This window comes from Loxodonta africana, chromosome 16 (genome assembly GCF_030014295.1).
Source record: "Loxodonta africana isolate mLoxAfr1 chromosome 16, mLoxAfr1.hap2, whole genome shotgun sequence".
Classification (NCBI taxonomy): domain Eukaryota; kingdom Metazoa; phylum Chordata; class Mammalia; order Proboscidea; family Elephantidae; genus Loxodonta; species Loxodonta africana.
In genome coordinates this window covers 67785810-67928665 of record NC_087357.1, presented here as the reverse complement: position 1 = coordinate 67928665, position 142856 = coordinate 67785810, and the positions used below count along the sequence as shown (strand labels likewise).

Here is a 142856-nt window from a genome sequence, read left to right as displayed (position 1 = left end):
CCGCCCATTCAATGTGTACAATTGATTTGTTTTTATTATATTTACAGAGTGGTGCTACAATCATCACAATCCATTGTATAATGTTTCATTATCCAGAAAAGAAACCCTATACCAATTAGCAGTCACTTCCTATTTCCTCATTGAAAAGCCCTGGGCAACACCAATCTACTTTCTGTCTCTATGAATTTGCCAGTTCTCTGCATTTCATCAAATGAAATAAAACACAATGTGGTTATTTGTGACTGGATACTTTCACTCAGCATAATGTTTTCAATGTTCATCCATGTTGTAGCATGTATCAGCACTTCATTTCTTTTTATTGCCAAATAATATTCCATTGTATAGATATGTCACATTCTATTTATCCATTCATCAGTTGATGAACATTTGTGTTTGCAGTGTAAAGAATCACTTTTTTATGGTTTTTCTAGCCATGGTCTTGTAACTCCCACCAAATGACTGGCTGGGACTATGCAAATGAGGTGCTTGTGGCCCACCAAGGGGATTGAATAGCTTGCTAATAATGCAAATAAGGTGCATGGCACCCATGTGGGGGGTGGGAATATGCAAATAAGGTATATGGAACCCCAGTGAGGGGATTGTTCAGTTTTGCCATCCTGCTAGTCTTAAAATGAGCCATCCCAGAGGTGGACAGGGGAACTTACTACTACCAAGAAAGAAGAGTCAGCAGTAGAGTGTACCCTTTGGCCCTGGGGTCCCTGCCCTGAGAACCTCCTAGACCCAGGAGACAGCTGTAACACAAGATGGCGAGAAGCAAGCTGCAGAGAAACAGTGGAAGCAGAACAAGGAGACCAGTGCAAGACAGCTCAGTGAGCCTCCTGGCCCATGGAGAGATGTGGCTATAGTGGGTATGCTGACCCATGGAGTGAGAGAGCTCAGTGCCTTCAGGCAGGAGGCTTACTGGCAGAGTCGGTTGCCTCCGGGCACTTGGAGGAGCTAGGCTCACTGACCCAAGGAGCAAGAGAGAGCTGAGTGTAAAGTGTGATGCCTCTTGGGCACTTATCGGTAGGGCTGAAGAGCTCTGTATCACTTGCCTGAACAGGGCGGAGGTGAGGCAAGGGCCAGAGAGAGGCCTGTCTGTGGGCTTGACTGAGAAGTAGCTGTCCTGATCGAAGAATTGGATCCTGAGTTGTTCCTGATTTTGAATTGTAACCTGTTATTTCCCTAATAAGCCCCATAATTGTGAGCCTTGTCTGTGAGTTCTGTGTGGCCGTTGCAATGAATTCTCAAACTCAGCAGAGAAGCAAAGAGTGCCATGGGAGGGACTGCTAGTGACTGAACTGGTAAAAAGACGGGAGGGTGGAAGTATGTTTGACCTTCATATCATAGGGATCAGTCTTGGGCTGATGTTGATGGTGATTCTCAATCCTCCCCCTCGTGAAGTTAGAGGAGGTCAGATGACGCTGCAACCAGCAGTGTCACAAGGGGGGTGTGATGGTTAAGATTGTGTGTCCACTTGGCTGGGCCATGATTCTCAGTGATTGGGCAGTTGTATGATGATATGATCACATCCATGATGGGATCTGCTATGAGTAGCCATTCAGTTGAAAGGCAGTTTCCCTGGACATGTGGGCTGCATCTGAATGTAAGTGGACATTCTGGCAAGGCTCGTGGACTTTTGCCTGCTCTGGATCCTGCAGCTGGCTCCTGTTCATCTGAACTCCAGTTCTTGGAACTTGAGGTAGCAGCTTTCCTGTGGTTTTGCCTGCTGATCTTGGGATTTGTTGATCTTCACAGCCTGTGAGCAAGAGCCCTGCTCGCTGACCTGCTGATCTTGGGGTCACCAGGTCCTGCGGTTATGTGAACCAGAAGCCTCTATCCTGACCTGTGAACTTGGGACGTTCCAGCCTCTACAATTGCATGAGCCATTTCCTTGATGTAAATTTCCCTCAATATACTCATATGCTTTACTGGTTTTGCTTCTCTAGAGAAGCCAGCCTAAGACAGGGGGTGAGGGGGACACTGCTGACCACACTGGTTGACACTCTCAGAGGGATTGACACCAAAATGACTGTCTATAAAATTTTTGTGCAGTATTTCAGCAGAAATTTATTATTTTTTATTAAAAAAAAAAATCCCTGTAGCTAATTATGGTAACAAAAGCACTTTTCCTAAGCCTAGCTTACATATATCAATATACCTCAACGGCACCATTTTTTTTTTTACAAGGCTAAACTATACTAATTTACTTTTTGAACCATCTAATGTGCTCCGTTCAGAACTATCATTATTACCCAGTTACACGGATGCTTAGAATCATGTGGTTTTGTCTTCACGTGCTACAAGCATGCAGTGTTGTTTTTGTTGCAGCCAGTCTTTTTGTAGTTGCTGATTTTGTCAAATTTTCTGGTGTTTTAGCTACAGTATTGTGGTAATTAGTGTTTGTGAACCTATATCAATAACTTTCTGTGAATGAAGCAGTAATTAAAGGAAAAGGAGAAAAGTAAAAAAAGGCTTCTGCTCAGCTACTAATAATGTTTTAACTAATAACGTATTTGTGAACCTATATCAATAACTTTCTGTGAATGAAGCAGTAATTAAAGGAAAAGGAGAAAAGTAAAAAAAAGGCTTCTGCTCAGCTACTAATAATGTTTTAACTAATAACGTAATTCAACATAGGAAGATTTTACAAAACAATTTTGTTGTTAGTATTCATATAATCTAACAAATATTACATTTAGTCAATTTACAACTATAGTTACCACATATTATTCTATAATTAAAGTTGATAATAAACATTACAAGGATTCTGTGTGGTCTGTTATGAGAGGAAGTACATGGTGGGCAGTGTGACACTATGAGTTACCGCACTAACACCAACCCTAGTGACCCCACTTAGTAGGGCTCTGGCAATGAGCCCTGATGACACAACGGTTAAGCACTCAGCTGCTAATTGAAAGGTTGGCGGTTCTAACATACCCAGTGGCTGCTCAGAGAAAGACCTGTGGATCTGCTCCAGTAAAAATTACAGCCAAGAAAACCCTATGGGACAGTTCTACTCTGTAATACATGGGATCATTGTGAGCTGAAATCAACTTGATGGCACCTAACAACAACAAGGGCCCTGGCATCAGCATTTTTTAAAAAGATCCATCAAGGAGACTCTAAGAGGGAGCCAGGGTTGAGAGCCATGAGAGCCAGAGGCTGTTGGGACTAAAACCCAAACAGTTGCCATCAAGTCAACATTGGCTCATGGCGCCCCTGACTCATGGTGCCTCCATGTGTGTCAGAGTAGAACTGTGCTCCATAGGGTTTTTAATGGCTGGTTTTTCAGAGTAGATCGCCAGGCCTTTCTTTGGTTAGCAGCCGAGCACGTTAACTGTTTGCGCTACCCAGGAACTCCCTGTTAGGGCTGGGAGGGGCCTTAGTGATTTTCCGGAGGCCGAGTTCATAGGGGTACACTCACGGAGCTGGAGCCCCCGAACTTGGGTGTCTGTGCCTTGCTTAGCGAAGGGGGCTGGCCACGACATGGTCAGAAGCTGTAGAGGCATGCAGCTAATCTCCAGGCCTAACTCACTGCGCACCTCCCCCCTCCCCCGCCCCCGCCACCTCCAGCATCCTGCCTCCTCCCTAAGGCCTGAGGCATCTCCTGAGAAGGAAGGAGAGAGGCCGTCTTCTCTCCAGCTGTCCCAAGGAGCATTTCTACAACTCTGAGCTGGATTTCCAAACCTGGGTTATTTTTTGGCAAGTTATTAATCTCTCTTAAGTAAGCCATTATTCTCAACTTGATTGCTGAAGTCGGTAGTACAAAAAAAAAAAAAAAAGAAAAAAATCAGAAGAAAGCCCTTCAACATGAAAACTGCTCATGGGGCCCAGACAGGCTGTGTGGTCTTTGTGAACTCAGCAGGAGTCAGGGGCTCTGAGTTCTGTTCTGACCCTCTGTCAGGACCTGCCTGAGCACAGGGTTTCACACTGCTAAACCAGGGATCCAAAAATGGGTGTTCCAGTTACAGGGCATTTACCACATAGATGAGCAATTTTCAAAGAGGTGGAAAAATATCAAATAGATTCGAACTTAAAACCATACTGACCAGTCTATAATTTCTCTTTGTTACAAATTGCATTTTGTAATTGTGCCTTTGTCATTAATATTGCTTTATGGATTGGAATCAAACAGAACTGCAAGTGGTTATCATAGGTATTCAATATTATTTATTATTAAATGAATTCATTATTAGATGAATATGTTTCTAAGATCCTGAGCTGGGGGATCAGTGGTTTCTTTGTTACTTTATATTAATGCATGTTCATCGGAGTAACTTTGAAAAATATAGGAAAACACAAGGAAGTCAGCTTAAATCACTGTTATTAACAGTTTTGTACATGTATTTCTAGTTCTCTTTTTTCGATTAACATATACATAGCTTTAAAAAAAATAAAACCTCATTAGTTATTATGCGGCAGGCGGGAGGGAGAAGAGGGCACATTGCCTAGGGGGCACTGAGCTTCTGTTAAGGATGATGGAAAAATCTGGAAATGGATAGTGGCGATGGCTGCACAACATGGCAGACGTGATTAATGTCACTGAATTGTACATGTTAACAATGTTGAAATGGCAAATGTTTTGTTATATATATACTTGCCACACACACACACACACACACAAAGTACAACCATTAAAAAAAAAACCTCTGATATGAAGATAAGTGGCAGATGGGACAGTTGGCCTGGCTGAGTTTCAGGCCGCTGACTCTGTGGAGTCCCTGAGTGGTGCAAACTTGGCCACTAACTGAAAGGTTGGAGATTCAAGTCTACACAGAGGTGCCCTGGAAGAAAGACGTGGGGAGCTACTCTGAAAAATCAGCTATGAAAGCCCCCGTGGGGCACGATTCTACTCTGACATACATGGGGTCACCATGAGTGAGAGTTGACTCGACAGCAACTGGTCAGTGGACTCTGTGATGGCCCATTACATCCCCCGTACCATGGGATACTTACTACCAGCTCCACCCCCATCCCTGGCTGCTGTGAGTGTTGGATGCTGATGGCTCACAGTTGTATCCTCTAGAGAGTTGCCCTTGACCAAATGGGAGCTACCAACCCTGAAAATGCCTGGGAGCTTATCCTGGGAGACTGCACCCTTCTCCCAGGGCAGCCCACAGCCAATAACTGACTGACACTGGGTATAAAAATCTGGTTCCCTTGCCTCAGGGTGGAACAACTTTGTGGGTACATTCATGTTTCAGGGCCCCTGTGGGATCAAGCTGAGGTTAGACTTCAGCTGAAACCACCTTTTCACTTAGCTTCTTCCCCTTCCTCATCCTCCTGAGAGCACCTCTACAAGAACTCCTGGAAGAGGCGCCATTTTTGGAGAACATGACTTCTGACCACTCCTTTCAGCTCTAACCTTCTAAGACCAAGGTGTGAGCCTGAAGCCTTGCCACTCAAAGTGTGGTCCCTGGACCAGCAGTCTCCACTGGGAACATGTTAGCAATGCACACTCTCAGGCTCCACCCTAGACACACTGAATCTGCACCTGCATTTTAACAAGCTGCCTAGGAGATTTGTATACACATTCAAGTCTGAGAAGGCTGTCCTCCATCATGAGTGTCTCAGGAGAGAGAAAGAGGTAGGTAGAGCACAGTGGGGGAAGCTGATTCTTCTTTGGCTTTACGTCTGCTGGAGCCTGTGAGGTTGAATAAAGAAGGAAGGCTGTGTTAGGGGTTTTAAGGCTCTGAGCTGCATCTCTGCAGACAGGGTGAAGAATGCCCTTTTAAGGAGACCAGGGACGGAGGAAACATGTGATGAGCTGACAAAACTTGAGGATTCAGGATGGGCAAGGAGGATGAGTCGCTCTGGATGGCGAGGGCCTGGTTGTGTCGCTCCCAGTTTCTAATCCTGCCCCTTCTGCCAATTCATGAGATGGCCGGTGAGTATCTCTGGGCTTCTGTTCTTCCATAATGAAATAATGAACTTGAACCACAAGTTGATTTTCATGTTGCTCCACTGATTGTACCCTCTACGGGTGTAAGAAGAAAACAAAAATGGCCTCTATAACTACAGTCCAAGTCCTTGTGTGGTGCCAACAGTTATGTGCTCAACAACTAGGCGAAACGTTGGTGGTTTGAACCCCTCCAGGGGTGCTTCAGAAGACAGGCCTGGCTATTTGCTTCTGGAACATTGCAGCCTTGAAACTCCTATGGAGCAGTTCTACTCTGTACTCATGAGGTCACCATGAGTCAGAATTGACTTGAAGGTAACTAACAACATAGCTATAATTACAAGTCTCAGGCAAAGATGACAGATACATCAATCAAAACAGTCCATTGCTAAGGATAAAGGGATCCGCAGGGCATAGTTAAGGTCCAAAGTCTACGACTAAATTGCATTTCATTGCATCAAAACTTTTTTACAAAAAGCAAAAGAGTTTGAAAACCCAACCTCCCAAATTGCTCACTGGAAGGTACAAGGGGCGGAGGGGGCAAGGGAAACAATGCGGTAGGCAGCAATTCTCCCAGCTCATGGGACCAGGTGGTGTGGATAGGATAAGTCTGATATCCAAGGGTATTCAGTGCCAAGTTGTGACTGCTGCACAGTGGTGTGCCTCCCAGAGCTTGTGCGAAGATTGGAGGTCAGTCACTGTGGTGCAGTGAGGTCCTTTTTGTGGCCTTTTGCCTTGGTTCTTTAGAAAAAACTAAGAGATTTTCCCCCTAAACCCCGAGGAGTTACTTTTGCCCTAGTTTTCTACCCCAGAGGTTTTGTTACTTTTGTCCGGGTTGATTGACATTTTCTGGATAAGCTGTAAACAACTTGATTTGATACTTTTTGTCTGGTCCTGTGCTGTAGCCTGCCCTGTGATAGGTATGCATCTTGAAGGGATTGGTCAATAGACTATGCAGGTGAGGTGAGTTGTAGCCCACTGTGCAAACGAAGTACCTGTGGCCTACTGAGAGGGGATTGGTCAGCTTGTGCTTCCCCCCTACCCACCGCTGGGAGGGTCCATGCCTTGAAATTGACAAGGGGTTGTCAATTTAAGTAGCCCACCCCACAGAGACTCAGGAGACAGGAAGAAGCAAGAAGAGAAGCACCAGGAGGGAGCAGAAGGAGGAAAGAAAAGAGAAGAAGCAAAGAGAGAGAGAGGAAGCAAGGAGTCTCCTAAAAGAGCTGTAATACAGGTCAAGGGCTGTAACACTGAACATGGTGACAGGTCCAGAAGGAGCCCTAAAGCAGACCTCACGGTGACAGATGGCAGGGCTAAGAGGAGCCTGTTTGAAGGGACAGAGAGGAGCCTATCCTTAGGGGGTCATAAGGAGCTCTGCACTGAAGAAGGGAGACTTTGCCTTACCTGCTTCCAGATTCTGATCCCGATCCCAAGTTATAGCCTATTCATCCTGATCCCAGGTTGTGCCCTGCTAAGTTCCTCAGTAAGCCACTTAACTGTACGTCATGGATTGAATGCACGCCTCCCCCCAAAATGTGTGTCAGTTTAGCTAGACCATGATTCCCAGTATTGTGCGATTGTCCACCATTTTGTCATCTGATGTGATTTTCCTTTGTATTGTAAATCTACCTCTAAGATGTTCATGAGGCAGGATTAGAGGCATTTATGCTAATAAGACAAGACTCAATTCACAAGATTAGGTTGTATCTTGAGTCAATCTCTTTCGAGATATAAAAGAGAGAAGGGAGGCGAGAGACAGGGGGACCTCATACCACCAAGAAAGCAGCACTGGGAGCAGAGAGCATCCTTTGGACCCGGGGTTCCTGAGAAGCTCCTAGAACTGGGGAAGATTGATGACAAGAGTCTCCCCCAGAACCAACAGAGAGAGAGAAAGCCTTCCCCTACAGCTGGCACCCTGAATTTGGACTTCTAGCCTCGTAAACAGTGAGAGGATAAAATTCTCTTTGTTAAAGCTGTCCAGTCGTGGCATTTCTGTTATAGTAGCACTAGATAACTAAGACACTGTAAGTACGGCCTGTGAGTTCTGTGTGGCCATAGCAACAGATTATCGAACCTAGTAGAGAAGTAGAGAGTGCTTTGGGAGGGACAGCTGGTGTCCGAATTGGTGAAATGCTGCGAGGGTAAAGGCATGTCTGACCTCCACTTCACAGGGGTCAGTCCAAGGCTAACCTCCGCTTGCATTAGCCCCCCTGAAGTAGGACAGGTTCTACTGCTGACCAGTACTACTTCTGCTAGTAGTCCCATTTTACAGTCACACACCCCTGGGCCATGTCTACGTGACTAAATTCCACATGCTAAATGAACAGAGCGGCTTCTAGGTCTGTCACTTAGGTCCCTGTACTGTAGTGCAGGAGCCCTGGTAGTGCAGTGGTTAAAAGCTGGGCTGCTAACCCAAAGGTTGGCAGTTCTCACCCACCAGCTGCACCTTGGAAACCCAACAGGGCAGTCCTGTTCTGTCCCATATGGTTGCTGACTGGGAATTGACTTGATGGCAACAGGTTTTTTTTTTTTTAGTAGTAGTGGTAGTAGCAGTTGTTATTATTGTTAGTCGCTGTTTAGTTGGCTGTGACTCGTGCTGACCCCATGTACAGCAGAACGAAACATTGCCTCGTCCTGTGTCATCTTCATGATGGTTGGTATGCTTGAGTCCATTGTGGCCACTGTGTCTTTTGAGTGCCTCCAACCTAGGGGACTCATCTTCCAGCACTACATCAGACAACATTCTGTTGGGATCCATAGGGTTTTTGTCAGCTGATACCTGGAGGAGATTCCCAGGCCTTTCTTCCTAGTCTGTCTTAGTCTGGGAGCTCCACTGAACACTGTCCACCATGGGTGACCCTGCTAGTATTTGAAATATTGGTAGTGTAGCTTCCAGTATCATAGCAACATGAAAACCACCACAGTACAACAAACTGATAGAAGGGTTGCGCATAGTACCATAAAGAATGATATTTATAATAACGATGTTTTATATTTGCTTATCCACTTGATGGAAACCCTCGTGGTGTAGTGGTTAAATGCTACGGCTGCTAACCAAGAGGTCGGCAGTTCAAATCTGCCAGGCTGTCTTTGGAAACTCTGTGGGTCAGCTCTCCTGTATCCTGTAGGGTTACTATGAGTCAGAATTGACTCGACAGCACTGGGTTTGGTTTTATCCACTTGAGACTTTCATTATGAGCTATTTTAAACATACAGAAAAGTGTAAATACAACACCCACTACCCAGATATAACAAATGCTAACATTTACCTATTTGTTTTAACAAAAACAAAAAACAAACCTGTCACTGTTAAGTTGATCCTGTCTCATAGCGACCCTGGTAGCACAGTGGTTAAAAGCTATGGCTGCTAACCAAAAGGTCAGCGGTTTGAGTCCACCAGGCACTCCTTGGAAACCATATGGGGCAGTTCTACTCTGACCTATAGGGTCGCTATGAGATGATATTTGTCTTAGGTTTAGAAAATTACAGGTACAGCTGAGTCCTTTTTTACCTCTCCCCGGTTCCATTCTTCTTCCTCTTCTCCAGAGATAACAGTTATTCTAACTTGGCATGTGTTCTTCTTGTCCATGTTTTTCATTTTTTCTAGAATGTGAGTATCCATAAACAATTCTCAGTACTTTTTGTGTGGTTAAGACTTGCATACATCATTTCATGCATTCTGTTGTTTTTTCCACTCATTGTTATGTACTCCAGATTGACACTTGTAGATCTAGTTCATCCATTTTGTCTGCTGCATAATATTCCATTGCATACATAAATCACAGTTTATTCATTCTTCCGTTGATGGGCACTTCGATTATTCCCAACTTTTTACTGGTCCAAACAATGCAGTGAGCATCCTTGTGCATATCTCTTCATGTGCATGCTCACGAGTCCTAGGTATGTTCATCTTCAATGTTCACATATGATTTCACACACATGGCCTCACATTTAATCCTCACAAGCCCAAGCCCAAGCCCACTGCCCTCGAGTCGATTCCTACTCATAGCGACCCTGTAGGACAGAGTAGAACTGCCCCATAGAGTTTCCAGTGAGCGCCTGGTGGAGTTGAACTGCTGACCTCTTGGTTAGCAGCCGTAGCACTTAACCACTACGCCACCAGGGTTTTCAATCCTCACAAAGTCTTAATGAATTACACTAAGCATTATTATCCTTATAATAGCCACGAAGAGGCTCAGCTCATCCAAGTAATATGCTTACTGAGCTGCTAACAGGCATACCCTTAGTTTAGCGTCAACAGATATGGGTTCAAGTGCTGGCTCTGGAATTTTCTGGCTGTGTGACTTGGGGCAAGTTATTAAAATTGCTGAACCTCAGTTTACTGTTGTACTAGAATTATCTTCAATTGCATCATATGCATGTGAAAGCTGGACAATGAATAAGGAAGACGAAGAAGAATGGACACCTTTGAATTGTGGTGTTGGCGAAGAATGTTGAGTATACCATGGACTGCCAAAAGAACGAACGAATCCGTCTTACAAGAAGTACAACCAGAATGCTCCTTAGAGGCAAGAATGGCGAGACTGCGTCTTACATACTTTGGACATGTTGTCAGGAGGGATCAGTCCCTGGAGAAGGACATCATGCTTGGCAGAGTACAGGGTCAGCAGAAAAGAGGAAGACCCTCAACGAGGTGGATTGATACAGTGGCTGCAACAATGAGCTCAAGCATAACTACAATTGTAAGGGTGGCGCAGGGCTGGGCAGTGTTTTGTTCTGTTGTGCATAGGGTCGCTATGAGTGGGAACCTACTTGATGGCACCTAACAACAACAACAGGATTATTCCATTTGTTTCTTAATATTGTTGGGAAAATTAATTAGATAATGTATACAAAAAGCTCCCAGCCCACAGTGTGGCATGTAGTAAGAGTCCAATCAATAATACTCAAAATGGGAATGACGAATGCTCAAAAATATTTTCTATGAAAATACTGGATCATATGGTTATTTAGTTCTTCAAATGCAACATTATTTCTCCCATCTTCTCCCAAATTTTTTGAAACAAGCATGGTTATATTTAAAATGAAGTTTCTCAGGACTGTAATAGTTTACCAGTTTCTCTGACTGATGAATACCAACTAGGTATGGAGCCCATGAGTTACGGTACTGGGTGATACCAATCCTAATGATGCCACTGGCTGCCACTATGCCATTTTTATAGGATTGTTTCCACGTTTTGGCTATTATGAATAATGCTGCTATCAACATTTCTGTGTACCTTTTTGTCTGAACATATGTTTTCTATTCTTTTGGGTAGAATTAGAGTTGCTGAGTCTTATGGCAACTATTTTTAACCTTTAAGGGACAGACTGGTTTTCAAAGTGGCCACACTATTTACATTCCCACGAGCAGTGTATAAGGATTCCAATTTTCTCTATATCCTCACCAACATTTGTAATTTTTTAATTATAGCCATCTTAGTTGTGGTGTGATGGATCACTTTTGTGTGGCCTTTCTAGCCATGGTCTTGTAACTCCCACCCAAGTGATTAGGCAGGTCTATGCAGATACGGTAATTGTGGCCCCCCAAAGGAATTGGTCAGTTTTGCCATCCCACTAGGCTTGAGGTGAGCCATCCCAGAGGTCGGAGAGAGAGGATCGCACCACCACCAAGGAAGAAGATCCAGGAGCCAGCACCTCCTTTGGACTTAGGATTCCTGAGCTGAGAAGCTCCTGGAAGGAGACAGAGAGAGCTGTGACACTGAGGGCAGCGAGAAGTGGCAGCAGAGACCTGGCAGCAGAGACCCAGCCAGAGATCTGGTAGCAGAGATCCAGCAGCAGGAGACAGCGTGTTGGGCTTCCCGGCCCACGGAAAGAGAAAGCCGAGTGCCTTTGGGCAGAGGCCTAGGGCCGTGGAGAAGTGTGCCAGCAATCGGCTGGGAAGAGGCTGTTGTAATGAAAAAATTGTATCTGGAATGTTCCTGAACCTGAATGGTAACTGTTACTTCCCTAATAAACCCCATAATTGTGAGTATTGTCTGTAAAGTTCTGTGTGGTCATTGCAATGAATTATCGAACCCAGCTGGGAGGTAGAAAGTGCCGTGGGAGGCATGGTTGGTGTCAAAATTGGTAAAGATGGCAGAGAGAGGAGGTATGTCTGACCTCTGCCTCATAGGAATCAGCCTTGGGCTGTTGATCTTGATTCTCCTTCCCCCTTGTGAAGTTAGAGGAGGTCAGATGTTTCCCCCCACCGGTTTTTACAGTAGTGGATGTGACGTGGTATATCATTGTAGTCTTGATTTAGATTTGCTAATGACTAATAATGTTGAGCATCTTTTTGTGTGCTTTTGTCAATTTGTATATCATCTTTGGAGAAACGTTTATTCAAGTCCTTTCCTGTCTTTTTGTTGTTGAGTCGCAAGAGTTCTTTATATATTTTTGATACAAGACCCTTATCAGATATATGATTTGCAAATATTTTCTAACATTCTGTATGTTGTCTTCTCATGTTGTTGATGTGTTCTTTGATGCACAAAAGGTTTTAATTCAATGAAACCCCAATGTAGCTATTTTTTCCTTTTGTTGCTCATACTTTTGGTGTCATAGTTAAGAATTCATTGCCAAATCCAAGGTCATGAAGATTTATTTTTTTTTCAGAGAGTTTTATAGTTTTAGCTCTTACACTTAGGTATTTTGTCCATATTGAGTTAATTTTTGCATATGGTATAAGGTAGGGGTCCAATTTCATCCTTTTGCATGTGAAGTTTTAATTTTATTAAATATTTTTCTAGAATTTGTAATTGTTTCTTTTTCAGAATTGCTTGATCTGTTTCATACTGTCTTGTTCATTCATTGTAGTTTTTATACTTGTGGTGTGTTGGATTGCTTTTGTGTGGCCTTTCTTGCAGTCGTCTTGTTACTCCCACCCAAGTGATTGAGTGGAACTGTACAAATAAGGTAATTGGGGCCCACCGAGGGAATTGGTCTGTTTTGCTATCCTTCTAGGCTTAAAATGAGCCGTCCCAGAGGTGAAGAGGAGGATCTCACCACCACCAGGGAAGAAGAGCCAAAAGCGGAGCACAAGGACCCAAGATCCCTGTGCTGAGAAGCTCCTTGAACCAGGAGACTGAGAGAGAGAGAGCTGTAACGCTGAAGACGGTGAGAAGTGGTGGTAGACAAACAGTGGCAGAAGAGACTGGCAGGAGACAGAGTGGTGGGCTTCCTAGCCCACACAATGAGAAAGCTGAGTGCCTTTGGGCAGGAGTCTTGCTGGTGGAGTAGGGTGCCTCTGGGCACAGGCGGAGCTAGGTTCACTGACCCATGGAGCCAGAGCTGAGCACCTTCGGGCTGAGACTTGCTGGTGGAGTGGGGTGCCTCTGGGCAGTTACCAGCAGAGTTAAAAGAGCTTTGTAACACTTGCCCAAGCAGCACAGAGGCTAAGGGGCCAGAGATAGGCATGCCTCTGGGCACATCTGAGAAGAGGCTGTCTTGATGAAAAAACTGAACCTGAATCGTAACCTGTTACTTCCCTAATAAACCCAATAACTATGAGTATTGCCTGTGAGTTCTGTGTGGCCATTGCAATGACTTACTGAACCCAGCAGAGAAGTAGAAAGTGCCGTGGGGGGCATGGTTGGTGTCAGAATTGTGAAAGATGGCGGAGAGGAGGCATGTCTGACCTCCACCTCATAAGAATCAGCCTTGGGCTGTTGATCTTGATTCTCCTTCCCCCTGGTGAAATTAGAAGAGGTCAGATGCCACCCCCACACCATTTTTACAGTGTACTTAAAAATATCTCTGACCATTTTAAGCATATGTTCTTTATTATCTCTCCATAGTATTCTGTTATTGTTGGTTCTTAGAATTTTAATTCTCCTTTTGGAATTTTGTGCCTCAGTGTTCTGTAATTTTTGGTTGTCAACCAATCTTTGCTAAGTGTCATTTTCTGTTGAAGTTCTGCTATGTGTTGTGGGAGTTTTGTAAGAGAGTAGTTTTGCATTTGCTTCTGCTAGTGATCTAAGAGTTCCTTCCTCCCAAACTAATTTCAATGTTAATTTCAGGCTTCTGAGAGGAGGGAAGAATGGAGAATGACTTCTAATGAGTACAGCGTTTTCTTCTGGGGGTGATAAAAATATTTTGGAGTTAGATAGTTGTGATTCAACTTTGTGAATATATTGAGAACCGCTGAGCAAAAATTCACTTTATAAACGTGAATTTTATGGCATGTGAATTGTATTTCAATTAAAAAAAAAATCAGGGCTGCAGCATGCAAGTACACCCACTCCTGAGTTATTGACTTGGTTAGTTTCCGAAGAACAGAGCATTACGTGAAAACCAGCGTTATGCAAAAATGGTGGATGACCACATCAGATCACAAAATGGAGGATGACTACATCATTACACAGCTGCCAAATTACATCGTTACGTAACAACCAAACTGCTGAGAATCATGGCCCAGCCAAATTGACACATAACCACCGCAACCAGCATTACTCTTGCCTCACACCTTGGCTTTTGTTACTGCCAGACATATGTTGTTAATGTGCAAAATAGTTGGGTAGTAGATTTTTTACTGTTGTCATAAATGCTAAATGTCAAATAATGAGTTAGTCGAAAAGTGTGGAGTGGGTATAATGTAAATTTAGATTGCACATCCCCATGAAGCCTCAGTTGAATGGTAAATTTCTTTCCTGTATCCCTGGGTCTTTAGGTAGTGTTTTTTAGTCCCCATTTTAAAGACAAAGCAGCTCTTTAAGGCATCTAGCTTCACATGGAGTTTTTATTTCAACTTCTAGTTTCACATACGTCTGAGATCTTGGTTTCTGCCTCCGGAAGGTGTTAAAATCCTAACCTTAAACTCTAATACCCCCCTAAGCCACCATGAGTTTTCTTCTTTCTTACACTTTAATTTGCATTCCCTTTTCATTTTTGGCTCTGGGGATTTTTTTTTTCCTTGCTTTTAGGCTGTCTTTTTCTGTCAACTGATCATTATTATTTAAAAATTTTTTAATTTATTTTGTTTTTGTTCAGAATATATACAGCAAAACATACACCAATTCAATAGTTTCTACATGTACAACTCAGTGGAGTTGATTACATTCCTCGAGTTGTGTAACCATTCTCACCCTCTTTTTCTGAGTTGTTCCTCCCCCGTTAACATAAACTCACTGCCCTCTAAGGTTCCTATCTAATATTTTTAGTTGCTATTGTCTGTTTGATCAACTAATTATTTTTAAGGTTGGATGATATACCATACTGTGGCTATGAAGTGTATACTGGCACTTTCCCTAATTTGCCACTGCAAATTATACTGCAGTAAATACTGTTGTATATATGTTTTTGTAGGCTGATTTTTTTTTTTTTTTTTTCAGTTTTTGAAAGGTAGACTTCCATAGTGGGATGGTTGTGTCAAATCTACGTGCATCTTGAATGTTAATACCAATTCCACATAACTTTCAAAAAATGTTGTAGAATTTGATACTCTCACTGGCAATGTATGAGCGTGCCCATTTCACTGGGTTGTTGTTAGTGCTGTAGAAGCTATAGTATCCCTCTCTCAGCTTGGTATGTGGAAGGCAGACCAAGCCCTTTGACCTGAGTAATCTCCCATGGAACTTACAGGCAATAGAGGTGAGGAGGTAGAAACAGGATACCTCAAGAGGGATATATTGAACTACTTCTGATTGGACAAGTGGTTATTTGGTAATTAATTTTGAAATGGGAGAGGGAGAGAGAAAGTTTGTGAAGTTTGTGAAGGAGGTCTTATCAGTTGTAGAAGGTATAATTCATACAAAGAGTAGAACTGTCTGTCTTAGGTCACACGATTTAAAGTTATGCACAATGACCAATTGGTCCATAAAAATAATTTTCAGGCTTCCAGCATCTGTTCACTTGTTCTGGAGTTGTTGGAGCTTTAATTTAGTTTTATTCAGGCCTTACTTTTTGTATTTACCTCTTGATTTTTATCCCCAGTGGGATTGGCTTTGGGAACTGTTCCCTGCCTCAGGCACAAGGCATTCTTTCTCAATCAGTGGCCGTGGAGTTGATCCTGACTCATGGTGACTCCATGTGTGTCACAGTAAAATTGTGCGCCATAGGGTTTGTAATGGCTGATTTTTCAGAAGTAGATTGCCAGGCCTTCTTCTGAGGTGTCTGCATGGACTCAAACCTCCAACTTCTCAATTAGCAGCCAAGCGCTTTAACCGTTGGCACCATCCAGGACCCCCTCTCCCTCTAAGACACTGGCTTTATTCCTCTTTTTTAGGTCTTAACTGTCTTGAGCAGTGATGCTTGTGTAACACTCCCTCAGCCACGGCTGTGTTCTCTCCCTGGCCTACTGGTGATGGGTTGGAGTTTGAAGAGAAGAACCATCAGCTCTCACAACCTGTGAATGCTTCTTTTGCTATTGTCTTAGTTATTTAGCACTGCTATAACAGAAATACCACAAATGGATGGCTTTAATAAAGAGAAATTTATTCTCTCACAGTCTAGGAGGCTAGAAGTCCAAATTCAGGGTACCAGCTCCAGGGGAGGGCTTTCTTTCTCTGTCAGCTCTGGAGGAAGGTCCTTCTCATGAATCTTCCCCAGTTGAGGAGCTTCTCAGAGGAGGGACCCTGGGCCCAAAGGACTCACTGTCTTAGTTATCTACTGCTGCTGTAACAGAAATACCACAAGTGGATGGTTTTAACAAACAGAAACTTATTTTCTCACAGTCTAGTAGGCTAGATGACCAAATTCAAGGGTTCAGCTCTAGGGGCAGGCTTTCTCTCTCTGTCAGCTCTGGAGGAAGGTCCTTCTCATCAGTCTTCCCTTGGACTAGGAGATTCTCCACACAGGAACCCCAGGTCCAAAGGACGTGCTCTGCTTCCAGCACTGCTTTCTTGGTGGTATAGGGTCCCCTGTCTCTCTGCTCGCTTCTCTCTTTTATATCTCAAAAGAGATTGACTTAAGATACAACCTAATCTTGTAGATTGAGTCCTGCCTCATTAACATAACTGCTGCTAATCCCATGTAGGATTTACAACTCAGGAAAATCACATCGGATGACAAAATGGTGGACAATCACACAATACTGGGAAACATGGCCTAGCCAAGTTAACACACATTTTGTGGGGACACAATTCAATTCATAATAGCTGCCATGGACTATGGCATTGGAGATTAAGGATAAAACATTATAAAGTTGAATGTTAACTTGAGAATATTCAAATGTAAAACTAACATTGATGTTTGTGAATGAGTAGTAAGGAAATTGAAAAACTGGTTAGTTAATGGTAAGATAATGAAGCTGTGAGTTTTAAGCAGAGGAAGTTTATTAGGAAAAAAAAGTAATATCAGGCAAAATTTTGTAGCCTATTTTGATATTTTTTAATTTAGAGGAGATGCAGTAGATGTTACGTGCACAAATGTTGACACATTTTAAACAGTATTTGAAAATTTTACTAGTAAAATTTAAAATGGCTTGGCATTGGAAATGTAGTCACATGGTTTACAATCTGGTTGAAAGACTGCAAGTTGCAAATGGTATTGTTCAGTAGTTGGCTGGGAAGTTTAACAAAGTTTATAGAGTCTAAATATTATTGCTAGAATCTAATTCTTCAGAAATTTGTCTAGGACTTTTAGGGGTTTCAGATTAATATGTTTGTGGGGAAAGGAGTAAGTTCAATTCTGTCCTCTTGGAAATCCTGAAATGTTGGGAGAACTGACTTCTCAACAAGGTGGTAGGGATGAACAGTGTTCTGTGGAAATGGGCACTGTGATGTTTAAGATTGTGTGTCAACTTGGCTGGGCCACGATTCTCAGTGTTTTGGCAGTTGTATAGTGTTGTGATCTCTTCCCTGTTGACATTTGATATGTGATCACCCCCATGATGTGATCTACTGTGAGTAACCAGTCAGTTGAAAGGGAGTTTCCTTGGACGTGTAGCCTGCAACTGAATATAGGCGGACGTTCTGGCTTTTGCCTGTTCTGAATCCTGTACCTGGCTCCTGTTTGCCTGACCTCCAGTTCTTGGGACTTCAGCTAGCAGCTTACCTTAGGTCTTGCCTGCCGTTTTTGGGATTCGTTGATCTTCACAGCCTATGAGCAAGAGCCTTGTTCTCCGACCTGCCAGTCTTGAGTTCGACAGGCCCTGCAGCTACGTGAATCAGGAGAAACCTCTATCCTGATCCACGGACTTGGGACTTTCCAGGCTCTTCCTTGATTTCTCTTTCTCTATATATACTTATACGCTCTATTGGTTTTGCTTCTTTAGAGAAGCCAGCCTAAGACAGGCATTTTGTGTTCAACTGTGGAAACGAGCATGGCCCTAAGAATTGTTGTTGTTAGGCGCTTTCAAGCTGGTTCCAATTCATCATGACCCTGTGTACAACAGAACGAAACACTGCATGGCCCTGTACCATCCTCACAATCATTGCTGTGCTTGAGCCCAATGTTGCAGCCACTGTGTCAATCCATCTTGTTGAAGGTCTTCCTGTTTTTCACTGACTCTCCACTTCACCAAGCATGAAGTCCTTCTCCAGTGACTGGTCCCTCCTGATAACATGTCCAAAGTATGTGAGATGAAGTCTTGCCATCCTTGCTTCTAAGGAGCATTCTGGCTGTACTTCTTCCAAGATAGATTTGTTCATTCTTCTGGCAGTCCATGGTATATTCAATATTCTTTGCCAACCCCGTAATTCAAAGGTGTCAATTCTTCAATCTTCCTTATTCATTGTCCAGCTTTTGCATACATATAGGCGATTGAAAACACCATGGCTTGGGGTCAGGTGCACCTTAGTCCTTAAAGTGACTAGGTTTATAGGAATTCATTCTCTCTGTTGTGGTTGATGATTTCCTACTCTAAGTATTGAAGTGATTCAGCTTACACTTTCTGCTTGCACAGAACCTCAAGGTCAGCCAGAAGTGAAAATTTAGGGAATTTCCAAGTCTTGAGCATGCACACTATCTATGTATGTGTGTGTCCTTCTACATTGCCAAGAATATGTTGGTGCCTTTCAAAGCCCCCATCGACATCACCTTTCTGAGTTTTTTCTTTTAAGCCTTTTGGTTATCCTATCATTTATCCTAACTGTTATCCCACTGCCCTGGGAGCTGCCTTGTTAAACAGTTGCCACTGATCACCTTTGACAAATGCCTGTGGAAAAAAAGCTGTTCTGAGTCAGGTCAAATAAAGATAAGCCTTGATAGTAGTGTCTTCCAGGAATCCATAGACAGTTCAAGTAATGACAATTCTCTGGAAATGTGGCTTTGCATGAACTCCAATTTTGTTCTGAACGCCCCCCCTCTTCCCCCACCACGGCTGCCAGTCTGCTGGTTTTCACAGTGATTGCAGACTTGTTTTTTAATGCTACTGTGGGTCTGGGGAGGTAGAGATGGGAATAAGGCAAGTTGAAACACCACAAATCTGTCTCTTCTGACATTCAGCCATTTTCCTTGAATACATGCTTCCTGGACTGCTGGAAGTCTTTGGTTAATTTCCAGAGTCCTGAAAAAGTTGATTCTGATCATTTTTTGCCAGTATTCTCATTGCTTCCATGAGGAGAGGATTTTGAAAAGTACTGACTCTGCCATTCTTACTGTTGTTACCTCAGATACCTTAAAATTTTTAACATGCATCATCTTCTATGTCCACAGCTGGTATTTTTATCTTCCTCCTTATTTGGAATAAGGGGTAACCTTAACATGCTTCTACTTTGTCTCTCCCCAGGTCTCCGCCACTTTCCTTGCTTTGGCTATTTGAGATCTAACACAACAATTATTTAAGCCTAACTATAAAAAAAAAAAAATTTTTTTTTTTTTTAATATATTTTACCTATTTTTATGCACGTAACAGTCTCTTACATCACACGTCTCCCTGTTGGCCAGATCTTGTAATAACTTCAGTGAGAGCTCATGTCTAAGAAATGTTCTGAGTCCTGCATGTCTGAAAATGTCTTTGTTTGGTCCTCATACTTGAATAATAGTTTGATTGGGTCTGGAACTTTGGTTTAAGATTATTATGTCTAAGAACTTTGAAATTATTTCTACATTGTCTTATTTTTTGAAATAATTTCAAATATACAAAAAAAATTACAATAGTGCAAAGAACCCCTGCATGCCCTTCGTCCAGATTTACCAGTTGTTTTACATTTTTGTTTTCTCATTCTATTTTTTTCCAAACCATTTGAGAGAATGTTGACAACATCCTGCCCCTTTACTCCTAAATACTTTGATGTGTTTCCTAAATTCAAGAATGTTCACTTATATAACCATAGTACCATCACAACAATAGTATTTTGTCAATTTTTAACATGTAATCTACACACCACACCATATTCAAATGTTGCCAATTGCCCAGAATTTTTTTTTTTTCCTGGCCCAGGATCCATTTAATTTCATGTCTCTTTAATCTGTTTTATTCTTCGGTAATCTAGATTACCTGCTCAGAGACATTGACACTTTAAAGAGTTGAGGCTAGTGTTTCTGTTGAATGTCCCTCCATTACATTGTATTCCAATGTTATTAATGAGATTTTGGAGACTGGGGCCTAAGCGAGAGTGTATTTGCCTCGGCATGATTATTTTAACTCTTGAAAAGCCAGGGAGGTAAACAATCTGCTTTGGGATATCCAGTATCCGAGGTCCTCAAGGCATGTTCAAGTTTAGAATCCTTGGAGATGCCATTTCACAGCTTCTTTTGGGAATTTACTGCTTTCTCAAATGGGGCATGGGCTGGGAAAGAGATCTCTACATGGTTCCAACTGCCCAAACAAATGTCTCCCGAATTCCCGTGTTACAAATTTAGTCACTGAGAGCTTGTACACAAGCTTTTTTTTCCAACCATACTTGCAGCTGTCAACAGCAACTATTAGTCACTTCATATTGAAAATACCAAGGGCCACAATATATCTCCAGCTACCACTATAGACTGTGATAGCATCAGAAGAGATTAAGAGTTCACCAACTTCATTTGATGAAGAAATAGAGGCCTTGGGAGATGAAAGGCTGGTAAGGGCTACTGACTTGTTAGTGTCACAGCCACATCTTGAATTAATATTCTGATATATTATTGAAACTTGAAATGACCCATCAATGCTAAGGAAACCACTGTTTAGCAGTGGCAAGACTACAATGGTCACATTAATTAAGTTAATCCTGGGAAAAAGGGGAGGCATAGTTTATGCCTCTAGGACTAAGATGATTCTGGCAGCCCAATTAAAATGACTGGGTGGGTGATATGCATGAAGTATCCTTGGACTTGAGCTCTATGAGATCAAAATTAAAGACTGTGATTCATTATTCTAAGAGCATCTTAACTGTCAGCACATTGAGTTAAGGGGCCAGTAGCAAAGAGGTTCTTCCCAGTTAACAGCCATAAATGTGAAGGGTCAGGGGTCTTTAATTCAGAGGAAAGACTCTGGCCATCTAAGCATGGAGATTTATTGCTCACCCAGTGATGAGTGCTGTGAGATCCAGGGTCAATATTCTTTACTACATCTGCTTTTCATAAACTCTGTTGTGTTAGTTTTTTTATGTCAAGAGTTCTTAGCCCCAGGCTAAGTGGAGTGGGTAATAGGGTGGGGAGACAGAGAGTAGAGAGAGGAGGAGGGCTCAGAGAATTCACAGGGGTCAGAAGGTTCACACTCAGATACAGGGCTCCCTCAGTATCTGCCCACGGGCTTTCCTGATTACGCAATTACCAGCATAATGTATGAGTTGAAAACGATGATACGCTTTAATGTCTGAGAAATAGGTCTGGGTATTAAATAAAGCAGAGCACTGATTTACTCTTGAGAAATAATTTTTGTGCTTCAATGGAAAATGATCATCGTCTATAGTAGACCCTTCTGGGTTGTCAGATTCTAAACCTGTTCATTTTCTGTGAGCTATTTTGCAACGTTTTATAAGTTGTAGGTAACTGATAGATTTGTAAATTGTGTCCTACCAGGTAGTGATTGAATTGACTTCCTCCCTCCCTATGGAAAAACTAGTTTTGTCTCCATTTGTAGTTCATCTCAACATTCCTTTATTCTATATAAATTTGTGTTTTTTTTTACTTTTCTCAGCTGGTTGTAACATCTGTCTGGCTCCCTCATCATATAACTAAAATAAAATCTTTAGCATGTGTTCATTTTTATATCTATATGAGAGTCATGATTTTACCTTTTTCTGGAAATTATCTTTCAACACCATCCCGTTTGCTTGTGGAAAGGGTCAGCCACCCTCGTCTTCTCAATGGTAGTGTCCCATTCTGCCTTTCAGAGCTGTGGTTACACAGATCAGATCTTTGGAAACTTCTGAACTGGAAATTTTAAATTTCAGTCATCTAAAACAAAATATAGCTGAAATCTTTTTTTCTTTTCTTTTTTGATACTGCTTTCTGAATTGTTTGGCTTAGTAATTAGAAATCACAAACTATGTATCTAAAACACCTAACAGTTTGCATCAAGGATCTGACAGCTAGAACAACTACCTGTAGAGGAAAACAGTTCAGGGCTGGCTGTGGAAAGTCAGGAAACAGGACATGCAGGAAGAGGTACTTTTATAAGCTTCACCCCAGTGCTAGCAGTTCAGATCAGAAAGGGGCTCGTGATCACATTTAATGGCAGAGCCAGGCCTGGATTGCATGTCTTCTGAGTCCCAGCCCTGCCCCATTCTTTAAAAGAGGAGGAGAGGTAGAAGCCTTTGCTTTCAGAAGCCCCCTGCTAGATCCCAAACTGGGCAATGCAATGACAGCATTTCTGATGACCTAATAAGAGGATCAAGGAACCCTGGTGGCACAATATATAAGCTCTTGGCTGCTAAAAGAATGGAGATTTGAACCTACCAGCTGCTCCGTGGGAGAAAATAGCTTGAGATCTTCTCCCACAAAGATTACAGCCTAGGAAATCCTATGGGGCAGTCCTACTGTGTCCTATAGAGTCACCATGAGTCAGAATCCACTCAATGGCACACAACAACAAGAGGACCAAAGGCCTGTAGGTGACTGAAAGATGAATGCAGCAAATTCCCTTCCACTTGCCCTCCATGGCCCCCATCTTGAGCTGGGAGGAGGCACCACAGCTTCAGGAAAGGGCCCCAATAGCTCCCTTAGCCCTAGCTGTTTTTTTCCTCACAAGCTGGAGGAAACCTGGTCATGAGTAACTTTGGGTGAGTCACAGAAATTCTCAGTATCCTCACCAACAAGACGAGAGTGGCACGGATGATCTCCACAGCTTGCTTCTACTCTGACATGGTAAGGCCCAAGGCAAAGCCTTTTGCTCTAAGTGGGAAAGAAAATTGCTCATCATCGTGGCTGTCTTTTGACTTGTATATCTTCAGTAGGTTTGGTCAGTCACAAAGAGTAAGAAGGCCCTTCTCAGCTTGATCTAGTTACGGTATATGTAGGATTTCCCTAGCTCCAAAGCAGAGCCTGCCTGGGATATTGCTTGGGATTCCTGCTTTCTTCATGGGATGTTAGAGGCTGATGAAGACATTTTGATCAAATCCAGAAGAAATTCAAAACTTGAGTATTTCAGTAAAAATTGTTGAAACTTATTTCTTCCATAAATGTCTATAAAGTTTACAAGATAATTATGGTTATTGATCATGGATCTTTAAAAGTACCAACAAGAGATGTTAACTTTACATTTATTTTCTGTTTCATCGAAAAATAGGATTCAGGCAAAAGAAAAACAAAAACAGAAATTTTCCTTATATAGAATGTCCACCCCCATAACAGAGTGACAAAATGAAAATGAAGGTTTAATAATTTAATGCATTTGACTAGCAACTTTTTACTTTCAAAGTGTTTTGCATTCATCATCTTATCTCAGTTTTACAACAACTGTGCGTAGCAGCTGTTTTCATTTTTAAGATGAAGCTCCAGGAGGTTAGGTGACTTAGTCAGGGTTCCACATCTGTTAATGAAGGAGTCAGAACTAAAAATCTACCCTCCTGACCCCTCATCTTTTCCTCTTTATATGGCACCATCTTACTTCCATTAGTTAGGAATGAAGGCTCCCTTTAATCATGAAACTCTCTTTCCCTTCTCAAGGATCTAAAAGTAAAGGCATATAATTTCTAAAAAAAAAAAAAAAAACAAAGAACTAGACACAGAGGATTTGTAATTTATTACTTAAATCAGCTTCCATTTTAGAAAAGACAGAAATGAAATATATAATTAATATTTACATTTTTTTACAATGGAAGGTATTTACACCATAGATAATAAGTACAAAATAGCATATAAAACTCTAGGACAACACAGACATCAAGGACTACAAATTAAGCAGAGACTTATCCAGCAATTTATTTTTTTCACAAGTTGAAGTGCATAAGGCAAACTGTTGTCTAACCATTTTGCTAGTTTAGACAGTTCTATCTTTTTACCTTCATGACCTCTCCAAAGAGAGACTTTATTTAGTATAATTAGTAATCAATCTTCCTACACCACTTTTCTTGAGTTAACTTTTGATCCTATTACATCACTGTGGTTCGAGTCACTAGCACTTGTGGGTTCCCAGGGGGTACAGCTTCCTACTTAAAAGAGAAGTTGTACTCATTTGCTAAAATCCTCCACATCTCAGCAGTAGTAAAGCTGCATTTCAAGAACCAGGTTGATTTGTTCAGCTACGTCTTAAAGGTAAACACATTTGACAGAGCCCCTTGGACACAGGTTACCGGAGTTGTAATGAATGCCCAACCCTGCACCTTATAGAACCGAGGCCCAAAGGGCTGGTCTCTTTTGTATTCCAGTGACAGGGCTGGGGCCAGAACCTGGCCACCCACACTGGGTCCTTAACCTGGTTTCACCCTAGCCTTGGGTGGGAGGGATGGAGCTCTTCAGATCGCGCTACCTTTTTGGTGAGCAGGTTGCAGCCTACCTGGGGGCTTGTCTTAAGGTGGGAGAGGGCAATGCATGTCAAACAGATGTGGTATGGGGTTAACTGGGGCCTCAGTCCCTCATTTCAGAAACACCCGAGGATCCACTTGTAAAGCCATCTGGTCAGTAGGTCTTCAGGCAAACCTAGACCACCTGGGATGCCTTCCTGTCATTTGCGTTTAGCCTAAAGTTATTGAAACGGAACAAAGACCTCACTGTCAAGGAAAAAAGCTACCTTTGACCTGGTTTGTTCAAGCATTGGCAAATTGAATCACTGGCAATTAAAAATCAATGTCAGGAATGGGAAAGGTAGAATGATCCAGCAGAGAAACAAGTTTTGCTGAAATAGCACCAAAGCCAAACCCAACCGTGATAGGCATAAAGAAGGAAAAGTGCATCTGTGCGTCTGAATTCAACAAAAAGTTTTTGTATATAAAGCAAACCGTCTAGGTAGCATTTGAAAAGACCAATTCTTTAATGCAAATATCTATCTGTCAAAGAGCTCATTGCCTAAGCAAAGTGCTTTCCCGTGTTTACTTAAATAACTAACATACTTTGAAAATATCCAAGGTGATTTAGAAACCAAATTGAGTGCACCAGAAAATATATCCAAAGTTAAGAATGATAATATAACAACAGTAATAACAATCATAATAAAAAGGAGACAGTACTTAAAACACAAAGATATGCCCAAAGGTATTTACATATACAAAGTTAGCAATGGCACAACATGGATAAAATGGGAGGACTTAAACATTTTTGAAATTATCTGAAGGGTGTGGAAACAAGGGAAAACTCTGTTCCAACATCAAGCTCATTATGGAAATAAAATACTGTACATCTAAATATTGTACACCCAAATGCACCAAATAACAAGGAAAACAACTAAAGTGGAAGAGTTAAGATGTCAAATGTGAAAAACTCAACTGACTGTGAAGATCAGCCTGGGATTGCTGTGGAAGTTTGCCATGGGCAGAAAGCAAGCGTTGGAAACAAGGGGGCTGGGTACCTTCCCCTTGGTATTCTTTTCCTAGTTAAAAGAATTTACTACACCATGGAAATATGATAAAGGGTTCTATAATCTTTCTTATAAAGGAATTGCTCAAACTTATAAAACAGAGTTCTTTGGAGTCCATGTGTAGACCTCCAATCAACGGCTCTGTGCTTGGTGATGGTGGTGCTGTCGTTAGTTGCTGTGCGGTCGGCCCCTGACTCATGGCAACCCCATGTGTTATAGAGTAGAACTGCACCATAGGATTTTCTTGGTTATAATCTTTATGGAAGCAGATTGCCAGGTCTTTTCTTGTGTGGAGCTGCTGGGTGGGTTTGAACTGCCAACATTTAGGTGAGCAGCCGATTGAAATGGCTTGCACCACCAGGGCTCCTCTGTGCTTGATAGAGTCTCGCATAACAGAATAAAGGCGCTACGGGTTGTTGGGGAACAAGCAGTGATCTGCAATGCAGGGATTCTGTCCAGAAGGGATCCCTTTGGTCAGTACCAAGAGACCAAGTTTTAGTCAGGGCTGTGAGAGGCCCACAAAGACCATCATGTTCTTGAGTTACTCCCAACCAGTGGAATGCTTTTCGGAGGCTGTAAGGGGAAGCCCAAGAGGTCCCAGGTCTGCCAGGTTCCCTGGAAAGTCTCCTTCCTCCCACAGTCAGCAGCCCTGTATTCATGGGCTGAGAGCTGTGAATACTGAAGTTCGGTACCAATAGGCACTTTGAAGAACCCTATGTAAGTGCCTCAGGGCTTGGTGAAGGCCACCTCAATGAGTGGCTATTTCAGAAAAGAAAACAACTGGAGAAACCAGACTTCCTTCAGAGCCCTTCCAAGTGAGGATATCTTAGTTTATGACTAAGCTAACGTTTGGACATGGGGACTGGAGGCTGTGCCTCAACATGGAACCAGCCAGTTTCTCTGAGTTTGTGCACCAGTTAACAGCATGAGATTTCTTGGCCAATTAGTATAGTAGAATACTGCTTTGTTCTGCCTCTACCCCTGCTGGGCTAGGGCTTGTATGATGTATGTTTTCATAAGGTCCACACATGACCATATTCCTAGAGACATCACTCCATCTTGTGTGAACCTGCGGTAATGCCTTCCATCAACACATAAAACCCAGGTGTTAATTTTCTCTTAAACACAGTCATTAGAAACTCTTTTGGCCTTATGACAGCAACAGAACCATTTAGAGATTTATATTCTTACATTAATTAGATCATTCTAGAGCACACACAAAACCCATTACTGCAATCTAATGGTCATTTTAAAGATGAGGAAGTTGAAACCAGGACATGTGGTGGTAGAAGCTTCAAATTAGAGCTTGCCACCTTCTTCTACGGCGATGTAGAGGCCACAGGTCTACACTAAGATATTTGCTGTGACATACTGAACTTACAACCAATAGGAAGTCCTAGAGACTTTGCTTACTTGAACATTAAAACAAGCAAGAAAGAAAACTAGTAAGCATTTCTTTACTAGTCAGTCCTAATAGCAATGTTTTGTCAGACTTAGAATAAAAAATAAAAATAAAAGTGTGTGTATTTTTCCTCTTGTGGGGAACATAGTATGATAAATGATGCATCTATCAAAGAACCTATTTAAATGAGAGGTACCAGGAGTGGTAGAAAAAACAAAACTGTCACATGGGTTGACAAGACTTTAGATTTTTTCTCCCCAAGGGAGAGAATAATGATGCTCAGCGGACAGGGCAAGTGGTGAATTGCTAGAAATGTTGGGGAGTTATTGGGACTGGAGGAGATGGGGCAGGAGAATGGGAATACAGACAAAAAGAGATGGGGACAGGGATAGTGGTATGAGGGTTAGAAGTAAATGAGGAGAGAATGGAAAATAGAGAAAACAGAACAAGGACAGGTGCAAGGAAGTAGGTAAGGAATTTTTAGCAGATGCCACAAGTAAATGGAGTGGTGATAGGAAAAGCCATGGCCAAGAGAACCATCTTTGACAGCCTCGGCTGATGGGCTGGGGCTCATAATCCTTGAGGATTCCCTTTGGAAGTCATCTGGTAAAGGGCCAAAAGGCAGCAAGAAGGTAGAAGACTTCCAAGCTCTCGTGAAGAGAAGAAGCAGGCAGAGGGCTCTGTATGGAGGTGAAGATGGGGCCCATGGAAACCAGTGGCCAAGTGGCCAGGCTAAGAAAGGTCCTTGTTCTGGTAGGAAGTACCAAGGCGTGACAGGAGCTTGGGGAGGGGTCAGGCCAGGACAGCCATGCATGCTGTTAGGGAGACCTGGTGTGAGAAGAGGGGACACCTCACTCCAGGGAACTTAGCACCAGATTGCCTTCACAGGAGGCGCTTTCGACCCCAAGGAGAGTTCAGGGGAAATGACTTTTTAAAAGTCATAGGAAAAATACAAAAATTAGTAAAAAGAAGACAACTTGCCTTAACATCAAAACAGCTATGATAGAAAAACAATTAGCAAACTATATTTTTTTATACAGGTAAATGTTTTCTTCTTCCATATATAAAACCCACTGCCTGCAGTTATAGACAGGTCTTTACCAAAAATAATTATTCAAGAAAAAAAAGTAATTAGTCCTTTCGTATCTAGGGATGACTCTTGAAAACCTTTTTTTCTGCTAGTTCTTCTACAGAGTCTGTCAGATAAGCTGAAAATTAAGTTCTGACTGGATTAAAACCAAAACATAAAACCCTCAATTAGCCGGACTGAAGCTCACCGCAGGACACAACGAAATAGAACTGTTCCTACCGAAATTCTGAGGTAATGATTTTTAAACTTAAGACGTCAGATTGACCACATGGGAAGTCTGCATAGGTGGCGGGTAGAAGGAAGGAGGGAGCCTTTTGGGGAGCTGGAAGCAGGACCAGCATCTATAAAACAGCTTAGGTTGGAGCCAACAAAAGAGAAAACCTCATTTAACCAGGAACATGGGTAACTGGAATTTTAAAGAAAAAATTTTCTTTTTTTTAAATTATTGGCTCTTCTCTTTTAGGAAAAAGAAAAACTTATAAACATTTATGAAATTTATTTTTCAAAAGCAACTTCCTAGGGGTCAGTCCGGATCCGTCCTCGTGTCCCACCCCAGAGTGGCCTCCATTTCCGTTTCCGCAATGTGTATCACTCAGGCCTTCCATGGGGGGGCAGGGAGGCCGGCATTCAACCTAATTTGGCCGGAAATTTTAATTGAACAATTCCTCACGCAGTTCCAGTTAACTGAGGTTTGATTAAAAGAAGCGAGATTTTTTTTTTTTCCCTTAATGGTTAATACAGATGATCAAACTGTCTTTCCTTTGTGCAGCTATTTATGGTTTCAAAATTCTTTCATAGACGTCATCCCCACTGCACCTGTGAGGTAGGCGGGGCTTTCCCCACGTTACTGATGAGGAAATGGAGGCTCAGAGCAGTGAAGGCACTTGCCCAACGAAGGCCATCTAGTTAGCAAGAGGCAGTCAGGGCAGGCACCGGATCTCTGACCCCAGGCCTCAGCGCTTTCCCACTGACTAGGGGAGCTGCAGGCACGTCTATTTTGGCTGGAGTTAGCAGTAAAACACTTTGTCTTTGGAATGAGTGGAGTGCAAGAAAAATGTCTCTTAGGGGCGATTTCACTGCCTTTCTCACAGTGAGCCCTGGGGCCAGAGTGTTTCCTCTCTTCAAAGGTGGCCATGATGGATTTGTATTCCTCAACTGATGTTGACTCAGAGCCGGGAGGTTTGCTGGCAGGTGGCAAAGACCAGTTGACTACATACATGTCCAGGATCCTGCGAGTCATTGAAAGTCCTCAGACCCATTCACTTCCATGTCACCTTCTGTGGGGATATTTTTTATTTCTCCCAGTCCACGAGGGTTCTGGGAGGAGCGTGCATCAGGCACGGCTTTTCCACATCCAGTTATGAACATGTGCTATTGACCCCGAAGGGGGCCCAGATGGGCACCAGCAGTTTGTCTTCAGCCCTGGACATGCTCCTTCACCTGTACCGAGGTTGCCGTCCCTGCTGTAGAATGAGAATCTGATAGGGGACAGTGGGCCAGGGAGCTTGATGGGAGAGGTGGGGCCATTAAGTGAAGCCCAGGATTGTACTTTTACAAGTGTTTGTAGGTCAGACACAAGAATGGAAAACAGAACTCAACATCCTTATTCTAACGAATGTTCTTTAACTTTCCAGGGCTGACTTTGTTAGGGATTTAGAGTCAGACTGTGTGCCCTGGTGGACCAGCCTTTCCATCTTGGAATAGTCTCAGGGAGAAATTCCTCTGAGGTGTCAGTTTACTCAAGAAGATCTTTCTTTCCTTGGATTACCCACTGCCCTTTGTTTCTGCCTTCCTCTGTCCCACCCCACCCCCATTTCCGAGGCTGTTGTCATTTGAGTTCTGATCTTATCTCCCTGCTAGAGGTGAGTGGTGGGAGGACAGGGCGGATTTACCTTTGTTCCCCACACAATGTCCACCTCAGTAAATGGCTGCAGCTCTAAGGTAACAGGAAGTATTTGTTGAGTTGTTGCTGAAGCTTGACCTAGGAGGTTGGGGTGCCTTGTGTATTGGGCCATTGCTAGTGTGGTCCCACATCCTGGTTTGCCAGGTGTACATCTGTTGTCACAGCATAATCATTAATGGTGCCCTATTTCACCTGCAAACTGTCCCGATTGAGCAATAGAATATGGTCACCCTCTTCATCAAGAAGTAAGGGGTCAAGAAGTTTGAGGATCATGAAGTAAAGCAGCAAGGTGGTTTGGGTATTTTTGCAAAGGGAGAAGTAAGGCAGTGGAGAGCTGAATCCCAGCAATGTGCCTTCACCACTTCTGCTAAAGGAAGGAGGCTTATTTCAGACCGTCTTGAAAATACCTAGATTGCCCCCTCTCTCATCTGTTGCCAGTTCAGTACAGGCTGGGGGCATCTCATGGCATCACACTAAACATGCGAGGCCCTTGGCTCTGAGGCTCAGCCTAGACTTCCAACAGTATTGCCTGGTCTTGCTGTGGGCTTCTCTCTTCTACTATGTGGTTATTCCTTCCTCTCTTCCAGCTTGAAACATTAGTCAACTCATGACATTAGAAAGAACCCAGGAAGTAAACAGATTAATGGCAGCAGCACCAAAGGAAGTTAAAATCTGTTGAGAAGGAGCTGGGACAGGTGACCCAGCATACTGGCCACCACATCCTGGAGAGTTTTGCCCAAATCAAAGCAAGACAGTGCTGATAGGCCTTCTACAGAGAGGTTGTTCAAAGAACCGTAATTCTCCACTAGAAAGGTGAGTTCAAGAACACTTGAAATTGTAGCACCAGCAGAGGACGCTGGCTGTGGAGAAGCAGCAGAAATCCCTGCCACCAGAGCTGGAAAAGAGGTATCTGGGAGGGCCTTGGCTCTTGTAGCCAAGCTGTTGGCCCTTGGAGATGGTAGAAGCCACAGGCCAGGGCAGGAAGTGACAGCCCATGCTTAGCTGGGGCCACACTGATCAACCCTGAAAACCAAGCCCCTGGGAAGGGTTCGGCCAGCGACACTCTGTCCAGGGGCAGCTCCATCTTCTTCCTCGTCCAAAGCAAGGTGCTTTCCCCAAGGCTTTTGGCTGGCTGGTTCACTTCTTGGCAACTAACCAAGGACTCTGGCCCTTGAAGAGGTATAGAGAAGGGATATTTCAGTGGGAGCTGCGTTGGCATATGTGGGAGCCCCCCAACCCAGGGCCAGGGGATCCCACAGGCCCAGCTGCCACCTTGCCAGACTCCCAGTGCCCTCAGAGTTTGGACTCACCCTCTTTACCCCCTTTTTTCCATCACAATCCCATTTGTTGTTCCCTTGAGGAGGGGGCATGTCCCAGGAACATGCTCACTGGAAGATTATTTCAGGTAAAGGAGCTTGGGGCAAGGGAGAGGACCTCCTGTCTACAGTGGCCAGCTCTACCCTCTCTGCTTTGTAATCCTCTCTTCATTCTTTCTCCTCAGGACCCCCGTAGCCCTGACTGGATGCGCCCCTTATTTGTCGCTTAGCACACCCATCCTTGCATTGTTGGGTATAGAGTGTGTCTTACAGTCCATAGATGCCCCCTTTCCACTGCCAGACAGGAAGCATGGTCCCTGGACACAATAGTGCTGAATAAAGATTGATCGATGACTCAGCAGACATTAGATGTTGATGAACCCTGAGACATTGAGCTAGTCCCTTGGGAACCTAATGGATAAGAGTTCGTATCCTTCTAAGGGTTCAACGTCTAATACGGAAGACCCTTCCTTCACTCTAATATAGGGTTGAGGAGGAAAGAACACAGTTCTAAGTTGTTCCAAGGAGAGAGAAACTCATTCAACTGAGGAATCAGAAAAGTCTTCCCAGGGCCATGGCTTTGGGCTGGGCCTTGAAAGGAGGGTCAGAAGTTGACAGAGGAGAAATAATGGCATTCCAGGTGAAGGGCACACCTGGCCAAAGGTGTGGGAGGATGAAAGCAGATGAGGTATTCAGGGGTCAGTGAGTAGCCCCAGTGGTTGGAGTCTGAGGAAAGAAGGGTGGCGTCTTTTGGAGAAGGCCTTGGTAGGCAGCTGAGGGCTTTGCCCTTGGTTCAGCTCCACCTCCATCTGTGTCTTCCTTAGACAGGGGCTTGACTCTTCTCAGAGACAAGGCTTTCTAGGAACCAGAGGGTCACTCTGCATGTGGGATTCTGGCCTTAGTTTATAAAACATAGCTCTGTTCCCTGCCTTTCCTTCCTCCTGCCAGGGTGAGAAACATCCTGCTTCAAGGAAACTGAACCCTTGAAAATTCTGCTCCTTTGAGAAATGAGTGGCTAGTTGTTCCCTCGCTTGCCTTCCCTACCCCACAGCTTTGCAGGAGCTCCTTCTCTTTTCTGGTTCCCCACTAGTGGCCCGCCCTTCTCTTTAAAACATTGTAGAGTCTTGGGTGCTTGTCATCTCAAGTTGCCTGAAAACGTGTCAAGGCACAGGGCAAGGGAAAGGCTAGAGAAGAATTCCACACGTGGGTGGTGTGTGGGGAGGGGTGCAGAGGGCCTGCTATAAAGCAAGGCTGCACAAACCTTACCCCAGAGCAGAGTCCCTGATCATTCGAAGAGGCCTGGGGTGGAGGTCCTCCCTGAGTGCAGGTGGCTTCTCCTTTATTGCTGACTCTCTAATAAATTCATCAGCATAGAAACCAATGTGTGAAGCAACCTCAGCAGCCCTTCCTGCCCTAGAAACGCTGACCCTCCTCACACTGTCTCCGTGTGGCCAGGTCCACTTGGAGTTTTGTTATTCAGGGTTAAAAAGCACACACATGCTGCATACCGTTTTGCAAAACCAACTCCGTGCATACTACTACCACAGCCAAATAATTCTAAGTGATGGGGCGCAGAATGTTCCAGTGCCCACAGTTCTCCTGGGACTGACCCGTCAGAGGCATTGGGGTGTCTCAGGGTGTCAGAGCTAGAGGAGCCCATGGAGGTCATTCAAATCTAACTTCCTCATTTTATATTTGGGGAAACTGAGGCCTGGAGTAAGTCACCTAAGGCCAGATAGCTAGTTCCAAAACCCAAACCCATTGCCTTCAAGTAGATTCCAACTCATAGTGACCCTACAGGACACAGTAGAAATGCCCATGGGCTTTCCAAGGAGCAGCTGATGGATTTGAACTGCTGCCCTTTTGGTTAGCAGCTGTAGCTCTTAACAAGCTATTTAGTGGCAGAGAAAAGACTAGAAGCTGAGTTCCTCAACCTGCAGGCCGTGACATACTCCTTTTATCCCCTTCTCTTCCCAGTTCTGCCAGGTGGAGTCAGGGTGCCAGCCCTTGACTTGGCACAAGAAGCATGGGGTGTGGCTGAGATGGGGGCAGAGTGGGTATGTGTGGGAGGGGGCGTCTCTTCCTTCAGCAAGGTGGGGTTTCCTCTGTCCCCGTAACAGCTGAGGCGTAAGTCGCTGACTAGTGAGTCGTTATCCTGGCCTAGATCCACCTGTTATACTGCCACCCCAGGGGCATTGGCTCAGATTCTTTTGTCAAGCCAGGTGTTTGCAGGTAGACAGTGCTGGGCAGCACCTTGGTGTCTGTACCAGAGCACAGAAGAACAGGTGCTAGGACCAGGGAAGGAACTATAGAAGGCAACCAATTCCAAGACCTAGCACTTTACAGTTTACAAAGAACTTTCACCTGTGGGAGTCTAGTTCTCCCAGTGGAGAAAGCCTGGGGGCATCTCTTGCAGTTCTCAGCAGGAAGTGCTGCAAGTCCCGACCGCTCGTCCCAAGAACAGAGCAAGCGTCTTTACCCTCCACAAGCCCTCTCTGGCCACCAGCCCCTCGGCACTGCCTCTCCCTGATCCCCTCCTGCGTTGTACCCCCACCTCTCCTTCCAGTTATTTCATCTCGCCTTGTCCTCCTGGCCTGCTGGGCCTTAGGACTGGTCCTCAGCTACTCTGCAAACTTCCTGATCACAGAGGTGAGTATGGTTGTTTAACGAACACACTTTGATAGGTCCAGATAAAAATGAAAGTCTTGGCTGACCCTTGCAAGGTTTCTAGATACCCTGTTAGGTTAAGTTAAGGTCCTAGTGGAAAGTCCCAGAGGTTGCCCGAGTCAAAGGCCTCTGGGGTGGGCTGCTTGCAATCCTGTGATAGAGGAGAGGGTCCTGGGTGAGAGATACATGTGGCACCAAACTAGGTGGCGAGACAATGTGTACGTATACACAGGTCAACCCTCAGTGAACTGCAGACCACCTGGGGAAGGCACCATGGGCACTGAAACCGGGCAGCTCCATTGCCTTTTTTCACTTTGACCACCAGGTAGCTTGAAGTCAGTGTGCAGCTGAGACCTCAGTGACGGTGGGGGCCCTTTGCCTGCCTGCCCAGGGCCCTCTTAGTACCGCTTTCTCCTCTACGCTTATTTTCCTTGACTCTGACTTTTAAACTTTATTTACATATGTGACTATTTTATTATATATATTCTTGTAAGCAACTTCAAATCCTTTGTGGTATTAAACTAAACACCAGTTGGTGTTGATTCTGACTCACGGCAACCCTGTGTGTCTCGGAGCAGAACTGTGCTCCTTCGGGTTTTCAGCGGCTGACTTTTCAGGAGTAGATTGCCAGACCTTTGTTCTGAGCCCCCTCTGGGTGGACTTGAACCTCCAACCTTTTGGTTAGCAGCTGAGTACATTAGCCATTTACACCACCCAGGGACTCCTCTGTGGTATTACTGAGGTGTAATAAGTAAATGAATAACACAAGCATGGAAAAATAAAAGAGGTTCTGTTTGCCTGAAGTTACCCAAGGAGTGCAGCTAAGACAGAATCCCAGTTTCCAGGGGGCTCTGTTAATGTTTTACTCTCATTTGGGGATCGTCGATGAGTTCTGATCACTGTAACCAGGGCCGGAAACGGCATGAGGCAGGGCGTCCAGAAGAACCAGTTACACGGATTCTGTAGAACCTCAGACTGTGGTGAGAACGCGTGAGGAAGGTGGGCACTGGAGGTGTTGTGGATCAGCAGAGTCAGGCTGGAGCGAATTCCAAGGGCAGAGGATGTGGGCAGGGCTGCCTTTGACTTTTGTGGACCATGGGCGCTTTTGCCTTCGTGGGTACCTTCCTTCAAAACCTGGTGGCATAGTGGTTAAGTGCTATGGCTGCTAACCAAACGTTGGCAGTTCGACCGCACCAGGCGCTCCTTGGAAACTCTATGGGGCAGCTCTATTCTGTCCTACAGGGTCGCAATCGACTAGATGACAGCGAGTTTGGTTTGGTTTTGGTTTTCCTTCATAAAAAAAGATGAAAATTTATATTTTACAACTGTGTTGGTATAAAGACAATATAATCCAGGTTGGATTCATTATTATATATTCATCTTCTGATTTTAAAAGAAATTAAAATTAAAACATTAAAAAACTCCTTTGCCATCCAGTCGATTCTGACTCATAGTGACCCTGTAAGGATGGAGTAGAACTATCCCATGGGGTTTCCAAGGAGTGGCTGGTGGATTCCAGCTGCCGACCTTTGGTTAGCAGACTGAGCTCTTAACCGCTGCACCAGCAGGGCTCCATTAAAACATTAAAACTTGTTGCTGTTGAGTCAATTCCAACTCATGGTGACCCTACAAGGCAAAGTAGAACTGTCCCAGAGAGTTTCCAAGGAGCACTGGCAGATTCAAACTGCCGACCTTTTGGTTAGTAGCCCGACACTTAACCACTACAGGGCCCCTAAAACTATTGTGGGCCCTGGCCCTGTGCTCACTGTGCCTGATGGAGAATCAGCCCTGGACAGGGTCCTGGGAATCTGGTCAGGGCAAAAAGCATCCCCGACATTTAGGATTATCTAGAAAGTACTATATCCTGAACATTCCCTTGGCAAAAAAAAAAAAGCAACTTGCCAGCTGGAGGCTTTTACAGATGAGCTCCATTTGGTGACCAGAGACATCAGCTCTGGTTCAGCCACTGCACTTTTCAGAGGAGGAAGCCAGGCTGAGAGGGGGCGTTTGTTCCATCGCCACAAGAATGGACTAGACATTTAGAGTAAGAATGCTGGTGTAGACCCCATGTGACTCCATTAACCCAAGAGTTTGTCAAGTGTGACTTGACTCTTGGTGGCAGAGGCCTCATAAAGGGGGAACCTATTAAATTAGAGTCTGTGTTACTGTGTGTGGACAGGGTCTGAGTTTGCTTGCCTTTGCCCTGTCTATGAAGAAAGGAAATTTAAAATGCAAATAAGATGTTTAAACAACCCAATTTAGTAATTCGTTATTCTCAAGCACTTTAGAAGCACCAGTTTATGTTAAAGTACAGGTAGTCCCCAACTTATGATGTATCTGAGTTATCATGAACTGCACTTATGACCATTTTTTTTTTTTTTGGTACATCTTATTGTTAGTAATATACACTACATACAATGTTGCACTAGATAAGTTGCTATTATCATTCTCAGAAGTTCACTCGCAGGTGTTCAATGTTATGATTTACTGTTCAAAACACTGCCATATATAGCAGGCTATACAAAAAAAAAGAAGTACATCAGAACCGACTTACAATGTAGTCAGGACAGAACTTTTGTCGTAAGTCGGGGACTACCTGTCATCAAATAAACCCTTATGCTACATCATAGTTAATGCTTACCTCATCATTAAAACACATTGCCTAGGTGTCCTAAAGACCTTTGGGTGTTCCTTGATGGTACAAACGGCTAAATGCTTGGCTGCTAACTGAAGGTAGACAGTTCAAGTCCACCCAGAGGTGTCTCAGAAGAACAGCCTGGTGATCTCCTTCCAAAAAATAGCCACTGAAAACTCTGTGGAGCACAGCTCTCCTCTAACACACATGGGGTCGCCATGAGTTGGGGTCGACTCCATGGCAGCTGGTTTGGCTTTTTAGAGGCCTGTACTAAGCAGGGCACTACAGATGGAAAGCAGTAAAACCCTGTTTCTTACAAAATAAAAACAACTTCAGTTTGGGCCAGGCCGGCCTGGATTTGTGAGCATTTTCTGAATGTTCTTTGCTAGAGTAGAATGACAGACGAGACGAAGTTCTCTTCAACCACTAGTGGTAAGTGGGCCCCCAAATCCAGATGAGTGGCACAGCCATGATCAGCAATAGCTAACAGTAGGGGCTGCCAACTCCAAAGGGAAAAAAACACCCCAACATAGGTGGAGCACATGCTATTTTTAGGACAGTCTGATCAAGCAATGGACACATGTTGCTGTGCATTTATGAAAACCCACAGGGCTGGACAACACAGAGAAAACCCTAATGTAAACTCTGAACTTTGGTTAACAGTAATGTATCAATATTGGCTGATCAGTTGCAGCAAATGTACCACACCAGTGAAAGATGTTCATAGTAGAAAGGAGAGGAAATATATAGGCATTCTCTGTCATTTCTGCACAAATTCTCTGAAAACCTAAATCTGCTCTAAAAAATAGTGTATTAAAAAAACAGCAAAACAAAAAGCAAGAGCAAATGGCCCTTCAAAATCTTAGATAGCTGTCAGCACAACACTAAATGTTAAAGAGTGACGTCTACCAAAAAACAGCACTGTGACGAACTTGGGATATGTTTAAATAGACATAATTCCAGTTGCTGTTCCGTCGATTCCATCTCAGGATGACCCCGTGTGTGTCAGAGTGGAACTGTGCTCCACAGGGGTTTCAAGGGCTAATTTTTTGAAAGTAGATCTCCAGGCCTGTCTTCTGAGGTGCCTCTGGGTGGACTTGAACCTCCAAACTTCCGGTTAGCAGTCAAGCACGTTAATCGTTTGTGCCACCCGGGGACAACAGATATAATAGACATTGGTTAACAGAATCTCCCTACCTCTCTTTGTTGGACTGAACATTTCAAAACATTTCCCCATACTTCTGAGAACCTCTGCCTCTGAGGCTTCTGCTTTCATGAAGATAATAATGTATTTAATTGAAATAATAATGCAATTAATTTAATGAAAGAAATCATGTATTTAATTTAATGATTAACCAGGATCCTGAATTTGCATGTTTCATTTTTTTTTTTAATAATAGAAATCCATAAGAGTTTAAAATATTCTTAGACACACCTAGGTTGGCAAATGCCACCATCTTCCATATTTACGTGAATTCACACATAAGCTAGCCAGCACCTGAGTGCTGGATGGCCCCCTTTGGCACCAGAACAAAATAATTTATTGAGCTTCAATACTTAATAAGTGTGCACAAATATCATGCAAACATCACAATTGGACTCACAAAAAGTGTATTAGAGACACAAGCTTATATAAAACATCTTGTAAACACAAGGGAAGAGGTTGGTATTTTCTGTACAAATATGCAGGGTTTGTTTTTTTAATAATCTGTCAGATGCATCATACTTCTGGCATTTTCAAAAAGTGAAAACTGTATAAAAATAAATATTCTATGTACAAACACACACACAGGCCAATCCAAGGTTAGAGGCATCACTGCAAAGAAAACAAAACAACATACAGTTAGCTTCAGTGGGTCTGTGTATGTTTCTTTCCCTTGTAGGACGGGAGGTAGATCTTGTCCTGGGATAGATGGGAGCTCTGGGTGGGTTCTGGGGGAACCACTAGCCCCCTGCGTCTGAGAAATGGTCCTGACTCTAAGCACCCTGAGGGTGGGATACGAAGCTTTCACCTTCCAGTGACTGCTCACTTGGCCACTAGAGGGCGCTTTCTCTCTATGCTGCCTACCAAGGCCTGGCTATATAATTATGCATCTTCCCAAACTGAATTTATGGTGGACACATAGGCATGAGGCTCTGTAGTGGCTCCAAGACACTGTAGTTCTTGACAGAGGCTGTTCTTCTCCTCTTAAGCTCAGCCATTTCTATCTCCTGATCATTAGCAGCAATCTTGAAGAATTATCTTTTTCTTAGCATGCAAGGAGTTGGGGTCTTATTTGACACATCTTTTACCTGCTTCTGTAGAGCTTTAACTAGGTCGAGGCCAGAATTCAACAAGAGGCTTGAGGGGCAGAGTCAGGGAAGAAATCTCACTTGAGGATTAAGCTTTTCCTTCCTCTGATTGGGGGCACTATAGGGGCCCAGGCAAGCGGGTACTCAACCTGGGGCTTGGTCTCTTGGCTGTTTCCCTATTTTCATCCAAGCCCATGAACTAATGAGATTCTGAGCATCTTAGCAGAAAGTCACTTATCCATTTCATTGTTAGTGTGCCTCTGCTGTCGCTGGGATAAGACTGAATTAGCTAAGCACAGACGAACTGGTTGGAGTCTCCAACCCTTTTATAAGAATGAACCAAAACCCCAAAACTACTGGGGAAGAGGGTTGGTGAGATCTCTGAGTGGGAGGTGAGGAGGATGGAGGTAGTGGGTGGCTGCCAGTAGGGAATCAAGGCAGCTGCTACCGTTGTTGGGACTAAGTTGGACTTATCAGGCTAGGGAGCCCTGTGCTTTGGGGGGCTATGACTGACGGAATGGGGTGCAGCTCTGTGGCTTCAGACTGCTTTAGTGGTGGCCAATGCCAAAGTGAGTGTGAACAAATGAAAACTCAGTGCTGGCAGGCATTCTGGGAACCCAAGGGAGGTTGTACTGCAGATTACATGTGTAAAGCATGAAGCTCTAACAACTTAAGTTCAAGGGCAAGGGTAGAGCGCTTAGCTGGACAGTCTCAATGAAGAGGTGTTGGAGCCATGTGAGTTTATAGTTTAAGCAACTTAGATTTCCTACATCTGTATAAATGTCATCACATGGCTTAAATGACCTCATATGTACCGTACACTGTGAGAGTAGGTCATTGATAGTTTAATTTTATTAAAGTACTGATAGCTTAATTTTAAAACATAGTTCGAACTTCTTGGAGGAAGGGTACTGTATAAATTAACCATACAAAGCCTAAAGATGTCACCTGTGTGGCCACATGGAAATTCCATACACTGGAGTTTGCTAAGACCTTAAAAAGCATTTCGGAATGTTCTCCCAGTGTGGCCACAGCATGGGATATTTAATGGGCACCTATCATTGAGGCAGTTCCTTTCTAGACCCATGTCTTGCCTCAACTGCAGAAAGGCCCAGAGTGGTCATTCTGCGTGCTTTATGACACTGTTAATGAAATGGAGTTCCAACTACATCTCTGCCCCAAGGCAGTGCAAACCCCTGGGAACCCTACCTTGTTCCAGCAGCCTTGGACTGGTAGACCATCTTCACCCTGCAGGGAGGAAGGAAGGCAAGGGGCTGAGACTCTCAGAGGCTGGCCCACCAAGCAGGAGGTCAGGGCTGATAAGGGCCACACACATGGCAGCGGAGAGGAATGTGGTCTACTCACTGTCGTCTATTTCTTTTCTCTACCTCAGGTCAGAGCTTGGGAAGGAGGTGGGAAACACGTCTGCTCTCTTCCCATTGGCTAAGGTCACATGCAGCTACAGTGTGATGCCAAGGGGGGCTCTCCTAGCCTGCAGGATCAGCAAGCAGAGGTGGCCTTGAACAGCCTGGGAGACCCACTGGTGTGGGACTTGGGGGCCTCAGTTTCCCCCCGCCACCCCGTGAAGCCTGAGGAAGTGGCAGTTGTATTAGGTGGCCTCTAAGCTATCTCTCAGGTCTCCTATTCTCTTATTTCTCTTTTACGTAGCAGTGAAAGGAGGAAATCTAGATGGTTCTTATCTGATAATCAGCACAGGGTGAGGAAAGGGGCAAAGGGACAGGTGAACTCATGGAATCTGCAACATGGCCCTGAGGTGCCTTCACAAGAAGACAGGGCTTCTGGCATAGCCTCAGACATTGCTGGGAATTTGGGGGCAAAAAGTAGTAGCAGGATGGGAGCAATTGTGTGCTGCTTGTCCCTTTTGTTGGTGGCAACCACTGAGCACTCGTTGTGTCATGCCCATGGTGGTGGAAACCTTCCTGGGTCTGCTCGGCCCTAACAGCCTGGTCTCTGAAACACCCTGGGGGAAGACCTAGACATCTTTGTGAGAGAAGGTGAGGGCAATGTTGAACCAAGGGCAAAGATCCAATACTCAGTCCCAATGGACTAGAACTGCCTCCACAGTCTAGAATTCCAGGCTCCAGGGAAGAGAAAGAGATTCTAGATGGACACAGGTTTCCAGGGGACACAGGTTTCTGGTCAGTCCCAAGAGAGGTTGAATTAATGCCCCGGTGACAGGCACCTGAGCCTCTCCTTGCGTGGCTGGCAGTGGCCCCATCGTGGAGGTTGGAAAAAGTCTAGTTACCTTAAACAAAAAATCATGATCCACACTCCCCTGCCCCCATGTACACAATGGCCCAACACCGGAGACCAGGGAAACAAAAACCAAGAGAAACAAGAAAGGGACAATATTTACACTTCTACGCAACATTAACAGACAAATGACACATCGATATGGGATGTTATTGAAGGAGACGTCATTTTGCATTAAACGTTAAACAGATGAGGGTGGCCTTCGTGCTTCCACGGTTTCACGATGACCGTCTGCCCGCTCCCAGCCCACGGTGCACACACTTCACATGGAGTCTGGAAGGCAGAGGAGCCCCACAGGCCGAGCGGCATTCCCATGGGCAGGGGGATGGTGGAGGGGGACAGTGGGGGGCGGGGCAGGAAGGGGAGAATTGGAGGTTAGGTGTGGTGGAGCAGCGTGGCCAGCGCCCCAGGAAAGGTGCTTAGGTGGTGGGAAGGAGACGCTGCAGAAGAGGGTGGCAGAGGGAAGAGCTGGCTGAGGGTTAACACAGGCTCTGAGAGGGGACTGGGAGGTCCCACAGTGGAGGAAGATGCTTGTTCATGCTGTCTGCTGGGGGCAGGCCTGGCCGGTGGGGGCGGGGACGGTGGCTTACAGTGGGGACAGGAAGCTGCTGCTCTGTGTGCTGGCTCTGTGCCCCCTTTGGTTGTATATGCTGGTCCTAAAAAGTCCCTAGTCCCTTCGAGGAGCTCTGTAAGGGAATGCAAGGCACGAGTTCTAATCCGACTATTGCTGGTATGATGGTGGCTCCGCGAGCTTCACACCTACTGCAGAAATCGAGGGATGGTGAGACCCTCCTGAGCCCAGTGTGTCTGCCTCCAGTGAAGCGTCATCTCCTGCCTCCCTTGCAGTAAGCAGGAAGGATTGGACTGGAGATGGACTGGGCCAGGCAGGAACAAAGTGGTCACCACTTAGGCCTGGGACAGGCTTGGAAGACGGGTCTCCTCTCTTCTCCCTAACTACATTCTCAACCTTTTCATTCTCTTCCAGACTTTCAGTGGCGAATCATCTGCAGATGAATGAAAGGGAAACCAAGGGAGGGTCTTGTGCTGTCATGTGGGGTTTAAGCAAAAAGGATGAACCCTTAAGGATCTAAAAACCTGATCTTGGACAGTCCCCCAGTTCTGCTGGTGTCTCCAGGTCAGTGACCCCAGACCCCACCTGGGAGAGGGGGCATGGTGGCCCCCTTCCTCTCCCACAGTCACAGAACTTCTCAGTCTCCCCCAGCAATGTTGATGAGTGTGCCTATCTGTCCCCTGCCAAGTCATGACAGTGTGAAGGGTGGTGGTACGAGGGGCTGACCCAGGCACCTCAGTGTCCCCTCAACACTTCAGCAATTGCCAGGTGCTCAGCCAATGCTTGCTGAGCTAACTGCATTGTGCGAAGCAGAAGTCACAGTTCTAAGAACCTGTCCATGGAACCCCCTTCCCTAGTTTTATTTCTGGTGGCAGGTTTATCTAGAAGCAGTTCTGAAATGAGGATCAGATGTAGCCAAAGCTGCTTCAGGCTGGGGAGGGTTGGCTCACATTAAGGTGAGGTGCTTCTGAAGCATGTATAGGAGGAAGCCAAGGAAACATGCTAACAAACTGCATGCAGGAGGGGAGCATGGCTGGGGGGCCCCGAGGAGCAGCCAAGGCAGGGTGGCCCTGGGTGTCCACAGAGAGAACAAGCAGGGAGGAGAAGGTGGATGGGTAGAGGCTGGAGAGACATGCAGGTACAAACCACACAGGTGGGGATGCCCGAATCGGCCATGCAGGAAACGGGGGGTGATGCCATACCAATGGGCATGGGGCATCCAGTCCGTCCAGCCCTGGTAACCCTGGCTCCCCTTTCTCTCCTTTAAAACCTCGGTGTCCCTGTTCACAAAACCAACCACGGGGGTTATTGAAGTCAAGGCCGGCCAGCTCCGCCCGTCCGTGGAGCGGAGAGGCCTAGTCCTACACTGGCCAGGATGCAGGACTCTTGAGACATATACAAACAGTGGGTCCCCATCTCCCAAACTCCACATTTGTGCTCTCGTTGGCTTCCTGGAGAGTTCAGCTTCTGCACATGGTGCCACCAGCACCCTCTCCATGTAAAAACTTACTCAGAGTAAACAGATAATTTTCAGAACCTTCAGATGGATTGAAACGGCACTCGGGAGGCCCAGCAGATGCAGCACAAAGAATTAATGACTGCTTTGTTTGGAGTCCCTGTGTGGTGCAAACATTTAATGCACTTGGCTGCTAACTGAAAGGTTGAAGGTTCGAGTTCTACCCAGAGGTGCCTTGGAAGAAAGGCCTGGTGATCCACTTCCAAAAAACCAGCCATTGAAAACCCAGTGGAGCACAGTTCTGCTCCGACACACCTGCGGTCATCATGAGTCGGGGTCGACTTGATGGCGACTATTTTTTGTTGTTGTTGTTGGGGGAAAGGCTTCCCGTGGGTGTCTTTGTACTGATTTGGGTCTGAAGCTTTAAAGATTGTAGGTGGGTGGCTGTTGGGTGTTGGGAGGCTGTCTCGTTCTGCCTACTTCTGAGCATAGGTGGCCTCTGGAGATGCTAACCCTGGCGTCCTGCATCCTGACCCAGTGAGGACTCAGATGGCTTGAACTGCTGGCCATCAAGCACAGGTGGCCACCAAGTGAAGAAGGCAAATCTGTGAATTCCAAATGCCACACTGGCTCCCCAAATCGGCCTGGAGCTCAAAGCCGAGGCCTCCTCCTGGAAAATCCCTTTCCTCCCAGTCTCTTCCCTTCCACACATCAAATGTTTCGCATCTTCAAAGGAAAGGCATTTGGCCGGAATTATTTGCAGCTGTGGTTTTAAGGCAAACCAGCAGCAGGCAGAATTTCAGGGCCAAACGGACAGGCAGATTTTGGGAGCCTCAGTGCGGTCACTGGGTTCTCATCTTAGCTGATTTGCCTTCTTTGTTTCCAACTTGCAAACCTCAAGGAAAAAAACAGAACAACGCAAGCGATAAAGCAAAACATACCAGTGGGCAGGGGGCATCTAATCCAGGCGCTCCTTGGTCTCCCTTATCCCCTTTAGGCCCTCTAGAGCCTTTCTTCCCCCTTTCCCCCTGTAAATAATGGTTTAGTCCAAGAAAAAAAATAACATCAAAACTTTAGGATTATCCATGTGTTAAGGTTAGAGACAGGAAAAGGAAAAAAAGAGGGAAAAATAGACTCTTTCAATTAGGATATTCTCCCCGATAGGGTTTGGGGTCAGGACCCACTTTCACCCCACTAAGCAGTAGGGCTCAAAGCTGGAGCTGGAGCTGGAGGAAAATCCAGTGGCAGCTTCTGCTAACCCTGGGCCCAGAGTGGGTCTGTGAGGAGCAGAGTGACTGGGGGACTGACTTCCTGCTCTTTGAGGGCCCATTTTTGACAGGCTTTGGGCTGACAACTTTTTGTCCCAACTGGTTTTCATCCCTTTGATATTCTACTAGGAAACAAGGTGTTTTATTTAGAGCCCTGGGGTGTGTGTGTGCACGTGTGTGAACACAGCATGTATGAGTGTGTGTATGAGTGTGTGTAAGCATGTGCTCGTGTGTGCGTTATGAGTGTGTGTGGATTCGTGCTGATGTTTGTACTTGTATGAGTGTGTGCTTATGTGTGTCCATGTATGTGCAGGGATCACGAATGTCCCCTGTTTCTCAGCCAGGTCCTTCCATTCTAGGTGTGTCTCTGTGCCACGCTGGTCGGAAGCCATAGATGGCTATTTGTATGTGGACATGCCAGTTGAAGGAATTCATTTATTTCTGAAAAACTTCAGTAAACATCATCTTTCTAAATAAAACCCAAATTTGTATGTGTCAGGGCCACTCTCCATTTAAAGAGGGCTGTGTTGTGAGGAGCTATTTTTAAAAGTAAAGTATCACCTCCGTAGGAATTTGAGTTTGAATGTTCATATGTTGGGTTTCTTTAAAAGGGGGCCTGAGTGCACCCTGGGGAGTCTTCTTGGAACTCCCCCCTGCTCTACAGACGCTATTATCTAATGCTTGGGAGCTTCCGTGGTGTTATTCTAGGGTGGGAAAACCTCAAAGGCTGAGTGGCACATTAGTCAGATGAAATGGCTCTGCTAATTATTAGCAGAATGACTTTGGGAAGTTACTTAACCTCTCTGAGCCTCAGTTTCTTCACCTGTAAAACGGGGATAATAAGATCTGCCTCAAAGGCTTTTTTGAGGTCTCTGTGCACATTAAGTGCTTAATACTGGCATATGGTACGTGCTCAGTAAATGATAACAATAATGGTTATTATTGGTTGTTAGCCAGTATAGGAGCCAAGGCTGCCACAAGAGGCAAGCCTTGGGGTCAGTCATGGGTTTGTTGTGTCTGCAGTGTTCCTGAAGTGGGAGGCTGCCAGATATAAGTCAGAGGGAGACAGAGGAAAAGAATACTTTTGAGGTTTCCTCTAATCTTTGGAAATTACCCAAATTTCTTGATTCCAGGGGTTGCCTGCAATTTCCAAGGCATTGTTCTAAATGAGTTTCTAAAACTCAAATTCTTACTTAGGTAATGCGTATCTGCGTATTAGGGGGGATTCTGGCATACCGTTGGCTCTGAAATATGCCCACCAACCAGAGCAGCATGGTGTCAATTACTTGCAAACAGTGGACAAGAAAAACACTAGCTGTTTGGATGGTCAACCTTCTTGGCACTGTGGCCCCTTCATTCTGTTGGGGTCAGGTCAGTGTAAAATTGAGCACTAATTAAGTTTCCTAATGAAGAGGGTGGGTAGAGCTGCCTAAGTCAGGAGATCCCAGGCTCCGTGTATGCTGGGCCTGAGGGTCAGAGAGGGCCTGTGTGTTTCAGACCTGGTTGACGGGCAACTTATACTATGGGGCGCCATGTTCTAAGGATACGAAAGTCGCTTTAAGTCGGGTGCTCTTTAAAGATGTCAGAGCAGTAGCTTACCCACATCCTCCCCTCCTCAGACAGTGACACGACAGAGACCCTGACAAAGAGGGAATTCTAGCAGGCCAAGGGGACAGAGGAAAAGAAAGTCCAGCAGCAGAGGTTTCTTAAAAAACAAATAAACACAGACTTTAGAGGAAATAAATTGAAGTGGGGCCGGGTAAGGAAAAGGATGAGGGACATGGGATTATGAGGGGTGAACGTATCTAGGGGTAAACATTGGAGGCGTAGAGGAAGGAAGAGGCAGACTCAGGCCAAAAAGGGTAAGAGGAGGGAGAGGTAAGGAGGCAAGCTGGACCTAGGGAGGCAAGACACACACACACACATGCACATGCATGCACACATAGGCACAGACACGCAGAACATCCCAGAGGGTAGCGAGTTCGTCTCACTGCAAGGCGCTCCGGCCTTTTCAGCTGGCTTGCAGGCAGCTCCGTGGTCACTCACTGTGGTCCCCCCAATTACCCTGATGACCAAATTGCTAGATTCACACCACCCTTGATCCTTTGAGTTTTCCTCCTAAAAGTGGCACCTGGGCCAAATTCATGGAGAGCTGCTTAGGGGCCAGGGCACTGCCCTTAGTGGCAAGGGTAGAACATTCTTTCCACCGGCATGGGTGTCTTGCTCTTAGAAAAAGCCCTGTTTCAGGCTCTGAGCTTTGCCTACTATGAGGACCTTCCACCTTCAAGGAACAGGACAGAGGCTTGAAGACCAGCCTCTGGTGGGACATGGAGAAGTCTAATTTTTTTTAAATCATTGTAAAAATATATATAACAGAACATTTGCCAATTCAATATTTTTCAGGTGTACAGTATAGTGATAACAATTACATTAATCATGTTGTACACCCATCACCATTAATTGTTGCCAAATTTTCCATCACCATAAACAGAAACTCACTAGAGAAACAATTTTTTTTTTTTTAAAGATCATTTCAGGGAATAGTTTCGGTTCAATGTTTAGGGTTTAAATATTTCTGCAGGGGATCATCCAGCCTCAGTGGCTTCAGAAAGTCTGGGTCCCATGAGAATTTGAGGTTCTGTTCCACATCCTCCCCTCTTTTGATCAGGATTCTTCTATAGAATCTTTGATTAAATGGTTCAGTATTGGGAGCAGGGCACCACCCAGTTCTGGTCTCATGGCAAAGGAGGCAGTTGTTCATGGAGGCAATTGGACATGTGTTCCAGTTACTCCCCCAATTCCTGGCCCTCCATGGGAAGTATAATTTAAAGGTTGTGTCTTGGTTCACTCTGGACAAAAGACTCTTGGTGCACTCACTGGGAGCCTCTCTGATGGGGGTCACCTGGGCATGATTTGTAGCAGAGTTTGGGAACTGCCCTATGGGAGCCACCCTCCAAAACTGGGGTGGGGGCGGAGGGAGCTTTGAATGTCTCTAGCTTCACCTTTACAAGTAACAACAAGGCTTTAATCAAAATGCTGTCTAAGCCACTTCTGGCATTTCACCTTGACCAAAGTGTCAACATTCTGAACTTCCAGCATCAGAAGACTTTCCATGGCAAAGCCCTGACTTGGCTTGGGCCAGGCCTTTCTTTGTTTTGGAAGGCTTAATACCAAATCCTCACATTTCTCCCCTGAAGTTCTGTTAGGGTGGTGGAATAAAAAGGTCTAAATGAGGGGGCAAGATTTAGCAGAGTCTTAGAGGACCTTCTGATATCCTGAGAGTCAAATCTCTCGGATGAAAAGCCTGCTCTTTGAAACATGTCAACTAGTTCTTTCTGGTGCGCTCAGATGTAGGTTCATGCAACTTTCTTGTTTTCTGGACTTGATTTCTATAACATGACATACTCCTAGTTTATATAATGGGATGGGGGAAAGTATATGAAACTTTAGGAAGGGAGAAGTGGAGAATAAATATTTTCTAACTAATTCCGGAGGCCTCACTGGCACATTCAACAAACTTAGCTCCTTAAGAATCAGAGCTGTCAGCCTCCATGCCCCCCTCCATCTGTGACAAGGACACTTGGCCTTCACCACCTCTACCTCCAAAACAACTCAGTGACCCTCACTTGAAGGACTGCTTTTACAGCCTTCACATGGTTTGTGCCTCAAGCCAACTGAAAAAGTGTTAAGAGATAGGCTTTTATAATATTAATTTAACCTAATGAAGAAAACCAGAGTTTGTTAGAAGTGAATTAGAAAGGAGGTTAATAAGCCAACTAAGAGGTGGAATGATCAATTGTTTGAGGCCTAAATTCTTGAATGTCATACTAAGAAAGGCGAGTTTACAAGCCTGCCTTAAAAAGCCTGGCCACACTTCTGGAAGCAGATCTTTTTATTCCAGTGCTTTCAAAATTTGGTCTCCCCATGGGACACTCTGATAGGGTAGCTCTCCTGGCTCCCTCTTAGTTTATGGGATATATGGGACAAATTAAATTGCTTTTGGCCAGCCGCCCGTGAGGAGTATTCAGGAATGTCGGAGTGCTCAATAACTGGGTCTTCAATGGAAGCGAATGGAATTAACTGGAGTTAGATATAAACATATGGATTCTGGCACTTCTACTCATGAACATGGTATTGGTGTTCAAAGATCAGCCAGAATACCTGGGTTAGGCCACTTGCTCTGCTTCTCTCTGTGGAACCTCAGTATGTTTTATCATCATTCTGGGCCTCATTTCTCCATCTTTTCCTCCCATTCCTTCTCTATAAAGCTAAGGTCCTTGGATTTTATGGCCCTCCCAGAAAACCCTCTTGAGTGTCTAGGGAGCATGCACCTCACTGTGAGTATGACTGTGATGAAGCAGCAGAGGAGAGAGTCATTCTAGAAAGGAACCCAAAGGTCAAATCTTGGTCAGATGTAGCTAACTTATCCCTGCTGGGTCCCAATGCCAAGGCCACAGCGTATGTCATTTACCACCATGTGGCTGTGGGTCCGGGACATTCAATAAATATGTCCTGGTGAAGATGGCAGGAGCCAAAGGGAAAGCAAGGAGCCTAGGAAGGCGCCGTTGTTTCACAGTCCTGCCGACTCTTTCCAAGAGACATAATGGCTGTAATATTTTTTTTGTAAAGGGTTGGCTGCTTGTAGCAGCTGTGTGCTTGTTCTCAGGAATGGAATTTATTTTCTCTCTCACCAGTGGTCTGGAATGCTTGGCAAAACTAAGTTTTAGGAGGCTAGGACTGGTTAATGATGGATTTAAAAATATCATTTGGGGCCCATTATCAGGGTAACATAGTGAGAGTTGAACACAGGACTTTCGTTCCTGCATGGCTGTGTTAGTCTGATGGCCGCCAAGGGATGCTGTCTCTTCTTGTCATGTGGAAAAATACGTGCTTCAATTTCAGGAGTAGGCCCCAGGCTCCTGCCTGACACATATGAAGCCTTTCACTGTGAAGCTTTTAAATTTAGGATGATTTATCAGAAAAAAACATATTTGCCATGTCGGGTGAGGAATTCCTAATTGATCATTCCACCACATCATGAGGACATTAGTAGCCAGAGCCAAGGTGCGCGGGCTCCAACTCACCCGGCTTCCTTTGTCCCCGGGTGGTCCGTGTAAACCCTGCAATAAATCAGAGAAATGGAGACACATTCATGAAAAAACACAGGGTGGTCAGACAGTCCTTCCTCCCAAGGCTCATAAAGCAATTTACTGATGCTGAACTCACTGGAGACAGGTTTAATTATCCCCATTTTACAGAAAGGGGACAAAGGAGAAAATTGCTGAAGTAACCTGACCTAGAGACAAATGATGAGTTATGCCCAAAGCCAGGGACAGAGCTCTGGTTCTTGTCCATAGCCAATGTCACAGCCTGTGGTCATGGTCTTCCACCATCATTTACGCTAATAAGTGGTGGGCTCAGAGGGCGTGGTTGGGTTGCGGTGAATTCTCCTGGTAGAAGTGAGTCTACATTGCTATCCTGCCAGGTTCTTGCTGGAAAAAGAATTCAACAGCTTCTCAGATCCTCTTTTCAAGGTGCAAAATACCATCCATTTCTTCAGCTAGGGTGGATGAATCAACACAAGGCAAATACTTGCCTGTAGTTGCCTATTTAGCCCAAAGAAAACTGCCCGGGCAACTATCACAGATCTACAAGCCTTCAAGTAGATGGGAAACCACAGTTGTGGCTCTGTTGGGGAGACAATGAACGTTTATAACAAAGCAATGGCAGAACATGCTGCAAATGGAAAGTCAGTCTGTTCTTTTAGGCCTGGCTCCCTTGGGAGAGGTGCTCTCTCATGAAGCGTTTTCTTGTATTATAGGGATCTGGGTCTGATGCTGCCGCTGCCAAGGATCCGACGCTCCTTGAGGGCAGGGGCAGTGGCATGTTTACCTGTGAGCTCCTGCTGCAGCTAACACAGAGGCTTCCAGTGGAAGATGTGGCTGTTACAGCAGGTGGTCTACGTGGCTGAGGATTTGCTACAACGGAGGCCATGTGTCCTGGCGTTTTGCTCCAAACAGTGCCCAGCAGAAAGTTCTAGTGCATTGACTATTTAGCTGTGGGCAGCTCCCTGTCATAGAAATGAGAGTTCTCTCTTGGCCCCAGATTTGTTGTTCTAAGGTCTAGACTTTCTGTTTTGACAATGCTTCTGTTGGAGGAAGGGAAGAAGAGAAGCCCTGATTCCAGGAGACTTACAGGAAGCCCAGCTGCCCCCGTTGGTCCTGTCATCCCAGGGTCACCTTTGCTGCCCTGAAACAGGAGAAGGAAATCATGAGTCCTCCTGACACCAAAACAGCCTACCATCAGCCATTTTCTATTTTTATGAAACAACAGAAAATTCTCCAGCTCCCCAAAGCAGCCGGTGGGGAAGCAAGGCTTGCAGAGGGTGGGATATGGCTTGGAAACCCCTCCTCACTCTCCCTGTGGCAGCCAAGTCTATGCCCCCAAGCCCAGCAGAAGGGCTGAGCAGTGTCCTGGGGGTACAGGCTGGCCTGAGGCTCAAGCAGGAGAGGAGAACAGGGAGTTGTGGACAAGGCAGGCAGGGATAAGAGAAAGGAAAGAGAAAGAGACATTTTTTTTTTTCTCCCCACATTGTTCAACATATTTATTGATTTTCTTTTCAATATATTTGACCAGATTTGGAATGCCTTCCAGAAATAAAATTTTATTCTAGGACTGAAGAAATTAAGGAATATTCTCAATTTGCTGCAATTAAAGTTTTCCATTTAAAATTGGGTCTTGCACTGGTTCAGATTAAGTCCTGTTGATTTGATTATGTATAAACAGATTGAGAAAGAGAACTGTTATGTTTTCCTTGAAGCCCCCCTCAAGTGTCACATCCTCAGAGAAGCCAATCCTGGTTTTCCCAGCTGGCTGTGACCTCAGAGAACTCTATGCCTCCTTCAGAAGCTTTCTACTCTGCCCACTCCCACAACCTCCCCTGAGACAGACTGGGCAGATCAGCAAGGAGGAAATCTGCTCGCAGCACAGAGCTCAACAAACGGGTGTGCTCAGAGGCCCCACACCCTCGCTGGTCCTTCAGCCACCGTAAGCCGTGAACATGGAGAGACTGGGGAGAGAACTGAGCAGAAACAACATTCAGCTTTCCTGCCTCCACTGAACCAACACAATCCACCCTCACCTCTGTGTCCGCCTATGCCATGTGGGGCTAGAGCAGAGAGAGTCATGTGACCAGTAGTCACCATCATGTGACCAGTAATGGTGGGACCCAAGATAAGGCACTGGCCTCCGACTTCTTCACGTCCCTCAGATTTTTCCAGACATCAGCTGGCCCTTGGTTCCATGTTGTTTCTCTAAACCCTTATTACAAAGTTTAGGAGTGTCCTGGTGACAACAGTTCCTAGGCCTTGTGAGACTCTTGAGTCCTGGGACTGATGCTGGGTGACCAGAAGCTGAGGTGGAGACAGCTTCCATTTTCTAGATCTTTCCAGGTCTCTGTTTACTTGCAGCTACAAATCGGAGCTATCCTCCCCGCCTGCAGGTCCCTCCCACAGGCTGTTGTGAGGATCACCAGGAGAAGGGATGTGTGATGGGGCTTCCTCTCTCTACAAGGAAGGGGTGGCTGTGACTTGAGGCTGACACAGTAAGGGTCTTAGGTCCCAGGCACTAGGACTGCAGGCCTGAGGCTGAGGAAGGAGGGCTGCCCCCGCTTCTTGCTGGCCCAGGCTCCTGGCTTGGTGACACTCACCCTCTCACCCTTTGGTCCTGCGGGGCCTGGAACTCCAATTGGTCCTGGAGTACCCTGGGGAGTTTAAAGACAGCAAAGATGAGGGTCCTGAGGCTGGGGGAGCCCTGGGAGCCCGCCCGAGGCTGGAGATGAGGAAGGCCCAGAGGCCCAGTTTTCAGGGTTGGCGAGGCCAGGCTTGGCCAGGGCAGTCAGTCAACTGGGCCATGTTCCTGTTTGGGTTTGGGGGCCTTGGGGAAGAGAGCACATCCCCACTGCCTCACAGCCAGATTCTTAGAATAAAACTCTTTCGCTTCACAACCAAGCTTGCCAAGGCTGAAAACGGTAGGAGAATGGTTGCATAGTTTGCTCCCAGAAGCACCTGAGAGGGAGCTGACCCCCTCCCAGGGGTGGGGGCTGGGGCTGGCACCCCTTTGCTGGCGCAGCTCCACATGCAGCGGGAAGGTCGTCATGCCACAGAGACCGATGCAGATGCACACACACAGGCAGGCGAGAGACAGGGTCATTCAGCCACCGCCCACCCCTACCCATCCCTACGCAGGACCCTGTCCCTGGCCTTCAGCCTCTGGCTGGGGCCTTCTCTCCCCTGCTCCTGGCGCTCCGGAGCAGACAGGATGGCAGAGTTAATTAGTATGCCTTGGGTGTCGCACTGACACTAGCCTGGCAGGAAGGTGGGTTATAAACACTCCTAACTCAGGTCTGCAGGGGAGTTGGAGGCGGCGGGAGCTGTGTTGCTTAGAGACGGAGCAGGACTTGCTAGGGCATAATTAAACCTCTTCTCCTGGCTCCCAATTTACGGCCTGACTAGGTAAAGTCTCTATTTCTGAGCCACCTAGTGTTTTGCCTCAGTGTTAGTATTTCCTACTCAGATAAGGATGTGAGGATGTGGGGTTGGACCTGTGGGTGGTTCCTGGGGCTCTGACCATGGCTGTAAAAAGTGAAACAAGTGGGAATATGCTGATTTATTTTACATGCGGAAAAAGAAAAAAGCACAATCAAGTGTTCTTGGTGCTCCTTTTGCAACTATAAGGGAAGAGCAAAAGCTTATGGGCATGAATGACAAGAGCTCATTAGAAAATGAATGAGGCCAGATCAGGGGTGGTGGTTAAGGACAGGGCTCTGGAGTCAGCTGGCTGGCTTCAAACCCTGCCTTGAAGGCCTACATGCTCTGTGGTATTGGAGGAGTTGCTTAGCCTGTCGGGGTGTCAATTTTCCATTCTGTAAAAGAAGGATGATAATGTTGGTGCTCACCTTCTAGGCTGCTGCCAGGTTTAAACAAAAGAAGGCCTGCCAAATATTGGGTGCTATGTCAACACAGATCATGCCCCTAGCCCTGACAGGCCACCTGGGAAAGGTGTCCTGGTGAGAGTGGCTGGAAGGAGAGGGACTGTGGTGAAAGAGCAAAGTTGTAATAATACCTAGAAAATGGGTACGTTCTCCATACATGGGAGTCTATGGGGCCATCTCCATCAATGCATATGGCAGAGAGAGGCTCTGAAAAGACTTGTCATTTTGGGCAAATCAGAGGGGTCTCAAAGCCTTGGTTTCCTTTTCTTTATGAGGACACGGAACAGATATTCAGTAGGATGAAGCCGGGAATGAGGTCACTCTTCTTGGTCCCCCGCCTCTAAAAGCGCTAGGCTTCTGTTGACATCAGTTCTGAGGCCCACCTCCAGGGCCCCAGGGAAGGCCTGTTTTGGTTGTGCCTTAACAGTTCTCTGTGCCCTGTTTGGATGTCCTCCCGCCCACAAATGAACCCCTGCGAGTTCTCATCTCCCCCGAGTATCACTCCAGCAGCCTCATTAGAACCTCATCTTGCAGGGCTTTGAAAGCATCCTGCAAGTGCAGAATGGAACTGACCAGCTTGGAAGGCGCTGGGCACACATTCAGCCCTGGTTAGCAGCCAGGAAAGACCAGCCTCCAGGCCGTTGGATAGTCATGGTATATGATGGACTTCATCAAGGACTGTGTGACAGCCAGGGCTACAACTGCCCTGCAGACCTCATGGGGCATTCAGGGAGGGAGGACTATAAGGTGGAGAGGAAGGAAGGTTTCCTCTGGTGCTTCAGTTGTTTGTCACGAGAAGAAGGGCCAGGGGTTTTCTAGTCAAGGGCAGGGCGATGCCTACTTTTTGGAACCAGGATGGGACCTGACTCTCTCATTTGCTCTGATGTTGGGTTGCTATGGTGCTAGAGAGTGACAGGGGTGGTTAGAATATGCTAAAAAACAAACAAACAAACAAAAAAAACACTGACCTGGGACTAGCTACTATGCTCCTAAATGCTATACCTGCCTGCACCCTTCAATGTTGTCCCCACCCCAATACACACCAGACTGGTGGCTGTAGAGGAGTAGGAAGCCCCCACGGGCAGACAGGAGATGAACAGAGCTCACAGCATGAAGACGACACAGCATGATGGGGACATACAGACATTGTTGTGTTTGGTGGGGATGGGTCACGGCCCAAACTCCTAGGGCTGGGCTTCCAGGCTGAACTCAGCATTCCTTCCAGAATAGGGGCAGTGCTGCTGAAGTGGCCTCTCACCTCACACCCAGTAGCCTGGTAGTCAGATTTGAGGTCCCTGGACAAACACTGTGGACAGGGGAATCGAGACTAAGGCCAACCATCTTTGTTCAAGAGGCCTTACTAAGCGCTTCTGAACTGAGCACGGACTACAGCTTTCTGGTGTCAGTGGTAGGATGAGGCTTGACTCACTGGGAAAACAAGGCCACAGCAGAACAAACAAGAGGGATCACAGGCCGGGGGTGGGGATGGGGTGGAGTGAGGGGTAATGGAGAAGTGACACTCACCGGTGGCCCAGGCCTGCCGTCCAAACCTGAAGCTCCCTGGACGAAGGGAACGTTTTGACCAAAAGAAGGGGAAGGGAAGAATGGGAGGGAAAAAAAGGGAACGGGGAGGGAAGAGGTGAGTGAAGCAGTGACTCTGGACAGACATAAATGCTGGTAATCAAACAAAATGGGAGAAGTAAGCTTGGGAGGACAGGTAATGGTATTTACATGGACACCAACGAAAACATGGAGACGCTGAGTGTGGGGTGGCCTGCTGCCGAACAGGTTGGGATGGAGACTGCTCGATGGCTGTTCTGATCTCCGCAACCCCTCTCCCCTCTCAGAATCCCTCTCCCAAAGGGCCCTTGTGTTCTGGGGAAGGGGATATAGGCCATGAGTCATGGAAAGGCACCTGGGACCAGGTCTAGTGCTTCCTTCCCAGGAGCATGCTGGTGTGGAGGGTGGGACCTGGGTGAGGAAGGTCTCCTTGGCCTGTTTTGGACACCTGTTGACACCAGACCAGGCTGGGGGATCCCCGAGAGGCCAGCACTGAGTTACAGCACCTAGTTTTGAAACCAGGGCAGAAGCTGGCCTACTTCTACTTCAGCTGGGTAGGAGGAGTTGGCCCTTGAAAGATAGTACTAATGATGCCTGGCAATTCTCTGGCACTTTACAATTTGCAAACTCAGCACCCACTCAATCCATTCAAATGCTCTCAGGTAAGGGCTCTTTTATAGAAAAAGGCTTTGAGGGCAGCTGACCAGGACAGAGGTCTAAAGCCGTGTATTCCTGGGAACAAACTGGTAGGCACGTAGGAAGCTTAAAGACCACCCACTCCCCAGTGTCCTCCCTCCTTGCTGCCCAGCGACATATATGTCAGCAATGGGAGCTCTTGGTCCAATGCTGGGTGAGGATGCTCTCCCTGTAAGCCACCTGGGTAGGCCAGGTGGAAAATTTCCCAGTGATTCCAATGTGCTGAGCCAGGGAGAAGGCGGTGGGGCCACTCTAGCTCAGTAAGGACTAGGTTCTTGAATACTACTTCCAGCTGGACCTCAGAAATGAGTGTTGGCCTCAGGATTATAAAGGTGGGAAAAGCACCCAGGAAAGGGACGGAAGACAACTGCTTCCTTCTGGGGAAAGTGTGGTGGATAGAACAATTCTAGAGGGACTCAATTCTCTGTTTTAGGACCACCTAATTCTTGGGCTAAGTCGGAATCGACTCAACGGCAACGGGTTTTTTTTTTTTAATTCTTGGACTGACTGTGACTTACCAGCCTAGAGAACTATGGTTCTCAAACTTGGCTGCATATTTTAATCTCTCAGGGAGATGTTAAGTAACACAGATGCCTGGGCTCCATCCCAGACCAGTTTAATCAGAGCCTCTAAGAGTGGAGCCTGGGTAGTGGTATTTTTAAAATGTTCCCGGCCAGAATCAAGAACCACTTCTGTAGGTCAAATAAGGGAAACTCACAAGGATATTTCTGGAAAAATAGGCTGCCAAACATGAAATCTCCAGGTGAAGCCTACAATCAAAACTTTAGCTAAATATCCACATGCTTGTTCTATGCAGGAGCCCCTGGGTGGGGCAAATAGTTAAGTGCTTGACTACTAACCAAAAGGTTGGCAGTTCAAACCCACCCACAGATGCCTTGTAAGAAAGGGCTAGTGGCCTGCTTCTGAAAGGTCACAGTTTTGAAAACCCTATGGAGCACAGTTCTACTTTGACACACGGGGGGTCATCATGAGTTGGAAATGACTCGATAGCAACTGCTTTTTTTTTTTTTTTTTGGTCTGTGCAGGATTAGTACTGAATTTTCTTGAGACTTCTAGAACAGAGGGCACAAACTGGAAAATTTCAGGCCATAAGTGGATCCTGTAAATATCTTGTATGGTCTGTTAGGAAGATCCAGAAATACTGGGCCCCCATTTCCCCAAGGCAACAGTCAGTTAAGCTGAGAAGGGGCTGCTCCCCTTAAGAAGGGACACATGGTCTCCACAGCACCATCGTCCTCACTACTCCCTATTGTCTCCCCGAAGTCCATGTTAATTGCCGTTCACGAATATGGTTGTTCTGTTGGTTCCTTAAGCTAGCAAAAAAGTATTTCTCTGTACCTGTGTCTCTATCAAAAATTGGAAAATAAAAGACAGACAGGGCACTTTATCTTTCATCTAGCATGTTCCTTGTTTATATTACCTACTTGGCCTCTCTGGCATTTGAATTTCAACCCCTGACTGATTTCTCCAGTGTTCATTAGGGTGGTTGGGGCCATGAAGGTGGACAAGGAGAGATTTGTGGTTGAATGGGAGCAGGAAGGCTCTTTTAATAGTAAGGAGTTCTTAATCATTCCAGACACAGCTTAAGACATGGGAAAACGTCTGCTGAAGTCATCAGTTTTCTGTAGCCTGTCAAGCGAATCGGCTTCTTAAATATTCCGACATTTGCTGCATTAATGAGGGTGTAATTATACCTCTGCTTTTGCTGTTTGGTTGCTGTGATTATATTCACCAGGCCTTCAAGCTCTGCCAAGCTGGGGTAATTGGGCTTCCCATTGTTCCCCCGGCTCTTTACGGCTTCCTGGGGTGGGAAATGGACTCAAGCCCTGGACAGAGGAAGCCCAAGTGGTTGGAGAGAGCCCCTTTGTGAGTCTGCAGCCTCTGGCTTGGCTTGGCCACAGCCTTCTTGTGTGACCTCAGGTGACTCACTTTCTTCTCCAGGTTCACCAGTAAAATGATTAGATGGACCGCTACGGTCTCCTCCAGCTCTTGAAAAAGTTTCAAACCTCAGTGGAGTGGCAGGGAGGACAGATCCCAGAGCTCCCCGGATGGACACAGGTGAGGGGATGGAGAGACCATCAGCCCACTAGAGCCTGGGGTAAAGGGATTCACCTAGCCCCCACACCGGGAAATGTGGTGCCTTCTGAACAGCACCCGCCTCTGAGCTGGTACCTCCAGCCCTAGCAGCTTCGGTCAGAGATCACCAGGAACCCAGGATCTGAGTGGCCTTAGCCTCCTGGGACCAAAGGATCTGACCCTTTACCAGCTTGTCTGCTGTGACCAGTGCTTAGGAGCAGAGAGCAGGGGTTCTCTGGGGTCTCTCTGGGAAAGGAGGAGATAGATGGAGAATGTCCCATTGTCCCTTTCCTTCCAAGCCCTCCCAGCTTGGCCCCCATAAGGCAGATTTTTACTGCCTTTGAATCAGGCACAAGCAGGGCCTGACACTGTTCTCGGGCTGTCCAGCTGGGTGTTCCTTGGAGGCGGGAACCCTGTCTTATTCAGGTTTGCAGTTCCCCCGAGCCTAGGCCAGGGCTTGGTCCAGAGGGGCCCTCAGTGACAGAATTAGAGTCTATTGTCTCACTCAGGTTGGAAAGCACCACCACATGGAGCTGGAATGCTGAGAACTTTAGCAGCCTCTCCCAGTTCCCTGCCCAGCATCTCTGGCCCCGTCAGGACCATCCAGGCTCCTGGACCCCCTGGGCTCTTCACAGGAGTCTGTTCCCAAACATTGTTGGATCCAAGATACTTACGGGCAATCCCAGAGGACCTCGGTCTCCTTTTTCTCCCTGGACACCCTTCTCTCCTTTTGCTCCAGCTAGTCCTGCTTCTCCCTGAAGGAAGGACAGATGGGGAAGATCATGGAAGGGTTTCTTCCAGACAGCTCGTTTTTGCATTCTGGGGTGGGGAGGTGGAACAGGTAGAGGAGGGAGGAGGTGGAGGTGGGTGGTCCAGGGTGGCAGGCTGAGGGCTCCAAGAACCCCTGAATTCTTAGCCTGGCTCCACCTCAGTTCCGGTGCAGTATCCTTGCGGTCACTTTGAGGACTCCAAAGGAGGGATGGCTGGAGTGGGGACAAGCCCACAGGGCAGTGCCAGGTCAGGCTTTGGCATAGATGAGGACCTGAGCACCTGCAGAACTAGGACCCTGCGGACGTTAGCTGGCAATGCCTGAGTGCCACCACCAGAGCTATGAGGTTCCCAAAGTAGTTAACTGGCAGAAGAAACTGTCTTTCAATCCCCTGAAGAGTTAAGGGCAAGGGGCAAGGGTTGTGCCATGCCAGCAGCCTCTAGCCCCCCATCCCTTTGAAATGCTTAGGGGACAATGGGGTGAGCCACAGCCCAGCATTCAGTGGCCTTGGCCCAGAGAGAGGGTCCCTCTCTATGTTGCTCTCTGCTCCCACTTATACTTCAGTTGAACGAACGGTCTGGACCAAGTTAGATGGGAAAAGGCTTTCTTCTTTTGCTAGGAATCTAACCTATCACTCTGTGGGGCTGATTGATGGATGGGGAAACTCTGAATCCAAAGTATGCCGGATGCCAGTGACAGGTGTTAAAGGGACCACAGGAGCTCATTCTGCCCTGATGGAGCCCAGAGGCCAAGCATCACATGATTCCATTTGGGGAAGCGGGAGGGTCAGCGGGGCCACCTGCCTCAGAAGCTGTTTCCCTCTGATCCAGCATCTCTCCCACCCCCTCATGCCTGTCACATGGTCTCTTCTTACCTTTGGTCCAGGAACACCTTGGAGACCCTGCATATGGAATCAAACAAGGTGCATTGGAGCTGCATTTCTGGTTAAGTCAACTTCCTTGCCCACATACTGGGCCACAAAGAGCAAAGACTTTGGGTGCAGAGTCTGGTCTGGGGTTCCTACCCCAGAGAGGTGGAAGGGAGTGCTATGGGGGCTTCCCAGCGTGGGAACTACAGGGACAGACTCTGGTCGATCTGAAGCTGGGAGTCTGAGCTGGCCTCCCCCAGCCAGGGACGGACAGAGAATCTCTCTGTGGCCCCCACACTGACCCAGAGTCTCATGAAGGGGACTCAGAGGTAACAGTATAAATTAAATAAATTAATATATGCACAGCACTTAAACAGTGTCTGGCACAAAGTAAGTTTCCATGAATGTTGGCTGTCATTACTATTAGAGGGCAGTGGTGGTTCAGCAGTAGAGTTCTCGCCTTCCACCTGGGAGACCCAGGTTTGATTCCCGGTCAATGCACCTCAGGTGAAGCCACCACCTGCTGTCAGTGGAGGCTGGCGTGTTGCTCTGATGCTGAACAGGTTTCAGTGGCACTTCCAGACTAAGACGACTAGGAGGAAAGGCCTGCTGGTCTGCTTTTGAAAACCAGCCAGTGAAAACCCTATGTATTACAACAGTCTGACCCATAACTGAGCATGGGGATGGTACAAGACCAGACAGCATTTCATTCTGTTGTGCATGGGGTCGCCATGGGTCAGGGGCTGACTCGATGGCAGCTAAAAACACTATCCTTACTACTACTATCATTTCTACCAATGACAATGGGTGACGTGGTAAACCATAGAGGCACAGATCTGCATCTGTTGGGTTAGGGTGCTTGAGTACTTACTAGGTGCAAGCAAAGGACCCCTTCCAAGCAATTGTCTTATCATCTGTAACCATTCAGTCAGGAAAGATCTGTCCAGTGAGGCTGGGTATAAATGGGTCACTTTCTATTTTAATCCTAGCCATCTTGCCAGCTGATTGTAGGAAGGAGGAAGGGTAACAGATGTCTAATGGCAAAGAGTTAAATGTTGGGCAGAACTGGTGACAAAGTGACTCCTACAGGGTGGTGGGACCAGACCCTGGGGCCTGGCATTCCATTCAACTGTTTCCAGGGAACCGGGCACTGCCAGGGTCCTTGGTGTCACGGGATGGTACCTGTTTAACATGGGAAGAGGAGCAGGGAGGGGTTTGTGTATGAGAACCCCTCTCCCCCACCGGTAGGAGAAGGGGATAGTGACCTAAGGCTGAGGTTGAGCCCAGTGACTGCCATGGGGAAGGGACATTAGAGACCTGACCATGGTGAACTGAAATACTGAAAAGTACTTCAAACTTACCAGAGGTCCAGGAGGGCCCTCTGGCCCTGGTGGCCCAGGAACCTGAAAACCAAAGGGGAGATGGTCAGCCTACTCCCTATTACACTCAAAGTGTCTTTCCTCCTTACGCAGCCAGGGCCCAACTGGAGACTGCAAGTCCAGAGGAGGACGGGACTATCCCGCAGTGCTCAACCAGTCACTGCCCAGCATACAGTCTTCCAAACTAAGGCTTAGAACAGGCCAGAAACTCATGGAAACTCATTGGCATGCACAATGTCGAAAAAACTATTGTTGCCAGGAGATGTCCCCCAAACATCTGTTTTCCAGGTTTTCTTGACAAAACCAGGAGGTCTGGCACTCCTAGGCTCTTGTTCATGCACGGCAACAATCAGCTGGAGCTGATTAGGTTTCCCCTCTAGATGGAGCAAGAGATCGCTGGTTCACCCCAGTCTCTACCGCTCTCTGTTGTATTTAACCTGGACCTCTTGCATGCATTTCTTGCTTGCCTGGCCCTTGAAGGCACTTGAATTTGAGACCCTGGCTTAGAGGAGCAGAGACTGGTTATGTGGAATGGAGGGAGGCTGAGATGTTTCTGAAGAACATTCCTCAAGTCCTCCAGGTTTGTAACAGATGGACGGGGACTGTTGGACTCCATGTTGCTTGAGGGCAGGGCGAGGGAGTCATGCTAGTAGAAGAGATTTAGTTGGACAAGAAAGACAGAGGAGCCCAGAGCTCTCTTGTTCTCTACGAAATCCCTGTCTTTGGTGAAGATGGACATCCATTTGTCTATAGTTGGCCACCCAAGAGGCAGGAAGGAAACTTGCCTGCTCTTTTCTGACCTGGTCACCCTACCTTGGCTTTGGAGCTCTCCTCAAGTCTACCCAGGGATGGAATCCCCTGGATGGTGCCCAGGCAGGCCCCCCCGAATCAGGCCACCACAGAGAGAGTTCCTCACTGGACAGACAGGCAGATACTAACATCCCTTGAACTTGGATTTTCAGTTCCATAATGCTATAGTCTCCTTGTTGGAACGAAATCTTTGGAAACTCTACCTTCTTAAAGAAAAGTCTACTTTTTTTTTTTATTAGTGTAAAAAAAGTAATATATATATCTGATTGCGGTGGTAGTTATGTAAATCTCTATGTATGTTAAAATTCATAAAACTGTATAAAACCAAAAAAAAAAAAAACCAAATCCAGTGCCGTCGAGTTGATTCTGACTCATAGTGACCCTATAGGACAGAGTAGAGCTGCCCCATAGAGTTTCCAAGGAGTGCCTGGAGGATTTGAACTGCCGACCCTGTGGTTAGCAGCCGTAGCACTTAGCCACTATGCCACCAGGGTTTACCGTATGGATTGACACAGTGGGTGCAACAATGGGCTCAAACACAGCAATGATTGTGATGGCGTAGGACCACACAGTGTTTCATTTCATTGTGCATAGGGTCCCTGTGAGTTGGAACCAACTCAATGGCACCTAACAACAACAATTTAAAAAATTAAAAAGAAATGCAGGCTCATTAAAATGTTTTACAAAGTAAAAAAAAAAAATTGAAAGGCTAAATCAGTCTACCTAGCAGATAAGTATTATTAATATTTTGCTTTACTTCCTTCTGCTCTTTCTTGATGCATAAAGTGTATTTGAATATATGTACATGCTTATGATGATATTATAGGTGTAGTTTGGGTCTCTGCTCTGTTTTGCTTAACATGAAACCTGTTTTTTCCGTGCTTTGTATGTTCTTCATAAGCCTCCTTTTAACAGCGATGTGCTATTTGAGTAGAATGAAAATTAGTTACTACCTAGTTACCAGCAAAGTCTTCGAGCTGTTGTCGTTGTTAGGCGTCGTAGAGTTGGTTCCGACTCATAGTGACCATATGTACCACAGAATGAAACACTCCCCGGTCCTATGCCGTGCTCACAATCATTGTTCTGGTTGAGACCACTGTTGCAGCCACTGTGTCAATCCATCTCGTTGAGGGTCTTCCTCAAGTTTACCAGGCATGATGTCCTTCTCCAGGGACTGATCATTCCTGACAACGTGTCCGAAGTATGTAAGATGCAGTCTCACCATTCTTGCTTCTAAGGAGCATTCTGGCCGCACTTCTTCCAAGACGGACTTGTTCATCCTTTTGGCAGTCCATGGTATATTCAATGTCCTTCGCCAACACCACAATTCAAAGGCGTCAATTCTTCGGCCTTCCTTATTCGTTTTCCAGCTTTCACATGCATATGATGCGATTGAAAATACCATGGCTTGGGTCAGTCACACCTTAGTCTTCAAGGTGACATCTTTACTTTTTAACACTTTAAAGAGGTCTTTTGCAGCAGATTTACCCAACACAATGTGGCTTTTGATTTCCTGACTGCTGCTTCCATAGGTCTTCAGCAGTGCTTGGCAAATGGAAAGCTCTCAAGCACGGTGACTATTCTTACTCTTAGTGTTATTACTATAAGCTATTTAATCATTTTCTTCTTGCTAGGAATGTAGGCTATTTCCAATTTTTACTTCTGGGAGAAACGTTTTTGTGTCTAATGCTTTTTTTTGAATTTAGGATAATTTCCTTAGGACACTATCCATTTCTACCTAAGTAACATAACATAATTAAGGAGCCCTGGTCGCTAACGGAAACATTGGCGGCTGGAACCCACCCAGCAGCTATGAGAGAGAAAGACCTGGCCATCTGCTGTCATAAAGATGACAGCCTAGAAAACCCTACAGGGCAGTTCTACTCGTCACTATGAGCAGGGCAGTTCTATTCTGTCACATCGACTTGTGACACCTAACAACAACAACATATGTGTTATATAAATAGGTCTAGTTCATGAGATTCAGGTGGGACTTGGTAACATTAATGGGCAACCAAGGCCAAGAGACCTCCCTGGGACTGAGAAGGCTTAGTGGTCTCTCCCTTCACTTGGATGAGGTACCTGTGCCCCAGACCCTCAGCTTACATCCTCTCCCTCACGGATCCTTGATCTCTGCCGCTTTCCTGGCTCTCTCCCTTGAGCCCACAAATATGCCCAATTCTCTCCCACCTTATGAAAATCTTGCCTCCATCCTATGTCTCACTCTACTCTTCTCTCTTTCCTTTTCCCTTTACCCCTACATGTCTAAAAAGAATAGTGCCTCTGTCTGGAAAGCCTACTTCTCAATCTTCTAGGCAAACTCCTACGAAGTCTTCAAGGCTCTGCTCAGATGGCCTGTCCCTGTGAACCTCTCCTGACTCCCCAAGTAGCCGCCACTCCAGTGCCCATTACTCAGGACAGCTCTATGCTCTTTAACGTGCATATGGAATTGTATAACCACCTCCACAATCAGAAGCCACATAGGGACTGTTCTACTTATTTTCCTCTTTCCGGACGCCAGAACAAGGCCTAGGACATGGCAGGTGCTCCGAGAATGTGTCGAGAGGCTTGATTAATGGGGAGCTGAGGGGCACCCCGAGGCTCAGTGCCTGACCCACTGTGGTGCTCAGCAGCTTCTTCCTCCCTCCTGTGTCAGGCGCTCCTGATTTCATTCCAGAACATGGCAGTGCTGTGCCTCCTGGGGAGACTACCAGTTGACGATGCCCCTGTCAGATAGTCTCCCAGGACACAAAAGGAAGAGGAGGTGCCACCTACCTCCATGCCTGGGTCACCCTTCTCTCCAGGTTCTCCTTTCTCTCCCTGTGGGCACAAAACACCACGGCGTGAATGCCAGCGCCTGGGTAGCCTGGGCAATCAGACCCTCAAATCTGTGACACACTAGACTGGGTTTATTGTTGTTGCTGTGTGCCATTGAGTCGACTCTGACTCACAGCACAGCCCCATGGGGTTTCCGAGGCTGTCACCTTTACGGAAGCAGACCGCCGCATCTTTCTCCCGAGGAGCGGCTGGTGGGTTAGAACTGCTGACCTTTCGGTTAACAGCCGAGCGCTTTAACCACTACACCACCAGAGCTCCTTAGACTGGGTAAGGGGTCAGCAAGGAATACCTTGGAAGGCTTGGAGGTCATCAGCCCCGAGGAGAGAGGACTGGGGCAGGGGGCCTGTGACCACTGCCTTCAAGAATCGGTGGTTCTAGCACGTGGGAGGAGAGGCTGTTATTCTGTATGGTTCCTGGGGTGGACGGACCCTAGGTTGCCCTGTGACTTGTTTCTAATGAATGGAATATGGCATGTGGAAAAGGTGAAAGACGTCTCTCCTGTGATTATAACATGAGATACACATGTACACATAGCTCTGTCTTGCTAGCATAAGCAGTTAATGAGCTTGATTGCTAACCAAAAGGTTGGAGGTTTGAATCCACCCAGAGGTGCCTTGGAAGAAAGGCCTGGTGATCTACTTCAGAAAAATCAGCCACTAAAAACACTATTTTTTTTTTTTTTTTAAAAACACTATGGAGCACAGTTCTACTCTGACACACACAGGGTCACCATGAGTCCGAGCTGATGGCGACTGGTCTGGGTTTTTGGGTACTAGCATGCTGGAGAGGCTCTCCTGCCAGCAGCGAGCCACTGTAATGTGACCTGCTTATGAGAAGGGCCACGTGGCAGGGAACCGCAGGGGGCCTCCAGGAACTGAGGGGCTCAGCCCTACAACAGCAAGGAACTGAAGTCTGCCTACGGCTGTGTGAGCTTGCAAGAGGACCTTTGTGACCCTGGAAAAGACCACAATCCACCAACACCTTGACTGCAGCCTGGTGGGATGCTGGGAAGAGGAGCCAGCTGAGACACGCCTGGGCTCCTGACCCACAGAAGCTGTGAGACACGTGTGTTGTTTTAGGTGGCTGATTTGTGGCGATTTGTTGCATAGTGTAGAGAACAAACACAGATCCAGAGGGCTGAGTGAAGGCCCAGATTGGGGGGGGGAGGTAACAATGAGGAAGCTTCCACACTGTATCAAGAGGCACTTCCTTTGTCTCCGAGCTGCCCTCCAATGGTGTGAACATGGAGGAGGCTGTGAGCCCCCTGCCTGTCACAGCTGAGTGGGGCAGTGGTGGTCAGAGTGGCTGCGGGGGACACCTGGATCGGGAGGGAGGGGTACGGGTTGACCTCTGAACTTCCAGGATTCGAACCCTTTGAGTTAGGCTGGCCCTGAAGACAGAGGTCACCCTGCTGTGACCCCAGGAATCTGGGACCCCTGTTTACAGATGAGCAGCAACTGCTCATCTGAGGAAGCCCCCACGGCCAGTGGGCAGGCAGGCAGAGGTTTGTGCAGCTTCATGACAGCAGTGCCATGCACCCCCACCAGGCTGGGGGCCGCAGCGAGGAGCCCCCGGTCACATGCCCTCGCCTGCAGCTGCCTGCCCACAATCTTGACGCCCGGCCCTCTCGCCTTACTGTAAATCCCGGGAGCCCACTGGGGCCAGGCAATCCTGTCGCTCCGGGTCTCCCTTGGTCACCTGGTTCTCCTTTCTCCCCAGTTGGGCCGTCTAGACCCTACAGATCAACAAAGACCTCTGTTAGTGAAGCATGAGGTGGTCACGCAAGCATCCATGACCGGCTGTGGCATGCACACGTGGCTCCCTTCCTCAGGGTGGGTGCTAGGAGGGTGCCCATTTCACAGATGGGAACAACAGAAGCCCTGAGAAGGCTTCCGAGACAAGTTGCTGGCTTAGGTGGCCTGGACTGAGGCCCTTCTGTCTGCATGCAACTCCTTCTGGGCATAGGGCTTCCATGTACTTTCCAAAGAGGGCAGCTTTACATCCATGACTTCATCTCCTTCCCAGCAACCCAGTGAGGTTTCTGGCGAAGGCATTATTGCCCCATTTTAGAAACTCGGAAACAGAGGCTCTGCAAGGCTCCGTGACTTGCCTGAGGTCACAGACAGGTGATGACAGAATAGAACCCAGGTCTCTTGAGTCAGGGCACTGGCCTTCATAGAGTAAGTGGCTTGGGGGGAACCCTGGGTGGATCCTCCACTCTCAGTTCCTGCTCCAGCTTTCCAGGCAGCATTTGGCACCATGCAGAGCTGGCATGCGGGGACGGAACATGCATGGAAGGGCAGAGATGAGGGGTCAGGCCACCAGCCCCACTCACTCACCGGGGAGCCTGCTTGTCCAGTCTCCCCTTTCTCCCCCTTTTCTCCTGGGCTTCCTGTTCGTCCATCTTCTCCCTTCATTCCTGGAGGCCCATCCTTTCCTGGGGGTCCTTGTGGGCCAGGAGGGCCCATGTCTCCTGGTTTGCCTCGAGGTCCCTTTGGAAAATAGCAACAACGCTTATTAGATGCATTGTTGGAGAAAAGAGGCAGTAGAGAACACAGAAGAACAGGGGGTCCCAAGGACAGTCAGACTTGGCTCTGGTCCTTGGCTGGGCCCAGGCAAAGATAGCCAGGAGTCCTTGGCCAACAGTCCTGCCCATTCCGGCAGGGGTCTGCCTGCCTTTCTGGGGAGACTGCAGTGTGGGGCTCAGCTGGGCCTTTGCAGTGTGGGCCCCTCTCCCCTCTTGGCTTGTCCACGCAGACTCTTGTCTGAGTTTGTCCCAGGGCCTTCCTGCCCCTCTCCCGACCTCCCCTAGTCTTGAATCATTTTCAGAGGTTTGTCAGGGGGTGTCTGTTCTTACCTTTTCCCCATCGTGTCCTGGAGGGCCTGGCAGTCCAATCTCCCCCTATAGCCAGAACGATAAAGGTCACTCTCAGACCCGGGGATAAAAATATTAGTAACTGACGCTGACACAGCACTTCCTGCGAGCCAGGAGTTCTTCTTTGCACTTGTTCACACAGATCGCCCATTTAATTCTCACTGCAGTCCCGGGAGTTATGTGCTTTTATTCTCTCCGTCTCGCAGAGGAAGACCCCAAAGCACAGAGGTAAATAACCCGTCTCAGCCCACAGTTAGTAAATAGTGGGGACAGGGCTCTAGTCCCTGTCCGTTTTTAACTACAGGCTCCCATTGCCTGGGCAGCTGCCTCAGAGAGCCCTGGACACTGGCTCCATCGGGAAACTGGGGGTGTGCTTGCCTCCCTGTCTCCCCACAAACCCAGTTCTTGCTGTCCTGGCCACCCCTAAATCTTTGCATCAACCGAAGCCCCTTCTTTAGGCCAGGGGCAGAGATCAAGAAGGCATGGCCTCTGCATTGAATGCCAGGAAAACAACCAGTCCCGGTTACAATGCAAAATGATGTGGGTGCTAATGAGGGAAGCACAGAGGGAAGCACAGTGGTGAATTCTGCCTGATACAGCAGGGAAGGCTTTAAGGGGTAAGTGGCCTTTGAGTTGGGCTTGAAAGATGAGAAAGGCTTTGAAAGTAGGGAAGGGGGGAAGGGGCTTGCAGGTTAGGGAGCCCCATGAGGACAGGATAGATGGGCAAAAATACATGGCCTTTTAAGAAAGAGTAGAGGGGTCTGGGGGTGGTTATAAAAGGGAGGCAAAGGTTGTGGGGGAAACTGGGGAGCGGCTCAAAGCTACATTTCCTGGGGTCTGGTTGGGGCAGGGGTAAGTCTAGACCCAAACCAAAAAAACCCAAACCTGTTGTCTTCAAATCAATTCTGACTCATAGTGACCCTCTTGGACAGAGTAGAGCTGTCCCATAGAGTTTCCAAGGAGTGCCTGGTGGATTCGAACTGCCAACCTTTTGGTTAGCAGCCATAGCTCTTAACCACTACACCACCAGGGTTTCCAGTCAAGACCTAGGCTCTACCACATCAGAGGGGCCTGTGAATTGCCAAAGCCTAAGAAAGACGTGAGGGATGACAAGGCTGAGGGCTGGGGGGAGGGTCAGTGACTGATGTGGGAAGGTGGGGCCGCTGGCGCCTGGGAGCATGGAAAAGAATTACAGGCGAGAACTCCATGGTGAGCGGTCCAGGGAGATGAGAGTACAGGACAAGTCCTGGTCACTGTGCTCAGGGGTAGCGCTGCCTCTCCAGGGTCTTCACCGTTCCCCCCGCCCCCCCCCCAACATGAAGACAAGTCGTACCTTCTGGCCTGGAATCCCTGGAGCTCCAGGTGGGCCCATTTGCCCGGGAAGCCCAGGGGGGCCCTAGGAAAGAAAAGAAAGCAGCATGGGAGAGCTTTCTGACTGAGGGTGGGGCGGCCTGTCCTCAAAGGGATAAATGTGGAGATTGGCTTATAGAGAACAGAGGTTTTCAAACTTTCTTCAATGGCAGAGAGACACCCCCCCACCCCCTGGCAAAGAAAATAAAATGGGGAATCCCCAAATGTAAAACAGACAAGTATGGAGCTTGTTTGGGTTAAAGTGGGGTGTGAGGGTCCTAGAACCCAATAGCCTCTCCCTCCCCTTCCCTCTAGGGCACCCCTGAGGTCTCCTTGGGCTCCAAGAACACAAATCTGCCCTTCTCTGATGACTTTAAAATGTCTTCAGAAAACAACCCATATGCCCACTAACAGATGAATATATGACACATCCAGCAATTTAAAAAGAATCAAGTACCCGTGTGTGAATCTCAAACACATTGTGCTGCTGAGGAAAAGGAGTCAGACCAGAAAGTTTACATACTGTGTGAAGCCATTAATAGGCAACTCTAGAAAAGACAAATCTAATCTACAGTTTAATCTATAGACAGAAAGCAGATTTGTGGTTGCCTGGGGGTGACGGTAGTAAAAAAAAAAAAAAAAATTTTTTTTTTTTTAGGGGGCAGGAGTACAGGTGGGATTAACTTCTAAGGGGCATGGGAAACTTTCTGGAGTGACTGTGTGGTGTTTACCTGGGTCTATACACCTGTCAAGACTCACTGAACTCTATACCTCAATCAGGTACATTTTATTGTAGGTAAATGATATCTGAAAGCTGATTTTAAGAGAAACAAATATTTCTGGGGAGGTTTTACTTCCAAAAGCTATTTCACGTAATATATTTTAATGTTCCCCATGAAGCTCGCTGATTCCAGAATCATGTTAGTTAAGACCGGTTTCTGGGATTGGGACATCGTATGACTGACATTTGATTCTGAGCTTGTCATCCCCAAATGTGTTCCCATGGCACAGAGCCACAAAAAATACTAAGTGAAATGAAATCCCAGTAGTTTGACAACCTTGCGGTCTCCCTCCCCTCCCGACCTTATTAGTTAAACCCTGGTGGTTGGTGTTGTAATTACAAATATTTAGTGGGAGCTGACTGCTGGTAGGCATGTGTGTAAAACCTGAACTTGGCAGCCAGTGGCTTTTCAAGTGCAGATGATAAAATTGATTTCTAGGGAAGGGGGAATGTGGAGGGTCACTATAGATTTTCAGGGCTATGGATCCTATTAGCTGAAGGTCAAGAAAAAAGAGAAACAAAACTTCCTCCTTGATAACACTATTTCCTTGACCCAGTTATAAATAAAACCAGTAAACCAGTTGCCGGTTGAGTTGGCTCTGATTCACGGTGACCCTGTGTGTCAGAGTAGAACTGTGCTCATAGGGTTTTCAATGACTGATTTTCCAGAAATATATAGCTGGATCTTTCTTCCAAGGAGCCTCTGGGAGGACTTGAACCTCCAACCTTTCAGTTAGCAGTTTGCACTGCCCAGGCACACCTACAGTTGTAAATAGGACCCAGCATTTCTACTGTCATTTGAATGCACAAATATATCGGTGATCCCCATAGCAGAAAGCAGTTGTGGCCCAGGGCCTCGGCACCTCCAGTGACCCACCCACCAGTCCTGACTCTCAAATTGGACTCAGAAGCCCTGTGTCTCCTTGCTGAAGGGGAGAACTCAAGTCCTTACTTCTAGGCTGCCTACCCCACAGCCCCCAGCCCAGTGCCCAAGGAAGGAGAGGAATGAGGAAGGCTTACCATCAAGGCCAGCGTTCGGATCTCCTAAAAAACCAACACCACATGTCAGTTGAAGAGCAAATCAAGAGCCATCTGGAAGGTCACCTCTGCCCAGTCAAGGGTACGTTGGGACTGTCCCCTCTAAGGAGCACAGGTGAAGGACGGGCGGTTGACCCTCCCAGGTGGGTCTCCACAGCTCCCAACCCCACATCACCCCCACCCACCTTTCACCCCCAGTGTAATCACTGGACAGAGAACACTCCCCAGCTTACAAGCTAATTGCTGCTCTGCAGGCTGTTCTAGAATGGACTCAGGTCTGCACCAAAGTGGACTGCCAATATTTCCTTCACTTTACGAAAGGAGAGAAGGAAGCCAGTTCTCTTCTTTCTAATTGCTTACTGGCGACCCTCCCTTGCTCTTTCCTCTTCTGCCAGGGCTCAGATTTCAAGGTTCTGATGTACCACTGAACTTTGAATAAATGCAGTGTAACAAAATATGGACCACTCAAAAAATAGATTAGAGGGAAGATTGTTGGCCTTAAAAATGAATAACATGCAGAGAGAAATTTCTTTGAAGCAATGATTCTCAACCTGGGTAATTTTTTGTCCCCCAGAAAACATTTGATAATGTTTGCAGACTTTTTTTTTTGGTTGTCACTACTTGGGAGGGGTGGTGCTATAAGCATCTAGTAGGTAGAGACCCAGGGATCCTGCTGAACATCCTACAATGCACAGGACTAAAAAGGACGTGTCTGTCAGTTTGTCACACTGTGGGGGCTTGCGCAGTGCCGTGATGCTGGAAGCTATGCCACCAGTATTCAGATACCAGCAGGGTCACCCATGGTGGACAGGTTTCAGCGAGCTTCCAAACTAAAACAGACTAGGAAGAAGGGGCTGGCAGTCTACTTCTGAAAAGAATTGGCCAGCGAAAACCTTAGTCAAGAAATCAAAGGACACATTGCTTTGGGCAAATCTGCTGTGAAAGACCTCTTGAAAGTAATGAAAAACAAAGATGTCACCTTGAGACTAAGGTGCATCTGACCCAAGCCATAGTATTTTCAATTGCATCATATGCACGTGAAAGCTGGACAATGAATAAGGACGATCGAAGAAGAACTGACTCCTTTGAATTGTGGTGTTGGAGAAGAATATCGATTTTACAATGGACTACCAAAAGAACGAACACATCTGTCTTGGAAGAAGTACAACCAGAATGCTCCTTAGAAGCAAAGTGTGTAGACTATGTCTCACATACTTTGGACATGATATCAGGAGGGATCAGTCCCTGGAGAAGGACATCATGCTTGGTAAAGCAGAGGGTCAGCGAAAAAGAGAAAGAACCTTGACGAGATGAATTGACACAGTGGCTGAAACAATGGGCTCAAGCATAACAAAGGTTGTGAGCATGGTGAAAGACCAGGCAGTGTTTGGTTCTGTAGTACGTGGGGTCACTATGAGTCAGAACCAATTCAATGGCACCTAACAACAACAACAAAAAGGATTATCCAACCTAAAATGTCAATACAGCTGAGGTTGAGAAACCCTGCTTTAGAGGTTGTTAGCTTATGAACTCAAAATATGATTAAATGAACAAAAGGATGTATTTCAGGAAGACAGATTCTACCATGTGCATGTACTGAAGAATAGGGCCCCAGAACCCTGGTGGGCCAGCACCTTTGCAGGGTGCTAGGGTGCTACCATTGTGGATCCCAGGTCCAGAGCCAGGTAACTGGCCAGTTGTGCCCAGAGAGACAGGCCACCTGGATGCCAAAGGATGGGGGCCATTTGCTGGAGGCTACCCAGTGGGATACCAAAGGAGAGAAAGCCAGGGGGTATCTCTCCCCTCGGAGCTCAGCAACATCAATCAGGCCTGTCTTGAAGAGCACCCTCATCGCACCCTTGGTCTAGAGCCCTGAGGTCCAGGAGAACTTCCAGATCTCTAGTTTCTGGGCTAGACCTACTCACCTGGAGAGCCTCGTTGATGTTTCCATTGTAATCCACCATCTCCCCCTTCCCTGGTTCTCCCTTGGAGCCCTACAAGACAAATGAGGTCTCAACCCAGAGCCTGAGTCAGGAGGGACCTGGGGGCAACTTCTGCCTGTGCTCTATCAAAGGGGGGCTGCATCACCATTGGCTGCACCTGGCTGCACAGGTGCCTTCAGAGGGCTGAAGGAGAACCTATGAGGGGATCCTAAACACTCCCAGAGGATGCCCAGGGATTCCAGAACAAATAGGGAAGGCTCCATTTGAGAAATCTGACTAGACAGACCTCAAGAAGACTGAGTCCAATCATAGCTGCAATGTCAGACCCCCTACTTGGGTCCAGAATGCTCTTCCTTTCCCTCCCCCTGGAGAACCAGGGCCAAGCCACTTCCCCCTGTGACTCCAGGGAGGTAAGATGTCCCACCATGACTCCAGGTGAGAGAGGCACATACCTTGGGGCCAGCTGGTCCCTGTTCTCCAGCTGTTCCAGGCTCCCCCTATTGCATGACAAAATTGGAGTGAAATGGAGACAGAGCTGGGTCATGCATTGATGTCCCCAGATGGGCCACACCTCAGGGGCCATGAAGGGGCCTGGAGCTCATCTGCACTCAGGCTGAGAGGACACAGACCGTCCTGTCCATGAGAGGGGAGCATGGCTCGGTTCCCTTCAGGAAGCACCTCCTGAGCACTCCCCTCTCCCTCTGAGCTCCTCTGGGCAGGTCTGCTCCCTCCCACTTAGCACTGGAGGGCATCCTGTCTTGTGACTGTCCGGCCACCTTTCCTCAGTCCCCTAAGTCAGCAACATCCTTGGGAGCAGGAACCAGTCCTTTGCTTCTCTTTTATTTCCATCTTGCTCGTGTGGCACGGACTCTGTAAGTTTGTGCCACTGTCCTAGGTGATTGGTAATTGCCATAGAGACCTCATGCCATCCTTTTGGGGTCCTCTCTGCTTGTGAAAGACCCAAACTGCAGGGTACTAGGGACACAGGGGCATATAACTGTGGGTGGGGTGGTGGGATTTGCTGCTATTAAAAGCATGACAGAACTGTCTAGAAGAAATGAAACAGTGGTATAAATTATGAAAAACAAACCACAGTTCCAGTTGCTGTGGGATAATGCTGAAGTAGAAAACAGTCTTTTTTTTTTTTTTAAATCAAGATACCATACCATACCTGTTGCCGCTGAGTCAATTCTGACTCATGGCGACCCTATAGGATAGAGTAGAACTGCCCCATAGAGTTTCCAAGGAGCGCCTGGTGTATTCAAACTGCTGACCTTTTGGTTAGCAGCCGTAGCTCTTAACCACTATGCCACCAGGGTTTCCTAAATCAAGATAGAAAGTAAAAATAAGGGGAAAATGAGTTCTTTGGTACAACTCAACTCACGATGACCCTTAAGTAGACTAGCTCATGGAGAGTTGAGCCACTGCTATGTCCAAGTGGTACTTGTCCCTGTGCCTCCCCCCACACAGCATTTTAGCCATCTGGTACCTATGAGGGCTCTGCCTGGGCCCTTTAAGAGGGGAGTTACTGGAGAAAGGTGAGAGCCCAACTTTGATATGTGGCTTAGGATGCTAACGGCTGCAGGGCTTTGGGTCACTCCCCATCTCAGATCTCCTATCCCTGGGCCAGCCTTTGCATGACTGCTGTCCCAGGGCAAGGCTCTCCAAAGCCACAGCCAGCCAGGAAAGACGGCAGCCAGGAATGGAGGGGCTGGTGGGAGTTGCCCACATGTCTGGATCAGCTTTGTGCCTGATGTCCAGCCACAGGGGTGACCCCAGCTGTTTCCCTCTCTCATCAGGAGCTCAAACCCCCAAGGTGACCCTCATCTGCAGCTCTTGGAACTGGCGGCCTGCGTACCTTGTCTCCTTGCCGTCCTGGGGGACCAGCCTGCCCATCAACACCAGCTTCTCCCTGGGGAAGAGGAGGAGGATAGAGTGAAGGCACGCAGGGCAGCTTGGGCAGCTGCTTAGAGGGGTAAAACACGGTCTTGCTGCTAATATCCCGGGTACTCAGTGTCCCTGCTGGCTTCTACTAACTCACACCATTCCATCTATTGGACTCCTATACCCTTGGTCCAAAAGACCATAGAAGGAGAGGTATCCAGGACAGTAGGTTCCTGAGAATGACCTCTGATTCAAGGTCACAGGCAAAGGTCTCCTTTGAATGTTGACCGCTAGGGAAGACTCACCTTTGACCCCGGGGGCCCAGGGAGCCCTGGGGGGCCAGGCTCCCCTCGGCCCCCTCCAATGGCGTTGCCAGCGTCACCTTTCTCTCCCTGGGGGTGGAAAGTGGGGTTACCATTGTTGGATCAGCTTTGTTTTGGAGGGAGATGGTTGACCCTTTGCCTTCCACTCATCTGTCTTTTCTCCCTCACAGTTAAAGGGCAGCATGACATCCCTCAGCTTAAGCTGAGCTCTGTAGGGACATTAAAGATGGCTGGGGACCAGAGGCCTTCAGAGCCCTGGCTGATCTGACAGTGGGATTTGAAGAGGGAATAGAGTCATTACAGAAGGGGAACAGGTTTAGACCCGACACAAGGGACCCATCAGGGCCTGGGCCTAGAGCAGTGGTCCCGAGTATGTTCCATGGAATACTCCTTTGGTAGGCTGGGAATATTCAATCTGTATAAAAAGCGTTTGGTGGCCAAATGATGTTAGGAAGTACAGGTTAAACACAGCTTTGCAGGTTCCTTCTATGTAGGACTACTGCTCAGAGCCTTTACCAGCCTAATAAGCACTGTGACTTTCTAAGAGGGGCCTATCTTATGCAAGAGTGCTCCTCAAATATATAGAGCAGATCACCTGGTCTTTTCTCCCACAGAGCTGCTGGCGGGTTTGAGCGGCCAACCTTTCAGTTAGCAGCTGAGCACATAACCACTGCGTCACCAGGGCTCATTGTCTCTGCGCGTGCGCGCGCACACACACACATTTAGAGAGAGAGGGAGAGAGCATCCTCCTGGGTGGTGCAAATGGTAAATGTGCTTTGGCTGTTAACTGAAAGGCTGGAGGTTCAAGTCCACCCAGAGGTGACTTGGAGGAAAGGCCTGGTGATTTACTTCCAAAGAATCAGCCATTTTTTGAAAACCATGTGGAGCACAGTTCTACTCTGACACACACGAGACAGCCGTGAGTTGGAACTGATTGGCTGACAACTGGTCATATATGTATGTTTTTAATGAAATTGAAACGTATTATGGAGCTAAGATACTGTGGGACATGTTTTCAGAGCTGGAGCAAGGAAATCTGACCAGGTGATTGCTACCGAGTTATTTCAGTTGGACAATCTGGGGCCAGTCAGGGGTCCCCACTGCAAACAGAACCTGGCTGGGCTCCAGCAGCCTTTCTCCCAGTCTAGGGGAGCGACACAGCTAATGCTGGGACCTGTGAGTGTGCAGGGCTGGAATGGGATGTGGGTGGGGATGGACACAGCCCTTACACAGAACCCACCGTCTAGAGCCTGTCATTATCTACCTTCTGTCCCAGGAGGCCAGGTAGCCCAAGGGAGCCTGCAGCCCCCTTCTCACCCTGTGGGGCAAGAGCGGACAGTGCAAGTGTTAGGAGCTGCTTCTCCAGAATGTCTGTGAAGGCACCAGCCCCACCAGCTTTGGGCCTTGGTTGGCCTCTGTCCTGCTTCCCTGCCATCTCCCTTGGCCACTCTTGGAAGGGCTCCACATCTTGTGGGACACCTATCCCTCCCTGGGCTACCAGCTGGGCCACGTCTGAGCCCCTCAGTGTGGAGACGGCTGGCACCGCTGTCTTCCCATGTGCTTGGCCCTTATCACTCATGCCAGGTGAGGAGCACACAGATTGCAACAGAGGCCAACGGCGTGTGTCTCTTCTGGGGGCCTCCTGAGGAGAGGTGAGCAGTTTAGCATGCTAGTATTTGGGGAAGTTACTCCCTTGAGTCATTACACTCTTTTCTGCTTTCTTACTGTCTAACAATACAGGCCCCCGTCTCTCCTGCCCACCTCCTCCTTGCCATGAGGAAAGAAAACAGCCACCTAGCGGAACTTCCCTTTGGGGGAATACCTTGAGAAGCTTGCTTTCCTGACCAGCTTCTTTCATTCTCAAAGAACACTAGTTTTCCTTCCTGTGACATGAATCACAGGGTCCCTCAGGATACTCAAGCCCCGTTCTCACTGCATAGACCGAGCAACTGAGGTCCCAAGAGGTTAAGTGACTTATAGAAAATCCCTCGCTGAGTTAGTGGCAAAACCAGGTCTAGAACCCACGTCTCTTGGTCATTCTTCTATGTCACAGACTTAATTTTGTATTCTCAGATTGTCCACTATTAGGTTAGCCTCCAAACACCCCACCAGAGGGCGTTAGTATCAGGTCATTCTCCACGGCCCTGAGGAACGGTGGGTGGGCTCTAGTATAGAATAACAGGAACTGAGGGTGCTGGGGCCATTATTTGGTCAGATGTCTCAATGGACTTTCTAGCTGGAGCCACTAAAGATGCCACACAGGCTGTGGGCCTCATGTACCTTCCACCTGCCCTTGGGTAGGAGCTGAATAGCAGAGTTACCTGAGGCTGGCAAAGGGAGGAAGGCCAGGAGGCCCAGGGGATGGGAGGGAAGGGGTCCTGAGGAGGCAGTGCAGGCCCTGCCTTCCGTGGGCTGCTCCTGCAGTGCAGGCCTTCACCCAAGCATCCCTGGAAACAGACCAGGTCTAAAGGGAAGGGACGCAGGTCCTGCCCCACAGAGATCCTGGGGAAGCAGGGCCTGAGGGCAAGAGGTTGTTCCAGCTGCTGGGCTTTCCACCTGGGTAACCCACGGCTTTCAAGGAGGGAGGATGTGCTCTACAGTGTGAACTTCTGAATCTTTGCCAGGCCATCCTGCTGACAGTCTCCTCTTCCCTGGGCTCCATGCACCCCCAGCTCACTGCAGGCAACACACCAGCCATGGGGTTGGCAGGACAGGGAGTCAGGGATCAGTGGAGGCCAGAATGAGAGAGGAACACACCCAAGTACACAATATCCTACCCTCTGCCCCCTCTTTCCCGGCAAACCTGGGGGCCCTGGCTTCCCTGCTGCTCCTGGGTTTCCCTTTGAGGTAAGAAGAGAAAGTCACCAAAAAGAGGATGGGGTGGGGGTGGTGTGTTGAGGGGTGGGCGGTGACAGGAGACCAGCCTTTCCAAAGTGGGTTCTGTAGAATGCCTGCCCTATCATTAGATGCTCCTCTTAAAAAAAGGATGTCCTGTTCAAAAAAGTTTTGAAAATGCTGCACAAGGTATTTCTTTTTTAGAGCTTCCCAATGCACATTGGAGCCCTGGTAGCTCAGTGGTTAAGAGTTCGGCTGCTAACCAAAAGGTCGGCAGTTCGAATCCACCAGCCGCTCCTTAGGAACCCTATGGGGCAGTTCTACTCTGTCCTGTAGGGTCACTATGAGTTGGAATTGACTCAACGGCAATGGGTTTGGTTTTTGGTTTAGTGCATGTTATCATATTAAAGGCTCTGAGAAGAACCTGCCGTAAAGAAACCTCTGTAATACGTTAGATGCACTATTTCTCAAGTCTATTTGACCATGGAAACTTCTTCTCACGCTACATCTCTTATTTGCTGGCTGAGAGAGAAAGAGACCCCTGCAGGCACAGGAGACAACAGTCACTGCTTGTGGCAAACCAGCTGAGGTGGCGTGGGACCGAGACGTCCAGGCCAGGATCCAGGGAAGGGGGCAGCCATTTGCAGTGTGTTCCTGACAAGCAGACCCCTCCCTGGTCGACCCCTCTTTGCTCAGTCAGGCCCCCAGCCCCAGCCCAGCGTCAGGGGGACCAAGAGCTAAATACCAGCAGCCTCTCCCACCTCCACCCCACACTCTTAGCTCCGTGCAGCCCAGAACATTCCTGTGCAACAGTACCTTGGCTCCTGGGGTCCCTGGCTCACCCTGTGTGCATCAAAAAAAAAAAAAAAGAATCAGGTAAAGAAGAAAAAGAATAAGTAGAATGGGTATAGGCGTATATGTATAGGGGCAGGTAGAGGTATACACATATGTGAGGACGCGAGTATCCATATGTATGTGTCAACACAGACATGCATGGGCAGGCACATATGCTCCTGAAGACAGGACTACAGATACTCCTCAGGCATCGCCAAACACCTTCCGAGGCTGGTTTTCTAGTTTTGAAAACTTAAGACCGTAGTCTCATGGGAAACTCAGTCAGTTGGCATAGTATAGTTCACAAAGTTCATGTTCTATAACCTAGGGAAGTGAGTAGTGTCTGGGGTCTTATAAGTTTGTGAGCAGCCATCTCAGATACACCTATTGGCGTCTACTAGTCAGAAGCAAAAGAGTAAGAAGGTAACCAAAATCTCAGAGAAGAAACAAGTCTGCAAGGCTGAGAGCCTACATGAGTCATGACCTCAGCTACCCTGAGACCGGAAGAACTAGATGGTGCCTGGCTACCACCGCTGACCAATCTGACCAAGGTCACAATTGATGATCCTGGATAGAATGGAAGAAAAATATAGAACAAAACTCAAATTCTTAGAAAAGTCCAGACTAACTGGACCCCTTGAGACCAGAGGACTCCTTGAGACTATCGTCCTGAGACACTCTTTAAACCTCCAACCAAAACTACCCCCTGAGATCAACTTTTAGCAGAAAAGCAGGGTGACACAAAGAACAAAGGATATTACCCGTTAGATTGGTGCTCTACCAAAAAACATCTATATGAGTCCGAAAGGACTACATTTAATCTAAAGCAAAGATGAGAAGATAAGGGGGCAAGGAAACTGGAGTACCAGAAATGGAACAACCAGAACACAAAGAGAACTTTGGCACGTTATGAAAAACATTAACTGTCATTGATCAATTTGTGTGGATATCGTTAAATGGGAACCTCACTTGCGGTGTTAACTTTTACCAAAAACATAATAAAATAGTATTTTTAAAAAAGAATAAGTAGAAGGAAGAGAAAAAGGAGAGGAAGAGGAGGAGGAGGAGGAGGAGAGAGAGAGCTGATGAGAAAAGGCCAAGGCAGTCTGGGAAAGTGAAGCATCAGCCCCCGACCAAAGAAGACCTCCTGGGCTACCGACCCTTAGAGGGTTTCATATTTATCAAGGGCGTTTGCCTCCCGGATGGCCCCTAGTCTAACAAAAGGATTTACACTAGGCTGGTGGAACAGAGTGCCAATATCGCTGATCTTTCTCTCCTGATAACAGTCTCTTCCTGGAGCGTGAGACCAGGCTGATCCAACTCTGCTTCTCTCCAAGCTTCTAGCATAGCACTTGGCAGACAGTCCAGGCGAATTTACTGAATGAATCAAAGTGAATGGCCAAGCGAGTGATGACTCCCCGGCTGCTGCCTTTGCCGGGCAGAGGGCCTGATCCTTCCCTTAGGGGAGGGCCGTGGGGGTGTGAGAGTGTGTGCTGCACCCCAGGAGGCAGGAGAGGATGGGCGGGCTTGGACACAGTGCCCCTCTGTAAATGGACCGGTCACTTATGCTTCTGGGGTGTTCCCACCCATCCACCAGGCAACCAAAGGGGCAGTTAGGGAGGAGCTGAGGAAAAGCTTGCCTGCTCTCCTCTGAAGCTTTGAAAGCATATAGTCCCTGAGTTCTTGAGTGTCGGGGGAAAGGCTGGGCTCTGTATGTGGCAGGCTGGGGAGCTCCTCAGTGGAGGCTGGTAAGCTTTGCAAGGCTTAGTTAAAGGACTACTCGTGTTTAAGGTTCCGCATCTAACATCAAAGCTGCTTTAAGAAGTGTTTCCAGATCCTGTCTGTCCCCTCGTTTGTTCAGTGGCCACCCCGCTGAGGCACTGCAGGCCCAGCTCTGCCCTCTCCACTCCCTCCCTCCCAGGCTGCCCCTGAGCCTTTGAGTTACAACGGTCAACTGACCTTCATCCCAGCCACAGTGATACCAGGAGCCCCCTGGCAGAGAGAAAAAAGGCATGAAGGCTTTTTGTAGTCAGAGAAATCATGGAGGAAATGTCAGCCTGACTGTGGAAGACTCCCCAGTTCTGCCTGCCCCCCAAACTCACACGGGGGAGTGGAGGGGCTGAGCTGCCAGCAATGCAGAGGGGACTCTGCGAGCAAGGCTTTGCGGCACAGGGCACTGGCTTCTCTGGACTTCCCGCCCATCTATTCGGCACGGGTTGGAGGGTTCATGGGGCGGGGGATAGATGAAGGCATCCTTGGGGTAGAATGGGGGGTTTCCTTGGAATATGAGAGAATGAGGAGATGGGAGGAAGAGGGGGAGCAGAAGAGAGAGCCGTGGGGAGGGCTGGATTAGCAGACAGTACAAAATAAAGGGGCTGGTTTTACCAAACACAATAGACCCCTGAATGTGCAGGTGGGACTATCCTCTCCACCACTGCCCTTGTGGACTGGGGAGTGGCTGGGGTGAACCCCACTTTCATATCAACCCAAGACCATCTACCATGAGGTAGACATGCTGCCCAAAGCACCACTTAGCAAATCCCGAGTGGAGATGATTCTGAGGTATCCCGACTCCCGACAGGGGTCTCAGGACTGCTGCCAGAGCTGGGTCACCTGAACAGAAGGAGAGCTGGCCACATCAGGAGGGTGTGATGGGTGACAGCTCATGAGCCATGCGGCAGGGGAAGGCCCTGGGGAGGAGACATGAACCCTCTTCCCAGCAGGATGTGAGAAGAAAGAGGGCCATGAGCTGGGCCTCCATGGGTGTCCCGAGCTTGGGAGAGAGGATGGGTATGGGGGGTGGGGCTTCAAGGGGCTGCTACGGGTTGGAGTGGGGGGCAAGTACCTTCGCTCCATGTTTGCCCGGCATCCCCGGCATGCCCCGCTCTCCCTGGAGGAAGAAAGAAGAAAAATAATGAGAAGGGGAACAGATTCAGTGTCCCAAGGCCTCTGAGCCCTTGAAGTGTGACCTGCCAGGATGTTAGCAAGAACAGCTTCTCTGGAAGCTCCGGAGGGCTGTCCACGGCTCAAAGTGAGCTTTGGGGACTTGCCTGCTCCCTGGAGGGTGGCGCCATCCCCTAGCAGCCATGGTGGGTAGCTTCCCTCAGCAAGGCAAACATGCAGAGGCCCAAGTCACAGACTCACCAGGCAGGAGAGGCCCAAGCGAGCACCTGGTGTGGCCGGGGTCCAGTGAGGTGAGGGACAAGCCTGCCAGTGGGCCACTTGGCCGCTTACCTACTGAACGCCCTCCTCCTGTCCCTGCCTACTCCTTCCTGCCCCATTTTTCCTCAGGTTTGCTGGGATGGTACCTGTTGGATAAGTCAGACAGGGCTTTCCTGCTGTCCTCTTCTCTAGGGCTCCTTTTCCTCCCAGGGGCCTCAGGAGTAACTCTTCTCAAGGGTCGGAAGGTTAGCCTGTGCTCTGAGAGGATAAGGGGCCCGAACCTCCCTGCTTCTCAGCACAGTATCCCTGACTTGCCTGTCCTGAGGCTTTGGGGGACTGTCTCCTCTTGGGATGGTGTGGGGTCTGCTCGACCATCTTGCACTGTCTGATTTGCACTTCCAATCTCTATTCCCCATGAAAATGCCAACTTATGGAAGGGGGTGAGGTCAGCTAGTGACGAATGGGGGACCGAGAACAGGCGAGTAGAGATATAACCTGCCTGAGCAGAGGGAGAGCTCAGGGGAGGAGAGGAGGCAGCTCTGTTCCCACTGGTATAACCCACACAAAGCCCCCAGCCAGGGCCCAGGGTGCTGGCCAGCCATAGGGGTGGCTGTCAGCCTGCCGCCCTTCCGACTCCTGAAGGCCAGCGCTGTGCAGTGGGCAATACAAGCGTGGAACAGACCTGGTTCCTGCCCAGCTCTCCCTTCGAGTTAGAGTGCTGTGGCTGTAGCCTAGCTTCCATCTCCAGAGGCTGAAAGGCAGAGGGAAACCTGGTCCCCTCCCCAAGCCTCCATCTCTTCAGCGGTTCACTCCTTCCCTTGTCTGCCATCTTACAGGAAGGCCCGGGCCACCCTTCTCGCCAAGGCTAAAGCTGCCCTGGCTTCTCCTCTCCATGATCTGTCTTCCACCCTGGCATCCGAGTTCTCCTGAGACACAGGCTGGATAACGATACTCCCTTCCTCAAAAACATCCACTGTTCCAGAAAGAAGGGGCCAGACTCCTGAGCTCAGCCCTCTGCCCCTGCTTCCTTCCCAGTCTCCTCACCTGACATCTGGCATGAGTCTGTGTCCCTGACAACACCATCCATTTTCACAATCACATGCCCTTTTGCTATTCCCTCAACTCAAAACCCTATTCTTCATTCAGTGTCCTGGTGAAACACCACCTGCCCTGTGAAGCCCTTGGCTATCCCTGTGTGATGGTTAATTTTATGCGTCAACTTGCCTGGCTCTGATTCCCAGTGGTTTGGCTAAGCCTTAGACTAGTTGCTGTTCCATAATGCAATGCAATCACTTTCCACAGTGTTATCTAACGGAATCAATTGATCCATTGAGCTTCCTCAGGGTGTAGTCTGCCTCCAGACTATATGTTGGCCGAACTCATTCTCTCTCTCCACTCTCCACTCTTTTCTTTGTCTGACTCATATATCTTAGGCCAAAAGTCTACAGCAGCCTCTAACCTGTCACCTGACCTATGGATTTTGGACTTGCCAGCCCCAAAATTACATGAGCTAATCCCTTGAAGTAAATTTCTCTTTCCATATATATATACATATGCCAAAAAACCTGTTGCCGTCGAGTCAATTCCGACTCATAGTGACCATACAGGACAGAGTAGAACTGCCCCATGGGTTTTCCACGGACCAGCTGGTAGATTTGAACAGCCGACCTTTTGGTTAGCAGTCAAACTCTTTAACCACTGCACCAGCAGGGCTGCTCCATGTACTATAAATACATCTCACTGGTTCTGTTTCTCTAGAGAACCCTAAGACACCACCATAATCCCATGCTGGCTCCTCACCACAGGGACGGCTCTTCTCCGCCCTTGTGATCTGCACTCATGTCTGCCTCTGTGATGGCCTCACCTCCACCTGCTTTGGGCCAGGTCTCTTAATTTTGCAAAAGGCACAGGATCTTTAGCTCCAAATGCCAGAGTCCTCCCTCACCCTGACCCCACCAGTGACCCCTGAGTCCCAGGCTGGGTGGCAGAGCTGGACTCAGGGAGCACCTCACAGCAGACAAGTTGGAGCACCAGGTGTCCCAGCCTCTGAGTTCTGGGAAAACCCTCTGGGAGAGAGCAGAGAAAGGCAGGGCCATTTAGTGCACCTACCATAGCTCTGGCACTGGGCTAAGTGCTTCACGTTCTTCCTTCGTTTAATCTCAAAGGGTCCTTTCCACTGTGAGAGGAGACGCTGTTCCCTGCTTCACGGGTGAGAAAACTGTGGCCCATAGAGGCTGGGTATGATTGCCAAGCTCGTGCAGCTTATAAGAGGCAGGGCAGGAATTTGAGCACAGGTCCATTGGCCAAAGAAGTCCAAGTGCCCATTTCTCTTGGCCCGCCCCAAGCATCAGATGGGTTGATGTTCCATCCACTTCCAGAAAACATCTTCTGCGGGGTGAGAGCAAGGCACAGTGCCTCTCAGTGTGAGGACAGCTCCAACCAGGGCAGGGGAACCTAATGACAGGCACCCAGAGAAAAGGGGTTGGATGAGGCACTGCCTCTAAGCACAGGTCTGCTCTGTGGCCAGCAGAGGGCGCCACAGGACCTCATCTGAAATCCAGCAACTGCAACCGTGGTGTTTGAGTTTTCCGCCTCCCTCACAGCCTGGAGCTGTCCAAGTGAACGAGCCCTAAAGCACCCTCCATGGAGTCAGTCGGAGGCCCCTGTCATTCTTTCCTTTGGAGGACCAGGGTTCCCTGCTAACATTCCAGTCTGACCTAACAGGGTCGACTTGGCCTGGGGTCCCCCAGACAGAGTACCCTGGGCGGGTACAGATGGGCAGTCAGCTTGGGAGTCCCTGACTTTTCAGAGGTCTCTCGGTTGTCCCTCTCTTCTGCTTTTCCTCAGCCCCTGGCTGCCCCTTCCTACCTCCATTTGGGGAGATGAACCAAGTCAGGCATGCTGTCTGTGTGACGTCTGAGAAGCCACATTCTCTTTCTAGGCCTATGGTCCTTATCTTAAAACCAGGTCCCTTCTGCCCTCTCCTGCCCCTCCATCTCTCTCCACCCCTGCAGCCCTTGGGAGGGAGAGGGGCCAAAAGCTGAAGAGGTGGTGCTCAGGTCTGCTGGCAGCTCCAGAAACGGCTCGGGCTCGGCGGAGAGGGAGTTTTAGCTCAGGGTGAAAACGTGGCTGGGGGGGTGTGGGCGGTCTCAGTGGTGATCCCCTTTCCCCTCCTCTTACCCACCAGGGGACAGCTGCAGACACTTCCGCAGGGGAGGAGGGCAGAATCAGCTTTTTCGTGAGCTGCTCAGAACAGAACCCCTGGGGGTGAGGGTTTCCGGCTAATTGGGGTTGACTTTATCCCACGTTGGTTTGAGTAGAAAAGACACAATGACGCACTCAGGGGAAATCCGGCCCCTGGGGCCTCCTAGTGGGGCAGCCCTCCTCGTTAGGGCAGCTGACCTTCGCCCCTTCCCTCCCCTCTGGGTCAGGTCTGTTAATTCCACCAATGATCCAGGAGCCCTTGATCCCCATCTCCGGGCCTCCCTCCCGCCCACCTCTCTGCCAGGCAGGGAGCCCCTCTGACCCCACCCTGTAGGTTCTGTCCACCTCATTAGTCTCTTTCTCTCAGGGCTTGTCGCTATGGGTTTGCCCTAGCCTGACCTCTGAACTGGGGAACTGGGCTCCTCATCAGCCAGAAGACATCATCCCTGGTGAGGTGAGAGGGGGCAGGAGTCATTACCTAGGACTCCAGGGTCACCTTGCAGGCAGACAGGAGGTGGGCAGGCTGTGTGTGCCTATGGCTAAGCAGAGAGATGACACATTTCTGCTCAGAGAGCTATTCCTACCACCATGTCTTTGTGAGATCGTACCTCGGGGCTCCTTCTTTTCCATTTCTCCTCTGAAAAGGTTTCCTGTTTAAAAGCTTTAAGTTGTTCGTAATTGTGCTTTATTTAGCTACACAACCTCATTCCTGTCTCCGTCTCCAGTGGGCCAGGCCCTCACAGTCTGCAAACACCTACAGGGCCCTAGTTATCCACTCTGCCTTGGCCTTCCCTGCTCCTTCCAGAGAGGACCCCCTCTCAACCATGCCATCTGGCCGTTCTGCAGTTGGGAGAGTGGACACTCAGTGTTACAAAGGGTCTTGCCCCAGTTGTAGGGAGGGTGAATGGCAGAGGCTGCTGGAACCAGGCCAGTGCCCTGACTACCCATCCATCTGTCCACCACTCTGGGAGGCTGGCCTTTTAACCTTGGTGCCAAAAGGTGGATTCTGACACAGAGAGGTGGATTCCAGTCAATGCAGGCTAGGTAGGCTCGGGTGAGTACAGGGGATAGGGAGGAGTTGCCCTGAATGGCCTTGTAGACTGCTGCTTAGACGCTCCAGCTGGGCCCTGCACGGAACACCTCGCAGCATCAATTGGCTCTCCCTTCTGGCCTCAGTGTCCAGGTGGGAAGTCCCATCCTTTCACTAGATGACAGAGTAGAAGTGAACTCCTTGGAATACAGCCCTCCACAAGCCCAGCCTACAGGAGTGGTCTATGAACTGGTGATTGACTGTTTGTTGTACAAGCTGGGCAAGGACTCTGCAAGAAGATGAAGCCTGGAAGGAGTTGGAGGTGGTAGGAGAGGGCTTTAAGGTCAGCACCCCATCCAAGCAAATGTCAGGCCAGAGAAGTAGGTGGAGATGAATGAGCCTCACTAATATGAGGCCTTTCGAACAGGCTGGGCCCTGCTGCAGCCAGGTCTGGGTGGGGAGGGGCCTTGGGCCACATGAAACCCTGTACACACACTCTTTGTTCTCTGTAGGGGAGGAGGCAGCAGGCGGCTCTGGCCTCAAGTCTGGACCACGGCCCTTGCCTGGGCTGGCAAAGCCCAGTGAGGAGGAATAATGCCTTTCTCTTCTTCTAAGTAGTTCCCAGGCCTCCCAGGAAGAAGGCAGCCCAGGTCCTGCTTCTCTACCCTAGCCAGCCTCCAGACCCACAAGGACCAGAACCACAGAAATGCCGGTCATCAGGGTGGCAGGAAGCAATCCGGGGAATGACCCTGGCTGGGCGCCCCACTGAAGGCCAGGGCTTTGGACAGATGGCTGGCTTATATCTCAATTTGAGATCAGTTGATTTCTGTAGTTAGTTCCAAAAAGAAAATCCAACTGTAATTAATCTGTGGATTTTGGAGTGCAGGAAAAGCAGGGTGCAGAGAGCAGAGCGTGGGGCTGGAGTCCCTGCATCCCCTACGAGGCCTAGGATCTGGGGCCCATGCCTCAGTTCCCTGGTCTGCTGTCATTTAAATGTTCTGGGTGTCTCCACTGGGATTTCCTGGCTTTGAAAGAAGACACTGTGCCCACAGCAGAAGGCTCCTGCGTCTCCAGCCTCCGTCTGCCTGGAATGCTCTGCTGCATGAGGACGCCCCCAATGCCTGTCACTCAGGGCCTCTAGGAAACGGGTATGCAGGAGGGTCTTGGGAATAGCTGTGGTGGAAGGTGGAGATGAGCTGCCTTCTCCTGAAGCTAGAGGAAAGCCTGCACCATCCCAGCTTCCTGGAGAGCCATTCCAGCAGTCCGTGGCCATGGGAAAAGCACTCCACTTTCTTTGTTTTTCCACTACAACAATGTACCAAGAACCTCACTTTAGACTCTCCAGGTACTGCTTGGCGAGCCAAGGAGGTGCAGGGAAAGGCCTGAATCCAGCCACAAGCTTTGTCTCACAGGAAGGAAAAAAGCTCACCTCCTACCTCTTTCCTTCCAATTGAGGAAACGGGGCTGGTGCCCTACCAGAAAACATGGGTCCCCTGGGCTCCTAAGACACATGGAGTATAAAGTCATTAAGAACAAGGCTTTGGGGTCAGAGAGACCTGGGTTGGATTCCCGGCTTCGTACCTCCTAGTTATACACCTTGGGGGAAATAGCCTCTGTGAACCTCAGTTCATTAATCTGTCAGTGGGGGTAAGAAATAAAATCTACCTCACAGGGTTGCTATAAAGATTCAATAAGATGACGCACGCAAAGTGCCTGGTACTCAGCCTGCCGTGCTGGGTATCATGGTACAGAAGGTTGTCCACCTGCGTAGGCCCCTGCTCTGACTGGCTGGTCAGAATCATCATGCCATTTCTCAGAAGGACTGAGGAGAGGTGAGAAGGGCCAACAGGGTCAGAGAATGAAGAAGGCTGGGCAGGTGAGCTTCTGCTCCCCACACACTTCACTCAGGGCTCTGCCATCCAGCTACAGGGCCTCCCTGGATCTCCTGCCCTGGGAACCCCCGTTCATCGGGAGCCCCCAGAGCTCAACCATAAGGCTCTGCCTCCGTCCCCCTCTGGCCTGACCCACGTGGCCCACAGGAGGTGAAGGTGCTGCAGCCTCGGTCCTTCACACAACCCTGAAGCTTCCCACTCAGAAGGCCAAAGGGCAATACTTGCCAACCCTCTTGGAAGACAGCCCAGGTGGTGAGGTTTTAAACACACTCTCCCTCTCATGACATATTTAAAAGAGTGGCGTCATAAATTTGGGTCAAATGGGTATCCACTGGGTATACAATGGAGTCCTGGTGGTACAGTGCTTAAAAGCTCACCTGCTAACCAAAAGGTTGGCAGTTTGAATCCATCAGCTGCAACACGGAAACCCTATGGGGCAGTTCTACTCTGTCCTATAGGGTCGTGATGAGTCAGAATCGACTTGGCAGCAACGGGTTTGGTTTTGGTACGGGGTGCGCAATACTGGCAGTGTCTAGGCAGGAGGGGCAGCCCTGGGTAAGCTTGGGGGCCACATGGATGCCCCTGCTCCTAGCTTGGGCTGGGTGGAGAGGCCTACCCTGTTGGCCTGGCTGGCCTTGAGGAGAATGCCAGGCCTGTTCCAGCTGATAAGGGGTGGTGGTGATGGTGGTCGATAAAACTAATTGTTAGCAAACTTCACAGGCCGAGAAATGTCTTCGAGAAATGTCTTTGCTGAGAGTTAAGTCCCAGCCAGTAATGGAAGGAAGGCCTCCTGCATGGGTGCCAGGTTGCCAGGACGGAGGGCAGCCGCTTATATGGCCTCGTGGAGAGGGTCTTCCTCTCCCCGACCCCAGCCTCGGCTGCCTCACCAACACAACAAAGCCAAACCCAGTGCCGTTGAGTCGATTCTGACTCATAGCGACCCTACAGGACATAGTAGAACTGCCCCATAGAGTTTCCAAGGAACGCCTGGTGGATTCGAACTGCCGACCCTTTGTAACCACTACGCCACCAGGGTTTCCTCGGCTGCCTCAGCATCCATTAATTCCTCCTCTTTGGCTTTTGGGAGCTCTGCTGGCACAGTGGTTCAGAGCTCGGCAGCTAACCAAAAGGTCGGCAGTTCAAATCCAGCAGCTGCTCCTCGGAAACCCTATGGTGCAATTCTACTGGGTCGGAGCGGGTCACTATGAGTCGGAATTGACTCGACAGCAACAGGTCTGGTTTTTTTTCTTTTTTCTAAGTTGCCCTTTTACCCAGTTTCTGACATGGCCATTCCTATCTTGTCACCCAACAGCCCCTCAGCAGTCGTGGTCTCTAACCGGCCCTCCCGGCCATGCCCCATATAGTTTCCTGTGATAAGAACCTGTTACTGTCTTATAACTCAGTTTCTCAATGGCTGTAGTTACTCCTTGCCCCTCCAGGCCATGTCCCTTGAGTCCATGAGATAAAAATTTCTCCCCTTTCCCATATTAATGCCCTAAAAACCTTTAAACTGACCAATGAGACTTCAGCACATGCTAACCCCAGGACCTCACCCTGCTTGCCATACACTGGCCCTCTCCTACACTTCTAGCTTGTTGCTGCCTTGTCCCAGGGTGCGATCCCCTATGGGGCCTGCATCGAGGCATGCTATAGTTTCCTCTCGGGGACCTGTGAGTACCAAATCCTGTTTATTTTCTGGCCTTCCTTCTTGAGCCTCACTTCCTCAGGCTACACCTGATAGAATATCCAAGACTTCCTGAGCTTCTCATCTGTAGCTTAGGTCAAACTTAATACACACCTGCCAGAGCCTGCCCCTTCCCGGGTGGTGGGCTGGGAAAAAGCTTCTCCCAGCATCTGTGATCAAGCTGACTTCACATCAGTGCCTCCTCCCCACGCCCTTATTCCAACAGAGAGAAAAAGTGAGAAATGACGGAGAAGGGAAGGGAAGTTGGGGATAAGCCTCCACACCACAGAGAAATCCCAGGTGGGGCTGGTGTAAGCTTAGACTCGGGTGAGGCCCTTGAGCAGACACTGCTCTTTGCACCAGGGTAAGAAGACAGGCTGGCCGCCATTTACAATTCCAGAATGATAGCTTACTAGCTGTGCAGCCCTGGACAAAGGGCTAACCTCTTTGAGCTTCTCATCTGTAAAATGGTGATAACAAGCTCTAACCACTGGGCGACAGTAAGGACCAGTGAGATGGGGCATGAATGGATTTGAGTTAATCTACAGATGTGAGGTTATTGCTTCACCTGTCTTTGGGCATTGGTTCCTCCATCTCAGTACTCTGAGGGTAAGCAAACTTCGCCCCGGGCATTGTGACCTTTGGGGCCAAGAGGACCACTAATCCTAAGTGGCTGGGTGAGTGGAACAAACCCATGTAGCCTCCTGAGAGTAGCTTGGATGTTGAGAAAGGACCTCAAGTTCTTGGAGGTGGACCCTCTGCTGCTGGTCATCAGTTCCCAGTGCACGCCCTCTGGGCTCCGCTAGTTTAGGAGGCCTTGGCTGACTTGATGACAAGACAAGGTCCCAATAGAGGGGGGACCACCACCAAGAGTTGGTACTGAGACCACCTGGGGCCAGTTGGCTTTGGGGGGCTGGTGGCTTCAGGAGACCCCACCAGAAAGACTCAACCCCAGGCTGGGAGAAGTGGAGGCAGCAGGAACCTTCCAGAGACCCAGAGAGGCATTGAAAGGGAGCCAGCACCTCATAGCCCCTCGAGAGTCCACAGAAAGAGGCCCCCATGGAGAAGCAGAGGGGGTCTAGCAGAAGGGGTGGGGAGCAGAAGCCCCTTGGTTCTTCGTGAGACCCGAGAGTAGTAATGGGGCTGACAAGCCTGGGTATGGGTGGAAAAGGCTTGGACAAAGCCCAAGGAGGCCAAGCCTCCTAGAAAACCAACACCTCACAAACAGGGGGCTGTTCCTCTCTAGGGCATAGACAGCCAGCTCTGTCCCTAGGACATTGGAAAGAATTTTAATCCAGTCTCCCATCTGATGATGGAAGCTCCTCTTAACACACCCTGGACAAGCATTTATCCGGCCTCTACTTGAACACCTCTGGTGACGAGGGGCTCCCTCCCTCCCAAGCACCTGTTACTGAGCTGACATTACCTTTTCTGTAGGATGCACCATCAGCCCTTGCTGTACCCTTAGTCTTGCAAGAGTGCTCTCCCGCTTCCGTGCTATAGTCCTCCTCTCCCTAGGGCGAACCTCCCTGGCTTTCCCCTCTGCCAGCAGGATCATATTGGTTTTTTTCTGCAGATTCAATGCAGCCAGGGTTGAATTACTCTCCCCACAATCTAACCTAATTGCCACACCCATAGGACCAGCCCTTCTATCATCGCGACAGCCCAGCCCTAAGCTGAGGCGTCTCCATCTGCAGGCCAACACCCTCACAGCCTCCTTCCTGGACAGACCAGGCTTCTGATTTGCAGCAGAGAACAGATGCTGGTCCTTGTCTGGATGTCCAGCCACGGCCACCGCCATGACCTCTGGGGACTTCTGCTGGCCCCGCAGCCCCTTTATAGCTTGAAAGAGGGAACCTGGCAGCTAATGGGAAAACCTACCTTTCGCTACACCAGGAGGCAGTAAATTTTGTGAGTCTGCATAAGTGGATGGAGGCAACCCTGGGGAGTATAATTTCCACTTCCTGACACAATACAGACTTCTCAGTTTATGCAGAACTAATTAAGGATCTCTCAGGTCTCACCGTTTTACTCGCCAAGCTCCCATAAAACAATGTGGTCATGGCAGCTGTCTGATTACAGTGTGTGAGGAATGTCCTTCTCTGTGTGACTGCTCCCCTTCCAAGATTCCTTCTCCTTCCTTGTCTTCCTGGGGCCTGTCTTCCTGCCTCTTTTCCGGATCTCCCCCCACCCTCCAGCCAGGATTGGGAGGACAGGATGGGCTCCTTGCAGCAGGTGGTACCGTGGGCAAGACTCAGACTCTGGAGCTGCCCAGACCTGGACTTGAACTCCTGCTCTGCCACTTACAAGCCATGAGATTTTGGGCAAGCCTTAGCTTCCTCATTTGTTAAACTGGAAAACACTAGTACCAGCCTCACAGGGTGGTTTTAGGATTACGAACAATGCAGGTCACAGGGAAGGCCAGTGCCTGGCATATAGGTGTTCAGTAAGTGGTGGCTATTACTAGAATTATATTACTATAGTTATTGCAGAGGAGCCCTGGTGGCACAGTGGGTTAGAGTGCTTGGCTGCTAACCCACCAGCCACTCCTTGGGAAAAAGATTTACAGCCTTGGAAACCCTGTGACACTTCCATAGGGCCACCGTGAATCACAATGAGTTGGAATCAACTCAAAATGTTTCTTTTTTTTTTTTTTGTAATTATTACGGAGTACTTGGGTGGTACAAATGGTTAACGTGCTCTGCTGTTAGCTGCAAGGTTGGAGGTTCGAGTCCACCTAGAGGCACTTTGAAACCTATTAAAAAAAAAATTACCCACTGAAAACCTTATGGAGCCTCATCTATCCTGAGACCAGAAGAACTAGATGGTGCCTGGCTACCGCTAACAACTGTTCTGACCAGGGACACAATGGATGGCCCCAGATAGAATGGGAGAAAAATGTAAAACAAACTTCAAATTTCTCAAAAAGGTCAGACTTACTATACTGGTAGAGATTACAGGATCCCCTGAGACTATGACCCTGAGAGACCTTTTACACTTTTAACTTAACCTACTCCTGGAGGTCACCTTTCAGCCGAATAATAGCCTGGCTCATAAAATAAACAGTATCACCTGTGAGTACTGTGCTCCTTTAAATAATCGTCTATATGAGACCAAACAGTCAATATTTACTCAAAAGTAAAGATGAGAAGGTAAGGGGGGGAGCGGGGAGGGAAGCTAGATTAATGGAAACAGAACAACCAAAATAGAAATAATGGGAATGCTGACACATTGTGAAAAATGTAACCAATGTCACTGAACAGTACGTACAGAAATTGTTACATGAGACCCGAATTCGCTCTGTAAACTTTCACCAAAAATACAATAAAATAATTAAAATACAAACAAACAAACAAACCTGAGGTTGAAGTGCCCTTGGTACCTCTGTGGACAGAAAGACTTCAAAACAACAACAACAAAAAACCCAAAAAAATCCGTATGGAGCAGTTCTACTCTGACACACATGAGGTCGCCATGAGTTGGAATCAACTTGACGGCAGCTAGTACTGGTATAGTTATTGCAATGACCACCTCTGGGCCTTTGCCCAAATAGTTTCTTTATCTGAAACGCTACTTTCCTTCAAATTTGCTGGTTGAAGGCCCACTTAGATTAAAAAAAATAGCCACAGTGTTTGCTACTCCTCCTTCACACTGACTCCCATGACCTGGCCATGTGACTTGCTTTGGCCAAAGAACAAAGAAGACAGGTGCAAGTGGGCACGTTGAAGAGTGCTTGTGCCCTGGGGCCCACTATGCTGTAAGGAAGCCTGTCTAGCCTCCTGGGGGATAAGAGGCCACAGGGAGGAAAATGAAGGCGCCCCAGCCCACAGCCAGCACCAACCACTACACGCATGCATGAAGACATTTTGGTCCTTCAGGTCTTTCCGTAGACCATCCGATACAACAGCATGAGTGAGCCCAGGTGAGACCAGCAAAACCACCCAGATTGCCAATCCACAGAGTCATGAGAAATAAGTCACTGTTTTAAGCCAGTAAGTTTGGGGTGGTTTGTTGCTCAGCAATAGATAACTGATGCACTCACCCATCTCTCAGGCTAAGCTCACAGGCGATCTTCTTCTAGAAGACTTCCCAAACTCCTCCCAACCTGGAATTAACCTCTCTGCCCCCTGCATTCACAGAGCACTTTGCTCTGGTAGCATTTTAGCAGTCTGCCTTCACCAGGGTTATCTGTGCAGGAATCCAGACTGGGACCTTTCCATATTTCTACCATACTCAGCATGGAGCTCTGCCCAGGTGGGGCAGATAGTGGCCCTGTCAGTAACAGACACAGCCACCCAGATTGGCGAGAGAAGATCCTTCTGGATCTGAGGCCCAGCTATGCCACTGACTTGCCCAAGGCCCTTGCCCCCTCTAAGCCTCTTCATCCTCAAAGTGAAGATACTAGCCCCAGTTGGGCCAAGCATGTGAGGGCCACGCTGGGGAGTGTGTGTGCAAAAAGGCATTGTGCATTGTCAAGTCTCAACCCTGTGAAGCCCCTCATGGGCTACCATTAGGGGCAGCTGGGTCCTCTTCCCACCTCCTTCTTACCTTCCGGCCGTGATAGCCTTGGATCCCAGGGTCTCCCTGGGGGGACAAAGAAAAGACCATTAGAGGGGTATTCCCAATCCCAAAATTTACTTGTGCTATTCCCTTACTCTCAAAGTATCCCTCATCCTCCCAACAACTACAAACCCTCCTGGTCCCTTAGCATCCACTCCAGCCTTCCCCGGCATGACAGCTCTCGAACCCTCTGAAGCCAACAGAGACTGTTCTACTTCTCAAAACAAGCCCCCGCTTTTCAGAGGCAGAGGGAAGGAGGGGAGAGAGCTAACTTGAAAGAGGCCCAGGAGACCTGAGTGTCAGTTTTGGTTCCACTACTGACCCTCTCTCTGACCTTGAACAAGTCCCTTTTCCCCAGGGCTCTGTGTCTACATCTATAAAATTTATAAACACTTATAAATGGCTGGGCAGGATCTGTCCTTTGCAGCTTCTCTTCCCCAGAGTCCCAGAATCCCCAGCTTCAAAGGGAGAGCCTGTGTGACATCTTGGGCTCTGGTAAAGTTTCATGAGAGACTGGATGACCCTGAAGGAGCCTCCCAGTTCTGACACCCTAGGAAACGCTGTTTCATGAGAACATTGTGACGATGTCCTGCACATCAGCCTTGAGTTTGCAACTAGACTGCTCTGCTCATACCAGCCACAGCACTGCCTCAGCCCGAGCACACAATAAATGCCATCTTTGTGGAGGCAAATCAGTCCCTAAGAGGCAGGTGATGTTTTGGAACCAAGTCAAGCTTGATCCATCTCTGAGCTGAGACTCTCTCAGCTCCTTACTCAGCAGCCCCCTGTGCTGCCTGCCACCTCTCTCCTGCAGGGAGCACTCTCACCTATTCAACACAAGGCCCTTACCTTTGGTCCAGGAGGCCCAGGTAAGCCCTGTGGAAGCAAGAACAAGGTGATGGGAGATGTTTCCACTTGCAAATGGCTGAGGTTAATCGTGTTTATGGAGTCTCTGCGTGGTGCAAATGGTTAAGCATTTGACTACTAGCTAAAAGGTTAGTGGTTCAAATCCATCCAGAGGAAGCTGGCAATCTGCTTCTGACGGGTCATGGCTTGAAAACCCTATAAGCAGTTCTACTCTGCACACGTGGGGTCGCCATGAGTAGGAATCAACTCAACAGTCACCAACAACAGCATTCGTATTTACAGTGGAGGCTGGGAGAAGAGTAGCCCTGGATAGTTAATGCGGTTGGGACCAGGACAGAATGGACAAGCTAGAGAACAGATCTAGAGGACCCTGGAAGGGTGTCTGAGACCTGCTGAGGGCCCATAGCGACAACAGCCTGGTGTCCTCTTCAGCCCTATTGGAGCCACGGGAATCTCCACTGGAGTTGCCCACTGAAAAATAGTCAGGGGCATCACGGTAAATGGACAGTGTGGTTTGGTTCAGAGCCGCACCCACCCACCTCCTACCTGGGACCCCTGCCGAGAAAATCGACCATTCCCGGCATAGCCCTGGTTTTGCTTTTGGCCCTGGCTGCCTTCGGAAAAGCCTTCAGTCTCCTCTGTCTTAGATCTTCCTGCCCAGGGTGCAGTGACTGAGGCAGCCAGCAGTGGGGAGGTTGTGTGGGCTGGGGGACCTGCCTGCAGGAGCTCAAGGGAGAGGAGAGAGAGGGTGGGTACCACTGCAAGCTGTGGTGTCGGGCAGGCAGCAGTGTGGGCTGGAGGAAACCTAGGTGCCTGAGCCGGCCCTATTGCAATTGATTTAAAAAACCTGCTTCCACAGGGCATTCTCAGGGCACTGGAGCTATCCTGAGTGATATACTGCGTCGACACATGACATTAAGCATTTGTCAAAACCCTCAGGGCTGTACAACACAAAGAGTGACCCTCAATGGGAACTATGGACTTTAGTTAATAATAACGTACCAATATTGGTTCATCGATTGTAACAAATGTACCACAGAATTCAAGACATTAGTAGGAGAGACTGGAGGGCTGTGTAAATGGGAACTCTGTGCTTTCTTGACAACATTTCTGTGAATCTAAAACTGCTCTAAAAAAGAAATCTTTTTAAAAAAATTAAAAAAACAACATGTGTTCTGGTTTTTTTTTTTTTTTTTTTTTTTGTAAACAACAAAGAAAACCACCTAAATTTGGCTCAGTGAGCGGGATCCATTGTATTTGGGGGAGGGCGGTCAGCAAAGAAGTTGATTTTGAACGCTTTTTGGTTTTCTCAGCTTGGTTTAGTTCCTTTGCCCTAAATTTCACTTCCTTTCTGGTTTTCTGCTTTCCTATCTAGAAACCCATGGAAGTGAGTCTGAGCCCTCTCCCTGCGGTCCCGGGAAGAAGTCACGGGAATATTTAAAATCTGTGGCTGGGTCAAGCTGGGCAGGAGGGCGGGTTCCCAGCAAATTAGGCTTTCAAACATCACACAGCTGGGTGCCCTGGTTGGCCAGGGTGTTCCCTCTTCCGGAGGGACCCCTGCACTGAGTCTCAGGATCAGCAGCCCAGGGGCCCAGGTGTGAAGCCAAGCGATCTCCAATGTGGCCATGCACATTGAAGGTTATTTGGCAGGGACTTCCCTGACCCAGAAACTCCACCTCTGGGAATCTACCCCAACGTAACAACCAGAGATGTGCACAAACAAGGATATATATCACAGAAGGGGACTCACTAACAGAGCTCCCCTGCCCCCGCCCCCACAGCCCTGAGGTCCCTCTCGTGGAAGACTCTTTCCTGACAGAGGAAAGGGCTGGCTTTACAACATTAAGTGATAAACTCTGCAGGATACAAAACTGTTACTTTATTCAGGGCATTAACCCGTTTCTGCTGAGTCGACTCTGACCCCATATGTGTCAGCGTAGAGCTGCTGTTTTGGAAGTAGTTCATCAGGCCTTTCTTCCAAGGTGCCTCTGGATGGACTTGAACCACCAATCTCTTGGTTAGCAGCTGAGTGTGTGAACCGTTTGCATAGGGATTCCATTCAGATCATTACCAGCCTGGAAAATGTTCATGTGCAGATACATCTAAAGAGAAAAATGGACAGAATCTCCAAGATGCTAACCATTGTTGACTCTGGATGTGGAAAAATAGATAATTTTACATGTTTTCCAATTTTTTTTTCACAATGAATATATAATACTTTTGCAATGAGAAAGAAAAACATTATTTTTTATCATGGGGGGAAATATTAAAAAGCAAACAGACTTTGTCCTTAACCTTTGTCCCTCCAATAACATACAAAGTTAGCCTCATCTCTTTCTTGGTAGAAGACCCATTTTTTCCAAAGGAATCCTGGCACCTGTGGATTTATTCTCTTGCCCTGGTGCTTTGCTGTACTAAATTGGGTTGAGAAAGAGTAGGGTCTTGGCCAGGGCTTGGAAATGGGTGATCTGGGCTGCCACTGAGTTTGACCCGTAGCCTGCATGTGTTCTGTCTGGGGTGAATGCGTGGTTGGCCTCACTGAGGCCCCTTCCCCAAGCTCAATGCAGGGTCTCCCTAGGCTGGGCAATAGCTGCGGTGGACCAGGCATCCTGCTTGGCTGGAATGGCTGGCAACAATGTGAAAACCTGCACACACTAGGTAAGGTTCGCTTGTTAGGGACGCCAGGTGCTCAGATGACCCCTTGCCTACGTCCTTCAGGACCTACTACACCTGACTCAGGTTTTCCTAAGCCCAGGGGTCAGGGGACAACCATCAAAAGTGGCCTCAGGAACTTTCTTTCCAAGCTCCTCTCTACTGAAGCTGGGAAAGGGCAGCTGGTTAGTGATTTCCCCTGAGAGGCAAAGGCTGATGTTGAGGACGTATCAGCAACGTGTGCTTACAGAGCCAGAGCTCAATAGACAACTGTGACAGGGATGGGCCGGTCCTCGCATGGGCTACTAGGTCAGTGGACTAGTAAGGTGTTTTTGCCATTTGGCAGGAACTCAAGTTCCTGTCGGTTATCCAAGTTTTGGATGCCTCCAGAGAATTCTTAGGACAAATCCTTAAGGACAGGAGGCAGTAGGTAAGGAGAGAGATACTTACGGGTGGCCCCATGGGCCCTGGCAGTCCTGGGTGCCCCAGAGGTCCACTTGGTCCAGGGGGGCCTGGTGGTCCTGGTGGGCCTTGGATGCCAGCCTGGCCCTGTTCACCCTGAGGTTCATGGAGACAAGTGTTAGAGAGAGGGCGCCCAGAGTCGTGGGCCAGTTCCCCCCCAGTGCCATGCACCCGGTGAAGGCTCTGGTGACTGGGGATGAGATGTGACGTGATGGTGGTGACTGCTGCATGGTGGTGACTACATGCAGGGGCTGGTGGCAGTGAGAAGAGAGCCAAGACATTAGGTCCCCAAGAGGAGGGGCTTCCAGAGAGGACTTCCTGTACAGAGGCTGGTACTGGGGCCACAGCATGGCTGTGGATGGCAGAGGCAGGGGTGAGAGAGACGATCGCCAGCTGGACCACAAACCTGGTATGGGCCCGGTCATGGGGCTGGAGTCCAGCCCAGGTCATCTAAGGCTGGGCCTGCCTTTGCCCCTCTCTCTGTGTGGCAGTCACATCTCTCTAAGCCCCGGCCTCTCAGCCATAGCATGGGAACAATAGCTCCTGATTTCCTGTCTCAGCTATTCGCTGTCTTTGATTATCTTGCCAGAGGATCAGACAAAGTCCTTAGGTCAGAGGTCACACAATTTTCTGTGGCTCACTAAACAATTGGGCAAGAGATTTCATGTAAACATTTGGATTGGTGGCTTCCGATGAAGAGCTAGAATCCCTGGTACCTCTGGGCCCACATCCCTGGGGGCAATGATCAGCAGGATCTGAGTTGTGGCTGCCCATCCAGACAGGACATGAGCTGTCCAGCTGCCCTGACCCTCACCCTCCCTACCCTTTCTTACACATAGTCTGCTCTATCCCTTATGTGATCTGCCCGGCCTCGGAGGGCAACTGAGTTTGCAACCCTTGGCTTGGCTCAAATTGTTTTGAGATCGGAAAGCGTTTTATGCCTGTACAAGGCTGCTATTATTCTTCTCTAGCCCTACCCTGACTCCTTAACCAGCTGCTTAGAGCCCAACCTTTGCCACCAGGCCTGTGCCCAGGAGGGACCGAGAGCCCCACAAGATAGGGGCAGCATTGTGTTCCTTTAGGGAGAGGAGAGAGCCTGGCCCATACAACCCCAGATACTGGGGCTGGGCAAGCCAGAGTCTTTCTAGGTCTTTTTAGCAGTGGCCGTCAAGTTGATTCTGATTCACGGTGACCCTGTGTGCATCAGAGTAGAACTATGCTTCATAGGGTTGTCTATGGCTGACTTTTGGGAAGTAGATCGCCAGGCCCTGCTTCTGAGGCATCTCTGGGTGGATTTGAACCTCCAACCTTTTGGTTAGCAGCTGAATACATTAACAGTTTACACTACCCAGGAATGCCTTTCTAGATCTAGGCAGATGAAAACCTACTTTGGCCATTCTTTTAATTGTCATTATGCTATTTTCTAAATGATAGCTCCAGAGACAACCTGGTGGGAAGGGGCCCACTCCTGTAGATGGGTCAAAGCAGAACAGCCTGGCAGGTGAGAGAGCTCTAGGCTGGGATGCAGGAGGAGGTGGGGTCCTGGAGTTCCAGCCCACTCTTCTCAGAGTGATCTCAGCAAGTGACTGCAATACTTGGGGTCTCTTGCTTTCCCATGTGAAAAAGGGAGCAAATGGAAGATCTGTTGTGGGACGTGGGAGGCAAACAGGAGTGCACAACCTCGGAACGAGAAATGTAAGATCTCAGCAACACCTGTTTGCACCATATCTTGGCTGGAATGTCCTAGGGTAATGCACCCAACAGTGACACTTGGGGGCCTGGGCCTCATCCTGCTGCACCCTCTGAAAAGCCGTGTTAGGGCTCAGAGCATCCACAGTAGAGGAGGCAGGTGCAGAAATTGCTTTGGTGGGTCCCCTGCCTCCAGCTCCCCCTCGCCCTCCCACCACCTAGCTTCATGTTGGCTGTTGATAAGTCCTAGGGGCCGCTCTGATGGTGCCTCTCCTGAACCAGGGAAGCTTCATGAAAACTCAAGCTTCAAGAGGGGACCAGCACAGCCTTCTTTTCAGCCAGAATAAGTCTGATTAAGCCCGTTGAGTTCTCTGAGCACCCTAAGAATCCTTTGCATTGGTGCCCTGCTTTATACTCTTACACAGCATCCCTGCATTTTTGGCAAGGGGTGGTTCATAGGGAGGAGCCCTTGGCTCGTGCCAACAGTTAAGTGCTCAACTACTAGCCAAAAGGTTGGCTGTTTGAACCCACCCAGAGGCACCTCGGAAGACAGGCCTGGTAATCCGCTTCCGAAAGGTTGCAGCCTTGAAAACCCTATGGAGCACAGCTCTGCTCTGAGACATATGGATTTGCCATGAGGCGGAGACAACTCGACAGCAACTAACAACAACAACAATTCACAGGGCCAGGGAGGTGCCTGGTCTAAGACAAACCCCTAAGGCCCTTCCTGACTTGGAAATTCTAGAATCTTCCCTACAACACAAGTTCTATTTTACAGAAGAGAAAATCGAGGCTCAGAGGAGTTGGGCTCCCTGACCGAGGTCAAATGGAGAATTCAGGGTAAGCTAGGGCCCAAACTCAGAACTCCAGACTCAGTTCCTCTTCCTTCCAAATACCAACCCCAAACCAAACCCACTGCCTTCGAGTTGATTCCAACTCATAGTGACCCCACAGGACAGAGTAGAGCTGCCCCATAGGGTTTTCAAGGCTGTAAATCTTTATGTAGGCAGACTGCTACCTTTTTCTTCCATGGAGTGGCTAGCGGGTTCGAACTGCCAACCTTTTGGTTAGCAACTGAGTGCTTAACCACTGCACCACCAGGGCTCTCTTCATCCCAAATAAGCCCCCAGCAAAAAGTGCTCACAGTTGAACCTTCTGTACTTTAGAAATGACCTCTAACACCATCTGCTAAGTACATCATCTCCCATATAGTTTCTTCTTCCAACTAACGTTAGACCCAACGTTTAAGCATCTCACAGAACCTGTAGAATCAATATCCGTTTATTGATAGGAAGTGGACAAGCCTTTTTATGACCCAAGATGGCTGACAACACAAAACCCTTACTCTCCAGGCTGACCCCGCAGTAGGTTGGCTGGGACCCCTTTTCTTGTCCTCTGCTTTGGAAACCAGGTCCAGGCAGCACTGATTGCTCTGGTTCTCCCACCCCTTGCTCTTGGGAAAGGAGGCAGCAAAATGTAGTGGCCTGGATGGAGTCCGGGGCCTCTCAATCTCTTCATCTGTAAGGTGGCAACAGGAATTCCTGGTGGCCCAAAGGGTTAAGTGCTCAGCTACTAACCAAAAGGGTTTGAACCCACCCGGGAGCGCCTCAGAAGAAAGGCCTGGTGATCTGCTTCTAAAAGGTCACAGCCGTGAAAACTCTGTGGAGAACAGTTCTACTCTGCAACACACGGAGTCACCGTGAGTCAGAACCGATTCTATGGCAATAGCTTTGGTTTTTCTTTTTTTTTTAAGTGGGGATGATGATGGCGGCACGTCCACCGCAGGGTGGCTGGTGTGAGGGCTACATGAGATAATCCATAAAGGATTCTTGCAATATGGCCTGGAGCCCAGCAAGGGCAGATAGTACAGCCAAAGCCCTAAGGTAGCTGTTGGTGTCTAGGCGAATGGCCACTTTGAGAGCACGTTCTCGGGTCTGATCTGGGCAGGGCTGGGTGGTAGTGGGGGCGGGCCTGCTTGGGTGAGGGCTCAGACTGCCCAGAGACTGTCGAGGATTTGGCCAACGTAACAGAACGTGCAGCCCCTGGGCTCGGGTACCACACCTCACACGTCCTTCTCTATTCTCAGCTGTTCGCTGGAGTGGCTTCTCAGCTGTGTTCCATCAGGGCCCTGGGCTTCTGACTGCTCCTGGGCTAGGTGGATGGTGGCTGCTAAGCCTGCTGCCAGGCTTTCAGAGAGCATCTCAGAACTCTGCCACTCCCTACATCCGTGGTCCTGGGGTTACTCCCTGGGCCACATAAGAAGGTTACGGGCAGGTGACAGCCTGGAACCATGCCTGGATCCCTGGGTCTGAGATTCCTTGGACAGCAGGGGTTAAGGTTGCTTGCTCTTCATGACCTTGTCCTCCCCCAGCCTCCCTGGCTGGAGGAGGAAGCAGTTTTTGCTCAGGATGATTACCCCAGCTGGTTGTGGACTACATTCCCTCTACAAATTCCCTTCTTCCTCAGAATCAGGTTACCGGGGATCAGATGCCAAGCTTTTTCAAAACAGGGACCAATCCTGCACTTCTCAGCACAAAAAGGATGCAGGTTCAACCAAGAGGGCCCTGGATGTGGGGTCAGAAGACCTGGCTTGCCAGTTCCAGCTCTGCCTCTTGCTATTTTGTGCAACCTTGGGCAAACCAACTCACTTCTCTGAGCCTCAATTTCTTAGTCTCCAAAATATGCCTAACAGCAGTAATGGCTGCCGACGTTATATATAGCACTTAATCTGTGCCAGGCACTGTTCTAAGCGCCTCCCATATGCAGCAACAGCCCTATGCAGTATTATGGCAACCTATGTTTTTATGTTTTTACAGATGAGGAAGCCGAGGCACAGAAAGATGGATTAACTTGCCCCAAATCACACAAGTAAGAGACACAGAAGCTGGGTGCAAACCCCTGCACTGCAGTTTACTGGCTGTGTGACCTTGGGCAGCTCACTTATTCTCTCTGAGCCTTGATTTCCTCATCTGTAAAATAAGGTTGGTTATGCCTAACTCATAAAACTATTGAGAGAATGAAATAATAAAATCAGGCATGCAAATGCGGAACACACTCCCTGGCGATAAATGTGGCGGCTGTTAGGAACAGTAACGGTCATGGTAGTGGCTGTGGGTCTCCTGGGGCCTGGGTGTTGGGCTCCGTGGTCTATAGCATTTCTGAGTCCATTTTTGTCTAATTTAATGTAACCCAACCAGAGTGATGAAACCCTGGTAGTGGTTAAGAGTTTGTCTGCTAAGCAAAAGGTTGGCAGTTCAAATCCACCAGGCACTCCTTGAAAGCCCTGTGGGGCAGTTCTACTTCGTCCTATAGGGTTGCTATGAGTCAGAATCAACTTGACAGCAATGGGTTTGGTTTTTGTTTAACCAGAGTGAAGTTCTGGCTTCGTCTATAGACTCAGCTGGCCTGCCAGGGCCCAAAGGCTTGCCGAACCCCTTGGGGAAGCCACACCATGTCTGGGTAAATTGAAGTGTCTACCTGGAAGGTCCGCCTTTTTATGACTGAGGGCGGAGCCAGCCGCACTGAATTGAGGAGAGGCAGCAGCTGAGGAGAAAGACGAGTTGGAAGGCCAGAGGGCAGAGGCCAAAGATCGCAGGTGGTCAGAAGGATGTCGAAAGTCGCCAGGAAGGCAGGGTAGCCAAGATGGATGGGAGGAGAGGAAGAGAGAAAGAGATTAGCGAGCATGAACCATGAGGAGGGGAGGCACGGAGGGGCACTCTCACGAGGTTGCCATTGGCTGGCACAGCTAGCCTCCGGAAGGAGAGGGCACACAGAACAGTGGCCCCTCGGCCTGCCTCTCCTCCAGGTGTCTGCCAGCAAGCCCCATCTGACTGGGAGAGTGGCCCTCCTTGGCTGGGCCGCCTTCCGCAGCCACACTGGGCCCGAGAGCCCCCCTGACCCACGGCCCAACATTGCACTGCCCACCCGCCCACCCGGGTTGGGAGCTGGGGCTGCTGGGCTGAGGACGGCCGACTCGGAGCCTCTGGCTAGGGAGCTGCAGGGCCAGCTAAACTGGCACTTGAAGGCAGGCTGGTGTGTGGCGACCTCTGGGTTCTTTTTTTGGTTGAACAAGAAGGGCTGGTGTCAGCAAATCTGGTGAGGATGGCCAAAGGCCATGCCGAGCCTGGCTCCGGGGGCCCAAGCCCATGAGGGTGTGGCCAGTGTGAGCACAAGCTAAGTTCTACTGAGGCCTCTTGTTCTGGGGCTGGAGGGCTTGGAAAATAGAGGCTGAGCAAAGATGTCTCTGAATGTTCAACCACATATTTTGGGGAGCGGGGAGGAGGCAGGCAACTTGCAATCACATTATCTAATGTGATTTTCATTTCTGGAAATTCTTGCTACTTCCCATCCCTCTGCCCTTTGAAACGGAGCAAGCTGTGGCTTTAGGAAGCAGTTAGAACCCAAGTGAAAACAGATCCCATGTAATCAACCACTTGCTTTTGAAAGCGTTTTAACTCACACCAGGCCCCCGGGCTGGCTGTTAAGAACCAGGGCCACCTGGGCTGAGAACACATCCAGTGACAGTCTTTCCAAGTCAGCTGCCCTCGAAGGCAGGCAGCTCTGCACACAGAGCCCCAGGGACCAACCCCACCCGCCACCGCCAGGGCCCGAGGTGTGCAACGCTGGGCTTCGTGTCCAGGAGGCCTCTCGGCAGAGAGGGGCCCAGAGCTCATCCGGAGCCTACAAACCTTCAGGGTAATTATCTGGTTGGAGCGCAGAGCTGAGACAGTGCTGCTTAGGTGCTCCTGGTTGGGGAGGGGGTGGTGGTGACAGAGACAGGGCAACGGGGGAGAGTGAGTACCTGGAGGCCACAGGCACTGCTCTCCTTTCCCCACCCAGGGGGCTCCACCCCAGCTACCCACCCCTCCCCTCTCCCAACCTACCCTGGGGGTGCTGCTGGCTGGATCCCTTACCAGGCCCTGGAGACAGCCACCATGGCCATGCCTGAAGACCACCTACCCTAGAACCCCCTGCTTTTCTAGTCTCTTCTAAATAGAGGGTGTGGGCTGCTCTTGCCCCACCCATCAGCTGGCACCCCACGTGCACTCTCACCGCCACTAGACTTGTTCCCCAGACTGCCCAGGGAGCTTCTGGTGCCTTCCACCACTGCCTCCTCCTGCTTCTTCTGTTGGGCTGAGGGGTAGAGTGTCCTCCCCGACCCCAAGGATTCGCTCAGGACAGATGACACACGGCCAAAGCGTCTACAGTTGTATTTTTTGTGCCGGGGATGTTGTCTTTCTTTCGGGTAGCATAACAATCCTGTGAGCCCATCGTTCCAAATAAACACAGCTGACCTTCTATTATTGTAGCTGGATCATGCTGGCCGGAACACCAGGGCCCCTGCATCCCTGGAGCACATGCCTTCAACTGGCTGGCTTTGTCTGTGCTGCTGCCGGCACTTGTGCCCCCTGCCCAGGCCCAGCCCGGTCCAGCTCAGCCTTGGCTTCAACCTCAGCCCAGCTTCCCATGTTCCAGGCCCCACCGAGGCCTCTCCCTGGCCCAGGAACCCAGGGTCAGCATCTGGCAAGCTGTCCAGCCTCCTGAGTAGCTGGACAGAGGCTGGACCCTGCTAGCCAGGCCCTCCTGGTGGCCTTCCTGGGTCAGGCTGACTCTGAGTCTGGATCTCTAACTGCTCCTAGGAGCCCCACTGTGCATGTGTATCTGGGCACAAATGAGGCCCAGGACAGAGGAATGGACACCTGAAGATGCCCGTCCTCCCTCCCCTGACTGCTCAGCTCTGAGGCTGCAGAACAACGGGCATTTCTGGTCCCAGCTCACAGGGGCCCCGCCCGAGGAGGCATGTACACCTTTCCCTCCGCCAGCCCCAGAATGGCCCTGCTGAAGGTACACAAGTTTGAGGACCCCTAACAGGATGGCAGCAGTTTTTTGGGCTCTGTAAAAGGAAGGAAAAGGAAGGAGCAGGTGGGGACGGAGGGGTGGAGGGCCATCTCTGCAACCATCCCCCTCCACCCTCTGCCCTGCCTGGAGAAGTGCTGCCTCTTTTCTTAAAGAGGCAAAGTCGAGGCTGTATCACTACCCTTGAATATATATAGTCAGCCCCAATTATCTCCACCATTGAGGTTTGGGCCATCTGAAGCAATGACTAACCCTAAAGTCCCTCCTATTGGAAGGGCAGGCAGCCAGGCACAGACACACAGCCTCAGACACATGCTGGGTGGGTAGGAGGTCAGACACACAGACTTGCCCAAGCCACATGGCCACATGGAGAAGGCGCTGCATGGAGGCCCGCAGCCAGGCACACACCCACAGGCACTCAAGACTGGCTAGGCAGCCCGGCCGCACACAGGCCGGGGAACACAGACACTGAGGCTGGTGGCACACAGCACACATACTGACCCACAAGGCTCGCTCCCAGGGAGACAGCCCAGCCAGCTGTCGGCTAGACAACCCACCACCCCCATGGACACCTCCTGGCTAGTTCTGGATTGCTAAGCCTGCTTCCTCCAAGCTCTGTTAGGTGCTGGGGATCCAGGGAGACGGGGCTGAGCTGGGTGCTGTGCCCCAGGGATGGAGCAAAGGGCCCTGCTCAGTTTCAGGGGTTCACTTACCCGGTGTGGGTACTCTCCACATTGACCCTGCGGAAGAAAGGGAGGGAAGAGGAGGGTGTTAGGCACTTGTTGGCAGGCGGCTGTCTCTCGGGGGCACCCTCAGGACTTACTGACGCATCACACATGCTCATCACCTGCCAGCCCAGCTCTGCTCCTGGTCTGATCTCTCTGAGGCAGGAGAACTAATTCCCTCTCTTGCTCTTGGGTGGCAGCAGGAAGACAACCTCCAGGGCCTGCCTGGAGGTGATCCCACGGAACCTGAGGTAGCGCTCCATCATATACCACTTGCCATGATGGCAGAGGCAGGAGTTATGCTCCAGGCCTTGCTGGAGGTATTTTTCCGGGAAGTTCTATCCTCCGGGTGGGTCCCCTCAATAGCCCTGAACAGGAGCCGCTGGATGGGAACAGTAGACACCTAGGTAGGCTGTGGAAGATTCCTGTCTGAGCTGGGGGTGTCAAGCCCCAGTACCATCTGCTCAGGGGCAAGCCCAGTAGAATCTTTATCAGAAATTTAATGAGACAGAGAAAGTATGAGGACCAAGGTCAGGCCAATGTTATAAACTCACACCTCAAAATCCTAGAGGCTATGGAGGTGGGGTCAGTGGCCACTGTCGGGGTGGCAGAGGCGGGGCAGAGAAAGAGGCTGAAAAGGGCCAGGCTCCAGGTAGTCCCCTCCTCCCCCCAAAAGAGCGTCAACCAGAGGACATCACTCCCATTTCTCTTATACATACACTGTGGCACCACAGTGGGTTTCCCGGAACTAAGGGCTCTGTTGAAAAACACCACTATGAACGCTTTTCTACCTGTTGGGAGGCTGTTCCCTGAAATGGAAATTCTGGAAAACATTCACCTGGCTTACCTTTTCTCCTTTTTGTCCTTGAGGTCCCTACAATGAGATGGAAATGAGAAAGTTAGAAAGCAAAGCTAAGGATGTCACAGCCCAAAGCATCTCCATGGGGAATATTAAGATGAGGTACCAACCGGCTGTCCTCGGGGGCCCATCAGACCCTGTGGGGAAAGAAACACACACAGGTCAGTGGTGGACAGAAGATGGGCCAGATCAGAGGCCCAGGCTGAGAGTGGGGATGCTGTGATAGGACCTGGGGCTTCTAGGTACTTTCTGGAATGCCTGGAATTCTGAGGCTGGTCTTCCAGTGCCTGAGAGATTCAGGGGATGTGGCCTTAGACACCACATCTCAGTCTTCCCTCTGATCAATGTGACCCTTTGTTCACTCTCCCAACAACTATTTTGGGCCCGCTATTTTTTTTTTTTTGATGTACAAGGGCTGCATCTAGGTGTCACGGGGATCCTGCCTTACTCACCCCTGTCTCCTCCCAGAGCCAAGAAACAGACTGTTGAAAGCCCCCACAGAGATATTTGGCACATTTTATTTTCTGTACCCTGTGGCCTCAGTATGAAACCCATTGAGGCTGAGGGGCTTCTGGGACATGGGAAGCTGGGGTAGTGGTTCAGACATTGAGTGTTTTGGAGAAACCTTCAGCAGAGGAGAGGATGTAGGAAGTTGTCAACTTAAGCTGTGCTCTGGGCTCCTAAGAGGAATATGCAGGGCCTTGGGGCTTCCTTCAAGGCTCCCTCCAAACCCACTGCTGTCAAGTCAATTCCGACTCATAGCGACCCTATAGGACAGAGTAGAATTGTCCCACAGAGTTTCCAAGGAGTGCCTGGCGGATGTGAACTGCTGACCTCTTGGTTAGCAGCTGTAGTACTTAACCACTAAGCCACCAGGGTTCCCTGGGCGGTGCAAATGGTCTGTGTTCAACTACTAACCTAAAAGTTGATGGTTCAAACCCACCCCGTGGTGAGCAGAAAGACAGGCCAGGTGATCTGCTGCCATAAAGACTGCAGCCAAGAAAACCTTACGGAGCAATTCTCTGTAAAACATGGGATCACCATGAGTCAGAATAGACTAGAAAGCAATAGGTTTGGTTTGGGGCTTCCTTCAAGGTTGTCCTATCAAGTTTCCAGGGCTAAGAAAGGAGCCTGGGGTTCACGTAGCCTCTTGTTCTCTGAGGACACAGGGTCTGGCCATTTCTCTCAGGAGCCTGACCTCCGAGGCTGGTGTTGGGAAGGCCAAAAGAACCTCACGTCATGGTTGGTTTGGAGGAAAGAGGGAAAGGACAAAGAGTGACGGTTTTTAGTAACTGCTCAGAGGCAGGCTCTTTAGGCGTGTGTCAATCTCACCTCTCGTGTAGCTGCATGAGGAAGGTGCTCACATTGGCTCTGTCTCCCAGATGAGGTGAGGTGACCTGGCCCTGCACCCAGCGAGTGGCCACAACTGGGATGTGAACCCAGGTTTGTCTGACCACTAAGGCCCAGCTGTTTCTACCCATCATGCTCTGAGCTAGGCTGGACATCAGGGGGCTGGGCTTTTAGACTTGTTCTACCACTAACTCCTGGACAAGCAGCCCCCACCTGGCTGTCCTGAGGTCCCTTCCAGCAGCCACCTGCTGGGTCAGTCTCTTTGGGGCCATAAGAGCTCAGAATCCCATGGGCAGATTCCATCTGGGTGGACTGTTCTTGGGATGCTGAGAGGTGGGAGCAGTGCCTCTCGCTTGCTCCTGACTTGCCAACTGGACCAACCTCCAAACTGGCCAATTCCCAGAAGTTCGTCAGGAGGGGACAAATGGCCTTTGGGACAATCCGTGGCACCCCAGCCCACCTGTTTGATGGAGGGTTTAGTGTTCAAGTGAGCAGAACATGGTTTACTGACAGGGAACCAGGTGACCAGATACAGGGGACCAAGCCATCCACTCTCAGGATGGAGAAAGGAGTGTGATGGAAGAGCAGAGGGCAAGGGGCTGAGAAAAGTAACACCAAGGCTTTAGGATACAAAGACTTGGAGGATTGAGTGCCAAGTGATGGCCCATGGGACAATCGTGGTCCCTTAGAGGTATTTTGTTTGCCCCACGCAGTTTCTTATTTTTAAAATTTCGATTAATTGTCAACATTTAAGAGCAAGGAGAGTGGAAATAAAATTATGGAGCTCAAGCTTCTCTTAAATATTTCAAGATCAATCACACGTGGTGCCCAGGGACTCTCACTGAGTAGTGTGGCCCCTGTAAGGCAGACCCATGCCACAGGCCCTCAATTATCTACCACCCCACCAACAGCTGAGGGTCGCCTGTGCATTCACTACTCTCGTCCCAACACCACCTGATGAGGTGGGTTTTATTTTTATCCTCCTTTTTTAGATGAGGGATGTTATAGATTGAATTGTGTCTCCCCAAAATGTGTGTCAACTTGGCTAGGCCATAATTTCCAGTATTGCGTGGTTGTTCACCGTTTTGTGATCTGATGTGATTATCCTATGTGTTATAAACCCTAACCTCTATGATGTTAATGAGGCAGGATTAGAAGCAGTTATGTTAATGAGGCAGGGCTCAGTCTACAGGATTATTTTGTATCTTGAGTTAATCTCTTTTAAGATCTAAAAGAGAGATGTGAGCAGAGAGGAGAAGGACCTCATATCACCAAGAAAGAAGAGCCAGGAGTGGAGTGCATCCTTTGGGCTCACAGTCCCTGTGCTGAGAAGCTCCTAGACCAGGGCAAGATTGATGACAAGGGCTTTCTCACAAAACCAAGAGAGAGAGAAGCCTTCCCCTGGCGCCCTAGTTTGGACTTCTAGCCTCCGAGGCTGTGAGAGAATAAATTTCTGTTTGTTAAAGCCACCCACTAGCAGTATTTCTGTTACAGAAGCACTAGGTAACTAAGACAAGAGACTAATAAGCACAAGTCTGTGGGTGGTGGTGTGAATTTGAATTCAGAGTCTAGGCTTTCCTTTACAGCACCTGTATGGCTCCCTTGGCAGCTGAGGTTGGCACTCCCGACCTTGCCCAACCCTCCTGATTTTACAGAACGCTTTATTTTCTCCTTACGTCAGGCCCTTGAGGTAGGGCACAGGGCACAGGTGAGCCCCTTTTGACAAGTAATGACACAGGTAAAGTGCAAGAGTGGGAGACCCAGGCCCCAGTGTCAGACGCCCAGCAGAGGGGAAACCATTTGGGGAGATGGACAGCTGATATGCAGGCCACGAGAATTAGGTTAAACAGCAGTGTGGAATTAATAGCTCCTGGGTCCCCGTGCCTCGCCAAACAGGAGTCTAATGGCTCTGTAGCCTGTCAGATTTTGATGGATGACGATGAGGCCGACAGGACATCTATCATGCTGACGCGGGCTCATGGGAGAGGGGATGGCCCACCTTTTCCTCTGAGTTAGCTGGGGCCCCTGAACAGACAAGGAAGGCTCAGGGGCGTAAGTGGCATGGGGTACAGGGATGGTGTGCCCAGAGTGAGGACAGGAAGAGAACTGCGTAGAAGCGTTCCTTTCCTGCAAGACAAAGGGCCCTTGCAGCAGAGAAGTGGTGTAGTAGAGTGGTAGAACCCCATCCCATAGATTTGAATCCTAGCTGTTATTTAGAGCTCGTGAGGCATCGGGCAATCAGCTTAAACACTCTGCCTTGTTTCCGCTTTTGCAAAAGGGAGATAATAATCTGTTAACGGTAGAACTTCTAGACTAAGAAAGACTAGGAAGAAAACCCTGGCGATCTACTTACGAAGAATCGGTCAATGAAAACCTACGGATCACGATGGTCTGATCCCATTGTACACAGGACGACCATAAGTCAGGGCCGACTCAATAGCAGCTAACAACAGCAACAAGGAGGGTTACAGGGCAGTGCCTGGTTAATGGCTGTGATTATTCCTGGAGCACCGCAGGCAGCCTTGGGGGAGAGGTCGGCTCCCAAGAAGGGGAAGGAGGCAGGAGGCTGAGGCGGGGCTAAGGGGTCAGCATCCCAACCTCCTGGCCTCTATAACAATGGCACCACGGAAGTTTCATCGTTGCCATTATTTCATGCATGGACACAACATCCTTCAGAACAGGGTAAGGGCAGCAAGAAATGCCTTTGCAGTCAAGGCCGCTGTGATGTAGTGAAAGCGTGCTGGGAGACCGGGATTCCAAAGCCGGCTCTTCCGCCTGCTACTCCCAGTGTCTCACTGCTCCTTAAGGACTTTCCTGCCTCGGGACCTTTTAACATGCTGTTGTCCCAACCTAAAATGTTCTTCCCCTACCCCTTTTTTTTACTTTCCCTTGTTTAAATCCTCATCCTTCAGGCTCCAGTTCAAAAGTCTCTTTCTCAAGAAACTCATCTCTGACCCTCAGCCAGAGGCGAGCTGGTTATCCTGAGGCTCCTCAGGGCACCCTACAATACCTTTTTGTAGTACTTATTGCAAAGGCAATTTGTTAATTATGTGTGTGACTATTTCAATGTATGTCTTCCCCATGAGACTGTGAGCTGCAAGATGGCAAGGACAGCATCTGCCTTGTTCTGCCTGTATCCCTAGCACCTGGCACAGGTGCCCAGCACATTTTAGACACTTGATAAAAAATGGGTTAAAGGAAGGAAGGAAGGAGGCAGGGAGGCATGGAAGGAAAGAAAGGAACAAGGAGGGAGGGAGTCAAGAAGGTGTAGAGGGAAGGAAATTGAGAACTGGGATTGAATCCTGTGTTGGCCACTCACTAGCTGTGTGATTTCAGGCAAGCTACTTAGAAGTACAGCCAGGATGCCTCTTAGAAGTGAGGATGACGAGACTTTCTTTGTCTCACATACTTGGGACATGTCATCAGGGGGGACCAGTCCCTGGAGAAGGACACCATGCTTGGTAAAGTAGAGGGTCAGCAAAAAGAAGGAAAAAAGAGGAAGACCCTCATGAGTTGGACTGACACAGTGGTTGCAACAATGGGCTCAAGCATAACAACAATTATGATGATGGCACAGGACCGGGCTGTGTTTCATTCTGTTGTACACGGGGTCACTATGAGTCGGAACCGACTGGATGGCACCTAACAACAACAACTTAGACTCTCTGAGCCTCAGTTTCCCCAGCTGTCAAAAGGGAATACTACCAGGGCCTGGAGAACAGGGTTGTGCTGAGGATTAAATGAGATCATACATGCAAAGTACCTAGTCAACACCTGCCACGTAGAAGCTAGCCCTGCCCTCACCTGCTATGGAACCCTTTGCAGCTTGGCTCCCCCGTCTGAGCCTCAGCCTGTCCATTTCATGCAGATCCAGCTATCACTTATTGACGGTTTCTACATGGCAGGTGTTGGGCTAAGTACTTTACATGTATGCTTTCATTTAATCCTCAGCATAACCCTGTGCTCCAGGTCCTAGTAGTATTCCTTTTTGACTGCTGGGGAAACTGAGGCTCGGAGAGTCTAAATTGTTGTTGTCAGGTGCCATTGAGTTGGTTCTGCCTCAGTGACCCTATACACAACAGAATGAAACACTGCCTGGTCCTATGCCATCCTCACAATCGTTGTTATGCTTGAGCCCACTGTTGCAGCCACTGTGTCAATCCATCTCATCGAGGGTGTTTCTAGGGGTACAGCCTGAAGCCCAGCTGGTGCAGTGGTTAAGAGCTCCACTGGTAACCAAAAGGTTGGCAGTTCGAATCCACCAGCCACTCCTTGGAAACCCTATAGGGCAGTTCTACTCTGCCTATAGGGTCGCTATGAATGGGGTTCGACTCAATGGCAATGGGTTTCGTTAGGTTTTAGGGCTATAGCCCAGGTCTCTCAGCCCTCATGCCTCTTTCTCCTTTTCCATCCACATTATCCACCTCCCTCAGCTGGCAGGGCTCTGGCATCCGGCATCCTGCTAGCATCCCATGGTGAGTCGAGAGCATCTTCCCATCAGCACTTGGGGCAGCGCTTAGGGCATGGCTCCTGCCAAACTCCACAGGGCAGGGAGAAGGGGAAGCCTGCCATGTTGCTCTCACCATTCAGTGACAAAGTCCAAATCCAATTGCCGCCCCTGTGGAACTGGAGCTTTCACTCACAATGTAGGGGTGACCTGGGACACGGGAGGCAGGACAGTGTTCCAGTCCAGGGCTGGCCCACTGGCCCCTAATGACCCATCGGTCCCTTCTGAGAACTGGTCTCCCTCACCCTGGAGTGGGAGGCTCCTGATAGGGGAGCGGAGGAGGCCTTTCCCTTCTGGAAGGGGCGGCTTGGGGACTGTGGAGGGAGAAACCCCCTCTCTCCCAAAAAAAAAAAAAAAAAACTCGGCAGAAGGTAAGGGGCACGGAGGAAGGCAGAGCAAATGTCTGTTTTCCCAACGTGTCCAGCGGGGCCAGGACTGCCTGAAGTGTGGGTGGGAGAGCTCCTTGCGGTCGGGAACCCCCAGTGGCTGTAAGGCCTTGAGGGGGAGGCTGAGGAGGCATGGTGTCTCCTGACAGAAGGGCACCCTCTGCCCCCAGGGTGAGCACTGACTGCAAGCTGGTCCCCGACAGCACGGGTGAACGGCAGTTTGGGAGTGCTGGGTTGGCCACTAGCCTTGGTGTGGCACTGTCCAGGTCTGGCCTCTCTCTGGGCCTTCCTTTCCTCTGTTTCCCAATGGAGAAGCCCCTGCCTGTGCTCATGTGAGGATCTAGTGGGGTGCGGGTGTACACAGCTGGGGGTGTGACCCCGAGGGGCAGTCCCTCCACTGGTCACTGTGAGGCCCTGGCTGGGTGGTGCTTGGCTGTGGTCCAGGAGGGCCCGGTGGACCCCTACCTGTTCCCCGAAAGGCAGGAAAGCTGGGGTCTTACCATCTCCCCTTTAGGTCCTGGGTGGCCCTGAAAGAGAAGAAAATAAGTGCCAGGTAAGCGTCATCTGCACCTAGAAGCCCCCGGCTCATCCTCTGCCCTGCCCCGTTGTTCCTCCTCTCATCACTGCTTGCCCTATTTGTTCCTTTCTTTCCTTTTTCATGCGTTTTCTCACTCACCTGCCCATCTGGCCAGTCCTTACCCCTCCGATTCTTATCACAGTCATCCTTTACTGCCCTTTGCTGGCCTTGCTAGCAGCTGCCTGTCCTTCAGAGAGCAGAGGCAGGAAGGGTGGTCCCTCTGGACCCCACCCGTCCCATCCACATCCAGGATAGCTTCAAGGGAAGCCTGGTTCTGTGAAGTGAGTGGAAATAAACACCAGAGTCCTCTAGGATGCTGCGTAGCTTGCTGGCCTGCAGCGAGTGTGTGTGTGTCTGTGTGTGTGTGTGACTTGGGGGCAGCCTGGTCCCTCATCCTGGGGAGAGGTGAGAGGGTGGGCTGGGCCAATGGCAAGGTATCGCATCCACCCAATACCTTCACTGGCAGGGGGAGGGTATCAGAAGGCTTTGGAGCGGTCACACTCTCCTTTGGCTTACTCCTTCCCAGGGGTGGGGAAGGGGTCTCCTTTTCCCCAGTAAACATTTGTGTCAGGGGACTAAGAAGGATTAAGACAGACAAAGAGAGCTGTTAAGGAAGGGAAGAGCAGTCTCCATGTGAACTTGAGTATGAGGGGCCTCAACTAGGGAGGGAGATGGTGAGGAGAATGGGAGACACAGGACGTGCCTTGGGGGTGCTGGGAGGAAGGGCTGACTGGGAATGAGAGTCTAGGCTCTTTCTAGAACTAGCTGGTAGAGTTACCCACCTCTCTACTTTCTCTGGGGCCTCCTTGACTTACTCCCTATCTTAGCCCCTTCCAGGAGAACCCAGAATCACCAAATTCTAGAGATGGCTGTTGCTTCAGACACTGGGAGCCCAACTTGGAGGCTGTGGGCTTGTGCCTGGGAAAGCCCACGGGGGCTGGGGGCCACTCACTCAAAAAGTATCTCTGGAATAAAAAGCCCTTCTGCCCCTTCCCATGGGTGGCAACTCTCTGCCCCGGGACAGGAGATTTCATTCTATCAAGCTCTTCCCAAGGAGTCAGAGTCTTGCAGAAGGACCAAGAGACCTAGGGTAAGCGGCCTGCACCCACTGAGGGGAGGAGCCCCCAGCCTGAGAGAGGGTCCACTTACCGGTTTGCCGTCTAACCCAATGGGACCCTGAAACAGAAAGAAGACAGATATAAAGACCAAGTATCACAGGACTCCTGCCAAGGAGACATCTGGGCAGGGGTGAAGAGCACATGTTCTGGACTTCAATGAGTAGGGGTTCAAGCCCTTATTTATCCACTTGCTGGTTATGTGGTTGTGGGTAAGTCTAAGTCTCAATTTCCCATCCTAAAATGGGGATGAGAATGACAGGACCTTCCAGAAGGGTCCTTGTGAAGAGTAAGTGAACTGCTGCATGCAGGCTCCATGGCACAGGGGAGAACCCAGTGGGCAGCAGTCACTATGGATACCAAAGACCCAAGTGGAGAAAACCAGGGATTGGCCAGCATTGAGGCCTGGGGAAAAAGAGAACTAGCTGCTCACTCTGGCCTGCCTCTTAGAACCCATCTTAGGCCCCGTTCAAAAAACTAAACCCAACCCACTGTTGTTGAATCAAAAGGTAGGCAGTTCAAATACGCCAGCCACTCCTTGGAAACCCTATAGGGCCGTTCTACTCTATCCTATAGGGCTGCTATGAGTAGGCCCCTCAGGCAGGGATTAAAGGGCACCCAGATGGCCACCCCATTGCCTTCTCCATGGCTTGGATCTCGCTCTCAAAGCCAGGTTGTGGGTGGCTTCCTTGCCCTGCCTCGTCTGTTCCACATGCTGGTGTCATGCTGGCCTTTATCAGCCTGTGACTTCACTTCACATCGCCTAAAAGGCTGTGTGATTCCTGCCCCAATGCCCGTTTATCTGGATATGTATTTTCTTGGCTTCTCTAGCGCCATTAGCCAAGTACTCTCCTTTGCTCTCCACGGAAGGCTGCAGAACAGGGCCGTTAGTGACTTGGGTTTGGAAGGGAAAGGCTAGCTTCAGGGCTGGCCTTGGATGAAGTTTAACCCAACCAGGCCCACAGACTGCCTGGAACACAGCTAGACTGTGTCCTCCCCACTTACCGGAAATCCAGGAAAACCTCGTGTACCCGGCTGGCCCTGAAAAGAACCGGAGAAGAGTGAGGATGAGTGGGGAGACGATGAAGTTAATCTTTAGTTCCCTGGTTCCTCACTGCTCCCAGAGGGTCCGTGGTTTCCCTCGGGAGATACCACAGTGAGCTAGTGGGAGGCGGAAAGATAGAAATGGAACATTGATGGGAATTCCCCTTCAGTGTCTGGGGGTGGAAAGGAAAAAGGAAAAGGCCAGTGTCCTTTGGATCTTCCAAGGAAGTAGCCCCTGGAGAGCACCCCACTGCTGGGGACAATCTGAACCTCAGCATGTAAACAGACGGGAGAGCAAGGACAGGCACTCAGCCCCCAGCACGCCCAACTCCTGCCTGGGACCCTCTAAGCCCTTTTTATTTACACATTAATTGTTGCTCCCAGCCACTTATCTAAGGATGGTTGGACATCAGCAGAGCTGAACCTCAGCCTAGCATCTGACCTTGAAATGGGTTTTTTCGGCTGGAGGAGGTCAGATTGCTCACTTTCCTCCTACCCTGGTGGGCAGACTTCTCTGATCAGTTGGGAAATCTCTGGATTCCCCCAATCTTTGTGGGATGCAGAGCAACTCAGGCCCATTTTCCTGGAGGTACAGAATGCAATACATAGCTACTGAGGCTGGAGACAAGAAGCAGGCCCACTGGTCACAGCTCAGCAGTTTATGGTCAAGACCCAGGACAAAAGCAATGTGCTGAGGTCAGAAGCAGCAGGAGGCTGTGAAGATCCAGGCCAAGGAGGACTGGCTAGGAGGTCAAGGGCAACAGAGATCTAAGATATGTGATTTACATCACTTCTCAAGCAGCAGCAAGGGCTCCCTTCTACTCACATATCATTCAAGGCCACTCTCAATCTCGTCTGCACCAACCATTTTAGCTTCCATTCCTGACTCATCTTTCTACCCATGCTTTGCTTAGGCACACTGGTCCCTCAACTGCCTCTCCCTGGACACTTTCCACATGTCCAGCTCTAGTCTTGGAGTCTCCCCTTGGCTGAGAGGGCCACAATCTCTTCATGAGCAAGGGCTTTAGAGTCTGGCAGATTGACTCTAATTCTGGCTCCACCAATGATGGCTGTGTGACTCTGAGCAAGTGTTTCAACCTCTCTGGGCCTCAGTTTCCTCATCTGTATAATGGGCATACCAGTATAACCTCATAGGGTCATTGAATTACATTCAATTACAGTTGTAAAGCTAGGGACAGTGACGGTTCAGTGGTAGAATTTTTACCTTCCATGTGGGAGACACGGGTTCGTTTCCCAGCCAATATGCCTCATGTGCCTCCACCACCCAGATGTCAGTGGAGGCATGTGTGTTGCTATGATGCTGAACAGATGTCAGTGGAGCTTCCAGACTAAGAAGAAAGACCCAGATTTTTCTTAAAAATCAGCCTATGAAAACCCTAAGAGCCATAATGGTCTGATCCCGTTGTGCACTGGGTCTCTATGAGTCTGGGGTTAACAACAACAAACATTTGTAAAGTGTATTGCTTGGCACCCTGTAAGTATTACAAAAGTGGTAGCTCCCATCATCAGACGTTTGTTAAATTGAACTAAAAAAATAAAACAATGTTGCCTTTGTGCCCAGTCTCAGGATCGATGGCAGAGTTTTAGAATCAGATCCTATCCAAAGAAAAATCATCTGTATCTACCAGGTGTGACCCTGACACATCTCTTGGCTGCTCAGGTCTTCCTTGAAGCCATGGACATGAGTGCCCAGAGCCCTCTGCTCAGGGTGCATGCCAGCCCCTCTGGCTGGGTAGGATGGGGTCCCTGCCATTAGGGTGGGGGCACTGGCCACACCGGGAAGAAGCTGGAGTCTGCTGCTGGCTCCAGCCGGGTTTGTGGCAGGCGGCCAAAAGGGCAAAAGGGAGGAGTGCCACTCGAATATCAGAAGGGCCTGGGGCTTCTCTCCTCTCAAGGATAAGTGATGCTAAGAATAGCACTAAGGAGAAAACCCAGAAACCGTGCAGTGTAGCCTCTGAAACCTCTCCGTGTAAACTCTGGATTGCTCTGAACACTGAGAGGCCTGGAGGAAAGGTCGAGAGAAGAAGATTAGAAAAAATATCCTCAAGTCCTGCTCCGGACAGTGTTTACATGGCAGGAATAATAACCACGCGGTTTTCTAATTACAGAGCCTGCCCGGTAGCAGGACGCATCTCTCCAACCCAGGGCCAAATCCGGCGCTAAGCAGGGCGTTTTCAGGGATCTTGGGGAGAATGCCATCGCTGACCAAATGGAAACTGGGACTCTGCTTCCTGGAGAGGCTGGGGAGGCTTGGAAATGGATTTTAATTGACCTCTCTTCAATTGCATGGTGCAGTTGAACATCTTTTCCTACATTGATTGGCTGGCCCTATTTATTTGTGAACTGCATGTATTTTTTTTTTTTTTAATTTTTATTGTGCTTTAAGTGAAAGTTTACAAATCAAGTCAGTCTCTCATACAAAAATTTATATACACCTTTACTATGTACTCCTAGTTGCTCTCCCCCTAATGAGACAGCACACTCCTCTCCACCCTATATTCCATTCACCCAGCTTCCGTCCCCCTCTGTCTTCTCATCTCCTCTCCAGACAGGCCTTGCCCACATAGTCTCATGTGTCTACTTGAGCCGCGAAGCTCACTCCTCACCAGTATCATTTTCTATCTTATAGTCCAGTCTGAAGAGTTGGCTTTGGGAATGGTTCCAGTCTTGGGCTAAGAGAAGGTCTGGGGACCATGACTTCTGGGGTCTTTCTAGTCTCAGACCATTAAGTCTGGTCTTTTTACGAGAATCTGCTCTCCTGCTCCCTCAGGGATTCTCTGTTATGCTCCCTGTCAGGATGCCTGTACTCTTAACCAGTATTTTCTACTAGGTGGTTTGTCTCTTTCTTACTGATTTGAGTAAGGCTCTTTGTTAAGAAAAATAACTCTTTGACAGTCACATGTTGCAAATCTTTCTAAGTTGGCATCTGTCTTTGATTTTGTTTATGGTATGATTTCTGCCATATGGAAGTTTTATGTCTATGTAGACCAACTTGTCAATCTTTTCTTATGGCTTCTGGGTTTTGTGTCTTGTTTCAAAGGGCCTCCCCCAGTTTAGAGTTATAAAACTTTCACTAATTTTTTTGTCCTTGTGCTTTCATAGTTCCATGGTTTATATCTGAATATTTTATTCATTTGCAATTTACTCTGATATAATGAGTGAGGTCGAAATTTTATTTTTTAAAGCTTTTTCTTACTTGACCTTTTTCTAAACGGCTAGTCAGCTGACCCAGCATCATTTCCTCAACAACCCATCTTTCTTTTCCTTTTGTGAAATGAAGCCCTTATCATTCATATATCAAATTCCCATGTGCATTTGGCTGTATTTCTGGCCTCTCTGTTCTGTTCCATTGGTTTGTTTGTTGTAATCGCATTATTCCTATAATACCCACTACTCTATTTCTCAGAATTTTCCATTCTTATAAGCTTCTTTTTGTTTTCAAATAAAATTTAATATTATTTTGTCAAACTCCCAACCCTACAGAAAATTCACTGGGATTAAGAGCACATTAAATTTGTAGAGTACAGATTTTTTTTTTTGCAGATTAATTTATGGATTTATTACTTCTTCCTACATCAGAGCAAGAGAAATAAACTTTACATTGATCTCTGAAACCTTCCTTAATTCAAGGCCTGGGTAGCAAGAGAGTCAAGTGGATCCGCACTTTCTAGAAGCGGACCCTATGTCTACCCCTCCCTGACTTCCCAACAGGACCCCCTACCTGCAACCTGTGTGGGGTGAAGCAACATGGATAGAGGTAAGTTCTGGTTGGGAAGAACCAACTAGGAGGTTTCCCTTCCTCTTACTGACTCCTGAAAGAGGTCTATCATGTGTCTGTCCACAGCCTGCCCTTCTCTTGCCTCCCCATCTCCAAGCCAGGGCTGACCATCTTTCAAACGAGACTCTGTGTTGGCAAATGTTTAGCCTCTGGCTGCAAGTAGGGAGGATGAAAGAGAAGAGCTCTGCTTTGTATAGCATTTGCCAATTTCTGTGGTGTAAACACCCCCATCACGGCTGATTTCAAGCTACCAACGTGATGTCACCAAACACAGAGTTGGCAGGATATGTGCACAATCCGCTCCCATGAGACAGAATGAGCCATCCACTCACCTGGCACTCTTACTTTCCAAACACCATGCACTCCTACTTTCCAGCAACAAGTGGGCATTGCTACTCAGACGTGGCAAAGACATCGTAAACTCATCACATTCAAATTAAACTCCTCTCCCCTGGCAAAATCTTCCTTCTGGGGCAGGGCACCACCGTCCACCTTGTTACTCAAGGCAGAAATGCGGGGCTGTCTTGAAAGCCTCCCTTTCCCCAGACCCTCATTTTATCATCCTGTCAATTTAAAGTCCAAAATATTTTGCCAGTCCATCTCTTCCATCAATCCCCACGGACTCTGCTCCTGTCCAGGCCTTGATTACTGCAAGTCTCCCCACCTGTAGTCTCTTCTAAACCATCTCCCCGTGGGAAGGTGTCATGGATTGAATTGTGTCCCCCCAAAATATCTGTCAACTTGGCTAGATCATGATTCCCAGTATTGTGTGACTGTCCACCATTTTGCCTTCTGATGTGATTTTCCCATGTGCTGTAAATCCTACCTCTATGTTAATGAAATGGGATTAACGGTATTTACGTAGACTCAATCTACAAGATTAATCTGCAATTTAAGCCAATCTCTTTTGAGATATAAAAGAGAGAAGGGAGGAGAGACAGGGGGACCTCATACCACCAGGAAAGTAGTGCTGGAGTGCGTCCTTTGGACTCAGGGTTCCTGTGCTGAGAAGCTCCTAGTCCAGGGGAAGACTGATGACAAGGGCCTTCCTCCAGAGCCGATGGAGAAAGAGAGCCTTCCCCTGTAGCTGATGCCCTGAATTTGGAATTCTAGCCTACCGGGCTGTGAGAGAATAAAGTTCTGTTTGTTTAAAGCCATCCACTTGTGGTATTTCTGTTACAGCAGCACTAGATGACTAAGAGGCAGAGGATCAGGTGATCTTTTAAAAAGGCAAATCTGATTGTGTCACTCTTGGTTTAACACAACTCAAGGGCTCTCCACTGCCCTCAGGATAAAGTCCCACTCCTGCGCATCTTGGACGAGGTCCTTCATGAGCAGACCCTTGCTTACTGCCAACCTTACCTCTCACCCACCTCACCCATGCTTTGCTCCAGAAAGGAAGTCTCCTTTCTCCAATAGTTTACAAGTGTCCCTCCTGCCTTAAGTCCTCCTTGTTCCTCCAGGCCTGACACCTGGGTAACCTCTACTCGCCCTTCCCTGCCTGTCCCCCCAGCCCCAAGTCAGGTGCCTCCTCTGTGTCCCCTCAGCTCCCTAAATGCCCCCATCCTAACATTACTGTCTGCGTTGTAATTGCTTATGTAATTGCTGGTCCCGTCCCCCACTAGACTGTGAGCCTGGAGGGGCAAGAACACCTCTGTTGGGTTTTCATTGCCTACCTAGCACCTAGCTTGTAGTAGGTACCTAACAAATATTAATGGAATGAATAAATGAAGCAACATTCAACAGGTTTATCTCCCTGGCATGGGGTGATCTTTGTGGATGAGGCTTCCTGCTGGCCCCTGGAGAGAAGCTAGGGTCTCAGGGAGGGAACGGGCCCCATGGAGGTGGAGGCATTTCCTAGTCTGGCAGATGACCTTTCCAGCCAGTGTCTTGGGGTCCCAGCCTAATGGGATTCCCTAAAAAGTCAACACATCCAGACACACTGCTCCAGCATCTTGCCTCATTGGGATGTGAACCACTGTCCTTCAAAGAGGCTGGGATGGCTTCCGCTTTTGCTGAATCATTTTTCAAGCTCCAAGAGAGAAGGCAGGTGGCCTCTGAACACAGCCAGACTGCTCTGATTAGCAGCGTTTATTCCGGCCCTTCCGGCCTAAGTGGGCAGCCACATGTTCCCCATTATCCCAGCTGCCCAGGGCTGGCGCCACTTGACCCCTTCCCCTAATGACAAACGGCTCCTTTGTCCTCCATGTCCCTTGCTACCCTGGCTCAGGATGGCTTCTCAGGAGGGGGTGAGGTGGCTGCCCCTGTCATCTAGCGAGGACTTGGCAGGGGTGGCCCAGCTATCTGGGTGATGGTCACCCACACAGATGAAAGTTGGGGGACGCTGAGCTCGCTCAAGGCTCCTGGTGCCATCACCTCTTCTAGCACCAGCACAGACTCAGGGGAGAATTTCTTTTCCTTAAGGTAAATATCCTTTATAAACTGTAGAGCTAAATGCATGGAAGTGGGGTGTCAGGGCAAGAATATGGGGTTTGGAATGAGGCAGAGCTGGGCAAACCCAAGCTCTAGCACTTACTAACTGCGTGACCACAAACAAGTCATGAAGCCCTCACTTTGCTTCTCTGTAAAATGGGACGGTGGTGCTTGCCTCTCAGCTTTGTTGGAGGACCAAAGGAGACCCAAGGGCACATGAGCTTTCAGCACAGGACCAGGCACAGGGCTAGGTGCCCAGGAGATGGAATACTAATTGTTACCTGGATAGAAGGTGATTTTCACCACTGGAATCAAGTCCAAAGCAGTAGTACTTTCCTGAATAAGTTTACACATGCTGGGCCAGAAACCAGGAGGCACTGAGACAGACCCCCAGAACATTCTCCAAAAGTGGGGGCCTTTTCAACAACTTAAGGTAGCATGTTGACATGATGCTGATGAAAGACGCTGATGAAAAGATGTTAGAGGGGGTAGCAAGACCGACACAATGGAAACATCTGTGCTCAGAGTGGGAGGCAGAAAGAGATGGGGTAGATAAGGTCTATATCTGTGCTTGTTCGTCCTGCCCTCCTAACAGGCCCCACCCCCAGGCCTAGTCCTCAGTGTGAGAACTTGGGGGACTGTCTTCTCTCTCTGTGAGCTTTCCAACTGGGCAGCACCTTCATCAAGAACAACTGGACTCAGCATTCACACTGTGGCTCCCCTGGCCCCAGTACACACAAGCAGCCCCCATCAGGGGTGATGTGAGCCCGGAAGCCCATGCGATGGTAACGTCGCAGCCTGGCCGGGTGAGACGGCAGCAGTGGGAGCTGAGGATGCAGACTCTGAGCGGCACTGCCTGGGTTTGGGGAGCCAACCCCAGTGTGGTTACACTTTAGCCGCATAACTTTGGGCAAGTCATTTACCCTTGTTGTGCCTGCTGCTGGGCTTAAAGACTTGGGGGCCAGGAGTCCTGGGTTCTAACCCTGCCCTAACCTCTAAGAAGGGGACCTTGTCAAGCCGCTTCCCCTCCCCGGGCCTCAGTTTTCCCTTCTCAGAGGGCTGGACTAGAAAATCGCTAGTCCTTTCTGCTCCAACATTTGGTGATTTTATTTACACCCGTGGGCCGGGCACTGTTTGGGAAGAACAACCAGTTCTCCTTCCCATAGCCACATTATCTTCCCAGCTTCACCACCCACATCCCCCTTCCTGTCCCTAAGGAACCACAGCTGAGGGGAAGCTCACTGATTTTCCCAAGTGCCCGTCACTGGGTGGAGGTACCTAGACACGGGGCCCAGCGCTACGCACAAAAAGGAGACTTTGAGAGAGAGTAGTGGCCTGGAGCAGGGGCCTAGGTCAGGGAATCTGGACTTAGGTGTCCATTCCATGGGCTTCTGGAAGCAAAGGCAGGTCCTTCCGGAAGCAAAGCCAGAGCACTCTCTCAAGAGAGTGGGCACTTTCCCCCTCTGCCAAAAACAGCAGGGCCACCTCACAGCTACTGCAGCTTTGTGGCTAGAGAGGGTAGGCCCTTCCAAACCCTTCTAAACCCTTCTAAGAGGCTGTAATTTAGGTATATTTAGTCAGGCCACTTTCTCTTACATCATCATCAGCACTGTGGCCTGGTCTAGCTGACCACATCACAGGCAGGGGCCACCACACCCCGAGGGACCGTCAGTACTCACTCTCCCCGCCCCCACCCAGGGTCTATTCCCCCATCCCACTCCAAGGAAGAGCAAAGACAACTTACGGGGGGGCCTCTTGGACCAATGATGGACATCCCAGCGTCTCCTGGGGCACCCTGTGGGGAGAGAGACAGAGAGAGGAGAGGGAGGGCAGAGAGCAGGGCAGGGCAGGAGGGGAGAGGAGGGGGGAAGACAAGAGAAAAAGGAAAGGAGCTGGCGGGTGAGGAAGGAGGAGCAGGAGAGGAGTCAGAGGCAAAGCCAGGGAATGGGTAGGACAATGAGGGGGTTAGAAGAGAGGAAACAGAAAGGGAGAATGAATGGAACATTTCAGAAGGTCCGAGAAAGCGGGAAAGCAGTAGGAATACAGCGAGAAGAGATGTGAGCGAGAGCATAGATGGGGGTCCAGGGTAATGTGGCCCCAGGCCGGGGAAGCAGGGAGAACAGGTATTCATTGATGTGATGGGCAAGAGGGGACCATGGGGAGGGGGAGGAGGCTCAGCTGAGCAATGGCTGCCCTGGCCAGAGCTCCCAGAGCTCTCATACCCATGCCCTGCTTCACCTGCTTCCCAGCCTCTCCCAGCCCCTCCCAAGTTTCAAAGAGTCCAAGGCCTTCCTCCCCACTTCCTCCCCAGGTCCCCATCTGCCTGCACCCCCTGCCACTGCCTACACAGGTGGACAGTGATCTGCCTGGTGGATGGGGCTGCTGGAAGCAGACCTTGGGGACCCAAGAACTATACTTGCTACCACTTAGAGTAGCAACCCAGGACCTGATAGCTCGAGCTGCCTCAATTTCCTAGTCCCCTGGTTTGCGGGCAACACAGAGGGGTTAGGGCTGGGGCAGAATGTCTAGCCTCAAGGGGATGGTAGGGGCCACTGGGCTCCGAGCTCAAAGGGCTGTTGGAGGCTGGCTGAGACAGCTAGATAAGTACTTGTGTGAGGGTAGCGGAGGTAAGGAGGATGATCGTACAGAACTTGGATGGAGTGAGATGTAACACTCTGGCAGAAGGGCAGGGACTGTGTCCTGCTGGGAGGAGGGGCAGGATGCTGCATCCCACCAGGAGTCCACTCCTCCTGAAGGAGCATGCAGGGGAGTGAAAAAGCCCAGGGCCCTGAGTTCGAGGTCTTGCCCTGCCATTTAGCTAACTGGGAGACATCAGGTAAGTCGTGGAACTTGTCCAAGCCCACATGACATCAGGACGCTGAGGGCAGCTGCTGACCTTTGGGGTTCAGGGGGCATGAATGCATTTTATCAAATGTGATGCCTCACACCCAAGTGAGGAGTGATTTTAAATTAGTAGCTGTTCAGCCCACTGTGGTTATATAATCATTTTTATACAGTGAAACCTGTGAGAGCCGGAACTTAACAGGGCTGCCTTGCTTTTCTGGGTCTCACAAGTTTTCTGCCTTTCACAGGGTGCAGGCTTATCACTTTTCTCTCACCCGTTTTAGTGGAAAGTACTTTAGTTTTCTTTCTCCAACAGGTTTCCACCTTACACAGGCTCTGGCTTTCACAGGTTTTACTGTACAAGGCAGTGTGTACAGCGGTGAAGGACACAGATTATGGAGCCAGAAGGCTTGGGTTTGAAGTCCAGCTCTGACCTTGTGTGACCTTAGGCAAGCTACTTAAATTCCCTGTGCCTCAGTTTCCTCACCTGGAGTGCAGGGATAATAGCACCTATCTCATGTGGTGGATGTGAAAATTACATGAGGTAATGAAGCATGTTTAAAACAATGCCTGGTACCACAGGAATGCAAGGAGGTAATGACTGGAGAGACAAAGAGCAGAGAGGGGAAGAGGTCTATGAGAACTCTGCATTTTTTGCATAATTTTCTGTAAACCTAAAACTGCTCTAAAGTCTATTTTAAAAAAAGTATTCATATTATATTAATTTACTAAGCCAATTCCCCCCACCCCAACCAAAAACAAAAAAACAAAAACCAATGCCTGGTCCATGGAAGGTGCTGGCAAGTGTCTGTGTCAGCTATTGTCCTTACACCATGCTGCGCCACATGTCTTTTTCCAGGGCAGTTTAGCCCCTGTGATGAGGCGGACTGACAGATATTTTTCCTTCTGTTTAGTGGACAGCCCTGATGGCGCAGTGGTTAAGAGATTGGCTGCTAATTAAAAGGTAGGCAGTTCGAATCCGTCAGCCGCTCCTAGGGGCAGTTCTACTCTGTGCCACAGGGTCACTATCAGTTGGAACTGACTCGATGGCAATGGGTTATATGGGTGGTGCCTGGTGGTTAGGGGTCCGTCCTTGGAGTCAGACCACCTGGGCTCCTCTCCAGCTCTGCCGCTTTCTAGCTGGATAATCTTGGATCCATGACTTTGCCCCTCTGTGCTGAATTCCCTCTGATATAAAATGGGAATACTGAAGCCTCCCCGTAGGGTGTCTGAGTGTTAACTGGTGTGAGTGTAAAATTGTGCCTGACACAGTTTGTGCTTAACACACATCAGCTGCAGTTGTTACTGTTGCTGGTGTTATTTTGGAGATGGGAAGAATATAACGCAAAGATACACGCGGTAATGTATAGGCAGGGCAGCAGGGGGGCCAGAAACGGACTGAGCCGGGCACTAGGAGGTCTGGCTTCAGGCCCCTCCTTTCACTATTATTGTGGGACCTTGGCAAGCCCTGCCATTCTCAGGGCCTCAGTCTCTTCATCTGTAAAGTGAGCCATTAGGTGTGTTTCTCTCTGAAATCTCTCAAGAACCCTACAGAGCTGACGTTCCAAGATGGCCTCTCATGGCTCACAGACGCTTCTTCCCAGGCCCTCCACTCTACAGCCCTGGGAGCCCCCCTGGGGACTTCTCCTCCAGGGGCACTCTTTGGGGCAAAGAAAGGGTTTCTATGTCCAAGAGAATGAGTGGTGGGGGCTGGGTTAGAATCAACTACACAGAAGAGAGAAGAGAGCGCTCCTGGTTTGGGGGGGCGGGGGAAGAGGGGTCTGTCCACGCCGGGGAGTCAGAATCATGGTCACATGCAGCCATAGCTTGGCTGGGGACACCCACCCGGTCAGGAAGGCTGGGACCATCACCCAAGAATCCAACACTTCTAAGAGATGGCATGGCAGCTGTCAGGAAACTGGGCAGACCCAGCCTGATGGATCAGCTGAGAGGGGCTTCTGAGGGCAGAGCAGGCCCAGCCTGACACATCAGCTGAGAGGGGCTTCTGAGGGCAGAGCAGGCCCAGCTTGCAGCTCTGATGGGGCCCAGGTGGTTGGTGGGAGGAGGGCTGGGGAGGGGGCCTCTGAAAGCCCCTCCCCTGAGAGGCCATGCTGGAGAGGAGGCTGGGATTGAAGGGCTGAAGGGGAACATGTGGACTCACCTTCTCGCCTGCTTGGCCCTTTATTCCCTGGGGCAGCCACATGCAAACAGCGGCAGAGAAGAGAGGGAAGAAGAGAAAAAAGGGGATGAGAGAGCGGCACAAATGAGAGTCCATGTTAACAGTGCAATGACCAAACAACAGAAATCACTGTGAAATAAGAAACAAAACAAAACACAGATGCTGACACATGACAGGCTCCGTGTCCAGCTGAGCATAGCATGTGGAAGGCTATTGCCTCACCCCCTGGCCCGTTCCAGACAACTGAGAGAGAAACAGTGGCAGGGGCTGGAAGAGGCCCCGTGTGTGTGTGTGTGCTGTGTGTGAGTGTATGTGAGTGTATGCGAATATGTGTGTGTGTGCATGAATGTGAATGTATGCAAGTGTGTACCTGTGTGTGCGCTGTGTATACGCGTATGACTGTGAATGCGTGTGTGCATGTATGAGTGTATGTGTGTGTGCGTATGTGCATGTGACTGTGAATGCATGTCTGCATGTGCTGTATGAATGTGTGTGAGTGAATGCACGTGTGTGTATGAGGTGTGTACGTGTGTGAGTTTGAATATGCATTGTGTATGAGCGTGATTGCGTGTGTGGGTGTGTGAGATAGAGAAAGAGAGACAGAGAGAGAGAAAGAGAACCCATCTAGGTCAGGAAACTCACAGCCCCAGCCGGCTGGGTCAACTTGAAGTGTGGTGGGGATGGGGTAGAATCTCCCAAGGGCTGTGCTGTGATGGTGGAGTCCATGAGGCAGAAGCGTCCAGCTGACTGTCAAGCACAAAGCTGTGCCAAGCTAGACGAGCCAGGAGTTGTTAGGGCTGGCAAGGTGGACTAAGGGGCATGGAGAAGCATGGGTGGACAGAAGGCAGGACACATGGGGGATGGGCCAGGGATGCAGAGGAAACTGGGTAGCTCTGCCAAGGGTCCAGGTTCAGGTTACCCAACAAGCAAGAAACACACGGGCTTGTCTTTACTTACAAAGATGTGGTGAACCCCTTGTGAAACTGCCCTACAGATTAGTAAGTAAACATAAGTAAGCCCTTGTTTAATGTCAGCCCATGCACACCTTGCTTACTGGTTAATCCGCCCCTGCAAGGGTCCCTTCCTTGTAACCATGTGATCATCCACAGCCCCCATTCACCCTGCTTCAAACAGGCCAGTGAGCTACCTCTGGTGAAACCCTTCCCCCCAACTCAAACACTTCACACCCATTGACCACCAGGGAGTCCTTATCGGGTGGCACATGCCAGGACCCCTACTGGGCAGCCAGATGGATCCATTGTCACATATAAAATAGCACCAGGAGCAGCATGAAAAGCCCCAAAATGGCTTGCAAATAGCTCTGTGCAGAAAGAAATGGGAAGACCTCCTGTGGCTCCTCAGGCCCCCACTGTGGGCCAGAACCAGGCTCAGATGGACACTAGGGGGAGATGCCCACAGTGCCCAAAGAGAAGAGCAGCAGGGTGGGGGGCAGGGGGGAGGCTGGGAGGGACTGGTTTGTATTTGTATTTGCAGCCTTCCCTGCAGGTCAGCAGCTGCACTGGGGTGGAGGTTCCTCAGGCTCAACTGTTAGGAGCAAGGACTTTGAGGTCGAGAGTCAGCTTGGATACAAGGCCTATCTCCACCCTAGTCTTGGCACGTTGAGTTTCGGCATCATTGTCAACAAAAACAAACAAACACCGAAAAACCAAACCCGTTGCCACTGAGTCGTTTACGACTCACGGTGAACAGGGTCCCAAGAGCACGGGCTCAGATGCTATGGTGTAGAACATGCTGGGTTCAGGGCCCCACACGGCAAGCCCTTGGTGAGTGGTACCTGGGGAATGTTTCCCTGCTAAGTACAAGGGAGGACTGAATGGTCACTCGGGTGGATCCAGGCCTTTCGATTAGAGAATTAACACAGAGGAACAGGGACAGGCAGGGATTCCACAGTATGCTAGGAAGTGGTGGGATGGCCTTATATGGGGTAGTCCAGGGTGCCCAGCCTCCAAGCCTTGGCAGATGGGTGCTGGCTGGGCCTGAGGGAGTTCAAAGCTCTGTGACATGGGGCACTTGTCCCAAACCTCTGAAATGTCCCAGGCCCAGGCTCTGTGGCTTCAGGCTAAGGATCAGATCCTCCTTCGAGCCATGAAGCCAATGACCAAGTTGTGGGGTGGGGAACAGTATTGTCAGGGTCGGGTGCACAGGTTTTGGAGTCAGGCTGCCTGGCTTAAAATCCCTGCTCAGCTACTTCCTGGCCGTGTGACCTTGGGAAAGACACTTAATGTCTGGGCCTCAGTTTTCAAATCTGAAAAATGGGGATGGAAATTGTGGCTACCTCATGCAGTTCTTATGAGGATTGATAAGCTAATGGGTGTAAGGTTCTTAGCAGGCAGTTAGCACTCACATGTGTTAGCGATGACGCAGATGCCTTTTCTCAAACTCTGAGCACCCAGGCCCATCCCAGGCATGCAAACTCACACACCAAATGCCGATCCCAGACAAGGAGGTGAGATTAGGAGGCAAAAAGCATGAGTGACATGGCCGTATGGCATGGGGGTGCTCAGGGGCACTGGGGAGCCAGGGTGGAGGTTGAGGCTGCTGGCTAGTGTGGAGTTAGGAATCAGACCAGAGAGCCTTGTCACGTGAGCTCAACTGCAAGGCACAGGCCAGGCGGTGGTGAGGCTGCACATGGTTACCACTGCCCTGGGCTGCTGCACTGCCCTTTCTAGCCCCTTGGAGACCATCACGCCAAAGCCACTGGGAAAAACCCTGCTTCTAAGACCTTCAGATCTAGTGCGGCTTTCCCATTCTGGGAAACATTCTCCCTATGAAGCATTCCCATTTCCCTGTCTCTATCTTAATTTTTTAGCAGGAAACATTAAATATTTGAAATCTCGGGCTTGTCCTTTGGATGTGGAGGCTCTGCCTGGAACAAGCCCTGTTGCCGCCATCTTGGTCTAGCGTGTCTCCTTCAACAGAACATGGATCCTCCTGAAACGCTGGCCCCAAAGCTGCATCTGTAAAGCAAATCCAGCGTTCCCATGGACTGACTCCTAGCTCTGAGGATGCACTTTTCTCCATCGTTTGCTGTTCGAGCTGGGGGATAGTTGCAGGAACTGGCAGCCGGGGTGGGGGTGGGGGGGCTATGTAAGGGGAGCTCCCAGCGTTGAGAGGGCTCAGGCCTCACCCTGTCATTTAGCAGGTGATCGGCAAAGACCTTTATTCCTGCAACTTTTCTGGGTCTGTCCTTTGCCGGGACAGCTCTCTGGAGAGTGGAGCCATATTGCGAAGTCTGAAGGGCTGGAATAAACTTTTCCCTCTTTCCACTCCTATCCTCCCTGAAGCTGACTGGGGCAGGGGAGGGACAGTGCTGACCCTCCCCTTGGGGCTGGGGCAGACAGCACCTTGCTGTGGTCTGGAGGACAGGCCGGTGTGGAGAAGCAAGCAATGACCACACAGGCAGGTACAAATGCGAAACTCACCACACGTCCGGGCATCCCAATGGCACCTTTATCTCCCTGATGAACGAGGCAAACAGTCAGATGTGGCTGGAGTCGGGCCGCATGTGCAGTACCCCGTGGGCTGGCTGTGCACCCAAGGCCCGGCTTACATGGGCAATGGGGGCATTCCACCGATGCCCAAATGTTGTATGGGTGGGCTTCCTCATGTGGCCCTCCTGATTGTCCAGCAAGAGGCCACCCCTCTCACTATCTGCACTTGGGCAGGATGCTGGGGAAAGAGCACTAAAGCAGGAGCCTGGTCCCTAGGCCAGGCCTCAGTTTCCCCATGTGTATCAAAAGGGGTCCAACAGGCCCTTCCTCCCTTAGCCTTCTGTTGTTTGCAATCCATTTCAGCTGTGACCAGGATGTGCCTCATCCCTGTCACGCTCAACTGCAAGGCCACAGAGCAAGGCGACTGGCAGTTCCCATGTGACAGATGGCTGAATCACTTCCCCAGGTCCCATTCTGCCAGAGCTGGGAAGCGGTGCTCCCACTGCCCTGCCTCCCTCCCCCCCCACCCTCTGTCTGAGAAGGCTACTGATGGGTCCTTCCCACTCCTCCTCCTCCTCCTCCTAGGCACGACAGGAAGGGCCGTGAGCCATGTGGACTCATCCGCATGGTGAGTTTCAGCTGCTCAGGGGAATTGCTTTGTCTCATAGCCAAGGGTTCCATCTTCTCACTCTGGAAATCTGCTTATTAAGTTTTATTCCTCCCTCTTCAGGCTGAAAATATTTTTTTGCAATCATCCCCATGCAGACATCATAAAATCCGGGGTGGGGCTTGGGGTTTGCTCTGAGCCTGGAAGGACGGAAAGTAATCAGCTGCAGAAAAGAAGGGTGTTGGTCCCAGCCTGCTGGGGAGCAGAAAGCTGGGATCTTGGATTTCCCTAAAGTGTCTGGGCATTTCTGGGGTGACTCTGTATCTGCTGAACCGAGTGAGGCAAAATGCCTTAAAGGACAATTAGCATCCAAGATGTGTGAGGGACACACCAGAGAATAGCAATTAGCTCTAACATTAGGCTTTGCTACACATATGTTGCTAAGGCCAAGGTGTCCTTGAGTAAGACGTCCTGCCCTTGGCGAAGAGTGCCAGGGTAGCAGCAGAGGTGGTGTCGTTAGCTGCCACTCAGTGGGTGCTGACTCATGGCGACCCCATGCACGGCCGCATGAAATGCTGCCCATCCTGTGCCATCCCCACGATCAGATGCAAATCAGACTATTGATTCACAGGACTTTCATTGGCTGATTTTTGGAAGTAGCTCACCATGCCTTTCTTCCTAGTCTGTCTTAGTCTGGAAGTTCTGCTGAAACCTGTTCAGTATCCTACAGACACGTAAGCTTCCAATGGCAGACAGGTGGTGGTTACGCATGAGGTGCACTGGCTGGGAACAGAACCCTGCTCTCCCTCGCGGGAGGTGAGAATTTTATCACACATGGAATTCTAGCACTGCTATAAATTTCCTTAACCCCTCTATGCCATCAGTCTCTGTCAAATAGGGGTAATAGGAGCTTCTCTCTCATGGGGTTGCTGGGAAAATCCCATTACATCATGTCTCTAAAAAGGCTACCCCAGTGCCTGGCATTTAATAAGCGTTGGGTTCATGATATCTACTGGTATTATACCCAGCATAGCCATGGGCAAGTGAATTTTACCAGCATGCTTGCACTTTACACGTTTTGCATTTCACAGCAGGGGGCCAGGATCAGCAATCTTGTCATGGGTCCCTCCCAAGTCCCTTCACCCAGAAGCATGAACAAGAGCCAGGACCCGTGGATCCTTGGTGTCCTCTTCCTGCTGAAAACACCAGGCCATGCTGGCTGTCGGCTGTGACATCCACACGGTCCACGCACTCTGGGGCTGGTGAATGATATTTCAGGATGTGTGTTTTGGTTTCCTATTCTTTTCCTTTTAAAAACTAATGTTCTTTGCAGTCCTGGCCATAAAATGCTTGGGTTAGGGACCGGCATGGAGTGGTCAGGAGGCTGGAAACTATGTACAGCGGCCCCATGTGCTATGGATTGCCCCCGAAATGCTTTTTAAAGGTGCACTTGGTCAGAAAAAACAAAGTCTGCCCACGCTCATCTCAGTCATCTGATTTCTCCCCTCCTTGGATTTCATGGGACCAATTCATTGTCCTCCCTTTGCTCCAGGGCTTGTACTTACTGGGAGAGTTTCTATTTTCAAGGCTAAATATTCTCCCACATGCATTTCATTAAGAAAGTCACCACTGGACATGAATCCTAGAAGCTGTTGCATTTGTTAAGAGGTTACAGTATAACTCATTTCTAAAAGAGGAGTAACTGGGGTAAGAGGGAGGCACAGAAGGGTCTGGAAGCCAGTGGATGTGGTCTTTGGAGCAGGGAGGCAGAGCAGCCTGGTACCAGCCCCAGATTCCTCTGCATGTCATACCTGGGCCCTCTAATGGCTATAGCACCTTGCCTGAGTCACTCCCCATCTAAGGGCCCAAGATCTCCAATACTCTCAACTCATCTCTGTCCCAGGTTAGGGTCCACAGAGCAACATCTTAGAAGACTTCAGAGATGGCTCTCAAATGTTGAGCATGGACCAACAAGAAGCAGCAGATGGTATGGTGTGTGATAACAGGGGCCCTCCAACAAGTCTACAGCTGAAGCTGCTCACTTAACAGCAGGGTGACTTCGGACTAGGTACTTTAACTGAATCTCAGTTTTCTCATCTATAAAATGGGCATAATAACATCCATTTCACTAAGGTGTTGAATAAATCAAATGAATGAAGGCTGATTAGTGTAGGGTCTGGCACATATTAAGGTCTCCATAAAAAAGGCTATTATTTTTTCTATTTTTGTCCCAAAGTCCCTATGGTTACTTGGCATAAGCTCTCCAGATTTCAGAAATAGTAACTGGGGAGAACAAAGCCTTGCAGACCACCCTCTGATGAGGGGTATAGCCAGTATGCAGGAGTAGACCCAGTGCCCTGCCCCTGCCCCCTTCTCCCATTATAGGCAGTTGGTCAGTCAGTTTCAGCACGCAGGGGTCTGCATGGGGTGCTCAGCCTGCCTGGGCCCCAGGACGGGCCTCAAGGAGCTGCAGCCTCTCCAGGTCTCAAGGGGGAGGGAGTTGACGGTGGGTTTCTTTCTCCCTCAGTTCTGGACAAGAGAGACGCTCATCCAGACACAGCTCGAGGAAAATCAGCCACCAACCTAGCCAGTCCTCAGAGTGAGAAAGAGCACAGGAAAGAGATGCAAAGGAAAGCAGAAACGAAAGCTGCTTACCGGGAGCCCAGGTCTTCCAGTGGAACCCTGAAATAAAGGGGGAGAGAGTAAGGTTGATATAGGTCAGGGTAGTGTAATACCCAGTGGTTCCCAAGGGTGTGACCTTGGCTAAGTCACTTATGCTCTCTGAGCTCCTGTTGTTTTATGAACAAAATGAAGCAGGGGCCTTGGTCACTAAGTTTCCTTCAAGTTCTAGCATTCATTCATTCATTCTCAGTGGGGCACTCCTCCATGCCAAGCCCAGGGGTAGGTGCAGGGAACAGAAAGCTGAGAATGTTCTCTCCCTTGTCTCTGTCCTTTATGACTCAAGGACCATTAGGGCTGTAGGTGTCCCCAGTGTGTCTCCTCTCTCTGAGCCTTTCTGCCTCACTAGGTCCACTGTTCTGTCCACCACTCATGCATGCTGGCCTGGCCTGGGAAAGGGCCTGGGGCAGAGGGGTCAGGGCTTGGTCTTTCCTGTCCTCCCACACAGGAGCAGCCAGATGCCAGGGTAGAGCCCATCACTCACTTCTCTGAGGAAGGTGGTCTGTGTGGGATGCTCCTGTTGGACCTGCCACACCTGAGATGATGGAGCAGGACAATGGAGTGGGCTGGGGGCATCTCTAGGGGCCCTCTCTCCCTCTGTGAGATCACGAGGAAGGCAGGGGGTCTTCCTTCCTTTGATGCCTCCAACCAGGTGGAGACCACCCTCTCTAGGATGATTCCACCATACTCAGAGGCCCTTGTGGCTCAAGAAACCTATTTTCACTGGCCACAGGTATGCTTTTCTCAAATCCATCATTCATAATCCTAATATTCCTGCCTAATACAAGTCTGGAAACCCTGGTGGTGTAGTGGTTAAGTGCTACGGCTGCTAGCCCAAGGGTCAGCAGTTCGAATCCGCCAGGCGCTCCTTGGAAACTCTATGGGGCAGTTCTACCCTGTCCTATAGGGTCGCTATGAGTCGGAATCGACTTGACGGCACTGGGTTTAGGTTTTTTTTGGTTAATACAAGTCTGCGCATAGGGTAAAAGTTGAGTGATTTTTCACTCGACTACAAACTATAGACATGGAGTCCGTTAAAAAGACTGTATAGAATGGATCTGAAAACATTCACCAAAATGTGTTATAAATACTAGTAATATAAACAGAAGGTGGCTCAGGAACCAAGGGAATCCCGAGAAAGTCATGTCTTCTTAGCTCTGACTCCAGCTTCCAGATGAATCCGATACAAGATGGTGGCTGAGAAACTGCCCTAATAGCTGCCTCCTGGGGCATCACAGAAACCCTCGTGGTGTAGTGGTTAAGAGCTGCTGCTGCTAACCAAAAGGCCGGCAGTTTGAATCCACCAAGTGCTCCTTGGAAACTCTATGCGCAGTTCTACCCTGTCCTATAGGGTTGCCATGAGTCAGAATTGACTTGACAGAAACGGATCTGGTTTTTTTTTTTTTGTTGGGGGGAGGGCATCATAGAGCTTCTTGCAAAGTGGTACGAAAGATCTGGGGAAAGCTTGCTTCCTGAGCTCACCCCAACCCTGGCACGGTAGGGGCATGGGGCCCAGGAATGAGGGAGGTGTCTTGGTGAGGGAGACAGTATAATTTAGAGCTTAAGAGAACAGCTCTGAAGTCCACTCGCCTGTACTCAAAGTCTGGCTCTGCCACTTACTGAGTTCTGTGACCTTAGGCAAGCTGATTGGCCTCCCTGTGCCTCAGTTTCCTCATCTTGAAAATGGGAGAACAGTCATAGTCATCTCTTACGATTACACGAGCTAATGGATGTAAACCACTCAGCAATGTCCGGCATATGGTAAGCAGTCAGCACACAGCAGCTACCGCAATCATCACTAGCAGAGAAGAGGACTGTTGAGAGGTGCACAGAGCTGGCCTCGGCCTCTCCCAGCAGAGACTCTCCCAGCAGGCCCTGTTTCTCTCCTTCCAGGCACTCTGCTCATTCCATAGGCTGCAGGAAGAATCAGGACTGGACCTCAGTGTGTTTGTGGGGAGACATGACCATCCTCTCCAAGGCTGATGAGGCAAAACTCAGGTAGTACCAGGAATAAATTGCCCCATCTGTCCCCCACTACGAAGCCCTGGTGGCGCAGTGGTTAAGTGCTTGGCTGCTAACCAAAAGGTTGGCAGCTCGACCTCACCAGCTACTCTGCAGGAGAAGGATGTGGCAGTCTGTTTCCATAAAAACTACAGCCTTGAAAACCTCATGGGACAGTTCTGCTGGATGGCAACAGGTTTGGTTTTGGGTTCCCCTCTGCTTTCCACCAGCCACTCTACACTCCCCCAGCTGTTTCCTCATTATCTGAGTAGTTACCTTGTTGAGCTTGTAAATCACCTCAAAACCTTTCTTGGAATGAGGAAGGTTAGAAATAAATGAAAGTACAAATTAATTAATTAGTGAAAAGTCACAGGATAATCATTTCTTCCTTAAAATTGAAGGCTTAGAAGAAACTTTGGGGATCACCCAGTGAAACTCATGCTTCTTGGATTTAAATGAGTTTGTATATTCCATTTTAAATAACATGTTTATATATAAATTACTATATATTTTATATATATAAAAAAAGTTATATATATACATATTCCTCACAACAACTGGATGAGGCAGATGCTATTATCACTACTACCATTTTACAGATGAGGAAACTGAGGCACAGAGAGGTTAATTAACTTGCCCAAGGTCACAGAGCAAGGAAGCGAAAGAGCCAGGCTTTGGACCCAGGCAGTCTGGCTCCACAGCTCATGCTTGTAATCGCTCCCTCCATAAAAACACAACAGTGCCTAACACGTCGTAAGTGTTGGCTACTACTTCAGCAAGGATCACATTTGACCAGGCCTGGCAGCTGCACATGAAATATTTCCCTATACTTCTCCAGGGAAAGAGATAGCCCTGCTTCCTTTGTTAATGTGTTTCAATCTCACAGGCCCCATAGAGGTCAGTTTGCATGCCAACTCAGTGGATCGGTAGTGACTGACTAAGGCCCTATGTTGAAAAACCTCCTAAGTGATTAGCAATGTTTGCCATGGACATAATGGCTGGGGCAGGGGTGGCCACATATTTGTTACAACTTAAATGGTTTAAGTTGCAACGAAAATCCATCCTCCATCGTTGTCTTCTCTAGGCATTGGCCATCCTTCTGTCCACAGGAACCTGGGTCGCTGGGCTACAGTACAGAGCTATCCCAGATATGGCCCCTGGCCAGAAGACAGCAGACAGGCATTGCAGCCAGTTGTTATCTTGTATCCCTGCCTTTCAGCCTCTGGTCAACAGCATGTCTTTCTTCTTCAGGGAGCAGAGAACGGGGCTGAGGAGGCCATTCCCACCTTGATGAGCTTCCCATTTCCTCCTCCCCCTGCCTTGAGGTTTCAGCCAAAGTTGGGCAAAAATTTAGGACTCCTGTGTCAGGCTCAGCATGTGGGGGAAACTACCTGGGCTCCTCTCCCACCATCACCAGGAGGTGGGGGTTCTGAGGAGAGATTCCTCATTCGCTCCTCCAATGCAGAGTCTCCAGTCTGGCTGTGAACAGCCTCGGGGTCACCTTCCTGGTGAAGGAAGGACCCTCTAGAAAGGCAGGGCTGTGGCAGAAGCCTGACCCTCCAGCAGAGACCCAGAGCTAACTGCACTGGCCACCCAGCAGCTTGGCTGTGGGGCCATGGTATGGCGAGGAGGCTCCAGAGTGGCAAAGGTGAGGAATCTTTTGGCTTAATTAAAAAAGACAAGGGGGGAAGAGGCCCATCTCCAGCAGGAGGTCTGTCCAAGTCCCCCATGGCAGAGTTTATTTTGGAAGATTGATGACAGGAATTGAGATCTGACGTCCCTAACATGTCACAATAAATCTTCCTCTCAAGGAATGAAATGATTTTCCTCTCTCAGTGAGACTTATCAGTCAGGGAGCCAAGCAGGAGCCCCAGCATGGGTTCCATTTACCTTTCAGAGAACAGATGGGATATTAAATAACGGTCTGGTTAAAAATGGGGTAGGCCACTCCCCAGGTACAGATCAAGAAGAGAACAAAGCTAGAAATGACTTCTCCGAGGAAGGCATGATAGACTTGCTGATGTCAGTCACCTCCTTGAGAAAGATCTGATGTGGAGGGTTTGGTCCTTTCAAATTCCAGCCCCCAGTCCCCCACTGATCTCTGTGTCTTTTGCTGGGATATCAAATGTTGTCCCTCAAAGAAGACTTGCTCCTGTTCTCTGGATCCATTACTTCAGGGAGATAGTCTCCTCGGGCTTTTCTCAGGTTCTTTGGAAATGGCTGGGCTCCCTCACCCCACCCTGGGCCTCAGGGAGACACTGGGGAAGGAGGCGTGACACAAGGACTATAATTTATGTGTTGTCTTCTGGTCTAACCTGCCGACATTGCTTTCTCTAGCATAAAAACAACCTTTGCCACCACCAGCAGCTGCCCAAAGTGACCAAGCCAGAACACGGTTGCCCAGGAAGTGGTGTGGACATGTGGACACCAAGTCCTTTAGTGCAGCCCACGCTTAGAGCCACACACTGACCTGCTTTCTGATTGGGGAGGAGGCGTTTCAAGGACCAGAACTGAGTAGAGATTATCTCCTTCTATTTTTTTTTTTTTTTCTTTCTAAAACCTGGTGCTTTTCTGACTCCAGTTGCTTCTTTATGTGACAAAGGAGCTGGGCTAACAATGGGGCCAGCCAGCTTTTCAGATTGAGATTCAGGACCTGCTTTGTACTGGGGGTGGTCATTGTCTTGCCCTGGAGTTGCCCTGGAGTGCAGCAGAGGTGGGTGGAAGGCAAATGGCAGCCTCCTTTCCTGTGTAAGGAGTCCCTGGGTGGCGCAAACACTTAATGCACTCGGCTGCTAACTGAAAAGCTGGAGGTTCAAATCTACCCAGAGGCACCTTGGAAGAAAGATCTGGCAATCTACTTCCGAAAAATCAGCTCCTGAAAACCCTATGGATCACAGTTCTACTCCGACACACGTGGGGTTGCCAGGAGTCGGAGCTGACTCGATGTCAACCGGCTATTTCTAGTATAAAGATGCCAGAGACCGTCCGCCAAGGGTCCCCCAGAAAATGGTGGATGCCAGAGACCGTCTGCCAAGGGTCCCCTCACCCAGGACCCGATTACCAGCAAGGAACACAGGTCTTTGAGATGCACGTGACCGGCTGCAGCTTGAGTACTTACAGGAGGTCCTGAAAGAGAGAGAGAAAATGCCAGGGTCAGGGTCACCGCTGGAAGGAAGACAGGGGGAGGCCGCCTTAGAAGCAGCATCCAAGAACTCTGGCTGAGGGGTTACCATCTGGTCTTGGATGTTTGTATTTTCCTGGCCCACTTTCACTAACATAATCTCTGCTCCCTTTATTTTATCTCCATATTTTCATAATTGGGTTAGATGTACAGAGGTCTGGGCCCCAGGCTTGGTCCTGCTGGGAACCTAAGGGGAATCCCTATAAAGTTCCCTGCTTCAGTTTCCCTCCCCACAAAACAGGCTCTTTGGGACTCGCTGGACTCATGTGTAGGGTGGCTCTGCAGGACCCCAGGACAGTGGGCACTGCAGCACACTGAGAAAAGGCAAATGTGGGACGAAACCTAAAGAGATCGTGATTATCGTTTTGCTGGGTGTCCCCTCCAAGCTTCCCACGAGACACAATGGAAACCGAGCAGGCAGGAGCAGGGTGAAACCAAGCTTCCCGCTCAGGTCCCCGCCTGATGTCAATCGGGTCTGCCCTGGTTTCTGTTACACTCTGAGTCAGGTGTGTTGTCCCTCCTGGCTCTGCTGCCCACCATCTCCTCCACACCCACCTCTCATGCTCCAGGCCCCATCAGCCCTCCACACCTCTCTCTTTTCTTCCCTTAGTTAGGTCCACTCTCCCTCCCACCTCCCAAAGGCCTCCGCAATAGCCCAGCCTCATTACTGGCAACAGCCAAGAATTACAAATTCAAGTGTTCCCAGGAGGGAGCAAGGGGGGTGGGGGGAGGGGGCTGAGAAAGTGCAGCAGCAGCGGGACAGTGAAAGAAAAGACATTGCTGCAGAAGATGAGTCATGAAAGCCCCCAGGCCCACCGCTGTCCCAGCTGGGCTGGGTGTGGGTGCCCAGCTCCTAGTGACCTGGGACGTTAACTCAGCTGCTACTCCTGTTGCTTCCTTTATGCTCGGCCAAGAAAGGCTCCTTATGTCTCCCCTTGCTCCTCAGGTTCCTCAAGCCAGCTTCCTTCCCTCCCCTTTATCTGTCCACTTCTCTGCCCTGGTCCCCAGCCAGGAGGAAACAACCTCTTTCATGTTGGCCTCTGTCACAGCAGCATGTTAAGGGGGGACAAAATATTTTAAATTAAAAAAAAAAAAACCAAAACCAAGAGGTGTAGGAACTGGGCAGGGAGGCCCCAAGCAGGAGGACAGGCCTGCACGCAGGGTTTCTGAACAAGTGAAGGGGAGGAGGGGGATGGGGAGGAAAAAGGAGAGCATCTGGGATCAATTAGGCTGAGAGGCAGGGGAATGTCACCCAGAATCTGGAAATATCCCCCGAGCTGCAATCTGCTAGAGGGGCCAGGCCAGCTGGGAAATCTGGGCCTGCTGGCTGAGGGACGTATCTTCGGGCGTGAGAAGTAGGCTGGTGACAAGGTTTAGCCCCTGGCAATCTGGATGGTCCGGCCACATGGAAGGCAGATGCCCCGCGCCTGCCTGCGTGGCAGGGCCCTGATTCCCAAAGCTACAGGCTCCGTATGAGTCCCCAGTGACACAGGCCAGAGCTCATTACGGCCCTGCCCATGGGCAGTCTCACTCGGCTGCACAGGTATCATCAAGTGTGACCAGGCACCCAATGTGGAACTTAGCAGGGAGCCTTTAGGTTAGTAGCTGAGCACGAAAGGACTTTGCTGGGTCCACCTAGCACTCCCAAATTTCACTGAAGATTTCGAGGGATTTTTACATCACCACCATCACCATCGTTGCTCACACCTCCCTGGTCCTTACCGTGTGCCCAGTTCTAAGTGGTTTCCATATGGGTTCTATCCCCCACACTGCGGATGAAGGAACAGGCACAGGAGAGCGGGGTGATCCCCCAAGGCCAGGCAGCGGTCACTCGCAGACCATCTTTCCTTTGCTGCCGTGCCTCTCTCTAGGCCTCTCGCTCAAAAAGCATCTCATCCCCACCCCAAATCGCCCACAGGCCCTTCTTCTCTCCACACCTCTCCCTGGGATGCCAGCTGCCCATCAGCCTCCTCTTCCTTTCTCTAGACTCCACCCTCCCATTTCTCGCTGAAAACCACACCAAACCAGTTGCCGTCAAGTGGTTTCCAACTCATGGCAACCCCATGTGTTACAGAGTAGAACTGTGCTCTCTAGGGTTGTCTTGGCTGTAATCTTTACAGAAGCAGATTGCCAGGCCTTTCTTCCCCGGCACCACTGTGCAGGTTCAAATCGCCAACCTTTAGGTTAGTAGCTGAGCACGAACCTTTTGTGCTGCCAGGGGCCCTTCAGCTCTCACTTATGTGCTCCTTGTTCTTATGCAGGGAGTTTGACAATTTGACTCCACCCAGCATTTCCAGGTTGGCATGCCCCTACCCCCACCGCTTCAGGGCCTCAGGAATGGGAAAAACTCCTAGTTAGAAGCTGATTTTGTATCTTAGAAGGGGAAGAGACATAGGGGAGTTATAAAACAAGACTTTCTGTCACAACCATTTTTCCTTGTCAATAACTTCAAGCCATTTTTAGGCCCCCTGGGAAATTTTTAGGCCCCTTGGAAAATCCAACCACTGCCCTCCCCCTGCCAGCTTTCCTCAAACAACCCTGCAGTGGGAGGCCCTGGATTTCGAAGCAAATGCTTCCCTCAAGGTTGTTTCAATGCCCCACAGCTCTGAGGCCCTGAGGCCAATGGCTTTGCGAAATCCATCAGCGCTAGCGACAATCAAAGCAGATATCACCAGCTGGTCTCCCACGTGGGCCACTGGGCCGTACTCAGTAATGTGGCTGTTGACTGACCCCTCACCCTGACCAGGCACCAAAGGATAGAGTCACCCCCTAGACATCATCAAGTCCCCATTGCACAGATGGGAAAAGAGAGGCCCAGGGGAGGTTACTGCCCACCCAGGATCACTTCATGAGTGGTGGTGGGGGTGGGACCAGGACCCAGGTCTCCTGACTCCCCACCCAGGGGTATTCCCTACAAATCACATTGTCACTCATGACCTGTGTCGTTGGCCCTGCTGAGGGTATGGGAAATTACTGACACAGTCCACTGCCACATTGTTAGAGGGGAAGAGAATACCCCAACTCCACCCATGTGCTGCTGCTGGCCTCTCTGGAGGACATCTTTTTTCACAGCAGGGGGAATTATGAAGACTGTTCTAGCCACCTGGGTGGGCTAAGCTGACCTGCCGCAGGGCCTGGGACCCCCTCCTCAGCCTGAGGTCTGCCACCCACTTTCTCAGCTCTGTGCTGGGGAGGCTGCTGTTCTCACCTGTGGTTTGGTTGATCTGCTCTGACCAAGGTGGCCTTGTTCCGCCCACATGGCCATGTAGTAATGGACCCCTGTGAGGAGTTCCAGGGCCTTGTCTGGGTTGTGTGCTTCTTTCAACCATTCTTTTGTATATTCATCCATTCGACAAACATTTCATGAACACTTACTGTGTGTCAGGCGCTGTGCCAGACTAAGCCATATAATGAAAAATGAGGCATACTCATTGCCCCTCAAGGAAGGGAAGTTTCATTTTTTAAACACCTGTCATCTACCAGGTCATGAGTTGTGCCAAAATGAGAAGTAAGACTCAAGATGAGAAGAAACAGCTGCAAACATCCATTAATAATCAGAACCTGGAATGTATGAAGTATGAATCTAGGAA

The 142856-nt window shown here is 49.1% G+C and overlaps 1 protein-coding gene across 1 annotated transcript; it reads right to left on the bottom strand.

The window, feature by feature from the left end:
- Positions 1 to 38103: 38103 nt before the first annotated feature.
- On the bottom strand, positions 38104 to 134081 carry COL13A1 (collagen type XIII alpha 1 chain). Its single transcript, XM_064269655.1, has 34 exons — positions 134061 to 134081; positions 130790 to 130825; positions 127329 to 127355; positions 124068 to 124118; positions 116053 to 116088; positions 115082 to 115108; positions 113856 to 113882; positions 107223 to 107249; positions 107101 to 107127; positions 106242 to 106268; positions 97972 to 98079; positions 94852 to 94878; positions 93991 to 94026; positions 81316 to 81360; positions 78453 to 78479; positions 74784 to 74870; positions 74453 to 74506; positions 73047 to 73091; positions 72577 to 72645; positions 70634 to 70657; positions 68816 to 68878; positions 67465 to 67509; positions 66947 to 67099; positions 66244 to 66342; positions 64545 to 64589; positions 60942 to 60983; positions 59587 to 59613; positions 58618 to 58698; positions 52307 to 52360; positions 50794 to 50847; positions 49683 to 49718; positions 44272 to 44358; positions 40239 to 40277; positions 38104 to 38553 (listed from the first exon to the last, which is right to left on the bottom strand). Exons 2-34 carry the CDS (start codon positions 130802 to 130804, stop codon positions 38551 to 38553), a joined length of 1614 nt encoding a protein of 537 aa, XP_064125725.1. The 5' UTR covers positions 130805 to 130825; positions 134061 to 134081; the 3' UTR covers positions 38104 to 38550.
- Positions 134082 to 142856: the final 8775 nt, after the last annotated feature.

Bases quoted from the DNA above. Each gene is read 5' to 3' on its own strand.
- COL13A1 (XM_064269655.1), bottom strand. The intron at 94,027-94,851 runs GTAAGGGCCTTG...TTGTCCCCCCAG, and splicing joins CTGGGCCTCCTGGACCAAAG to GGAGACCCTGGGATCCAAGG. The intron at 70,658-72,576 runs GTGAGTAGGTCT...TTGGTTTTTTAG, and splicing joins ACATCAACGAGGCTCTCCAG to GAGATCCGAACGCTGGCCTT.